This window comes from Protomyctophum bolini, assembly GCF_963924005.1.
Source record: "Protomyctophum bolini genome assembly, chromosome: 22".
Classification (NCBI taxonomy): domain Eukaryota; kingdom Metazoa; phylum Chordata; class Actinopteri; order Myctophiformes; family Myctophidae; genus Protomyctophum; species Protomyctophum bolini.
The window spans coordinates 34,190,570-34,317,796 of record NC_137883.1 but is presented as its reverse complement, the minus strand read 5'-3'; the positions used below and the strand labels follow the sequence as shown (position 1 = coordinate 34,317,796).

At 44.9% G+C, this 127,227-nt stretch overlaps 1 protein-coding gene across 1 annotated transcript; it reads right to left on the bottom strand.

Annotated features, from left to right (window-relative positions):
- Positions 1-9,978: 9,978 nt before the first annotated feature.
- On the bottom strand, positions 9,979-71,905 carry nos1 (nitric oxide synthase 1 (neuronal); the record flags this gene model as incomplete). The annotated part of the gene is made up of 27 exons (XM_080755704.1): positions 9,979-10,119; positions 11,193-11,387; positions 12,246-12,394; positions 13,144-13,262; positions 13,645-13,732; positions 19,818-20,028; positions 20,844-21,013; positions 23,206-23,399; positions 25,008-25,086; positions 26,210-26,351; positions 28,208-28,382; positions 29,161-29,268; positions 29,942-30,000; positions 30,716-30,820; positions 33,580-33,724; positions 36,368-36,453; positions 36,609-36,803; positions 38,894-38,995; positions 41,472-41,646; positions 43,019-43,158; positions 44,441-44,582; positions 45,037-45,128; positions 46,064-46,226; positions 47,219-47,361; positions 53,622-53,726; positions 54,256-55,462; positions 71,136-71,905. 27 exons carry the CDS (start codon positions 71,903-71,905, stop codon positions 9,979-9,981), a joined length of 5,400 nt encoding a protein of 1,799 aa, XP_080611830.1.
- Between the last annotated feature and the right edge of the window lie 55,322 nt (positions 71,906-127,227).

Sequence of the window (127,227 nt, the reverse complement as noted above, 5' to 3'; positions counted from 1 at the left end):
TTGAAACTAGGTACAGTTAAAGTGATTAAAATGATTTTGGTGCAATAATAACTCATTTATCCTGATTCTTGGGACCCCCTGGAGCCCCTTCAAGGCTGCCCGGGGGGCCCCCAGGGGGTCCCTGGGGGTCTCCAGACCACATTTGAGAACCACTGCCTTCAGGACAAGCAAACAAGCTGTTATTGGGTTGCTCTTGAAATTCCATTCAAAGATATTCATAAACAAACTAAAATAACAAAATAAGCACAGTCAGTAATAGGCCTATACTGTGCAACCAGATCTTATTTGACTGATGTTTAGGACACAAGAAAGACTTTCCTGTTTGTTTTTTTATGTGTTTTATATTCTAGTCATGACGCCGTGTTCATGACCAACATTTGTCGTGAAAATATTGTGGTCTCACAGACAGTCTCACTTCCATCCTGGACTACATGTTGTCTCAATAACAGTGTTTCCACACTTGAATGGATGGAAAATAAGCTCCACCCACGCGTTTCCAGGAATCTGACCATCACGGCATTCAGCCGTGCTACCGTTATCTACTACAAATACTATTAACATTGAGTGACTGCAGTTTCTTTCAGTGGTGAAATGTAAAACTAATTGATTTAATTAAAAAATGTTTAATACATTTTTACAGGAAAAAAAGGATAGGATATGTCATTTAAAATATTATTTTTGTATCTATAGAATAATCACTCTAAACAACAACATCAGCAGATAACCCTTTGTTAATGTAAATGCTTATTTTTATTGGTAAGTAAATGCAAAGTCCTTGCAGATTAATTAACATGGAATATGCTCGATCCGTTACAGAGGCTGTTCATTTAGCAGATATAAAGATCCTTGTAGCAGAGGCTGTTCATTTAGCAGATATAAAGATCCTTGTAGCAGAGGCTGTTCATTTAGCAGATATAAAGATCCTTGTAGCAGAGGCTGTTCATTTAGCAGATATAAAGATCCTTGTAGCAGAGGCTGTTCATTTAGCAGATATAAAGATCCTTGTAGCAGAGGCTGTTCATTTAGCAGATATAAAGATCCTTGTAGCAGAGGCTGTTCATTTAGCAGATATAAAGATCCTTAATTGTAGCAGAGGCTGTTCATTTAGCAGCGGAGGCAGCGACACAACAGACAGAGAAACACAAACAAATAAAACACACTCCCAACCTCGTTTTGATATCGAGGCCTCTTAAAAAAACCACTTAATTGCGAAATTGCGGAAATTGCAAATTGCGGAAATTGCGGAAATTGCAAATTGCAGAAATTGCAAATTGCGGAAATTGCAAATTGCGGAAATTCCGGAAATTGCGGAAAGCGAAAATTGCGGAAATTGAAAATTGCGGAAATTGAAAATGACGGAAATTGACAATTGCGGAAATTGCGGAAAGTGTGTCTATAGTGAGTCTTTGTCTCAAAGTGTGTCTATAGTGAGTCTTTGTCTCAAAGTGTGTCTATAGTGAGTCTTTGTCTCAAAGTGTGTCTATAGTGAGTCTTTGTCTCAAAGTGTGTCTATAGTGAGTCTTTGTCTCAAAGTGTGTCTATAGTGAGTCTTTGTCTCAAAGTGTGTCTATAGTGAGTCTTTGTCTCAAAGTGTGTCTATAGTGAGTCTTTGTCTCAAAGTGTGTCTATAGTGAGTCTTTGTCTCAAAGTGTGTCTATAGTGAGTCTTTGTCTCAAAGTGTGTCTATAGTGAGTCTTTGTCTCAAAGTGTGTCTATAGTGAGTCTTTGTCTCAAAGTGTGTCTATAGTGAGTCTTTGTCTCAAAGTGTGTCTATAGTGAGTCTTTGTCTCAAAGTGTGTCTATAGTGAGTCTTTGTCTCAAAGTGTGTCTATAGTGAGTCTTTGTCTCAAAGTGTGTCTATAGTGAGTCTTTGTCTCAAAGTGTGTCTATAGTGAGTCTTTGTCTCAAAGTGTGTCTATAGTGAGTCTTTGTCTCAAAGTGTGTCTATAGTGAGTCTTTGTCTCAAAGTGTGTCTATAGTGAGTCTTTGTCTCAAAGTGTGTCTATAGTGAGTCTTTGTCTCAAAGTGTGTCTATAGTGAGTCTTTGTCTCAAAGTGTGTCTATAGTGAGTCTTTGTCTCAAAGTGTGTCTATAGTGAGTCTTTGTCTCAAAGTGTGTCTATAGTGAGTCTTTGTCTCAAAGTGTGTCTATAGTGAGTCTTTGTCTCAAAGTGTGTCTATAGTGAGTCTTTGTCTCAAAGTGTGTCTATAGTGAGTCTTTGTCTCACGGTGAAAACAGCCGATCTGTACAAGCCCGCACAATAACGACTCGCATCGCTTGTAGATGTGCTTTTTTTCTCCACTATACGTGACACTGGCGTATGTTTGGGGGGTTATCATTTATACGTGACACTGGCGTATGTTTGGGGGGTTATCATTTATACGTGACACTGGCGTATGTTTGGGGGGTTATCATTTATTAAGCAGGCTGTTTTTGTAGAATGTTTGGCCTATATATATTCATGGCTACGTGGTGAAAGCCTGGACACAGTCAGTCACACATACATTACAATACAGTCTAACTGAATGGCAGTGCTGGAAAAATAAACAGGACACACAAAAACACCATGCATCAAGTCATTGCTGCTGTTTATTTGAGATACACCATAGAATAGGCCTTTTTGTTCTATTATATCAAGCAAAAAAAAAAAAAAAAAAAAGACATAATAATACCCATATAATCAAAATACATTCTTAGAAAAAGTTGAAGTGGTACTCTTTTTTTTATATACTTTTGAATATATATCTATATGTATATATACAGTATATATATGTATAAGATATATACTGTATAAGAAGCTGTACTGTATCTTGATTTAATCTTTGTCATGCCGCACAGTTTTACATCACAGAGTTATATCGACAGCTCTTTGATTCAATTCAAAAAACCTGTGCAAACAAAATGATTTTGGCGGAAAACATTCACCCAGAAGGAATTACAACAGGCCGGGGGTCAATGGGAAGCACCCATTTCTCCCCCAGTGACATACTGTATTTCTCTGCACTGAGAATGCATTTACTGTTTCATCGTATATACCGAAAGAAGAAAATAAAACCCAACAAAAAAAACGACACTGAAGCTATTAAAGAAGAAAGCTGTAGGAGAGTTGGATTGATAAACTATAATCCGTGATCTAATAACTAACTTGAACGGAACGGAAACCAACACATATTGTCCTTGCGTGTATCTACTGTACATGGCAGTGCTGCTGACTTGTCGGAGCTACTGCAAAAAAAAACCCAAAGCCCACCAAAACTCATTCGGTGGCTCAAAAGGAAAGGAAAGGTACTATGTTTACCCAGGGTATAACTGGACTAAGCTCAAGAACTTGTTTACAGCCAGGCCCTGCTCATAGAACATTTCATGGTAGAGGTTCAATGCCTTGCTCAAGGGCACTTCAGCGGTGGTAATTCTAACGTGCCGGTCCGGGGATACGAACTATAGCGACCTTCCGATATCAAGCCGTTCGGCCACCGCTGCCTCCCGTTTTACGAGACAATGGAAGTGGTCATAACACCGAAAGCAAACGTGTGCAAAATGTTTCCCGTCATTTAAGTATGCCATCTGAAAGGTCTATAGATATACTGTACTGTATGCAGACTGAGTAGGCTTATTGTAGCTGTGGTTAAGCGTTAAGGTTACTGTGTGCATGATTCATTGTGCAAAAGACTGCATGCTTTATATTCACGTCATGGAACCAGTGAGTAAAAACCAAACTAAAAAAAAACGAAGGAAACGGCGCAGCGTGAACTGATGCGATCATTTTTGCAGAATAAGATATCAACATTGTGCAGCAGAGCACACATCACCCACTCATGTACATACGGTGCGCTGATGTACGCCAATATGCTACTTAACAAAGCCTCAGGTCACAGTGAAAGGGTGGTGTGGGGGGGGAGTGGGGGAGTGGGGGACGGGGGACACAGATGAGCCACAGCATTAAGAGTCATGCACAGAAAGAGATACATTATGATGTAAGCCTCGAAAAAAAAAACCCAAAAAAACGAGAGATAGGAATTGTCAGGAATAGAAGTTATTTTTTTAAATTTAAGGCAATCTACGTAGATGACAGCAAGGACTTGTATAGGCTATACAAACAAAGGCAAAATACATTGGATGGCTGTACTTCATGGGGAGAAAGCTCAAGATTATTATAATTATTTTTTTTAATCTCTTTTACGATCCATGGGTTCTATGTATCTTCTCATGATGCGACAGAGAAACTGCATGGAATCCGAGATATATAAAAAAAAAAAACGTATCTTTAATGTCTATGTAAATGCTGGTAATGATGATGCGTCAAGAATGAACGAACAAACAGTTTAATCCACATTTTTTCCTAGTAATCTCTTTCCCTCATTCCACTTTATGTATAATCAAACATCAGCCACGGTCGTCACTGGTTACAGCAGCCAAGCAAATAGAAAGGCAGTCACATCATAAGCGTATACTCTCGTTTTCTAAATCCATGAGACGCAGCCTCGGAGCCCTCCAGAGAGAGAAAAGCATTTTGCATTTATAAGATCCTGGTTACGAAACACACACCGACACGAATTCCCAAGATTTCCCTGAGTGGCAGTTGCCCTACGCATCATTCCTACGCGCGACTGCCCCCAGTGCGGCCTACCGCGCGCACCGACAGGGGGAAATCAAATCTGGCAACAATGTCACGAGTGGATGGATGGATAGGCTAAGCTAAGCTATAGAAAATACAAACCGACAGCAGCGCAAGATGGATTCTGACGGAAACCATTTGTCATCTTTGTCAATATTATGGAAAAGAATGCCTATCAATATGCCAAATATATATGAACATCTTCTGAAGCCCTATAATATGCACTATAGCCGAGTAGCGAAAATACCAGATCTACAAGACCACATGGTGATGTGGCGTGAGTTGCGCTGATAGATATTAGCTATTTTGATTTTCTGTTTTTGGCTTTTACGACATGCCCAGAGTAGGGATGGCAGGCTGTACGCGGTTGAGTGACAATTTGTCTCGCTTTCTTGTTCAATCAGTTTTTTTCCTCTTGCTTTCTCACGTCTGGGATATTTAGCCCCAGCATTTTTCAAACAGTCGCAAATACTTTTATTTATGGAGTTGAAAACTGCTGCGCGTGACGTTAATTAATTTATTTTGTACTCTGTAGAAGTAGTTTGCCCTTTTTTTGCTATGGCAAATATTGAACTTCAATAAAAGCACATTGATCGGAAACATTAAGGAACACAGCACATTACAATATATGTCTGGACTATAGTTCTGTGTTGGTCATGCATTCACATTGAGGCAGGCCATAATACAGGGTGCACACATCATGAGTTAAAATGAGCAATTCATTTTTTTGTCTTTGTTTTGTTTCAAAAGTATCATTTAACAAGCAAAAAAAACAATCTCAAAGAACAAAAACATATCCAACTTGCTACAGACAAATTGCAGAGCCAAAAAAAAAGGGGGGAAAAAAAGAAAAAAGAAAACCCTTTATAAAAACAAAAAGATAATTTTCTTCTTTACAGTACAAAAATTGGCACAGTATTCTCGAACCAGCACTGCTGTTTCTGTCGGTCCGGATGACGTCAGAAACCCCCAACTCACTGGACCTATGAAACGAATACCCTGAGAGAGAGAGAGAGAAAACAGAAAGTCTTTCATACATGTTCTCAGTATGAAAGCTGTAAGCTTATAGCTCTCAGACTCTATAGAAGACTCATATATTCATTTATATACATGTTTTGGATAGCCTGTAGCCTACATTCATTCATAGTTTCCCCCTCCTCTTTCTTCATCTCCCTTTCTGCAAAACAACAATAATTCTTGATATAGGCCTACTCAGTTTCGAACATGCGGTGATGGAAGAAATATTCAAGTAATACCGTACTCCAAATGAAGAACTAACTCTGTTACAAGTAAAAGTTTGGTAATACATTCATGTACAAAAGTATTGACTATTTAACCCATTCTGAACGGGAACCCCTTTTGGTGTTGGCATCATGTTATGCTTTAGCTATTGAAAAACAGCAGATCTACAAGCTCATAGTGCGCCACCGAGTGGCGCGCTACGAGCTTGTAGGTCTGCTATTTTTGAAAAATCGAAGAACGACTGACATTTTTTAGAATCTGATCTCAGGTCAGAATGGGTTAATCAGACCAGTGTGTGTGTCCAGTGGAAACCTCGTATGAATCTGATCTCAGGTCAGAATGGGTTAAGGAACGAAAATACATGGCATGGATGCACCTGGGCCGTGTCCTCAGTGATGTACGGTCCCCAAGGTCATCACCTGGGCCGTGTCCTCAGTGATGTACGGTCCCCAAGGTCATCACCTGGGCCGTGTCCTCAGTGATGTACGGTCCCCAAGGTCATCACCTGGGCCGTGTCCTCAGTGATGTACGGTCCCCAAGGTCATCACCTGGGCCGTGTCCTCAGTGATGTACGGTCCCCAAGGTCATCACCTGGGCCGTGTCCTCAGTGATGTACGGTCCCCAAGGTCATCGCCAACATCATACCCCTCACTACAGGTGACCCAGCCGGGGTGATCAAAGTCCCGACTTACGTCCCAGTAGAGCTAACCTCGATCAGACCCACTAGGGAAAGACCAGGTCCGCACACTCCGTTGGAGGAACCACTCCGGAAATACTATGCCGGGGCTCGCCGAGATACCCTGCCCGCCGACGGGCCAACCTCTCGGGCCTCGACTTCCCGGCCGCCCCCCTGATGGATCCATACATCCGGGCTGGGAGTGGTGGGACTGAGAGGTACGCTTCTGGCATGTGGAAAGACTATAGGCTCTGTGGGTTGACTCCTGTCCGGGCCCTAAGGGACTAAGGGACTAAGTAAAACTTGTGGTGCCCAAATCGGAAAAAATGCAGAAGTAGATCGTTCTTATGAGGGTAGGTACCCTCACAAAAACATGCAGTAATCCTGGTCTCTAAACTGCCTCCCCCTGGCCAGCCGGGGCGCCTGATGGAGGGGAAAGGAACTGGTTGGAATAACGTGTTCCTTCCACGCGCTATACGTCCAACCAGGGAAACTCCCCCCTGTCAGGTGTAAAAGAGCAACTTGGACACTCAGGCATGAAGGAAGCATGAGTTCAAGTCCGTTGCTCTCCCCAGGTTGGCGGAGGGTGTGTATAGAGCCCAGGATCACAGTTGATAATTGACACAGGGGTGAAAACAAATCGTGGGATAAAAATTATGGAAAAAAAAGAAGTAGATCGTTCTTAATCCGGGTGCTTCAAAAGACCACTGAGAAACTTCCATCAAAATGAATAGCGGCGGGGGGGGGGGGGGGGGGGGGGGGGGGGCAGGGCAGTCCGCCCTTTAGCCCTTAACCCATTCTGACCTGAGATCAGATTCATACCAGGTTTCCACTGGACACACACTGGTCTGATGAACCCATTCTGACCTGAGATCAGATTCATACCAGGTTTCCACTGGACACACACTGGTCTGATGAACCCATTCTGACCTGAGATCAGATTCAAAAAATGTCAGTCGTTCTTCGAATTTTTCAAAAATAGCAGACCTACAAGCTCGTAGCGCGCCACTCGGTGGCGCGATACGAGCTTGTAGATCTGCTATTTTTCAATAGGTAAAGCATAACATGATGCTAACACCAAAATGGGTTCCCGTTCAGAATGGGTTAACTCTGGAGGCCAATGTTGTAAACTAAGAATATGTAAACACGTGCATACGATTCTAAACATCATGTAGTACAGTATACGCTATCTGTATATAGTGTGGCGACCCCACAAAAGACCTGTCCGTAACCAACTTCTCCGCCATTGGAGCTGACAGCTCCATTTGGCACGGCAGGTTGAAATATATATAATATATATATAATATATATATAATATATATAATATATATATAATATATATATAATATATATATAATATATATAATATATATCCGGGGGTTTCATGGTGGTTGTAAAAACTTTGAAAACATAAAAACCCAGCGCAGGGCACTGATCGCTATACAATATGTACCGTATATATATATCTTTGTTATTATTAAACCTGTTTCTATCCTGTGTTATTTTTTTACCTTACTCTTACCTCTGTCTACCTCTCTCATCTCAGGGGAAAACACAAATTGGAGTGCACATTAATTAGAACAATAATTTCACCCACTTCTCGACACCTGTAAAAGCTGTGATGTGACAATAAAGCCCGAATTCTGATTCATGCGTTATGTTGTTGGCACTTAATGAGCCATAATTGCTGCCTGAGGTTCTCACTCACGTAACTCTCATACTGTATAGGAGAGTCATCTAAAAGAAACAGCCGGGGAAGAAGGAAAACAAGCACAGAACAAGAAGGCAGTCGCTCGCGTTGACTCTAATCCTGATAGTTAGAATAAAAAAACTAAACATTTCTATTGGTTACACATTTCAGCATTTTTGGGGCGGGGGCTGAAACCACGGGTAACAAAGAACAATAAGCATAATTATACTACAGCAAACGTATAAAAATGGAGCTGCATGTCCTGGGCTCAGCGGTCCAGGCACCTTGGCTGGTGATCCAGTCTGGCAGTGTGCCGCGGGTTCGACTCCCGATCCCGACGGCCTTGACTGCATGTCTTCCCCCCCATCTCTCTCCCCATTTCCCGTCAGCCTACTGTCTGTCTGTCCCTCCATAAAATATATAAAATGGAGCTGCAGAACACACTAAAGACAAAGCAATGGCAGAAAGCATTCACTGCCACACTTCTGTGTGGAGTTTGCATGTTCTCCCCGTGTCCCCTACGGTAGGTAACCTCACATGTTCTCCCTGTGTCCCCTAGGGTAGGTACCCTCACATGTTCTCCCCGTGTCCCCTAGGGTAGGTATACCCTCACATGTTCTCCCCGTGTCCCCTAGGGTAGGTACCCTCACATGTTCTCCCCGTGTCCCCTTAGGGTAGGTACCCTCACATGTTCTCCCCGTGTCCCCTAGGGTAGGTACCCTCACATGTTCTCCCCCGTGTCCCCTAGGGTAGGTACCCTCACATGTTCTCCCCGTGACCCCTATAGGGTAGGTACCCTCACATGTTCTCCCCCGTGTCCCCTAGGGTAGGTACCCTCACATGTTCTCCCCGTGACCCCTATAGGGTAGGTACCCTCACATGTTCTCCCCCGTGTCCCCTAGGGTAGGTACCCTCACATGTTCTCCCCCGTGTCCCCTAGGGTAGGTTCCCTCACATGTTCTCCCTAGGGTAGGTACCCTCACATGTGCTCCCCCATGTCCCCTAGGGTAGGTTCCCTCACATGTGCTCCCGCGTGTCCCCTAGGGTAGGTTCCCTCACATGTGCTCCCCCATGTCCCCTAGGGTAGGTTCACTCACATGTGCTCTCCCATGTCCCCTAGGGTAGGTTCCCTCACATGTTCTCCCCGTGACCCCTATAGGGTAGGTACCCTCACATGTTCTCCCCCGTGTCCCCTAGGGTAGGTACCCTCACATGTTCTCCCCGTGACCCCTATAGGGTAGGTACCCTCACATGTTCTCCCCCGTGTCCCCTAGGGTAGGTACCCTCACATGTTCTCCCCCGTGTCCCCTAGGGTAGGTTCCCTCACATGTTCTCCCTAGGGTAGGTACCCTCACATGTGCTCCCCCATGTCCCCTAGGGTAGGTTCCCTCACATGTGCTCCCGCGTGTCCCCTAGGGTAGGTTCCCTCACATGTGCTCCCCAATGTCCCCTAGGGTAGGTTCACTCACATGTGCTCCCGCGTGTCCCCTAGGGTAGGTTCCCTCACATGTGCTCCCCCATGTCCCCTAGGGTAGGTTCCCTCACATGTTCTCCCCCGTGTCCCCTAGGGTTCCTTCCACACGCTACGTCCGACCAGGGGAAACTCCCCCCTGTCAGGTGTAAAAGGAGCAAGAAACATGGACACTCAAGCATGAAGGAAGCATGAGTTCAAGTCCGTTGCTCTCCCCAGGTTGGCGGAGGGTGTGTAGAGCAGGGGTGGAAAAATGGTGGGATAAAAAGAAAAAAAGAAAGCACTCACTCGTCCGAAGAGTCTTTAGTAGAGTCCTTTTTGCTGCTCTCCTCGATGTTGGCGATGGATTCAGAACGAAGTCGGTTGGTGACCTCGTATGTGCGCAGCGTGACGCCAAATATGTCCTCATGGTAGCGGTTCTCGTCCTGGTGGTGGAGGGGTCGAGAGGAGAGGGTAAAGTAAGTAAAGTCCTGGTGGTGGAGGGGTCGAGAGGAGAGGGTAAAGTAAGTAAAGTCCTGGTGGTGGAGGGGTCGAGAGGAGAGGGTAAAGTAAGTAAAGTCCTGGTGGTGGAGGGGTCGAGAGGAGAGGGTAAAGTAAGTAAAGTCCTGGTGGTGGAGGGGTCGAGAGGAGAGGGTAAAGTAAGTAAAGTCCTGGTGGTGGAGGGGTCGAGAGGAGAGGGTAAAGTAAGTAAAGTCCTGGTGGTGGAGGGGTAGAGAGGAGAGGGTAAAGTAAGTAAAGTCCTGGTGGTGGAGGGGTCGAGAGGAGAGGGTAAAGTAAGTAAAGTCCTGGTGGTGGAGGGGTCGAGAGGAGAGGGTAAAGTAAGTAAAGTCCTGGTGGTGGAGGGGTCGAGAGGAGAGGGTAAAGTAAGTAAAGTCCTGGTGGTGGAGGGGTCGAGAGGAGAGGGTAAAGTAAGTAAAGTCCTGGTGGTGGAGGGGTCGAGAGGAGAGGGTAAAGTAAGTAAAGTCCTGGTGGTGGAGGGGTCGAGAGGAGAGGGTAAAGTAAGTAAAGTCCTGGTGGTGGAGGGGTCGAGAGGAGAGGGTAAAGTCATTGAAGTCCTGGTGGTGGAGGGGTCGAGAGGAGAGGGTGAAGTCATTGGCACGCAGGTTGCTTTGAACTAGTTAAAAACTTAACCCTCTAAGACCTGCATTAATTTCTACTTGCAAAAAATGGATTTCAACCTTACTACTACTTTGTACTACTAGGACTAAGATTAAGACTAAAAAAAATGTAAAAAAAATGTAAACAAAAATGAAGTTTGATGAAAAATGTATAATAATTATATAATGATATAATAAATTAATAATTTACATTTGGGGGATATCTTTCACAATAATGAATAAAACATGTTCTAGACATTCTAATGATAAAAAAAAACATATATTACAATTATTTTACTTCCTTTTTTTTTTAGGGTTAAAAGGTCAAAAGTTTTATTTGTGTGAATTTCAGTCTCTGTAAAGTGTAAATGATACCGCCATTGATGCAATGGAGCTCTTACTCTGAGTTTGCTGATGAAGAAGCTGGCGTCCTCCAGGCTTATCTTCCCCTGCACCTTGATGATCTGCTGGATTGTCTTCAGGACGTCGTCCGCCATGGTCACGTCCCCGCACACGTAGATGTGTCCCCCCTCGTCCCTCAGGCACTGGTACACCTTCTCTGACATCTGCTCGCGCAGCACGTCCTGGACATATTTCTGACGGAGGTGGCGGGAGGTAACGGCGACCGAGATAGAGCGCGGGGCGTTAAGGCGTGAGCAGGAGAGAGGAGAGGAGATGACAGACAAGGAGAGAGGAGAGAGGAGAGGAGAGGAGATGACAGACAAGGAGAGAGGAGAGGAGATGACAGACAAGGAGAGAGGAGAGAGGAGAGGAGATGACAGACAAGGAGAGAGGAGAGAGGAGAGGAGATGACAGACAAGGAGAGAGGAGAGAGGAGAGGAGATGACAGACAAGGAGAGAGGAGAGGAGATGACAGACAAGGAGAGAGGAGAGAGGAGAGGAGATGACAGACAAGGCAAGGAGAGAGGAGAGGAGATGACAGACAAGGAGAGAGGAGAGAGGAGAGGAGATGACAGACAAGGAGAGAGGAGAGGAGATGACAGACAAGGCAAGGAGAGAGAGAGAGGGGGACAAAGATAGTGAGGTGAAAATCCACCATGGGTGGAACTGTTCACTTTTTTTAGATGAACATTTGCATTTTTTGTCTTGGCACATGTCCCAGAGAGAGACTAGTATATATACATTGGCAGTTTTCTAGCTCTGGGGACTGTACTTTTTCACTGGCCTTGTTAAATAAAGAAATAGGACGAACAGTATAGCATGACAATGAAGGTTAAAACAACTGACAAAAAAAAAGAGCCCATGTGATACACACAGTTAAAAAGAGAAGCGACCATTGCATGATAAAGATATATTGAATAGCCTATCAAGTGATGCCACTTGACTAACTCATATCTATAGCACGTGGACACTCCGTTCCGTATAGCATTCAGAGTCCAGCCCACACGGTTCTTCTAAAGATGTGAGACAAAGCCCATCAGTTTGTGGTATACCTTTGGCATGCCGGGCTCTCTAGAGTAGGCTGTGTAGAGTCCCTTGAACACCTTCTTGCTCAGGGCGTCGAGGGTCTCTTCCTTATAGATGTGGTCGGTGTCAGACTGGCGACAGCCAAACACCAGATACAGAGGACTCGTCTCAAGCCCTGCGTGGGGAGAGGAGGAGACGGACATACATACATTGGCTTTACTTTTGATGAATGGTACAGAAACAATGAGAGTCATAGTGCCTTGTTTAACCCATTCTGACCGGGAACCCGTTTTGGTGTCAGCATCATGTTATGCTTTACCTATTGAAAAATAGCAGATCTACAAGCTCATATCGCGCCACCGAGTGGCGCGATACGAGCTTGTAGGTCTGCTATTTTTGAAAAATTCGAAGAACGACTGACATTTTTTAGAATCTGATCTCAGGTCAGAATGGGTTAATCAGACCAGTGTGTGTCCAGTGGAAACCTCGTATGAATCTGATCTCAGGTCAGAATGGGTTAAACTGAATATTATTGTTACACAACTGACTTCACTACAGTGGCACTTTGCACTTCACCGTGGGTATAATTTGAATCAACCATCATGCATGCTGTATAGTGTTAAAATGGTTAGTCCCAATACTTGATTCTGATTTGCTGGTTTCCGATTAGACCACGCACTAAATCTCACAAACATTTACACCTTAAATCAGTTTTTATCAGTCCCAGGTTGCGTTACTGTGATCCAGCCTATCTGTAGCTGAACCAGGGAAGGGAAGCTTGATTCCCATACAAACCCTGGCCGCCGTGCGGGCTTAATCTAAGCACACTCAATCGTAATTAACGTTCCAATTTTTGGGGTTCAACAACCCTGGTGGAAAAGATAGGATTAGTGTGTGAAAAGGTGCAGCAGAACCAGAACCAACCCTTTTCCTGCTCAAAGACTTTCTGTTGCCAGAAGCTTCTGAAGGGAGCGATGCCGGTCCCGGGTCCGATCAGGATGCAGGGGGACTTGTTCTCCTTGGGAAGTTGGAACGATGCAGCCCTAGAACCAACAGAACTGTCTTTATAACCACATGGACCTTCAAATATTGATGGGGCTAAATAAAAAAAAAAAAAAAAAAAATTACCCATTAAAGATACTACAAATTACTTCTAAATCAGCAATCAGCAATAAAATGTTTTTTTAAGCATTATTTAAAAATCAGCGTGTCACTTTGAGGTTGTACATCTGCTATTTTTGAATAGCCGATGCAAAATTATAAAATGACACAATGACAGCTAGATGCTTTCGCGGTTTTAATGGGTTAAAAGCAGAACCGACTGAAATTAGAAATTAGAAATTAATCGCATTATGACAAAACCACTAAATAAAGCACTTGCTTTGGTCAACATAATATTGTATAAAAACAAAATGTAAGTTTTACCCTCTGACGAAACACGGCACCATCTCGTCCTTCCTTATCCTATTGAGCCAGGATGAACACACCCCATGGTGCTCGGGACCCTCTCCATCTGAAGGAAGAAACAGACACCTTTTACTGCCTCACTCCTCCCCTAAACCCTAAACCCTAAACCCTAACCCTAACACAGGATGAACACACCCCATGGTGCTCGGGACCCTCTCCATCTGAATGAAGAAACGGACACCTTTTACTTCCTCACTGCTCCCCATTTGCACCCCTTTTGGTGTTTTAAGCATTATGTTATAATTTAGCTATTGAAAAATAGCAGACCTACAAGCTCGTAGCACGCCACTAAGTGGCGCGCTACGAGCTTGTAGGTCTGCTATTTTTGAAAAATCGTGAAAATGTGGCGCAAATCTTTGAATATTATATTCTTTCAGAGTGAACGTTTTTAACTCAAATCTTTGCTTCTGGGTTGTCCCTGGAACTACATATTTTGAGATGGGGGTCCGTGGCCCAATAGAGATAATTCTGGGGGTCCTTGACATGAAAAAGGTTGAGCACCACTGACATAGAAACATGGGTTTTTCAGAAAAATGTTAGGATTCAGAAGCCTTTTTCCAAAATGGGTTATAATCAGTGGTTCTCAAACCTTTTCAAACCGAGGACCCCCAAATGATGTATTTGGCCGCAGATCGACCCCCATCGGAAGAAAAGAAAAAAAAACGATTGTTTCTGCAAGATTTGCAGTTGTTAAAAGGGGATGTTTAAGTTACAGAAGTAAAACATTTTTTTTGTTGAAAATAGCAGAACTACACGTTGACAATGACAATGACGCCCTAGAGCACACTGAGGTTGGACAGACAAACACAGCGAGGCTATATACCCACAATACTACCCACAATACTACCCACAATACTACCCACAATACTACCCACAACACTACCCACAATACTACCCACAATACTACCCACAACACTACCCACAATACTACCCACAATACTACCCACAACACTACCCACAACACTACCCACAACACTACCCACAATACTACCCACAATACTACCCACAACACTACCCACAATACTACCCACAATACTACCCACAACACTACCCACAATACTACCCACAATACTACCCACAACACTACCCACAATACTACCCACAATACTACCCACAACACTACCCACAATACTACCCACAATACTACCCACAATACTACCCACAACACTACCCACAACACTACCCACAACACTACCCACAACACTACCCACAACACTACCCACAATACTACCCACAATACTACCCACAACACTACCCACAATACTACCCACAATACTACCCACAACACCAATTTTCAAGGGAAAAAAGGGCATGTTTCTCTGCTGAGAGGAAAGAACTGTAATTCACGTACTTATAGAGTCATCAGTGCACACTCGCGGGCATGCGTACGCATATTGATTAAGAGGAGGAGGAAAAATGAAGAAAAATGATATTTGCACTGCAGTGAGTTTTGCAGCTGGTGATGTTTGCTCACTACTTGGGGGTCTAAAGAGCTTGGAAGCTGTTATAAGTACAACCTATTGGAGATGATGTGATGATGTATGCTGAAGAGGTGAGAACACCTCGTCATGCCATACTCATGCTGTATGAGCTAACGTAAACACTTGAAACAGAGAGAGAGAGAGAGAGAGAGAGAGAGAGAGAGAGCATAGAAAACACCATTTAGATCACTCATGGGCAACTGGCGGCCCCCACATTCACTTAAAGTGGCCCACAGGTTAATATCAGAATACTGATATATTATTGATTTCAGCTAATTACTAGTATTAAAATGTTATTGTCTTTTTTTTTATGTCCAATGTGTAAATAACTACTGTATAACTAAATGTTACGTTTCAGGATTACAATGAAAAAATAGAAAATAATTATTCAGAATTTCAATTGAAATATAGCAAAATTAGCTGATCTACAAGCTCGCAGATCGGCTATTTTTGCTACGACAGTAATATGCAATGTGGCCCCAACTGGAGTGAGTGTGGAAATATAGTGGCCCTCTCCATCGTGGCCCTCTCCATCGTTGCCCACCCCCCCCCCCGATTACGATCAAAGCGGTTTATATGCCTGGCTACAGCACAGACAGTGTTTTGGGAAATAAAGAACATATCTATTGGACCAAATCCTGTTGGCGAAACAGAAACACATGCAGTCAACTGAAATCCCCCAGATAGTGTATAGTACTGTAGCGGCCTACAGCGGTTTCATGTTGCCCCCTATGGAGCAGACTGCTGTTCCAAGATAACTTTCAAGCCTATATATATAAAGTCCTCTGAACCACCAGAATATTTCCTCAGAAAAGGCTGTGACTCATTTCACTTTTTCAGCCATCAGTGGCATCAAAAAGGCAGTGACATCAAAAGAACCACAGTGCAGGTTTAGGTACTATAGTATAGGTACCCCACATCTGCCATCAAAAAAAATAATAATAATTATTAAAGAAAATCACTCATGATTTTAATTTAAATTACATTTTTAAAAAAACTGTGAACTATGCCATCGGGGAGCGCTCGAGCTTAACCCATTCTGACCTGAGATCAGATTCAAAAAATGTCAGTCGATTTTTCAAAAATAGCAGACCTACAAGCTCATAGCGCGCCACTCGGTGGCGCGCTATGAGCTTGTAGATCTGCTATTTTTCAATAGCTAAAGCATAACATGATGCCGACACCAAAACGGGTTCCCGTTCAGAATGGGTTAATTGTCTCGCTAATGGAATGTGGAGAATACTAGCCATTGGAGGCCTCCCTGCTGGAAGCCGACAGGGAGGCCAAGACAAACAGAATTAATTGCACCTCAAGGCCTTGAGGAAATAGACGAATAACTTCCTCCTGTCAATCAGTCACAGTAAAAGGCTTTTCTTTTGTTTTTTTACCTACGCAGCACTTTAAATTAGAAGGGGGAGCGTGCGTGTATTCGAGTATAGCTCTTGAAAGGAGAGCTCTTGTGAGGAGGTGAAGGTGCCCCAGGTATAAGCCTGTCACTATTATTATAATTATTACATAATCGCCTAATCGCATTTTTTCACAAATAATGTCAAAATCGTCATAATCGTTGAATGTATTAATAATCTTTTGAAAAATGTGTAGATCGGCTCTTTCAGCCAAAATGTGTATATAGGGCTGAAGTGGTTAATGTAAAGTTTTCTAATAATAATCAAAATCTACTACAACTAAAGTTATCAAATAATTGTAATGGAGTAAAACTGCAATATCTGCCTCTGAGACGTGGCCTACTGGAGTAGAAGTACTTCTACTGGAGTAGAAGTAAAGGTACAGAAAACTGGACAAACTCCAGCTAAGTACAAACAACTCAAAGTTGTACTTGGGTACAGATACAGAACATGCGTTCTGTATACTTTCCACCAAGACCAGAGGTTCTTCTGACCAAGCAATTGGTTGAAATAGGCTCTAGAGCCGTGCTGTTAATGAGCATGACAGCACACCTAGCCGTTAACCCATTCTGACCTGAGATCAGATTCATACGAGGTTTCCGACTGGACACACACTGGTCTGATGAACCCATTCTGACCTGAGATCAGATTCTAAAAAATGTCAGTCGTTCTTCGATTTTTCAAAAAATAGCAGACCTACAAGCTCGTAGCGCGCCACTCGGTGGCGCGCAATGAGCTTGTAGATCTGCTATTTTTCAATAGCTAAAGCACGACATGATGCTAACACCATAATGGGTTCCCGTTCAGAATGGGTTAATAGAAGATTTGAGAACGGACATTAGAAATATCAGTTGTGCTGATTAGTGATTACTAGACAGAGTAATTGTCAGAGCAGTAGCATTATTGGCTTCGGAATGGAACAAAAAGGGGCAGGTCTACGCTCCTGTGTTTTAACATCAGTTATTATGGTGGTACTTGGAGAGACAAATATTTTCTGAGGTGGTACTTCAGTATGAAAAGGCATGGGAAGCAATGCTGTATACCAGGGGTGGGCAACTGTGACGATGGAGAGGGCCACTATAGTTACACACTCACTCCAGAGGGCCACTATAGTTACACACTCACTCCAGAGGGCCACTATAGTTACACACTCACTCCAGAGGGCCACTATAGTTCCACACTCACTCCAGAGGGCCACTATAGTTACACACTCACTCCAGAGGGCCACTATAGTTCCACACTCACTCCAGAGGGCCACTATAGTTACACACTCACTCCAGAGGGCCACTATAGTTACACACTCACTCCAGAGGGCCACTATAGTTACACACTCACTCCAGAGGGCCACTATAGTTACACACTCACTCCAGAGGGCCACTATAGTTACACACTCACTCCAGAGGGCCACTATAGTTACACACTCACTCCAGAGGGCCACTATAGTTACACACTCACTCCAGAGGGCCACTATAGTTACACACTCACTCCAGAGGGCCACTATAGTTCCACACTCACTCCAGAGGGCCACTATATTTCCACACTCACTCCAGAGGGCCACTATAGTTCCACACTCACTCCAGAGGGCCACTATATTTCCACACTCACTCCAGATGGCCACTATATTTCCACACTCACTCCAGAGGGCCACTATAGTTCCACACTCACTCCAGAGGGCCACTACATAGTTCCACACTCACTCCAGAGGGCCACTATAGTTACACACTCACTCCAGAGGGCCACTATAGTTCCACACTCACTCCAGAGGGCCACTATAGTTACACACTCACTCCAGAGGGCCACTATAGTTACACACTCACTCCAGAGGGCCACTATAGTTACACACTCACTCCAGAGGGCCACTATAGTTACACACTCACTCCAGAGGGCCACTATAGTTCCACACTCACTCCAGAGGGCCACTATAGTTACACACTCACTCCAGAGGGCCACTATAGTTCCACACTCACTCCAGAGGGCCACTATAGTTACACACTCACTCCAGAGGGCCACTATATTTCCACACTCACTCCAGAGGGCCACTATAGTTACACACTCACTCCAGAGGGCCACTATAGTTCCACACTCACTCCAGAGGGCCACTATAGTTCCACACTCACTCCAGAGGGCCACTATAGTTCCACACTCACTCCAGAGGGCCACTATAGTTCCACACTCACTCCAGAGGGCCACTATAGTTCCACACTCACTCCAGAGGGCCACTATAGTTCCACACTCACTCCAGAGGGCCACTATAGTTCCACACTCACTCCAGAGGGCCACTATAGTTACACACTCACTCCAGAGGGCCACTATAGTTCCACACTCACTCCAGAGGGCCACTATAGTTACACACTCACTCCAGAGGGCCACTATAGTTCCACACTCACTCCAGAGGGCCACTATAGTTCCACACTCACTCCAGAGGGCCACTATAGTTCCACACTCACTCCAGAGGGCCACTATAGTTCCACACTCACTCCAGAGGGCCACTATAGTTCCACACTCACTCCAGAAGGCCACATTGCATATTACTGTCGTAGGAAAAATAGCCGATCTACAAGCTCAAAACACGTTGCACTGCGACACGTTTTGAGCTTTGTAGATCAGCTAATTTGGCTATATTTCAATTTAAATTCTGAATAATTATTTTCGATTTTTTAATAGGAATCCTGGAACGTAATTTATCTTTTTTAATTTCAAATGCATTTAGTTACAGTTATGTAAAGCACTTTGGTACAACTTGTTGTTATTTAAATGTGCTATAGAAATAAAGATGGTATGGTATGGTATGGTATGGTATGGTATGTACACATTGGACATGGAAAATGAACGGGGTTTATTTTCCGGGTCTCACCACGTACCTCGGGTTCTGTAGGAGACCACGGTGAGGTGGACCTCCATACAGTACCACAGTACCACAGTACCTCGGGTTCTGTAGGAGACCACGGTGAGGTGGACCTCTATACAGTACCACAGTACCACGTACCTCGGGTTCTGTAGGAGACCACGGTGAGGTGGACCTCTATACAGTACCACAGTACCACCGTACCTCGGGTTCTGTAGGAGACCACGGTGAGGTGGACCTCTATACAGTACCACGTACCTCGGGTTCTGTAGGAGACCACGGTGAGGTGGACCTCTATACAGTACCACAGTACCACGTACCTCGGGTTCTGTGGGAGACCACGGTGAGGTGGACCTCTATACAGTACCACAGTACGTCGGGTCCGGTAGGTGAACGTACCTCGGGTCCGGTAGGTGACCACGGCCACGGTGAGGTGGACCTCAGAGGGGTGTGCGTCCAGCGAGGAGCTGATGGAGTAGTAGCGCGGCTGCAGCAGAGGCAGCTGGGTGAGGAGCAGCGTGGTGGGCATGGCGATGGACGGGAACTCCTCCAGAACCTCCACCAGGGTGTTGTTGTTGTACCACTTCCACTGCTCGTACTCCTGCTGGCCCTGGGGGGGGGAGGAGGGGTCACTCTGGGTCATTGGTAGTCCCAGCCTAAGGCCTTGTCCACACGTATCCGGGTAAACGGATAAACGTAGGTTTTTATATGCGTTTTGGGGGGGTCGCCCACACGCAAACGCGTTTTTGGTCCATATAAGCGCATCTTTTGGAAAACTCCTGCCACAGTGTATTTTTTTTAAACTCCGCCTGTGTGTTTCCCGTGTGGACAATGTAAACGGAGTTTTGCATGGGTCTTGCCATTGGTCGTATGGACAGAGAGATTAAAAAAAAAACGTGTCGTATGGACAGAGAGATTAAAAAAAACTAAAACTAAAACTAAAACTCTACGTTTATGTAGGTGTGTATGAAGCCTTAGAGTATATATGAATAGAGAAGGCACCCAGAGGAAACCCTGAGGCCAAATGGACATAGTGGACGAATGAAGGTATTGCAGCCTGGCCCCAAACACATGAACGCGCTGGTCCGTTGACTATCATTGTGCACGTTCACGACGGACGCACGCTCGTGCGCGTTCAACGGCAGCGCGTTCATGTGTTTGGGGGCCACTCACTATTGCAATCCATCCCAGAATGCACTCTGTTCAAAAATAGCAGACCTACAAGCTCAAAAGCTACAAATTCAGAGTAACAACAGAATAAAGAACTTTTTCCTGAGACAAAAAACAATACAAAAACAATACAAAAAACTTTGCAACAAGTTCTATACAAGAGCATGGGGCCACACGAGAGAGAGAGAGAGAGAGCACGGAGAAGGAAATGTTATAAAAAATTAACTGAATGCTATACCGTAAAGGAATTATTACCTTACTGAGGAGCTCCAGTTTGGTCTTTTGGGCCTCGTTGGTTGCCAGGGCAGCGAACTGCTGCAGCAGCACAGGGCTGGGCGGGGAGGTGATGTCCAGGTAGTTCTTGAAGGCTTGGAAGATGGTGCAGACGGGAAGACGGGCTTCTGGTGACCAGTTACTGATCGTACCTGTTGGCGGTGGAGGAGCATTATACGGTATAGTTTACAACACCCATCTTATAATTGAATGCTTGTTTCTGATTGGTCAATCACTGAATTCATAGGTCTGTTGTAGGGCATTCACTTCTAGTCATTTGTACAAATTATTTTGGGGGGTTCCCAAAAAAAAAAAAGAAAAAAAAAAAGGGGGCACGGTTGGTAGTGCTGTCGCCTCACAGCTAGAAGGTCCTGGGTTCGACTCCCGCTCGGGCGCTGTGGGTGCTGGCGGCGTGTTTCCTCCTCCGCGTCATCAGTGCCCATACCCGAAGGCGGGGTTGGCGAATGAGTTTGCATGTTCTCCCTGTGTCCCCTATAGGGTAGGTACCCTCACAAAAACATGCAGAAATCCTGGTCTCTAAACTGCCTCCCCCTGGCCAGCCGGGGCGCCTGATGGAGGGGGAAGGAACTGGTTGGAATAATGTGTTCCTTCCCCCCCTTCTCCCCTTGTCCCCCATATATGGGGACTAGGTTGGTCTCCCCTTGTCCCCCATATATGGGGACTAGGTTGGTGGAGGGTGTGTAGAGCCCAGGATCACATTAGATGATTGACACAGGGGTGAAAAATGAGTTACAAAATCGTGGGATAAAAAATATATTAAAAAAAAAACATTGATCAATTGGGGGTCTCAGAGATAGAAATGGAATGAAATGGGGGGTCCGTAGAGTAGACTAATGCATGTTAAACTAGGGGGGGGGGGTCCAGACCCACCCAGTGCTAAACAGACCCACCCAAGGCAGTGTCCCAGTGCTAAACAGACCCACCCAAGGCAGTGTCCCAGTGCTAACCAGACCCACCCAAGGCAGTGTCCCAGTGCTAACCAGACCCACCCAAGGCAGTGTCCCAGTGCTAACCAGACCCACCCAAGGCAGTGTCCCAGTGCTAACCAGACCCACCCAAGGCAGTGTCCCAGTGCTAACCAGACCCACCCAAGGCAGTGTCCCAGTGCTAACCAGACCCACCCAAGGCAGTGTCCCAGTGCTAACCAGACCCACCCAAGGCAGTGTCCCAGTGCTAAACAGACCCACCCAAGGCAGTGTTCCAGTGCTAACCAGACCCACCCAAGGCAGTGTCCCAGTGCTAAACAGACCCACCTAAGGCAGTGTTCCAGTGCTAAACAGAACCCACCCAAGGCAGTGTCCCAGTGCTAAACAGACCCACCCAAGGCAGTGTCCCAGTGCTAAACAGAACCCACCCAAGGCAGTGTCCCAGTGCTAAACAGACCCACCCAAGGCAGTGTCCCAGTGCTAAACAGACCCACCCAAGGCAGTGTCCCAGTGCTAAACAGAACCCACCCAAGGCAGTGTCCCAGTGCTAAACAGACGCACCCAAGGCAGTGTCCCAGTGCTAACCAGACCCACCCAAGGCAGTGTCCCAGTGCTAACCAGACCCACCCAAGGCAGTGTCCCAGTGCTAAACAGAACCCACCCAAGGCAGTGTCCCAGTGCTAAACAGACCCACCCAAGGCAGTGTCCCAGTGCTAAACAGACCCACCCAAGGCAGTGTCCCAGTGCTAAACAGAACCACCCAAGGCAGTGCTAACCAGACCCACCCAAGGCAGTGTCCCAGTGCTAACCAGACCCACCCAAGGCAGTGTCCCAGTGCTAACCAGACCCACCCAAGGCAGTGTCCCAGTGCTAAACAGACCCACCCAAGGCAGTGTCCCAGTGCTAAACAGACCCACCCAAGGCAGTGCTAACCAGACCCACCCAAGGCAGTGTCCCAGTGCTAAACAGACCCACCCAAGGCAGTGTTCCAGTGCTAAACAGAGCCACCCAAGGCAGTGTCCCAGTGCTAACCAGACCCACCCAAGGCAGTGTCCCAGTGCTAAACAGAACCCACCTAAGGCAGTGTTCCAGTGCTAAACCGAACCCACCCAAGGCAGTGTTCCAGTGCTAAACAGAACCCACCCAAGGCAGTGTTCCAGTGCTAAATAGAACCCACCCAAGGCAGTGTTCCAGTGCTAAACAGAACCCACCCAAGGCAGTGCTAAACAGACCCACCTAAGGCAGTGTTCCAGTGCTAAACAGAACCCACCTAAGGCAGTGTTCCAGTGCTAAACAGAACCCACCCAAGGCAGTGCTAAACAGACCCACCCAAGGCAGTGTTCCAGTGCTAAACAGAACCCACCCAAGGCAGTGTTCCAGTGCTAAACAGAACCCACCCAAGGCAGTGTTCCTCTCCTCCAGGGCCTCCAGCTGGAAGATCTGCTCGACGGGCGGGCCGTCCTCCAGCTTCTTCACCAGAGCCGTCACCAAGTCCTCGTCGTTGCTGGCGAAGACGCCCAGATGGTCGCCGGGCAGGTACGTCAGGCCCTCGTGGTCGTTTGTGTGGAGTCGAACGAACACAGTGGTACGACTGTGGAAGAGGACAGAGGGCTAAGCAGGATACATCCTATTGAACACAGTGGTACGACTGTGGAAGAGGACAGAGGGGGTGACTGGCTATAAGGACACATCCTATTGAACACAGTGGTACGACTGTGGAAGAGGACAGAGGGGGTGACTGGCTATAAGGACACATCCTAACGAACACAGTGGTACGACTGTGGAAGAGGACAGAGGGGGTGACTGGCTATAAGGACACATCCTAACGAACACAGTGGTACGACTGTGGAAGAGGACAGAGGGGGTGACTGGCTATAAGGACACATCCTATTGAACACAGTGGTACGACTGTGGAAGAGGACAGAGGGGGTGACTGGCTATAAGGACACATCCTAACGAACACAGTGGTACGACTGTGGAAGAGGACAGAGGGGGTGACTGGCTATAAGGACACATCCTAACGAACACAGTGGTACGACTGTGGAAGAGGACAGAGGGGGTGACTGGCTATAAGGACACATCCTAACGAACACAGTGGTACGACTGTGGAAGAGGACAGAGGGGGTGACTGGCTATAAGGACACATCCTAACGAACACAGTGGTACGACTGTGGAAGAGGACAGAGGGGGTGACTGGCTATAAGGACACATCCTAACGAACACAGTGGTACGACTGTGGAAGAGGACAGAGGGGGTGACTGGCTATAAGGACACATCCTAACGAACACAGTGGTACGACTGTGGAAGAGGACAGAGGGGTGACTGGCTATAAGGACACATCCTAACGAACACAGTGGTACGACTGTGGAAGAGGACAGAGGGGGTGACTGGCTATAAGGACACATCCTAACGAACACAGTGGTACGACTGTGGAAGAGGACAGAGGGGGTGACTGGCTATAAGGACACATCCTATTGAACACAGTGGTACGACTGTGGAAGAGAACAGAGGGGGTGACTGGCTATAAGGACACATCCTAACGAACACAGTGGTACGACTGTGGAAGAGGACAGAGGGGGTGACTGGCTATAAGGACACATCCTAACGAACACAGTGGTACGACTGTGGAAGAGGACAGAGGGGGTGACTGGCTAAGCAGGACACATCCTAACCTATCTTCGGTTTCAGGTGCCACAAAGACGTCCTTCTAATTGTAAATATTTATCTTTTGTTTTGTACTCTACTATTACTTGAAATGATTGTGCATTGAATGCCAAATGTATCCTTTTACTATTGCATGATGTGTGTCATGTATACCCATTGTCTCTTGTGTACACAATACATACATACTGTACACACTCACACGAAAAACACAGAATATTACTCATTCCTAAAACACTCACTCATACACACTCTCATTGTTGCGTTTCATTTTTTAACTAAGGGACTGCAATGGAAATAAGCCGTCGGCTTTCTTGCCTTTATCCTTTTGATAGTGACGTATAACTATATATATGTGCATTTTTCTGTACATGTAAACATTGTCCATAAACATAATATATCAATGAGGCCGCACCACTTTCCCTTCCAGATTGCTACAAAAGTGCTTTTTGATGAACAATTAAATGTCACAATGATGAACAAACACACCACCACCGTTGAACGTGTTAAATCCCAGTCCCGTGGGGAATAAACTTACTCAGATTTAGTACTTTGCAAATTTAGAGATTCGACCATCTTGGCGCCGTACACCTTCTTCTTGTGAATGCTGTACAGTGCTGTTGGTGAGTCACATTCACAGTTAACACATTAAACCACATTATAAACATTATATAAAGCTCATAAATAAACCTCAAGATTTCTTTGCCTGAAAAAATCTAGTGATCAATGGTGTGCACTAGTGCAGGGACGTGCACACATAGACATCAAAGGGGGCTTCATTCAGCCCCTGCCCCTTTTTTACCCCGTCTGTAAAACAACTGCCCCTCTCTCCAGAACCACGAATGTATAGCGTTTGTTTACTACATGGTGAGAGAAATTCAAATACCTCTCCTTTCCTTTCCATGCAGCATTCAGGAGAATAGCTTTTATAATAATAATAATAATAATAATGAATTTTATTTATAATGCACTTTTCATTCACAGGGAATCTCAGAGTGCTACAAGGTTTAAAAACATATGATATCATAAAAGGTTAAAAACAGGTTTAACAAAAAACAGTGCAAAAACAGTTCAGCATAAAAAGGCCTTCCGGAAAACAAGAAGGTTTTCAGGCCTTTTTTAAAGCATTCCACAGTCTGTGGCACTCTCAGGTCTATGGGGAGGCCATTCCACAAACGTGGTGCTGCTGAGCAAAAGGCCCGGTCCCCCATGGTGCGCAGCTTGGTATCGGGAACATGGAGTAGGAGTTTTTATTCCCCTCTGAAGTCTCCTGAACTTGAACACTATTACTACCACTACCACTATATACTAGTATTGTGCGTTGAACAAATGTGTTTATAAATCCATGTCGTTACACCTGCATCTCCACTAGCTAAAGAGTGCTGTGTTGCGCCCCCGAAAACAGCTGATCTACAAGCTCTCAACGCGTCCCAGTGTGACGCGGTGTGAGCTTGTAGATCTGCTATTTTCGCTTAGACTAAGACCCCAGGAAGAATAGCTTACTGTGTTTCACAGTAAGCTAATGGGGATCTAATTTATAAAACAAATAAGTATGCACCCCCTCCCTGTCTACGTATAACATGCTATACGTCTGTATAAGATGCTATATCTCAGTACCTTCTGTGAGGACCGGGGCCTCTGTGACGGTCTGTATAAGATGCTATATCTCAGTACCTTCTGTGAGGACGGGGGCCGGGCCCTCTGTGACGTTGGTCTGTATAAGATGCTATATCTCAGTACCTTCTGTGAGGACGGGGGCCGGGCCCTCTGTGACGTTGGTCAGGCGGAACTTGTTCTTGGCCCAGCTGCGGTCGTTGACTATCAGGGCGTTGTTGGCCTGGTCCATGTTCACGTCCGCGATGCAGAACACCTCACAGGCCGCCTTCACGACATGCAACACAATGTACGCCATGGATGAATGAAATGACCAGTACTTAGTTTAGACTGGTCATTGGTTAGACATGGGTTAAGGTTAGGTTTAGGTGTGCTGCCCCGTGGGAGGTTAGGTTTAGGGTAGCCTGGGCACCATTTCATTTAGGCGTATATGATCCTGTCGGGAGCGGATGATATCGTTACGTCATGTTGTAGTATTGTTTTGTAGTCGACAGGCAGGAACAACAGGCGGCAACTTCCTTTTCCCTTTCTCAATAAAAGCTACAGGCTATACGAGAGCTTTTATTGAGAGGGAAAAGGAAGGAACCTTCCTTTTCTCTCAATAAAGTTGCCGCCGCCTGTTGTTCCTGCCTGTCGACTACAAAACAATACTACAACATGACGTAACGATATCATCCTGATGACTACAAAACAATACTACAACATGACGTAACGATATCATCCTGATGACTACAAAACAATACTACAACATGACGTAACGATATCATCCTGATGACTACAAAACAATACTACAACATGACGTAACGATATCATCCTGATGACTACAAAACAATACTACAACATGACGTAACGATATCATCCTGATGACTACAAAACAATACTACAACATGACGTAACGATATCATCCTGATGACTACAAAACAATACTACAACATGACGTAACGATATCATCCTGTCGACTACAAAACAATGACTACAACATGACGTAACGATATCATCCTGTCGACTACAAAACAATACTACAACATGACGTAACGATATCATCCTAATGACTACAAAACAATACTACAACATGACGTAACGATATCATCCTGATGACTACAAAACAATGACTACAACATGACGTAACGATATCATCCTGATGACTACAAAACAATACTACAACATGACGTAACGATATCATCCTGATGCCTACAAAACAATACTACAACATGACGTAACGATATCATCCTGATGACTACAAAACAATACTACAACATGACGTAACGATATCATCCTGATGACTACAAAACAATACTACAACATGACGTAACGATATCATCCTAATGACTACAAAACAATACTACAACATGACGTAACGATATCATCCTGTCGACTACAAAACAATACTACAACATGACGTAGCGATATCATCCTGTCGACTACAAAACAATACTACAACATGACGTAACGATATCATCCTAATGACTACAAAACAATACTACAACATGACGTAACGATATCATCCTGATGACTACAAAACAATGACTACAACATGACGTAACGATATCATCCTGTCGACTACAAAACAATACTACAACATGACGTAACGATATCATCCTGATGACTACAAAACAATGACTACAACATGACGTAACGATATCATCCTGATGACTACAAAACAATACTACAACATGACGTAACGATATCATCCTGATGACTACAAAACAATACTACAACATGACGTAACGATATCATCCTGATGACTACAAAACAATACTACAACATGACGTAACGATATCATCCTGATGACTACAAAACAATACTACAACATGACGTAACGATATCATCCGCTCCCGACAGGATCATACGGACTTTTGAAACAGAGACCAGGCTTTCCTCCGAGGTGGTGGAAAGCCTGGTGAGGCGAAGTTAGGTTTAGGGTGAGGGTTTGAGATAGTTTGTAGTTGTAGGACTAATGACTGCTCTAACCAATGACTAGTCTATAGTCTTGAAATGAAATTGGTTGAGAATCACTGCTAGAACCGTTGGGGTCTGCGGGCTAATATATACGTGTCAATTTGGGGGTCCTTGACATGAAACAGTTTGAGAAGCACCGGTGTGTGAGGCACCGACCGCACCGACCTTAAACACGTTCTTGGCCCAGGTTCTGAAGGACTCCTCCTGGCCACACAGCTCGTCGCCCTCTCCCATGCGGAGGATGCGCTCGCCACCCAGCTCCTCAAACAGGGTGTCGACGGCGTGGGCAAAGGCACAGAAGTGTGGGTAGGCCCTAGAGCCAAGGCCAAACGCTGAGTACCTGCACAGAGGAAGAGAGAGAGATGTGCGTTAAAAAAAAGATAGAGAAAGAAGCGCCCCAGCGACCCCAAAGACTTTCGAGACCAACGCTGCCATGTCCATCTTCTCTTTGTTGAGCAGGGTCCCCCCAGGGGCCCCCAGTGCCCCCCAGGGCCCCCAGGATTCTGTACTAGATCCCTTCTTTTTTTCCCCCCATACCCACACCAGATCTCTTCAGCAAAACCAGTCGATCTACAAAGCAAACACAGAATGTTTGTCCCAGAATAGGGAAGCTAGAGTCCCTGCTGTGGTTAAGCCTCGCCAGACACTGTCCTATAATGGCAGTTGCATAAACCGAGTGCATTACTCATACCCACACAGCCTTTAAAGGAGGATTCAGTGATTTGGGTGATTTGGAAAAAAAACCGGTCCGCCCTGGTAACAAGATGTGCACGTGCATACACACAATCTACAGTGGGGGGGGGGGGGGGGGGGGGGGGGGGGGGAAGTGCAACAGGCCAACAGCACGTGAACCAAGGCCCGCCCCCACTCGATCATGATTGGAGGAAGGCCCCTCTCATCCTGATTGGATGAAGGCTTTCTCACCCGCCACCAAAACCGAAACTAACTCCTTATATGGTCGGCAGACTCTATAGTAGGGAGGTATGGATTATCAACAAAAAAAAAGGGGGGAAAATGTGATATTTTGAATTAAGTGAAATCACTGAATATACCTTTAAAGGTCGTTGAATACAGCAAAATAGCAAACCTATGACCTATGGAGGTTCATGCATGATTACCTGACGTTGGAGAAGGGTCCGGTACTTCCAAACATACCCGCGTCCTCACTGGAGTCCTTCCGAGCGTCCGAGTGGGAGGAGACGCTGTTGAAACGCACCTTGTAGGACCTGTAGGGGGCGACAGAGAGGTGGAGAGAGAGACGCCGTTATATACCAGGACTGGAGTGGAAGCTGGACGCTCCACAAGGTTCAAGGTTCAAGGTTAGCTTTATTGTCCCTTGCGGGAAATTGGTTTGCAGCCAGATCATAGTAAAAATACACACAACATACACACAACAACAACATTCAATACAAGACTAAGAACAGGGCACTAGAGACAGAGGGCTGTATTTTGCGTGTCTTAAGTACCAGGTCTTATTCCCTAACTTGAGTAAACTAAAGACCTGGAGGCGTGATCAATGCCATTTGGCTATTCCGAGTGGCCAAAGAGCATTGATCACGCCTCCAGGTCTTTAGTTTACTCAAGTTAGGGAATAAGACCTGGTACTTCAGACACGCAAAATACAGCCCAGAGAATTCATGACATACAGTAGTAGCAAAGTCAGCAAAAGTGCATTAGTGGGCAGTATGTGCAGCAAAGGGTCAAGAATAAAGTGCTATCTGCTGTTCAGCAGTTGAATAGCAGCCGGGACAAAGGATAGTTTGAACCCATTAGTCTTTGTGGCGGAGCACCCTCAGCCCACGACCTGAGGGCGACAGTTCAAACTCATGCCACTGCCCAGTGCCCACTGCCCCACTGCCCACTCATGCCACTGCCCACTGCCCACGCCGTTACACTCACTTCACTTCTTCTGGGTCAAGGGTTGGGTGGCGCAACTCCATCAAGCCAGCTCCAAATTTCTACAAAGAGGCAAAACGACAGGTTGTTTTTGACTACATAATCAACGTGTTACTTTACTAACATGCTTATTAACAGTACAGGTACAGTCAAAGCTTATGCTGAAAGGATAACACAAAATATTACTGAGCCTTGAATACTCCAGTTAAGCACTGGAGTAGCTTGCTTAAAAAAATATATATATTTCATTGCTGTATTTAAATGTTTTAAACTTTCAAAAACGAATTACAACCATATAAAAACAATAGTGGAAAATAGCTGATCTGAAAGATCGCAACACATTGTGGTGCGGCCTTAACTTGTGATTCATTCATAATGTTCCTTTTCCATTCCGAGAATTGGAATTGAGTCCAAACATTATTCACAATATAGTCGTCTTTGAAATAATAGTGAAGTATCCAAAAAAGTTAAGTACAGATACTAAGTACAGTAGCCTACTCAAGTAAATATACTGTTATTGTCCATCACTGGACACACACACACACACACGCGCGCACGCACGCACGCACACACACACACACACACACACACACACACACACACACACACACACACACACACACACACACACACACACACAGTCACACAGTCACACACATACACACAGTCACACAGTCACACAGTCACACACAGTCACACAGTCACACACACACACACACACACACACACACACACACACACAGTCACACAGTCACACACATACACACACGGCCCTACCTCTCCATTTTCGGGAGGGTCTCCATTGCCAAAGGTACTGGTCACCACCAGCACCAACGTCTCATGCTCCAGGTGCACCACGTCATACTCCTCCATGGACATCACCTGCAGACGACACAAGGAGAGGAACGCTCTTGAGGACACAGTGTTCATTTCGTCGACTAAACATAAAACTATACCTTTTTTCACTGGGGGAAAAAAACTAAATGGAAGATAATGAAAACTATGCTATACGATGACTAAAACTAAGACTAAATTAATACTGACGATTTCGTCAACAGATAGAAACTAGACTAAAATGTTAGGAAGGGACTAGTGGACAAGAGATCCATGTATAAGTCATTTTACACTTCATGCTGAAAATACGGGTCACGCTGCGAGTTGCGACGCGTTGTGGGCTTGTATTTTCAGGCAAGTGTACAAACAGCCATTACGACGGCATCCATGCCCGCCAAAATACATTTTGTTCGACTAAATCAACTGTAGATTTAGTCGACTAAAATCTTATGACACTTAGTCGACTAAAACTATAGGCTAACACTGAGACATTGCAGGTGACTAAAATGTGACTAAAACTAAATGAAAACTATTCAAGAGACTATGACTAAAACAAAAAAAATCTAAACTTGCTGCCAGAAAGGACACTGACGTGCACACAGTGCCAACGTTCCGAGTCCAGACTGTGCTGTGCAGTGTGCATCATGGCCTCGGCCCGTCCTGTAACTACTAGGGGCAATTTAACCCATTCTGACCTGAGATCAGATTCATACGAGGTTTCCACTGAACATACACTCGTCTGATTAACCCATTATGACCTGAGATCAGATTCTAAAAATGTCAGTCGTTCCTTAGATTTTTCAAAAATAGCAGACCTACAAGCTCGTAGCGCGCCACTCGGTGGTGCGCTATGAGCTTGTAGATCTGCTATTTTTCAATAGCTAAAGCATAACATGATGCCGACACCAAAATGGGTTCCCGGTCAGAATGGGTTAAATTAGGGGTTTATAAGAGTCTTGTTCGGGGACACAACTCGACACATTGCTGGCCTGGCTTGGAATCGAACCGGTGGACAACCAGAGCCTCTGGCTTCCCAAGCAAGGCTCACTAACCACGCATTCACCCAACACTGAGTGGGCAAGCACGCAGCTATGGCTACTGTAGTACTGTAGTACTGATAGTACACACAGGGCCCAGAAGTACTGTAGTAATGATAGTACACACAGGGCCCAGAAGTACTGTAGTACTGATAGTACACACAGGGCCCAGAAGTACTGTAGTACTGATAGTACACACAGGGCCCAGAAGTACTGTAGTACTGATAGTACACACTGGGCCCAGAAGTACTGTAGTACTGATAGTACACACAGGGCCCAGAAGTACTGTAGTACTGATAGTACACACTGGGCCCAGAAGTACTGTAGTACTGATAGTACACACAGGGCCCTGACCATGGCCCAGTAGTACTGATAGTACACACAGGGCCCTGCCCATGGCCCAGTAGTACTGTAGTAATGATAGTACACACAGGGCCCTGCCCATGGCCCAGTAGTAATGATAGTATACACTGGGCCCAGTAGTACTGTAGTACTGATAGTACACACAGGGCCCTGCCCATGGCCCAGTAGTACTGTAGTACTGATAGTACACACAGGGCCCTGCCCATGGCCCAGTAGTCGAGCAGAAACACTGTATAATGAATACTCTGCTCCGGCAACAAGTTGATAATGTGCTTGCTGCTTGCTTGCATACAATTAATTAGCGCTCAGCAACATAATGACGACATGCCACACAATCACTGTGAAGAGACACCTAATCCTCAGCCCTGTGACGAGCAGACATCGCCTCTCATCTGCCCCTGAACCAGGCCTTCTCATCTGCCCCTGAACCAGGCCTTCTCATCTGCCCCTGAACCAGGCCTTCTCATCTGCCCCTGAACCAGGCCTTCTCATCTGCCCCTGAACCAGGCCTTCTCATCTGCCCCTGAACCAGGCCTTCTCATCTGCCCCTGAACCAGGCCTTCTCATCTGCCCCTGAACCAGGCCTTCTCATCTGCCCCTGAACCAGGCCTTCTCATCTGCCCCTGAACCAGGCTTCTCATGCATGCAGCGCAGTCGCTTGTTGTATGATTGATCACAAGCCTAAATGTCCTAGAACCAAAACGCTACATGACTCATTGACTCATGTTGTTACTCTTTAAATTGGCAAAATCTTAATCTTGTCTGGATGAATCTCTCACTTTGATGCATGTGAGCAGAAAGAATATGTGACAAAAGACAAAGGGCTCCGTTTTCGTCACCGCTAAACCCCTTTTCCCTGAACTTATTTTCTTCTCTCTTTTTTTTACTATTTTGTCAATGTAGATTGGCTAGTTGAACTATTCAAAAATGTTTTTCAAAATAGTAAAAAAAAAGGCCCATAGTTGCTTCCTCTCTGCCCTTTAATTAATCTTTCTACTTGGCTGGAATGTTCTGGGCCATGTCGGATTCAGGACAGAGAGCCGACTGCTCCCCTTCCCGTCAGACATCCATCCATCTTCAACCGCTTATCCGTAGTCGGGTCGCGGGGGCAACAGCTCCACCAGAGCGCTCCAGACTTCCCTCTCCAGAGCAACATTAGTGACTTCCTCCTGGGGGATTCCGAGACGTCCGAGCCTTGGTCTGCCCCTGGGGGTCTCCTCCCAGTGGGACGTGCGTCGAGGACCTCCCTATAGGGAGGCGCCCGAGAGGCATCCTAACCAGATGCCCGAACCACCTCAGCTGACTCCTTTCCAGGCGAAGGAGCAGCGGTTCAGACATCAATCAGCACAAATAATAATAGGCAAAACGACATGATTCATCTCTCTGGAGTATATTCTAATGGTATACCTTTGCGTCAAAGGCGTGATTGAAGATTTGACAGAGGGTCTTGGCGTATTCTTGGGACTTTCCCGTCTCTGTGGCGTACAATATGGAGGCTTTGACTCTCTTGGCCATCGCTTTACCCATTAGCTTAGCTGAGAACTTCACCGCTCTGCACAGGAGGAGAGAGAGAGAGAGAGAGAGAGAGAGGCAGAGAGAGAGAGAGACAGAGAGAGAGTAAGTCATTTGTATTTATATAGCACAAAATCACAACAAATATTGTCATGATATGGCACTTAAATTGGCCTAAACCAGGGGTATTCATTATAATATGCTTCATTGCTTATTATGTTTAGTTATAGTTTATTTGATCATCCTTATGGGTGTACAAAACATGATACTGGTATTCAAAAAACTTAAAAAAATAATTCAGCCCCGTGGGTTCAGTGGTCATGTGACTCATTTAATTAATTCAGCCCCGTGGGATCAGTGGTCATGTGACTCATTTAATTAATTCAGCCCCGTGGGATCAGTGGTCATGTGACTCATGTCAGACACGCTGCAGATGGATGGGTATCGTGATTACTCTGCTTGTCACGTCCTGGAGGCAATTACATTAAAGAACCAACACGCACGCACACACCCACATGCATGGGCACGTAGACAGACACGCGCACGCACCCACATGCATGGGCACGTAGACAGACACGCGCACGCACCCACATGCATGGGCACGTAGACAGACACGCGCACGCACCCACATGCATGGGCACGTAGACAGACACGCGCATGCACCCACATGCATGGGCACGTAGACAGACGCGCGCACGCACCCACATGCACGGGCACGTAGACAGACACGCGCACGCACCCACATGCATGGGCACGTAGACAGACACGCGCATGCACCCACATGCATGGGCACGTAGACAGACGCGCGCACGCACCCACATGCACGGGCACGTAGACAGACGCGCGCATACAAGGTTCTGACACAGTTGTGATTGGCTGATTGCTCCCTAAGGGGTTGATTGGGTGAATTACACCGTGGAGTACACGACTTCCTTCCCGCCGTGTGTCTCATCTCATCGACGGACCAACGGCAGCGAGGAGACGGAGGTTAAAAGGACAATTGCCTTGTTTATAGCTCAGCATTAGCATTTTTGTATAATTGCATAATTATTTTGTGTAATTTTGTGTGTGATTAACATCGTGTCTCGACCATTTATTGCTCTTCTATTGAGAAATGTTGATCCTGTGGTAGCATAATTAAGGCCCACTATTGGTTGACAAGTGGAACTGGGGTGCATACTTAGTTTAGACTGGTCATTGGTTAGACATGGGTTAAGGTTAGGTTTAGGTGTGCTGCCTCAGTGGGAGGTTAGGGTTAGACTAGTCATTGGTTAGACATGGGTTAAGGTTAGGTTTAGGTGTGCTGCCCCGTGGGAGGTTAGGTTTAGACTAGTCATTGGTTAGACATGGGTTAAGGTTAGGTTTAGGTGTGCTGCCCCGTGGGAGGTTAGGTTTAGACTAGTCATTGGTTAGACATGGGTTAAGGTTAGGTTTAGGTGTGCTGCCCCGTGGGAGGTTAGGTTTAGACTAGTCATTGGTTAGACATGGGTTAAGGTTAGGTTTAGGTGTGCTGCCCCGTGGGAGGTTAGGTTTAGACTGGTCATTGGTTAGACATGGGTTAAGGTTAGGTTTAGGTGTGCTGCCCCGTGGGAGGTTATAGGTTTAGACTAGTCATTGGTTAGACATGGGTTAAGGTTAGGTTTAGGTGTGCTGCCCCGTGGGAGGTTAGGTTTAGACTAGTCATTGGTTAGACATGGGTTAAGGTTAGGTTTAGGTGTGCTGCCCCGTGGGAGGTTATAGGTTTAGACTAGTCATTGGTTAGACATGGGTTAAGGTTAGGTTTAGGTGTGCTGCCCCGTGGGAGGTTAGGTTTAGACTAGTCACTGGTTAGACATGGGTTAAGGTTAGGTTTAGGTGTGCTGCCCGTGGGAGGTTAGGTTTAGACTAGTCATTGGTTAGACATGGGTTAAGGTTAGGTTTAGGTGTGCTGCCCCGTGGGAGGTTATAGGTTTAGACTAGTCATTGGTTAGACATGGGTTAAGGTTAGGTTTAGGTGTGCTGCCCCGTGGGAGGTTAGGTTTAGACTAGTCACTGGTTAGACATGGGTTAAGGTTAGGTTTAGGTGTGCTGCCCCGTGGGAGGTTAGGTTTAGACTAGTCATTGGTTAGACATGGGTTAAGGTTAGGTTTAGGTGTGCTGCCCCGTGGGAGGTTATAGGTTTAGACTAGTCATTGGTTAGACACGGGTTAAGGTTAGGTTTAGGTGTGCTGCCCCGTGGGAGGTTAGGGTTAGACTAGTCATTGGTTAGACATGGGTTAAGGTTAGGTTTAGGTGTGCTGCCCCGTGGGAGGTTATAGGTTTAGGGTGAGCGTTTGAGATAGGTTGTAGTTGTAGGACTAATAATGACTGGTCTAACCAAATGACTAGTCCAAACCAAAAACTGTCTAAACTAAGTACTGCACCCGTGGAACTGTTTGAAGGTCAACATTATATTTATCCACTGAATAAGTAGGCCTAGGCGTGCTCTATTAGTGGCACAGATTTCAGCACTTGTGCATGCAGTTTGACCCCAACGTTTGTTATTTCGGTTATGTTTGATGAAGGAAATGGCTTTCATGGTATTCACATCGTGATGTAACACCTCCTCTCCTCCGTTGGCAAATCAACACAAATCAAACTTTGCATCCATATATTCCCCATATACTCTTTTATAGTTTTTCTCATCAAAAGAGTGCATTCTTACTTGGCCAGCTTCTTAAATCCAATGGTTCTCTTTTTGGTGGGTGTTCCGTTCACTGCCTTGAACACAAAGCCTTTCCAGGCGTCTGGCTGTGTCAGATAAGGAGAAAAAAAGACACAGAGACACGCCGGTGTGAAGCTTATAAGAATATATGACAACTCATCGATCCCTCGTCATGACTACACGTATATAACTGCCCGTTATTGCGTCCCCTGGCCACGTGACCTTGCAGGTATATCCTCACCTGGTACTCAAAGGAGGGCGTGAGGTGGTAGTTTATCATCTCCTGGCTGAACACCGGCGTGATGCTCCCCGACATGGGGGGCACGATCCAGGCCCAGTCTGCGGGCAAGCCTCCCCGGAGCTTGTGCTCGTTGTCCATGTGCTTCATGAAGGACTCTGTGGCCGAGTGGTGGTCCACGATGGTCACTTTGGCATTCTGGAGAACCCAGGGCAGCAAGGGAGGGATGTCACACGTATGAGTGTTAACCCATTCTGACCTGAGATCAGATTCATACGAGGTTTCCACTGGACACACAATGGTCTGATGAACCCATTCTGACCTGAGATCAGATTCTAGAAATGTCAGTCATTCTTCGATTTAAAAAGAAATAGCAGACCTACAAGCTCGTAGCGCGCCACTCGGTGGCGCGCTATGAGCTTGTAGATCTGCTATTTTTCAATAGCTAAAGCACGACATGATGCAAACACCAAAATGGGTTCCCGTTCAGAATGGGTTAATCCATTTTGACCTGAGATCAGTTTCTATAAAAAAAATTCTTCTACATCCTGACAGTTTTCTGAAAAAGCCATGTTTCTATGTCAGTCATTTTTCAAAAATAGAAGATCTACAAGCTCTATGAGCTTGTAGATCTGCTATTTTTCAATAGCTAAAGCACAACATAATGCGAACAACCAAAAGGGGTTTCCGCCCAGAATGGGTATAAACTGCCAGAGAGCTCTCAGCTGCATCATGAGTCATCATGAGAGATGATTAGATGATCTGCCAACGTTAGTTACAGTATGCAATGCATGCCACTACTCGCACTATAGTCCTGTCATTGAGGAGGAAACCTATACAATAAAGCGTGTGTGTGTGTGTGTGTGTGTACTGTATGTGCTGCTGACACTTGTATACTTCCACTTGTGAACTTATAAGCAGTTATTAAGTACACTAGCTGGATTAACCCGACTGAAGTGCATTTGTACTGTGTTGCACCACGCAGCAGAATGAGGCGATGTTATGTTGACCAAAGTCATAAATGATGTGCGTAGCCTGTGAGCAAAGTTCAGGCAGAGAGACTCTGGAGTGGGTTTACAGGACGTGCCTCCTCTGTGTATTATATAACTGTTAACGAGGGGGGGGGGGGGTGGGGGGGGTGGGGGCTTTTTTTTATCACTGTGCTACTGAAATGGCTGTCTTCTAATAATGTTGAGCAGGGAGTAATATGTACAGTAGCAGCCAGACACCTGTACAACATGTACATTATAAATGCTACAAAATAGAGCACTGAAGTCTGGCGTCAGTATCGCGCTAGTGGGGGCACTAAGTCCACGGGTTCGTGTACTTTTTTATTAGAAGGGGGATCGCCTCATTAACCCATTCTGACCTGAGATCAGATTCATACGAGGTTTCCACTGGACACACACTGGTCTGATGAACCCATTCTGACCTGAGATCAGATTCTAAAAATGTCAGTCGTTCTTCGAATCTTTCAAAAATAGCAGACCTACAAGCTCGTAGCGCGCCACTCGGTGGCGCGATATGAGCTTGTAGATCTGCTATTTTTCAATAGGTAAAGCATAACATGATGCTAACACCAAAATGGGTGCCCGGTCAGAATGGGTTAAAATAAACAAATCATCCTGGCTGCTTCACTCATGTGGACATGAAGAACCAACGGACTGTGAGAAAACGCTACCGTTGCTGCTGCCGCATTAGTTACATTTTCGCTAGAAACAGTCCAATTATGTATCAAATATGACTGACTGACTGTCATAAGTGATATACAGTCTCCTCCCCAACGATATCGCCAAGACAGTTTGTATATGTTTTTGGACCACAATGCTTATACGAGATGATTTTAAGATTAACCCAACGTTATTCTAAAAAGAGAAGGATGAGCGAGTGACATCGGGACATTGGGTGTACACCGCGTTGATAAATGAGGGCCATACTCTCTCCCCATGCCTTCGGCCTGGTGGAGACAAAAAAAACCCCCAAAAAATCTACTGCACGTTTTCATTCACTAGAATTCAGGTGACATTTATATGGATCCTTTGTTTCCAGCACATCAGATCAGCATGAATTCATAAAGATAGATGTATAGCTTATTTCATTATAGATATTCCACTGTTACTTTCTTAGCTTACACATGGTTCATGATAAATGTCTTTATGTGATGTATTCCCCATGCTTTTTTGTTCTTGCTTAATGTAAGTCGCTCTGGATTAAGAGCGTCTGCTAAATGCCTAAATTGTAAAGATCTCATCAGTGGAACGTGGTGTGGAGCCCATCATATTGCACACCTGGAAGCTGTAGAGCACGGCGATGTTGATCTCCACCAGAGCCGTGTCCTTCCACAGAGAGGAGATCTTCCTGATGTCCAGGCCCATCTTCATGGCCACTTTCTGCACGGCAAGGAGGGAAGGAGGGAAGGAAGGAAGGCAGGACAGACAGCATGCGTTCGTTACAGACGTAGTATGACGACACAGCATGCATTATTCTGAGGGCCTTTGTATCATTTGTCACTACTTGGGGTGGAAATAACAGGGGGAAAAAATCAGACCAGTCTGAAGTGAGACAAGGCTTTTTCTGTCAATGGCCCAACTTCATGGAATGAACTCCAAAACTCTTTAAAACTGAGCTCCCTGCCATCCTTCGGTCAGTTCAAATGAATGCTCCAGAATATCTTTTGAAAATGAGGGCTTTCCCTCAGCTGTATTCTGTGAGAGAGAGTGGTGTTGTGCTGTGCTGTGCTGTGCTGTGCTGTGCGTGCTGTGCTGTGCTGTGCTGTGCTGTGCTGTGCTGTGCTGTGCTGTGCTGTGCTGTGCTGTGCTGTGCTGTGCTGTGCTGTACTGTACTGTACAAGCCACTCCTCCCTGGCCTGTGTGTGTGTCTCTGTCTGTGTGTCAGGCTGTGCCACAGTGACACTTGGTGTTCTAACAAACGCTATAACGCAATTTTCGTGCTCGGACACAGCCAGGGACACACAGACCCAGGGACACAGTCAGGGACAGACAGACCCAGGGACAGACAGACCCAGGGACAAAGGGACAGACAGACCCAGCCACACACACATAGCTGTCTATAGGAGGACAAAGGGACAGACAGACCCAGCCACACACACACATAGCTGTCTATAGGAGGACAAAGGGACAGACAGACCCAGCCACACACACACATAGCTGTCTATAGGAGGACAAAGGGACAGACAGACCCAGCCACACACACACACACAGCTGTCTATAGGAGGACAAAGGGACAGACATACCCAGCCACACACACATGGCTGTCTATAGGAGGACAAAGGGACAGACAGACCCAGCCACACACACACACACACACACACACACACACACACACACATAGCTGTCTATAGGAGGACAAAGGGACAGACATACCCAGCCACACACACATAGCTGTCTATAGGAGTGGTTGCTGCACCACTCAAAAACCACTCCAACTCCAGGGAAAAGATCGACCCCTTTGGAATTAAGGCTATGCGACATGCCACATCGTCATGCTGCACTGCTCTAAAATCCTTTACGTACAGTGTGTGAGCACACAGTGATGTGTATCCTTGTTAATATGCTGTATGGTCCAGTGTGCTACAGTATGACTAATGTGCTCTGACTAATGTAAATACATCCGTCTTCAACTGCTAATCCGGAGATACGGTGACTAATGTACATACTTTGCTATTTTTGTTACTATTGTTGCCATTCTTTATTAGTGTACTACTTTGTTGTTGTTGTTGTTATCGCTGCAACAGCGTTGAGGAACCAAAGACTTGGACTCTTGTGAACGCGTTAAATAAGATACAATTCTGGAGTTCTTGAATAATAAGAAAGCATATGATTATAGTCTAGAGTCTAGACTAATCATATGCTTTCTTATTATTATCTAGACTCTAGACTCTAAGGTATTCATGTGTGGAGTTGTTAAAATCATGAACGTCTAACGTGGCTTAAACGGCACACATTTGGCTCTAATTACAACTCCATCAATGAAGCTCTTATTTGTAAATGTTATTCTTCAAAAGGAGGGTTTATCATTAATTCATAGCATCATGTGTGCTTTTGGTCTGCTAAGCAAAATGTTATAATAATAATAATTGCATTTTTATAGCGCTTTTCCAAGTGCTCAAAGCACTTTACAATGGTTCATTCATTCATACATTGGGAGGTGAAGGTTCATTCATTCATACATTGGGAGGTGACGGTTCATTCATTCATACATTGGGAGGTGAAGGTTCATTCATTCATACATTGGGAGGTGAAGGTTCATTCATTCATACATTGGGAGGTGAAGGTTCATTCATTCATACATTGGGAGGTGAAGGTTCATTCGTTCATACATTGGGACGTGAAGGTTCATTCATTCATACATTGGGAGGTGAAGGTTCATTCATTCATACATTGGGAGGTGAAGGTTCATTCATTCATACATTGGGAGGTGAAGGTTCATTCATTCATACATTGGGAGGTGAAGGTTCATTCGTTCATACATTGGGACGTGAAGGTTCATTCGTTCATACATTGGGACGTGAAGTGGCGAACAGTCGACGCCAGCGTCCTCACTTCCCACATTCACACACCGACGGTGGCGAGCTCACACCGACCGACTCATTGGAGGCAATGTATAGAGTTCAGTGTCTTGCCCAAGGACACTTCCACATGTAGGACAGGAGGAGGAGCCGGGATTCGAACCGCCGACCCACCAGGGATCATTGGACGACCCGCTCTACCTCCTGAGCCACAGGGTAAACCACCGTTGGGGAAAAGGGGGGAATATGGATTTAGAAATCAGGGAAAGGGGGGGGGGTACAGTAGTAGGCAAGAAAGAAAAGTTTGAGAATCACTGTTTTACTGTACTGAACATTACCTCAATAATATTGTAACGTGAAGCGTCACAGAAGTCCCTGGCGCCGATCTCTGTGCCCATGTACCAGCCGCTGAAGGGGCAGCCAGTGAACTGAATGCCTCCGACGTCTAGCATCATACCGGACACTGCTGGTAGAACGTACCATTTCAGTTCCAGCTCCTTAAACCACTCAAACCTGGGCAAGTAAACAACATTTATTTGACATGAATAAAAGGTTTTTTTTTTTTTGGTTACATGCAACTTGTGTTGTTGTTGGAGTGTTGGAGTTTGGAAGCGCTCGTTGAAAATCACTCAACCGACCTGCCGTACCACCGGTTTCTAAATGTCACATGATGCAGGAGGGCAGCGAAATGTTGTGTTATTGAAAACAAGCACTTCCAAACTCTGACACTGACAGGAAGTAGCTCATAAGGTTTCTATGGTGGATTTTTATGAAACAAAAACTTTGCAGCTAGAAAGAGGATAATTCAAGATGCAATGTCGGTGAGTTTAACATTGTTTAATTAATGCAATCAGACAGGACTTTTCTGTGTGGATGTATGGGCTGTCGAGGCCAGAAAGTTATGCGTTCCCGCATAACTTCCAGGATGATAATTATCACCTGTCATTTCAGATACCAGAGATATACCACAGTCTGTGGTTCAGAATAATTAAGACTCACATACTGAACACATACTGTAGGATACTGTAGGATCACACCTTCTGACTGCCTGCAACTTTGTACTTAATTACTTTCTTCCTGCTCCTGTCGAACAGCCAAACCTGTCGGTATAGGCTGCAGTGGTTCCCAAACTGTGGTGCGCGGGGGTGCCTTCTAGAGCAGGTGCGCGACTGCATGAAAAGTCTAATGGTGGTGCTATGGTTTTATTTTAAATGTATTAACCCATTTTGGGTGGGAACACCTTTTGGTGTTTTAAACATTGTTATAATTTAGCTGTTTTGGAAAAATCGTGAAAATGTGGAATATATATTTTTTAAAATATTTTTAACTAAAATCTTTGCTTCTGGGGGGGTCCCTGGAACAACATATTTTCAGATGGGGGTCGGCGACCAATTACATATTTTTTTTTGGGGGGGGGGGTCCTTGACATGAAATATTTTGAGAACCTATTGAGGACCAATGAAACAATAACACCTATCAACACCTATTGAGGACCTATAGAAACAATAACAAAACCAGATTCACGATTTTTGAAGCCATTCTTTGTGTATAGAATCGTCCTCAGGTCCAAAGCGGGTTAAGGCCCGGGTGAAGCGCATGTTTGAACATCCCTGCTTTAACCCATTTTGGGTCGGGGGAACCCGTTTTGGTGCATTACGTTGTACTTTAGCTATTGAAAAACAGCAGATCTACAAGCTCATAGCGCGCCACCGAGTGGCGCGCTATGAGCTTGTATAGGTCTGCTATTTTTCAAAAATCGAAGAACGACTGACATTCTTTTAGAATCTGATCTCAGGTCAGAATGGGTTAATCAGACCAGTGTGTGTTGTCCAGTGGAAACCTCGTATGGATCTGATCTCAGGTCAGAATGGGCTATTACACTCACCTGGGGTGCACAATGTCCACCTCCAGGACGTCCTCCGGAGGGATCTCGTACATCTCCGGGTCCTGCCCGTTGGCCTGCAGGAGGAGGGGCAGGATGTCCCACTTCCCCATCGGCGCCTTCCATCCCTGCTGCATGCACACCTACAACGGGACCCGTCACATGACATTAATAATAATAATAATAATAATAATAACCAGTAAGACGCGCAAACGCGGGAAGCGAACGCAGCTGAGACCCTGCAGATCATGTCTGTGTGTCTGTCCCGCTGTTACTGTATATGTGGACCTGGCCCCTTTTGTGCCCATATATGGAGCTGAGTGGACCTGGCCCCTTTTGTGCCCATATATGGAGCTGAGTGGACCTGGCCCCTTTTGTGCCCATATATGGAGCTGAGTGGACCTGGCCCCTTTTGTGCCCATATATGGAGCTGAGTGGACCTGGCCCCTTTTGTGCCCATATATGGAGCTGAGTGATTGCTGATGCAACACACTCCATATTTGGACGTATAGCGGGACAGACACACAGACAGACACACACAGACAGATATGATCTGCTAGGTCTCATAGTAAGTGCTCACTGCGTTCGCAATAGTAAGTGCTCACTGCGTTCGCAATAATAAAACGCACCTTTCATGACATGAAATGCAGCTTTAAAAAAGTGCTTTACAGAGCAATGGAGACAGAAAAGAAAAGAAAAGCAAGGCATAAACATTAAAAAATAATACAGTGAGAACATGAATAAAAATGTCTACAGAGGCTGCCTGTCGAAGGTATACACAGTGGGAGTTTGTTCCACGCCGTCGGCCCGTAGAAGCAAATTGACATTGACATTGATGTCAAGTATCCCTAAACTTCTTTGCCTTTTTTGACTATTTTGAAAAAACATTTTTGAATAGTTCAACTATAGCCAATCTACATTGACACGTTGTGAGCTTGTAGACTGGCCATTATAACTATTCAAAAATGTTTAGAAAAATAGTAAAAAAAAAAAAAAAAAAAAGGCAAATAAGTTTAGGGGTAAGGGGTTTAGCAGTGACGGAAATGGAGCCCCTGGTGTCATACCCACTGTATCTCTTTGTATGGATAAATTCCTTATGAATGAATTGAATTGCATTTTTATAGCGCTTTTCCAAGTGCTCAAAGCGCTTTACAACGGTTCATTCATTCATACATTGGGAGGTGAAGCGGCGAACAGTCGACGCCAGCGTCCTCACTTCCCACATTCACACACCGACGGTGGCGAGCTCACACCGACCGACTCATTGGAGGCAATGTAGGGTTCAGTGTCTTGTTGCCCAAGGACACTTCCACATGTAGGACAGGAGGAGGAGCCGGGATTCGAACCGCCGACCCAGGGATCATTGGACGACCTGCTCTACCTCCTGAGCCACAGCAACTGCAACTACCCGTCATTATTTCCTACCTCAGTGAACTCTACGCTGGCAGGATCTCCAATGATTGATCCATCCGCCAACTTGTAGCCTGCGTACTTTAATATCTGACCGTTCCAAACCCGGAAGTCATGCAAACCGTCTGTCCTCTGTGGAAATATGGTAATAGCTGACCTGCGCACGCACACACGCAAGCGCAAGCGCGCACCCACACCCACACACCCACACCCACACACCCACACACACACACACACACACACACACACACACACACACAAACACACACACACACACACACACACACACACACACAAACACACACACACACACACACACACACACACACACACACACACACACACACAAACACACACACACACACACACACACACACACACACACACACACACACACAGTGATTAGCATGTTGTTATCGGAACATGATATTCGATCTTTGCTAGCTAGGGCACATTTGCACATCACATTGCAGAGCCTATATATAATAATATATATAATATATATAATATAGGTTCTGCAATGTCTATATTATAGACGAGCACAGTTTACACGTTGGCCTGCTTTAAAAAAAAAAAAAAAACATGTAAACATAAACTAAATAATTCCTCACCTCATGTTTCCTTTATTGGTGGCATATTTGATGTGATTGCAGATGTAGTTGAACATCCCATGAGCGGTTGTGCAGTCCCTGGCGTCAAACACCTGGAAAACAGAACGCCGTGACGGTTGGTGAAACTGCCAAATTGGCATATTTTGATGTGAGTTGCAGATAATAGTCGAACATGTTAATTGTGAGCGGTTGTATCGTCTTCATGCTTCAAAGTCTTTGGCTTCAAAACAGGGAAAACAGATGATTTGGATAGAAATCTGAGGTTAAAACATTGCAAACCAAAACATGGCATAAATATATCATTGGGTATTGTGTACTTCCTCCGGCTTGTTGTTGGAGCACTGCTATTTGAAATGAACATTCTATACTTTTCTACATCTATAGTTGATCACAGTGTGGTGTCTTTTGATCAGTTATGTCTAGAACATGCACCACACATCATTGATCACAGTGTGGTGTCCTTTGATCAGTTATGTCTAGAACATGCACCACACATCATTGATCACAGTGTGGTGTCTTTTGATCAGTTATGTCTAGAACATGCACCACACATCATTGATCACAGTGTGGTGTCTTTTGATCAGTTATGTCTAGAACATGCACCACACATCATTGATCACAGTGTGGTGTCTTTTGATCAGTTATGTCTAGAACATGCACCACACATCATTGATCACAGTGTGGTGTCTTTTGATCAGTTATGTCTAGAACATGCACCACACATCATTGATCATTGATCAGTTATGTCTATGTCTATGTCAGAACTTCTCACCTGTAGTTTGGACCACTGAATCCGCCCTACGCAGCGGGCAGAACTTCTCACCTGTAGTTTGGACCACTGAATCCGCCCTACGCAGCGGGCAGAACTTCTCACCTGTAGTTTGGACCACTGAATCCGCCCTACGCAGCGGGCAGAACTTCTCACCTGTAGTTTGGACCACTGAATCCGCCCTACGCAGCGGGCAGAACTTCTCACCTGTAGTTTGGACCACTGAATCCGCCCTACGCAGCGGGCAGAACTTCTCACCTGTAGTTTGGACCACTGAATCCGCCCTACGCAGCGGGCAGAATTTCTCCAGGCATGCTTGGCACCATAAATTAGTTCATTGTCCTTCAGTTGGTAGGTTCCCGTGTCCGCAAGCTCCTTGATCACCTCCTCCATTCGATCCACGTGGGGCTTGGTGCCAGCCCTGAATAACCCAGTAGTACAGAAACACAGTTACACCATGGAGGTTATAGGAAATGCGCTGAACCCAGCCCTGAACCCAGTATATATATAGCACACAGTTACACCATGGAGGTTATAGGAAATGTGCTGAACCCAGAACACAGCACACAGTTACACCATGGAGGTTATAGGAAATGCCCTGAACCCAGCCCTGAACCCAGTATAATATAGCACACAGTTACACCATGGAGCTTATAGGAAATGCCCTGAACCCTGCAGCCCTGAACCCAGTATAATATAGCACATAGTTCGTTACACCGTGGAAGTTATGCGGTCACAACAAGTACTTCAAACTCATAGAACAGTTGTGAGTTGCTCTCGAGATTTTCAAGTGGGCCCTGAGTCCTGATCCTCCAGGGAAGGTTGTGAACTGCTGATGTACTGCAATCAGCAGTTTGCACCTTGCCCCTCATCCCCTCGCCATCAGCTTCAGAACCAGAACATTATAAAACCCAGTTCCCCCGTCCATCTGTTCTAGCTCATATAGTGGCCATTACATACACTAACATCTGTGACCAGATTTGACTGAGAGACTGCCATCGAGCAAATTACAGCTATAGAGAAAAACTTTTTTTTCTCCTTTAAAAAAAAAAAAAGAGTTAATAGCACAGACAGACTCTTCACATACTAGAGCATGTCTGAAATAAGTGTCAGAGCTTAAATCGACATGCAAACATGAAATAAATGCTTAAACATGTAGCTATAGGTCAGGAGGTGTAATATTAGAGACCACAGAAGTGAACCTTTCAAGCCTGTTTTTCTCAACTCGCCGTTTCTCTGCAAGACATTACTCTATGAGCCATATCTCCAAAACTGGTGGGTCAAACTGAACAACGAATAATATGTAATATTTGACGAACGAAAATTCCTCAGCTCTAAATGGGTTCAGGGAGAGGTATAATGTGTGCTTCTAATAATAATTATATTATTATTATTATAATGTGTGCTTCTTGCCTTTTAATGGAGGTGAAGTATTGATTGATGAAGTCAATGGCCAGCGGGAGCACCTCTTCTTTTGTCCGCATGCGGAGACAGACGTTTTGCCGAAGGGGCATCAACATGGACCCCCAACACACGCTCTTAGTGCATACAGGCATCTAGTGGAGAGACATCACATTACACACGCTCTTAGTGCATACAGGCATCTAGTGGAGAGACATCACATTACACACGTTCTTAGTGCATACAGGCATCTAGTGGAGAGACATCACATTACACACGCTCTTAGTGCATACAGGCATCTAGTGGAGAGACATCACATTACACACGTTCTTAGTGCATACAGGCATCTAGAGGAGAGACATCACATTACACACGTTCTTAGTGCATACAGGCATCTAGTGGAGAGACATCACATTACACACGTTCTTAGTGCATACAGGCATCTAGAGGAGAGACATCACATTACACACGTTCTTAGTGCATACAGGCATCTAGAGGAGAGACATCACATTACACACGTTCTTAGTGCATACAGGCATCTAGTGGAGAGACATCACATTACACTATTATTCCGTCTTTCATAAACATCATCATGTTACACTACATAGAGAAATACATTATCCATTATACATTATTACACATGATGACTATTCTTTCTTTTAGAGAGAAGGTGCTTGAACGCTTAACTGCAGTGAAAGTATGTTGTAAAAAAATACAACTTAAGAGTCTGTTATTAAAAATTCCCTTGAGTAAAAGTTCAAAGGTTTTGGCATAAAATATAAGTATTAATTATGCAGAATGTCCCATTTTCACAGGTTTTCAGAGATCCAGTATGTCATTTTACACTTTGCACGCTGAAAATAGCCGATCTACAAGCTCACAATGCGTCGCAACATGTAAAAACACTCGCTACGACGGCATCAAGGCCCGCCAAAATACACTGTAGTCGACTAAATCAACGGTAGATTTAGTCGACTAAAATCGTATGATATTTAGTTTTAGTGTTTTTTTACACTCAAACTAGAGTAAAATGTGACTAAATGAAAACTATTCAAGAGACTATGACTAAAACTAAAATGGAAATGTGCTGCCAAAAACAACACTGATACACTGTAGCGGACGGACATGATGTGAGCGGAACATCGCTCAGAACCTGAGACTACAGGAACAGGAACATCGCTCAGAACCTGAGACTACAGGAACAGGAACAGTAGCAGCGCTAGGCATGAAGACCACAACGGAAATGTGACAATAACCCCTCCTGTACGTGCGTCTCGTCTGCTAAAACACTGTCTCGTCACGTTACGCTTATAACCACCCACTCACACTGTCTAAACAGTCAGGACACCGATCCCAGTCTGCAATAAACGTCCCAGTCTGCATTAACCACCCACTCACACTGTCTAAACAGTCAGGACACCGATCCCAGTCTGCAATAAACGTCCCAGTCTGCATTAACCACCCACTCACACTGTCTAAACAGTCAGGACACCGATCCCAGTCTGCAATAAACGTCCCAGTCTGCATTAACCACCCACTCACACTGTCTAAACAGTCAGGACACCGATCCCAGTCCGCAATAGACGTCCCAGTCTGCATTAACCACCCACTCACACTGTCTAAACAGTCAGGACGCCGATCCCAGTCGGCAATAAACGTCCCAGTCTGCATTAACCACCCACTCACACTGTCTAAACAGTCAGGACACCGATCCCAGTCTGCAATAAACGTCCCAGTCTGCATTAACCACCCACTCACACTGTCTAAACAGTCAGGACACCGATCCCAGTCTGCAATAGACGTCCCAGTCTGCATTAACCACCCACTCACACTGTCTAAACAGTCAGGACGCCGATCCCAGTCGGCGATAAACGTCCCAGTCTGCATTAACCACCCACTCACACTGTCTAAACAGTCAGGACACCGATCCCAGTCTGCAATAAACGTCCCAGTCTGCATTAACCACCCACTCACACTGTCTAAACAGTCAGGACACCGATCCCAGTCTGCAATAAACGTCCCAGTCTGCATTAACCACCCACTCACACTGTCTAAACAGTCAGGAGACCGATCCCAGTCTGCAATAAACGTCCCAGTCTGCATTAACCACCCACTCACACTGTCTAAACAGTCAGGACGCCGATCCCAGTCTGCAATAAACGTCCCAGTCTGCATTAACCACCCACTCACACTGTCTAAACAGTCAGGACACCGATCCCAGTCTGCAATAGACGTCCCAGTCTGCATTAACCACCCACTCACACTGTCTAAACAGTCAGGACACCGATCCCAGTCCGCAATAGACGTCCCAGTCTGCATTAACCACCCACTCACACTGTCTAAACAGTCAGGACGCCGATCCCAGTCTGCAATAAACGTCCCAGTCTGCATTAACCACCCACTCACACCGTCTAAACAGTCAGGACACCGATCCCAGTCTGCAATAAACGTCCCAGTCTGCATTAACCACCCACTCACACTGTCTAAACAGTCAGGACACCGATCCCAGTCTGCAATAGACGTCCCAGTCTGCATTAACCACCCACTCACACTGTCTAAACAGTCAGGACACCGATCCCAGTCTGCAATAAACGTCCCAGTCTGCATTAACCACCCACTCACACTGTCTAAACAGTCAGGACACCGATCCCAGTCGGCGATAAACGTCCCAGTCTGCATTAACCACCCACTCACACTGTCTAAACAGTCAGGACACCGATCCCAGTCGGCGATAAACGTCCCAGTCTGCATTAACCACCCACTCACACCGTCTAAACAGTCAGGACGCCGATCCCAGTCTGCAATAAATGTCCCAGTCTGCATTAACCACCCACTCACACTGTCTAAACAGTCAGGACGCCGATCCCAGTCTGCAATAAACGTCCCAGTCTGCATTAACCACCCACTCACACTGTCTAAACAGTCAGGACACCGATCCCAGTCTGCAATAAACGTCCCAGTCTGCATTAACCACCCACTCACACCGTCTAAACAGTCAGGAGACCGATCCCAGTCTGCAATAAACGTCCCAGTCTGCATTAACCACCCACTCACACTGTCTAAACAGTCAGGACACCGATCCCAGTCTGCAATAAACGTCCCAGTCTGCATTAACCACCCACTCACACTGTCTAAACAGTCAGGACGCCGATCCCAGTCTGCAATAAACGTCCCAGTCTGCATTAACCACCCACTCACACTGTCTAAACAGTCAGGACACCGATCCCAGTCTGCAATAAACGTCCCAGTCTGCATTAACCACCCACTCACACTGTCTAAACAGTCAGGACACCGATCCCAGTCTGCAATAAACGTCCCAGTCTGCATTAACCACCCACTCACACTGTCTAAACAGTCAGGACACCGATCCCAGTCTGCAATAAACGTCCCAGTCTGCATTAACCACCCACTCACACTGTCTAAACAGTCAGGACACCGATCCCAGTCTGCAATAAACGTCCCAGTCTGCATTAACCACCCACTCACACTGTCTAAACAGTCAGGACGCCGATCCCAGTCGGCAATAAACGTCCCAGTCTGCATTAACCACCCACTCACACTGTCTAAACAGTCAGGACACCGATCCCAGTCTGCAATAAACGTCCCCCCCCCCCCAAAAAAGCCCCCCCACCCCCCACCTTTTCTATGCAGCCGTTCAACCAAACGGAAGTTTGCTGCCAATTCAGGCGCCAAAAATAGAAAGAGATGGAGGGGGGGGGGGGGGGGGGGGAAACAGAGACAAAGAGAGAGAGAGAGAGAGAGAGAGATAAAGAGAGAGAGAGAGAGAGAGAGAGAGAGATGAAGGGAGATCGATGAAGACAACATGAGGTAATTGACAGAGGTATAGAGACTAAAGGCAATTAAGGCAACAAGGTTGAAAACAACATGCGACGACAACAAGAAGAAAAAGTCACGCGATGGAGAAGAAGTCTATAGTGAGACGAGTGAATTAAAAAACTGGAGGCGGCGCGGCGGGGGATGAGTAGTTAAAAATAAATAAAACAAAAGGAATCATGTACTCGTCGTGCTTCGACACATCCGCTCATCATTCATCACGCGGCCGCGGGGCAGCCATTCAGAGCAGCCCAGCTGTCCTTTTGGAGAACAGAAGAGACGACGCATCATCTGATCCAGAACCCCAATACGGCATGGGTCGGTTCTGTGATATGATGATACATCTAAAGACGTTCACCGTGATGTTCATCTCAACATACTGTACAGCCCTGTGTCCGATAAGTCACCCGGTTTAACCCATTCTGAACGGGAACCCATTTTGGTGTCGGCATCATGTTATGCTTTAGCTATTGAAAAACAGCAGACCTACAAGCTCGTAGCGCGCCACCGAGTGGCGCGCTACGAGCTTGTAGGTCTGCTATTTTTGAAAAATCGAAGAGCGACTGACATTTTTTAGAATCTGATCTCAGGTCAGAATGGGTTCATCAGACCCAGTGTGTTTCCAGTGGAAACCTCGTATGAATCTGATCTCAGGTCAGAATGGGTCAATTAGGCTGCCTGTCCGTGGGCGGTCGTGGCGCCACTCGGGGGGGACTCGGGGAGGAGGAGGAGGAGGGTTGCCTTATAACCTATTTTGTGCAAGGAACGCCTTTTGGTGTTTTAAAGCATTATGTTATACTTTAGCTATTGACAAATGGCAGATCTACAAGCTTGTAGGTCTGCTATTTTTGAAAAATCGTGAAAATGAATACCTACCTATTCTTTCAGAGCGAACAACATATTTTGAGACGGGGGTTGGCGGACAATTACGTGTATTCTTTTAGGGTTCTTGACGTGAAATTGTTATAGAAAAACATTATAGGGTTTTCAGAAAACTGCCACACAAAACATTGTGTGCTACAGTGGGGAACTTTTGGTCAGTTACAAACAGATAATCAAGTCACTTATTTGTTTAATCAATTCCAATTTCACTTGTTTATCCTGTTCTCTCTCTTGATTGGATACAAGTGGGCATCCTGACCTGAAAATATTTGTTCTGTTTAATAAAAGGTAGAGATGAACCCCTTATCCCTAAACGTCTTTGCCTTTATTTCCCTTACCCTTATAGCACTGACATAAATATAGGGCCCATCATGGTGGACTCCTGTTATTGCCCAGACACACTAGCAATGGTTGCTATGGGAAACTAAAGTTTTAAAAAGAATTGCAGTGGAGTAAAAGCAAAACAGATGTAATGAAGTATACTGTAGTTCTGAGGTATTGAAAAATGAAAATACTCCCGTAAAGTAAAGAAATTCCTTGAGCAAATGTACTTAGTTAACCCATTCTCACCGGGAACCCATTTTGGTGTCAGCATCATGTTATGCTTTAGCTATTGAAAAATAGCAGATCTACAAGCTCATAGCGCGCCACCGAGTGGCGCGCTACGAGCTTGTAGGTCTGCTATTTTTGAAAAATCGAAGAACGACTGACATTTTTAGAATCTGATCTCAGGTCAGAATGGGTTCAGCAGACCAGTGTGTGTCCTAGTGGAAACCTCGTATGAATCTGATCTCAGGTCAGAATGGGTTAAGCAAATGTACTTAGTTAGCCTATTACTTTACACCTGCACTGCAAAGGGTGTCGTATACAGTGGTGTTTTTGGCAGCAAATTTTGGTTTTAGTTTTAGTCATATAGTCTTTTGAATAGTTTTCACTTAGTTTCAGTTACATTTTAGTCACCTGGAATGTTTTAGTGTTAGTCTAGTCTAGTACATTTACAGTTGATATAGTCGACTAAAATGTGTTCTGGTTGGCCGTCGTAATGGCTGTTTTTACACTTGCTGAAAATAGCAGATCTACAAGCTCACACAACGCGATCTGCTTGTAGATCTGCTATTTTCAGCACGCAAACCAAGTGTAAAATGACTTATACTGGATCTCTTGTCCACTATAGTCCCTTCCTTAACATTTTAGTCTAGTTTTTATTTGTTGACGAAATTGTCAGTGTATTTAGTCTTAGTTTTAGCCATCATAGCTTAGTTTTCATTTAGTTTCCATTTTAGTTTTCGTCAGTGAAGAAAGGTAGTCGACGAACATTTTTTCGTCTTGGTTTCCAGTCGACGAAAACAACACTGGTCGCATTTAAGCCTTCGTAAAACGCTGCGTACGACGACCCGCTGGGAGGATAGACTATCCTGAACGTCGTCACCACAGATCGAGATGCAAGAGAATATATTCACTTATTTTATATTTTTGTGCAAAAAGGCATATAAACTGACCTTTATATACACGGCCCTGCATGGCCCTGCATTGGGTAGGGCCACCCGACCTGGCGCAGACAGGCATATAAACTGACCTTTATACACGGCCCTGCATGGCCCTGCATTGGGTAGGGCCACCCGACCTGGCGCAGACATGCACTCGGCAACAACAATGTCATTATTATGTCACTTGTGTCAGTTTGTATTAATAAACTCACCTCGGTGCAGCTGTGGTGGAGGACGTCACTGTACGTGTTTCCAGTATCCCAGTTCTTGATCTTCAGGAATTTGGGCTCTTTGTCTTTGGCTTCTTCTTTTGCAGGCTGCAGGGAGGAACAGAGACATAATAATAATAATAATAATAAAACTTTATTTGTATAGCACCTTTCATGACATGAAATGCAGCTCAAAGTGCTTTACAGAGAAATGGAGGATAAAAGAAAAGCAAGGCAACAACATTAAAAACAAGCAGTAATGCAGTGAGGACATGAATAACAAAAAATAAAAAAATAAAAGATCAATTAAAAGCAATGTTGTAGAAGTGGGTCTTGAGCTGAGCTTTAAAAATGTCTACAGAGGCTGCCTGACGAAGGTACAGTGGGAGTTTGTTCCATGCCGTTGGCCCGTAGAAGCAAAAAGCTGCTTCCCCGTGTTTTTTAGTTGCCATTTTTTTTGGCAAAGCGAGCAGGCCAGCAGTGGAAGACCTTAGGGGGCGGTTTGGGACATATTTAGGCAGGCAGTCATGTAGGTAGGAAGGTGCGAGACCATTGAGAGCTTTATAGACAAGTAAAAGAATTTTAAAATCAATCCTAAATCAATGAGACAGTGAGGACTCTGGAGGAACAGAGACACGAGACAGTGAGGACTCTGGAGGAACAGAGACATGAGACAGTGAGGACTCTGGAGGAACAGAGACATGAGACAGTGAGGACTCTGGAGGAACAGAGACATGAGACAGTGAGGACTCTGGAGGAACAGAGACACGAGACAGTGAGGACTCTGGAGGAACAGAGACATGAGACAGTGAGGACTCTGGAGGAACAGAGACATGAGACAGTGAGGACTCTGGAGGAACAGAGACATGAGACAGTGAGGACTCTGGAGGAACAGAGACATGAGACAGTGAGGACTCTGGAGGAACAGAGACATGAGACAGTGAGGACTCTGGAGGAACAGAGACATGAGACAGTGAGGACTCTGGAGGAACAGAGACATGAGACAGTGAGGACTCTGGAGGAACAGAGACATGAGACAGTGAGGACTCTGGAGGAACAGAGACATGAGACAGTGAGGACTCTGGAGGAACAGAGACATGAGACAGTGAGGACTCTGGAGGAACAGAGACATGAGACAGTGAGGACTCTGGAGGAACAGAGACATGAGACAGTGAGGACTCTGGAGGAACAGAGACATGAGACAGTGAGGACTCTGGAGGAACAGAGACATGAGACAGTGAGGACTCTGGAGGAACAGAGACATGAGACAGTGAGGACTCTGGAGGAACAGAGACATGAGACAGTGAGGACTCTGGAGGAACAGAGACACGAGACAGTGAGGACTCTGGAGGAACAGAGACATGAGACAGTGAGGACTCTGGAGGAACAGAGACATGAGACAGTGAGGACTCTGGAGGAACAGAGACATGAGACAGTGAGGACTCTGGAGGAACAGAGACATGAGACAGTGAGGACTCTGGAGGAACAGAGACATGAGACAGTGAGGACTCTGGAGGAACAGAGACATGAGACAGTGAGGACTCTGGAGGAACAGAGACATGAGACAGTGAGGACTCTGGAGGAACAGAGACATGAGACAGTGAGGACTCTGGAGGAACAGAGACATGAGACAGTGAGGACTCTGGAGGAACAGAGACATGAGACAGTGAGGACTCTGGAGGAACAGAGACATGAGACAGTGAGGACTCTGGAGGAACAGAGACATGAGACAGTGAGGACTCTGGAGGAACAGAGACATGAGACAGTGAGGACTCTGGAGGAACAGAGACATGAGACAGTGAGGACTCTGGAGGAACAGAGACATGTTACAGTGAGGATTCTGGCTGCAGGGAGGAACAGAGACACAGAGACATGCCTGTGACAGTGAGGACTCTGCAGGCTACAGGGAGGAACAGAGACATGCCTGTGACAGTGAGGACTCTGCAGGCTACAGGGAGGAACAGAGACATGCCTGTGACAGTGAGGACTCTGCAGGCTACAGGGAGGAACAGAGACATGTGACATGTGAGTCCGTCTCTGCAACAGGTTGGGATTCAGGCCTAAAAATCCACTCATCTCACTCAAACTTTATGTTACAACATCACATTTACTGGTGAAAGTGGGGGAAAGACTTCTCAACAAAACATGCAGTAATAATGGGACAAAAAGGACAAAAGAAACGAAGGAGGAAACAAAGTGCATAAATAGTTAGCAAGATTATAATCTGTCATGTGGATTCAAAGTAATTTAAAGGGAGCGTCCAGTATATAGGTCTCCAGCCACACCTTGTGGAAGGGGAACTTTCACTCAAGTTGCTTCTGGTTTAAGACAATGAGGGAGGCTGAAGCGAAAAAAGCAGCCCTTCCATATAGACCATATTCACACGGCGGCCATGTTGGCATTTTGCACTGAAAAAGCAGGGTGGAAACGGGGTGGAATTTCATGAACCTAAATGGCAAGATGGCCGCCATGCGAATATGAGAGACCTGGAAAAGAATTCCCTGTTCATTTTCCTCATAGACTTCTCAAAAAGTATTTATTTAAAGACGTTTATACGCTGCGGACAAAGCCAACTCGAGTTGTGTCAAATCATGACAATAATAAACATAATGTTGTGGGCCGAACAAATAATTAGAAAGAAGGGGAAAAAAATGCACTTTTTTGTTGTTTTTCTTCTTTGTAATTATTTGTTTGGTCCAGAATATTGTGTTTGTTGTCATGATTTGTCACGACTCGAGTTGGCTTCGTACAACGCTTAAAAGGTCTTTAAATGAATACTTTTTAAAATGTCTATGGGGGAAATGCATTGGGAATTATTTCCTGGGCCTGGCGTCGTCATGAAAGGGGGCGGGACTGGGCCTGGCGTCGTCATGAAAGGGGGCGGGACTGGGCCTGGTGTCGTCATGAAAGGGGGCGGGACTGGGCGTCGTCATGAAAGGGGGCGGGACTGGGCCTGGCGTCGTCATGAAAGGGGGCGGGACTGGGCGTCGTCATGAAAGGGGGCGGGACTGGGCCTGGCGTCGTCATGAAAGGGGGCGGGACTGGGCCTTGCGTCGTCATGAAAGGGGGCGGGACTGGGCCTGGCGTCGTCATGAAAGGGGGCGGGACTGGGCCTGGCGTCGTCATGAAAGGGGGCGGGACTGGGCCTGGCGTCGTCATGAAAGGGGGCGGGACTGGGCCTGGTGTCGTCATGAAAGGGGGCGGGACTGGGCCTGGTGTCGTCATGAAAGGGGGCGGGACTGGGCCTGGCGTCGTCATGAAAGGGGGCGGGACTGCGACGCTCTGTTGAGGCCAACAGTACAAGGAAGCCATATTTGAGTGTTACAGTGGGACTTTTTTTTGTCTCTCACTTTCTTATGCGCGCACGCACGCACACACACACACACACACACACACACACACACACACACACACACACACACGGATGGGAACCGCAAGGTTGCCAGTTCGAACCCGGGCTCCCCCAGAGTTACTGTCGAAGTGTCCTTGAGCAAGACACTGAACCCCTAATTGCTCCCGATGTGCTAGTTGGTGCCTTGCATGGTTTCCGCTGCCATCGGTGTGTGAATGGGTGAATGTAATGCACAATCTATGTAAAGCGCCTTGGATAAAGGCGCTATATAAATGCACCATTTACCATTTTACACACACAACATATTCTCTCCTCTCTCCTCTCACTTCATAGAGAACGGTATCATCAACATCAACTGGCTGATTGCATGCTTTAACTGCTGGGCATTGCAGGCCTTGGGCAATAATATGGTGGCAATTGACTGATGAATGCTTGCAATTAAGCTACACGTACTACAGTCAATTGTTCGGATTGTGCTCTCCATAACCCATTCTGACCGGGCACCCATTTTGGTGTTGGCATCATGTTATGCTTTAGCTATTGAAAAATAGCAGATCTACAAGCTCATATCGCGCCACCGAGTGGCGCGATACGAGCTTGTAGGTCTGCTATTTTTTGAAAAATCGAAGAACGACTGACATTTTTAGAATCTGATCTCAGGTCAGAATGGGTTAATCAGACCAGTTGTGTGTCCAGTGGAAACCTCGTATGAATCTGATCTCAGGTCAGAATGGGATAAAGAAAAAGGCCCATTGTGATGATTGTGATGATCGCCAAACCTCAAAAAGAATCAATCCCACGTCTCACCAACCCGTCTCATCCATACAACCCATTCTGTGGAACGAACGAAACAACAGAGACAAGATTGCTGCACGTGTTGAGGAAATGACCGGCCGCTGCAGCGCAACGACGTCCAATTGATTCTCATCGGCATTCCTTTGTCCTAAAGACGGGAATAGTGCCAGTATGAAGGGATCTTAACCCATTCTGGGCGGGAACCCTTTTTGGTGTTTGTGTAAGCATTATGTTATGCTTTATAGCTATTGAAAAATAGCAGATCTACAAAGCTTTGTAGGTCTGCTATTTTTGAAAAACTCGTGAAAACGTTTTTAACTCATCTTTGCTTCTGCATGGGGGATGTCCCTGGAACAAACATATTTTCAGATCAGTGGCCAATTACATATCATTACATATCAATTATATATCATTTTTGGGGGTCCTTGACATGAAACATTGATCACCACTGATACAGAAACATGTAGGTATTTCAGAAAACTGTCAGGATTTAGAAGACATTTGTGTAGAATATTGAGCTCAAGATCTAAAGGGGATAATGGGACAGAGAAACGTGCTCTTTCAGGTTCCAGCAGCAAAGCCCCCGCGTGGGTCAAACCACATCCACCATGATGCTCGCAGTCATGATCAGAGACCATTGTGAGTCATAAAGAGGGGCACGGGCTCTGTGGCACAGTCGGTATAGTGCCGTCGACCTCACAGCTATAGAAGGTCCTGGGTTTGATTCCCGCTTCATGGGGACGCTGTGGGCACTGCATCAGTGCGTCATCAGTGCCCACACCCGAAGGCGGGGGTTGGCGAAAGGGCCTTTCTGTGTGGAGTTTGCATGTTCTCCCCGTGTCCCCTAGGGTAGGTATACCCTCACATGTTCTCCCTGTGTCCCCTAGGGTAGGTATACCCTCACATGTTCTCCCCGTGTCCCCTAGGGTAGGTATACCCTCACATGTTCTCCCCGTGTCCCCTAGGGTAGGTACCCTCACATGTTCTCCCCGTGTCCCCTAGGGTAGGTATACCCTCACAAAAAACATGCAGTAATCCTTGTGTTTAGCAAGGGGTTGCCTGGTAACGTTGAAATTAAGCATCATTTTGACTTTTAGAAACCTGCACATTATTGTGGCAGAGTCACTTTCATTCGTTGCAGATTACACGTCTACGAGACATGCATTTGCAGTGTGTTTTATTGTATAAAACCCAAATCCCAAAATAAAGTAAAAAAATGTTGTATTTATATTTAGTCACATCAGTGCTCTAAACAAACATTTAAAGTCCATAGACTTGGCTGCCATAATGAATTAATTTCAAAAGTCAAGCAGTGGAGGGGCTGTGTACTGCACTAGCGCCCTTCAATAAACCATACAAGTAAAAGGAGAAAGAGTGACAGAAAGGGAGATGGAAGGTAAACTGAAATATGAGTTAACCCATTCTGACCGGGCACCCATTTTGGTGTTGGCATCATGTTATGCTTTAGCTATTGAAAAATAGCAGATCTACAAGCTCATATCGCGCCACCGAGTGGCGCGATACGAGCTTGTAGGTCTGCTATTTTTGAAAAATCGAAGAACGACTGACATTTTTCTAGAATCTGATCTCAGGTCAGAATGGGTTCATCAGACCAGTGTGTGTGCAGTGGAAACCTCGTATGAATCTGATCTCAGGTCAGAATGGGTTAATAGGGTTTCGTGTAAAAAGTTTAAAAAAAGTTTCAGAACATTAATAAACTCTAACAGATGGTTTGTCTCCTTGAGTGTTATTCAGCCGTATGGAGGAGGAGATGGAACTGTCTGGAACGGTAGCCTGTTCTCTGATCCTGAATGGATCATCAGAACAGTCTGGCACTGGTTCTGTTCTCTGATCCTGAATGGATCTTCAAAGGTGTCTGAGAACATTCTGCACTGTATTGGGAACGGGCCGTGACGCTACACTGTCTTAAGATTTGGGCTTAACCGTCTGTAAAACCCGGATATATTTCTACTTGCAAAAAAGAGATTTCAACCTTACTACTACTTTTTACTAATAGGACTTATCAGAGGAAATTATGTAAAAAACAACATACATTGTCATCAACTGAACTGAATGTGAAGGTAGCCTACTGGGGGAAGCCACACTGTGTGTCATAGGCTCAATAAGTCAGTATAGATCCTGTGATCTTTTGATACAAGATGCAATTTCTTGGGGTCTAGTAGGACTATAGTAAATAATAAATAAAAAAAGATCGCTAAAACATTTTGTAAAAAAGAAAATACATATTTAGCCCCATGTTCTAATGCCTCCCTGGCAAAAACAGTTCGAATCTCTAAAACGAAAGAAAGCAGCAAATGAAAAAAAAAAGAATTAACATCTTTCATTTTCTCTAATAACTATACCTGAAACATGAACCTTGGTTGAAAACTAAATTTGTCCTTTAAGGTAAAAAAAAGAACGTCTGGTCCAGCCTGAATACTTTGATGTGTATAGTAACCTGCTATGGGACTGTAGTAACGCCAGGCTGTAGTCTTTATTTAGACTATTAATTATTAATTCAGCTTTCACATTTCCCCCTCAATCCACCTTCCTGCAATGGAACGGAACCGTGGATGAAATTAAACTTGAGTAAGGTTTGTAAATGTTTACAAAAAAACACTATTATTGTTTTTTACGTTTTTTTCCCCTCACGTCAAAACAGTCCTCGATGTGTACAACAAGAAGACAACATCCTTATGGAACCAGACAGAGGGGAACAAACAGCTGTCATCTGTCGAATAATATCTGAAATACAGTGAGATTGAGCTGAACAGTTACGTTTTGTGTCTCTGTGTTCAGTCTGAGAAAGGTTGACTTGACGGTGCCTTCTGTCATGGTAACTGTCACAATAAGTGCTTCCGTATTTATTTATATATATATTTTTTTATCCCACGATTCTGTAACCCATTTTCAACACCCCCTCCGCCAACCTGGGTATAGAGCAACGGACTTGAACTCATGCTTCCTTCATGCCTGAGTGTCCAAGTCGCTCCTTTACACCTGACAGGGGGGGAGTTTCCCTGGTTGGACGTAGCGCGTGGAGGAAGGAACACGTTATTCCAACCAGTTCCTTTCCCCCCTGTCACTGCGCTCAAATTGTTTCCGAACGTTGTGTAGTGTATAGTCGATAACCCAAAGTGCTGATGTCGTCTAGCAAAAAGAACAGCGGGTAATCTACTTGTGAGTCAGAATGGCGTACTCAAAAAACACCGTGAGTGTGTCACCCTCCCGCCCAATAATCCCCCCCCCCCCCCCACACCCCCACCCCCACCCCGCAGGTCTCATGGACTCTGGATCACTTCAAGAGGTCCGTCATGGCGGATAGGGAGAGAAGGATCAGCCAGCGACCGCAGCAGCTGTGAGCATTCATCAGCCCCCCTTGAGATATAGTTTCGGCCCATATCCGCTGCAGGTTGACGGGGGCTTGAGTTGAGCGGCACAAGTGGGTGGATGACATGGATTGGACCGTGTGACCAGATTACAACACTATATCCCCAGCACAGGCACTCCAGCATGTCAACAGACCACACGCACGCACGCACGCACGTATGAGGGGCATAAGCTGGGATTTAACCCATTCTGACCTGAGATCAGATTCTAAAAATGTCTTCTATACATCCTGACAGTTTTCCATTCTGACCTGAGATCAGGTTCTAAAAATGTCTTCTATACATCCTGACAGTTTTCCATTCTGACCTGAGATCAGGTTCTAAAAATGTCTTCTATACATCCTGACAGTTTTCCATTCTGACCTGAGATCAGATTATAAAAAATGTCTTCTACATCCTGACAGTTTTCCATTCTGACCTGAGATCAGATTATAAAAAATGTCTTCTACATCCTGACAGTTTTCCATTCTGACCTGAGATCAGATTCTAAAAATGTCTTCTATACATCCTGACAGTTTTCCATTCTGACCTGAGATCAGGTTCTAAAAATGTCTTCTATACATCCTGACAGTTTTCCATTCTGACCTGAGATCAGGTTCTAAAAATGTCTTCTATACATCCTGACAGTTTTCCATTCTGACCTGAGATCAGGTTCTAAAAAATGTCTTCTACATCCTGACAGTTTTCCATTCTGACCTGAGATCAGATTCTAAAAAATGTCTTCTACATCCTGACAGTTTTCCATTCTGACCTGAGATCAGATTCTAAAAAATGTCTTCTACATCCTGACAGTTTTCCATTCTGACCCGAGATCAGATTCTAAAAAATGTCTTCTATATGTCAGTCGCTCTTCGATTCTTTTCTAAAATAGCAGACCTACAAGCTCGTAGCGCGCCACTCGGTGGCGCGCTATGAGCTTGTAGGTCTGCTATTTTTCAATAGCTAAAGCATAACGTAATGCTAACACCAAAAGGGAGTTCCCGGCCCAAAATGGGTTAACCGTGCCATCGGCTATAGCTTCTATAGCAGAAGTGATGGGGATCTTATAAAGCGTGGGCTTTATTTCCGTGTTCTCTCAGATGATATATTGATGTGCAATCACAGCTCCTGAGGTTTGAGCTTTGAGCCCAAGGGAGGGACAAGTAGCATTATGCATTATGGACGGTATACGTTTAAAGAGGCGCAAAAGGCAGAGCTAGACATGGCTGGGTACACAACATGCATTATGGAGCTACATGTCTGGATTCAGACTTGTCAGACAGCAAAGCGTTTGAAGTGGCAATCACTGAGAAGCAGAATGAAGAACATTATATCCACCTATAGGAGAGTACAGATGGGAGGACTTGAGCATTAGGGTTAGTATAAACTAAACAAATAGAAGTTTAAAGTTTAATTGTGGCTTTATTTAAAAGAAAAAAAAACTAACTGAAACTGTAGTGTGTTTACGAAACTAACTAAGATTATACAGAAAACAGTCTCTGTCAATGTTAGACAAAGGGCCGATTCATACTCCTATTTTACCGCTGTTTCGGCGCTGTAGTGCCGAAATGATTTCGGCTCGTCAGACATTTTCAGTAGCACCGAAGAGACGACTTTAGGACGGTCTCCGCCCCCCCCCCGAACCTCAAATGACGTCACATTGTAGGCTCTACAGAGCCGAACCGACTTTTATTCGGCTCTAAAATAGGAGTATGAGTCGGCCCTTAAAGGCTAGTATTTTCTTCAAAAATAGTAAAAAAAAACTAAACAAAATTACATAACTAAAACCACGCCTTTTCAGAAACGAAAAAAAAACCTAACGCAAACCTGCTTTAAAAACTAATAAAAACCAAACTGAAATTGAAAACAAAAGTCTATAAATTAAATGTAAACAGAACGTTATGAAAAAGCCACACTGCTGTATGCACTCAGCAGACACAAGAAAAGAAAGCGTATTCCAACAGAACAACGTTTATCATGTTGGTTCCGTACCGTGTCACTCTCTGCAGGCTGGGACGCGCTGTTCTCTGTTGGCATGTTGTCCTTCTTTGGGTCCTCACCGGCCCCGGCATTATCCGACACCTGCTGGGGTGGCGTGTCCATGATAAGTAGGTCCCTGAAAGTCAAAGACAGGCCCACTGTCAGAGGTGTGTGTGTGTGTGTGTGTTTGAATTATTGATTCCTGGATACGACATGTGTTTGTGTGTGTGTGTGTGTGTGTGTGTGTGTGTGTGTGTGTGTGTGTGTGTGTGTGTGTGTGTGTGTGTGTGTGTGTGTGCGTGCGTGCGTGCGTGCGTGCGTGCGTGCGCGTAATGTAACTCTAGCAGTGTATCTTATCGTTGCTGTCAGGCAAAACATCTCTTATCTCTCCCTATTTTAACTTTTGGTATTTTTTCCGTAAAATAATCGTCGTATACTTGATCATACTACGGCATCACACGACTCACGCATCAACATGTAGCAGACACAGACCTGCAAGCAGCGGACTGACCTCATGCTTCCTTCTATGCATGAGGAGTCCAAAAGCTGCTTCTTTTCACCTGACAGGGGGAGAGTTTCCCCGGCCAGACGTATAGCGTGTTGGAAGGAACACGTTATTCCAACCAAGGTCCTTTCCCCTCCAACAGTGATGTGACAATATATACACTTGAAGACGAAGATGCAAAAATACAGGTGGCAGATTCCCAGCGTTCCTACACCCACGGACATCTACAGTAACGTTCCTACACGCACGGACATCTACAGTAACGTTCCTACACGCACGGACATCTACAGTAACGTTCCTACATGCACGGACATCTACAGTAACGTTCCTACACGCACGGACATCTACAGTAACGTTCCTACACGCACGGACATCTACAGTAACGTTCCTACACGCACGGACATCTACAGTAACGTTCCTACACGCACGGACATCTACAGTAACGTTCCTACACGCACGGACATCTACAGTAACGTTCCTACACGCACGGACATCTACAGTAACGTTCCTACATGCACGGACATCTACAGTAACGTTCCTACACGCACGGACATCTACAGTAACGTTCCTACACGCACGGACATCTACAGTAACGTTCCTACACGCACGGACATCTACAGTAACGTTCCTACCCCCACGGACATCTACAGTAACGTTCCTACACGCACGGACATCTACAGTAACGTTCCTACACGCACGGACATCTACAGTAACGTTCCTACACGCACGGACATCTACAGTAACGTTCCTACACGCACGGACATCTACAGTAACGTTCCTACACGCACGGACATCTACAGTAACGTTCCTACACGCACGGACATCTACAGTAACGTTCCTACACGCACGGACATCTACAGTAACGTTCCTACACGCACGGACATCTACAGTAACGTTCCTACACGCACGGACATCTACAGTAACGTTCCTACACCCACGGACATCTACAGTAACGTTCCTACACGCACGGACATCTACAGTAACGTTCCTACCCCCACGGACATCTACAGTAACGTTCCTACACCCACGGACATCTACAGTAACGTTCCTACACGCACGGACATCTACAGTAACGTTCCTACCCCCACGGACACCTACAGTAACGTTCCTACCCCCACGGACAGCTACAGTAACGTTCCTACCCCCACGGACACCTACAGTAACGTTCCTACACGCACGGACATCTACAGTAACGTTCCTACCCCCACGGACAGCTACAGTAACGTTCCTACCCCCACACACATGTCAACGCCCCCTCAAAGCACACGTCTTATTGCCTTTGGGGCAGAAACCTCTTATCTCCATTTTTTTAACTTTTTGTGGGGGGGGGGTTTTGTTTCGATTTTGTCACACAAAAGCATCCAAAGTAGTAGATCTACAAGCGTTTGAAACGCGGCGGGAAGCGACACGTTTTGAGCTTGTATATCAGCTAATTTGAGCCATTTTGAATTGTAATGCTGAAAAGTCACAGTTTTTTTTGGACACAATGAGGTTTCTGTCCTTCCCGACAGAGACGGTATCCTTCCTAGCCGAGGCGTACATCCTCACCCTGTCACTCTGTATCAACGTATCGCCTCCATTCAAAGGCCACGCTCTATTCATGCTCTATTCTGGGGAGAAAGAAGTAAAGAAAAATCACAGAGAGAGAGAAAAAAAAAACCTAAAAAAACAGGAGAAGCGTGCATCATCTATTAACAACTCTGACTCAGATGGTGAGTGTCATCTTCATAATTGAGATGCTTCTGCTTCTGAAAACAAGTGCGGCTCTATTTCGGGCAGATAGCCATTCGAGGCGTACGCGTTTGTCAGATGATACGATACGATAGTAGAGAGTACATAAATAAGGCTGTGCAGCGATAACAGGCAGGCAAATGTGGGGCATTCGTTCTGCTCGCATGCATCCTTTTCCTTTCTCACCAATTGAAATAAAACATTCTGGGTCTCCCGTGTGTGGTCGTCTAATGCAGGGGTTTTCCCAAGCCAAGGATCCCCAGGTAGACATAATATCTTATGGCAGCATACCACCTTTATTGCAAAATGGTTTTAAGAAAGAAATTGAGGGGCGCTAATATATATTAAAGTCTAACTCATGTTGATTAGGTGATGTACTGGTGAAAATGACGTGAAACAAACTGGTGCCAACACAAACATTAAATGCCATTAACAATAAAGAGACAACATGACGTATGATGTAAAGTTTCCCTTCGTTGTCAACGGCGTTTACGAAAAACAAACATGGAACTAAAGACAGACATTAAACCTGTGTATTAGGAGGGTCTGGCGCCCCTCAAAAAGAAGAAAGAAAATCACACTTGTGTGAAGTGATGGGCGCTCTTATCATATAACACATCATCAATACATCCTCATTCCTCACATTCCGTGCTCAGCCAATCAGCTGAGCACATTCGGTGCTATACGAACACACTCTGTACTCAAACGGACACGCATGCACACAAAGCTGTGCATATAGGACGGGGGTATAGCAGCCCCTCAAAAAAGGCTGATCTAAAAGCTGTCGCAACGTGCCATGTTGTGAGATCGTATAGATGTGCTATTTTTGGGTCCGCCAACCACAAGGCAACGAATGCGATATGGGGGCATTCAACAAAATAGCTGATCTACAAGCTCAAACCACGAGATTTCTTTCGAGTCAATGAAGGTGAACGATTTACCTCTGAGGGGGAAATGAGGGACTGAACGGGTCGTTAGCCCTGTTGGGATCAATGTCATGTCAAATGAACACTGTTGGAGACCTCCGTGCAACGCAATCAATAATTGCTTCTTGCTCGGCTAGAAGATCACGTTCTGTGATCCTGAAACAATTAATCCATTCTGGACGGGAACCCCTTTTGGTATTTTAAGCATTATGTTATGCTTTAGCTATTGAAAAATAGCAGATCTACAAGCTCGTAGCGTGGCACCGAGTGCCGCGCTACGAGCTTGTAGGTCTGCTATTTTTGAAAGATCGTGAAATTGTGGGACAAATCTTGGAATATATACTGTATTCTTTGAGACTGTGAGCGTTTTTTAACTCAAATCTTTGTTTCTGGGGGAGTCCCTGGAACAACATGTTCTCAGATGGGGGTCCGTCCGTGCGTGGCCACATTAGAAACATGGGGTTTTTCAGAAAACTGTCGTGATTTAGAAGACATTATTTTGTAGAATCGTCCTCAGGTCTAAATGGATTAAGAACCACCTGCACAGCACAGAGCTTTCACTTTAGTTCCACTGAAACTGGGCCCCCGTGTGCCTCACCCACCAAGTCACAAACACTTTAGTTCCACTGAAACTGGGCCCCCGTGTGCCTCACCCACCAAGTCACAAACACTTTAGTTCCACTGAAACTGGGCCCCCGTGTGCCTCACCCACCAAGTCACAAACACTTTAGTTCCACTGAAACTGGGCCCCCGTGTGCCTCACCCACCAAGTCACAAACACTTTAGTTCCACTGAAACTGGACTCCCGTGTGCCTCACCCACCAAGTCACAAACACTATAGTTCCACTGAAACTGGGCCCCCGTGTGCCTCACCCACCAAGTCACAAACACTTTAGTTCCACTGAAACTGGGCCCCCGTGTGCCTCACCCACCAAGTCACAAACACTTTAGTTCCACTGAAACTGGGCTCCCGTCATGCCTCACCCACCAAGTCACAAACACTTTAGTTCCACTGAAACTGGGCCCCCGTGTGCCTCACCCACCAAGTCACAAACACTTTAGTTCCACTGAAACTGGGCCCCCGTGTGCCTCACCCACCAAGTCACAAACACTTTAGTTCCACTGAAACTGGGCCCCCGTGTGCCTCACCCACCAAGTCACAAACACTTTAGTTCCACTGAAACTGGGCTCCCGTCATGCCTCACCCACCAAGTCACAAACACTTTAGTTCCACTGAAACTGGGCTCCCGTCATGCCTCACCCACCAAGTCACAAACACTTTAGTTCCACTGAAACTGGGCTCCCGTCATGCCTCACCCACCAAGTCACAAACACTTTAGTTCCACTGAAACTGGGCCCCCGTGTGCCTCACCCACCAAGTCACAAACACTTTAGTTCCACTGAAACTGGGCTCCCATCATGCCTCACCCACCAAGTCACAAACACTTTAGTTCCACTGAAACTGGGATCCCATCATGCCTCACCCACCAAAGTCACAGAACAACATATCAGTGGAACGGATATATGGAAATTAATTCAAAATACATCACACCTGTGTGAAGTTAGCGGCGCTCTTACAAATCGTCTTAAAAACAAGGAAGTTTAAAACCTCTATGTAACGACGTGTCCCACGAATGTTTATTTAATTCAGCCAAAACATACATTTTTGTAAGCGGCGATCATAGCGTTTATATTTATTGTTTATAGAAATGAATAAATCAAGGTGGTTTTGATCAAAAACGCAGCCTGGAAAAAGAATCTTAGTTAAATGGATTTTTTTTTTTTTTTTATATATTTTTTATCCCACGATTTTGTAACCCATTTTTCACCCCTGTGCCAATCATCTACTGTGATCCTGGGCTCTACACACCCTCCGCCAACCTGGGGAGAGCAACGGACTTAACTCATGCTTCCTTCATGCCTGAGTGTCCAAGTTGCTCCTTTACACCTGACAGGGGGGAGTTTCCCTGGTTGGACGTCGTAGCACGTGGGAGGAACACGTTATTCCAACCAGTTCCTTTCCCCTCCATCAGGCGCCCCGGCTGGCCAGGGGGAGGCAGTTTAGAGACCAGGATTACTGCATGTTTTTGTGAGGGTACCTACCCTAGGGGACACGGGGAGAACATGCAAACTCCACACAGAAAGGCCCTTTCGCCAACCCCCGCCTTCGGGTATGGGCACTGATGACGCGGAGGAGGAAACACGCCACCAGCACCCACACTCCCACAGTGCCCCGAGTTAAATGGATTCTAAAATAAATCTGTTCCTATAGATTCATAAACCAGCTGACTTTTCACTTCCGGTTTTCCCCCCATGTTGACTTCATCGCACGGCAACCGGAGTGATACAGACGCGTTGCAGAACAGAACAGAGTTGTGCAACTGTAATTGTGTAATCAATAAATATAAAAAATTACGTCAAAAGACGATCTAGACAGTGGGTGAGTCACATGAGCCCCAGAGCAGTGGCTCCCAAAGTGGGGTCCGGGGACCCCCAGGGGTCCTTCAGGGAGTCCCCAGCTAAATGATAGTTTGGAACCAAATGGACCCTTATGGGTCTGTAACTCTGAGAGTGTACAAATGGACCCTAACGGGTCCATTTGGTTCCATTTGTAGTCGTTTGTACCCGCTCAGAGTTAAATGATTTTACAATATAAATTGGGGGTCCCAGAGATAGAAATGCCATCAAATGGGGGTCCGTAGACAAATACATGTCAAACTGGGGGGCCTTTGAAATTAAACGGGTTGAGAATCTTCTCTTATGGGGGGGTCCCTGTCATATCTTTTCAAATGGGGGGGGGTCCACGGGCCAATTAGTGTCAATTTGGGGGTCCATAACATTAAAAAGTTTGGGGACCACTGCCCTAGAGTCCCTATTCTAGGCATGTACTGATAGGTGAACATTCTGTGAAAATAGCCAATCCACGAGCTCACAATGTGTGTGAGCTCATATCGTAGTTCTAGCCAATCCACGAGCTCACAATGTGTGTGAGCTCATATCGTAGTTCTAGCCAATCCACGAGCTCACAATGTGTGTGAGCTCATATCGTAGTTCTAGCCAATCCACGAGCTCACAATGTGTGTGAGCTCATATCGTAGTTCTAGCCAATCCACGAGCTCACAATGTGTGTGAGCTCATATCGTAGTTCTAGCCAATCCACGAGCTCACAATGTGTGTGAGCTCGTATCGTAGTTCAGCTTTTTAATTCTCTTTGAAACACAATGAAGAATATAAGATTTAAGTGGTTAAAGCTGCACTATGTAGCCCTTAACCCCGGATTTGAACCCGGTTTTCTGCTTAAGTGCTGACATTTTCAACCATTGATCTAATAGAGCCTGCCTGCTTGCTCAGGGGATAAATGCAGTACTAAACTAAGTACTGCACAAAACAGGTGCAGTACTTAGTTTAGACAGTTTTTGGTTTAGACCAGTCATTAGTCCTACAACTACAACCTAACTCAAACCCTCACTCTAAACCTAACCTCCCACGGGGGCAGCACACCTAAACCTATAACCTTAACCCATGTCTAACCAATGACTAGTCTAAACTAAGTATGCACCCCCACAAAACAAGCGCCTGTCACATGGTTCACGTAACTCGGAACATAGTCTACGTCTCATGGGTCTATATACGTCAAAGAGCCGCCATTGACTGGACTGGCCCGATGAAGTGTGTTCATGACATGACAGCTGTCAGACACAGAGCTGGGTCAGTCCTTTACCTTCCTAACATCCTAACAGCTGTCAGACACAGAGCTGGGTCAGTCCTTTACATTCCTAACATCCTAACATCCTAACAGCTGTCAGACACAGAGCTGGGTCGGTCCTTTACATTCCTAACATCCTAACAGCTGTCAGACACAGAGCTGGGTCAGTCCTTTACCTTCCTAACATCCTAACAGCTGTCAGACACAGAGCTGGGTCAGTCCTTTACCTTCCTAACATCCTAACAGCTGTACAGACACAGAGCTGGGTCAGTCCTTTACATTCCTAACATCCTAACATCTGTCAGACACAGAGCTGGGTCAGTCCTTTACATTCCTAACATCCTAACAGCTGTCAGACACAGAGCCGGGTCGGTCCTTTACATTCCTAACATCCTAACATCTGTCAGACACAGAGCCGGGTCGGTCCTTTACATTCCTAACATCCTAACATCTGTCAGACACAGAGCTGGGTCGGTCCTTTACATTCCTAACATCCTAACATCCTAACAGCTGTCAGACACAGAGCTGGGTCAGTCCTTTACATTCCTAACATCCTAACATCCTAACATCTGTCAGACACAGAGCTGGGTCGGTCCTTTACATTCCTAACATCCTAACATCCTAACAGCTGTCAGACACAGAGCTGGGTCAGTCCTTTACATTCCTAACATCCTAACATCCTAACAGCTGTCAGACACAGAGCTGGGTCAGTCCTTTACATTCCTAACATCCTAACATCCTAACAGCTGTACAGACACAGAGCTGGGTCAGTCCTTTACATTCCTAACATCCTAACATCCTAACAGCTGTCAGACACAGAGCTGGGTCGGTCCTTTACATTCCTAACATCCTAACAGCTGTCAGACACAGAGCTGGGTCAGTCCTTTACATTCCTAACATCCTAACAGCTGTACAGACACAGAGCTGGGTCAGTCCTTTACATTCCTAACATCCTAACATCCTAACAGCTGTCAGACACAGAGCTGGGTCGGTCCTTTACATTCCTAACATCCTAACAGCTGTACAGACACAGAGCTGGGTCAGTCCTTTACCTTCCTAACATCCTAACAGCTGTCAGACACAGAGCTGGGTCGGTCCTTTACATTCCTAACATCCTAACAGCTGTCAGACACAGAGCTGGGTCAGTCCTTTACCTTTCCACCTGGACCTCGGCGTCCCTCTTCTCCACAACCTTCTGAGCCGGGTAGTTCTCGGGCTCTCCGTTCATCTCCTTGCTGTTCTTGATCAGACGCAGCACCGGTTCGATCTCCTTGAGCAGCTCACTGTTGTCCTCCACGCCGTTGACCAGCGCCCCGCGGCCCACCACCGCGTCCCGCATCAGGAGGCTCTCCTGGGACGCGATGAGGGCCTGGACCCCTCCCCTCGGGAGCCCCCTGGAGGGGTTGCCGGCCTGGGGGGAGGACAGGTTCTCGATGGCCCTGAGCTGGGGCTCCTTGACGGCGGCCTGCTGCCCCCCGGGGGGGCCCACGGCGGGGCTGAGCGGGCAGCAGCGGTCGAAGGTCTTTGAGGCCTGGTGGTGGAGCGCGGCGGGCTGCGTGACCCGCACGGTCCTCTGGCGCCCGTCCCCCGACAGGGTGGTCTCCAGGTGCGTGGTGAAGCCCTCGGGCCCGCGGAGGATGAGCACGGCGTGGCTCTCGGCCGACACGCTTTTCAGGGTCTCCAGCGCCCGCTCGTACGACAGGTCCACCAGGGGCTTGTTGTTGACGGCCAGCACGATGTCGCCCACCTGCACCAGGCCGCACTCCTCGGCCGCACCGCCGCGGATCAGGTCCGACACGATGATGGGCGGCTTGGAGACGCGCTGCTTCACCAGGAAGCCCAGCCCGCCCACCTTCCTCTTGAACAGGCGCACCGAGATGATGTTGGGCTGCAGCTGGCAGACCGTGGCGTCCGAGTCCTGCATGGTTGCACGCCGGGGTGTGTGTGTGTGTGTGTGTGTGTGTGTGTGTGTGTGTGTGTGTGTGTGTGTGTGTGTGTGTGTGTCTGTGTGTGTGTGTGCGCGGCTGCGCGCTGTGCGTGAGTTGCGGAGATTGGGGGTCCCCAGGGATATGGCTCTGGATAGGAAGAGGAGGAGGGAGAAGAGTTATTAGTATTAGTGGAGGAAATTGCCTTCACATAATACAGGATGATTTGTTTACAAAGTGCTGATTTATCATCAGCTATACAAGAAGGGCATGCGAGTCAAAGCCCCGATTTATACTCTGTTGCTGCGCGTCATGTCTCGCAAAAACGGAAATGGCAGATGTACGGATGCTCAGAACATGTCTCCTCAGCGCACGGCATGCTGGGAGATTGGAGGTGGGCTAGTCTCGGGGCAGGACACCGTTGTTCAGACGGCGTTCAAAAGGCGTGATAATGCCAGGTCATGATGATGAATTGGCGACTGATGAAGAATATTGTCTGTGGCAAAGTAGTAGGCCTAGTTAGTATATCATGGATTTGCTGCCCCCTAGTGGGCCTGTATTCTGGATCAATCTTAACCCATTCTGAACGGGAACCCATTTTGGTGTTAGCATCATGTTATGCTTTAGCCATTGAAAAATAGCAGATCTACAAGCTCATAGCGCGCCACCGAGTGGCGCGCTACGAGCTTGTAGGTCTGCTATTTTTGAAAAATCGAAGAACGACTGACATTTTTAGAATCTGATCTCAGGTCAGAATGGGTTCATCAGACCAGTGTGTGTCCAGTGGAAACCTCGTATGAATCTGATCTCAGGTCAGAATGGGTTAACGCATTTATAGCCAGAATGACTTGGAGTCTAATACTACTCTACAGGTAGAATGGCTTGTTTTGTTTGTTTTGTTGGACAAAAGATTATCACCTGCACGGAATGTATTGACAGTCAGAAAGTAACTGTCTGCGGTAGATTTTAATGAAACAAAAATGTGTAACTATAAAAATAGTTCTGTATACAGTAGGCTATAGCTGCAATGTTGGTGAGTTAAATGTTTGTTTAATACAAACTATATATGACTTGTATTAGCAAGTCTATAATTATATTCCAGATCTAAGAGTTGGTTGTGGTTTAAGGATTAACCACATGCAGTGTTACAACTCTATTTCTACAGGCGAACACACAGGGGACAGATAACAGCAGACTGTACAGTACTTACACATTGCTCTGGTCCATATATACAGTAGCATTACAAGGACTTCTAGCATGACTGAAGTCAAATCAGACAGAAGTAGCATGTGCTTAAATTCATATTTATAAAATGTGTCAGATTTCTGAGAATGATGATGGAGGATGATGATGGTCATGGAAGGGCCAAAGATAATCAGCTTCAAAATAATAATAATAATAATTAAAAAAACGATCAAAACGCATGCTTGCTCGTGCATGCTAGTGTTTTAACGCTATGGGATAAAGTACGTTTCAATCGCGCCTCTCTCTGCCTGAACACGGAACGCCGTTTATTTTTCCTCGTTTACTTTACATCCTGTTTACATCGAGAGTAGGCCGGCCTATAATAATACCGTCTTTCGCCGGATGCGCCACTATACCGCCCATTGAGGAAATTGAGGAAGAATACAGGGAACTCCCGTGAGAAAACGCCACAGACCGTCCGTGGCGTGACAGACAGACAGACAGACGTAAAACATATACTGAAAAATCCGACTAATTCAGTGCAAGCAGGTTCCGAATGTCGAGGGTCAGAACATTCTTTTTGGGGTTTTGTAGCCTATAGGGTTTTGCGCGGATCATGCAGTGACTAGCCTACTGACTAGCGATAGGTATGAAAGGTAGAGTTAGACTTGATTAAATAAATAGGCCTACAGATCGTCTCTTGAAGGCTAGCCAGAGGGAAAGGAATGAAGAGACACTGCACAGGAGATAGACTCGGGAGAGAGACAGCGAGACAAGTCGTGACAGACAGACAGGCTGACAGCTAATCGATGCTGGCCTAGAATAAGTCAAGAACACTTCACATTTGAAATTTCACATATAGGCCTACTCTGTTTAGTATAGTATAGTCATACACTGCATTATGCGTGTGGAATTGCATAATATGCTAAACTACAATTCCTGTAGATATTATAGAGATAGCCTATTATGTCATTTGGGCAAAGATAAAGAAAAGGGAAAAGAAGGAGGATAATAATAACAGACATGATGTTTCTTAATCCATTGTTTCAGAGTGTTCAAAAGCAGTGCCTATAAACGTATAAGAATGAAATAACACGAAGAACGACATTTATAAAGAATAAAGAACACTTATATTTCTAATTCCATCATTCTTTGCAGCTGTGTGTGTGCGCCAGCCGTGTGCGCCAGCCTACGGACACAGTCAGTCGCCAATAATGAACAGTATAGCGGAAGGCTGGAACTGTGGAAGAATCCACATTTCAGGACCAAGGTCAGCGCTTCATGCTTCAACAGGCGATAATATTATTCCTCGCTAAAACGATTTGCCTTAGATTCCTTTTTTTTTAGATAGGCCTGTAATATAATAGCACTGCAGCACCTACCTATATATTGTACGTATAGCCTGCAGGCAGCATTGCAAAGAAATAAAAAAAATAACAACTAACTCCAAATCCGTGGACAGGCAAGCTAAATATTCAGTGAGGTGGCTGTAACTTTTAGTTAATGTGCCATTTAAATAATCGTATGCAGAAAGAATGCCAAAGGCTGTTTTGCTCCCTGCATTCAAAGGAAGAATTCAATATGTTTCTCTCCCACGCAGCATATCAGCGTCATGTGGTTCAGGATGCAAATGATCAAGCAGCTAATGAGCCAAGAGCCACGCGTTGCTACTGTATATTAGTGTATTAGTGGCAAACAGACCACGGCGTCCGCGGTCAGTTCAGTTATTTTAAGATGAAGATCGTGTTCTGTAGCTATAGTAGGGTAAGGGTATACACCGATAGACTATAATTATCACTAAAATGTGGGATAAATACGTTCAAATTCACGAATAATCGGCTACCGTTTATCACACCAACACAAGTTATGAAAACAATGTCATAACCTAACCCCCCCCCCTTTTGATTCTCTCTTCCAAAAAAAGGATGCCAAATCTGACCGAGCTTCCAATTCTCGATTGGATAAAAACAGGAGATATTTTTGCAGAAAAGAAAAGCTATGCAATGCAAAGCATTATTTGAACTATTCTGGCAACATGTTTTCTGCAATGTGCGGACAGTTTGTGAAGGTTAAAAAATAAATAAAAATAACATAATAACAAGTACACGGCGGCCACACTTCACTTCTGTGAAGCAACGACTGAGAAAACTTCCACCTAAACACACTTTTATAGGCAGGAATATCATATGCCATCATTTCTAATCCACAGACGTATAGCCTATATAATATAGGCTATACCTCGCAAGACAACAAAACAACGAGCGATCCGTGCGAGCTCGAATTCCTTCCGCAGATTTGAGATCTTTGCCGACACTTTTCTCTGAGAGTGGAGAGAGAGAGAGAGAGAGAGAGAGAGAGAGAGAGAGGGTGAACGAACAGAACAAAAGCATGTATCACTTACCCCTGAGTGAGTCTAAGGTCAGATCACTGCTACGACGGTCTGCTGCTCGTAAAGTTGGAATAGGTCCTATACAACTCCTCTGTGTCGCGCCTCTCTCTCTCTCTCCTTCTCTCTCTCCTTCTCTCTCTCACACGCACGCACGCACGCCCGCACGCGCGCGTGCACACACACGCACTCACTCACTCACGCGCGCACACGCACGCACGCACACACACACTCACACGCGCGCGCGCCCACACACGCACACACACACACACGCACACACACTCTCTCTCTTACAGGTTGCAGAGGTCCTTTTTTAAGCCCCAGGTGCACACCACCGCTATAGCCTAAGCTGCCACACACACTACTAGAGAGAGAGAAGATGTTGTGTGCTTATGGGCGCCGTTTAAATACGGACTACACAGTGACGAGCTCGCGGAGACGGTCGTGCACGGGCATTTAAATGACTTTTGTAGGCGTTCTGCTTTGTACTTTATAGGCTATCGTCATCACGAGCATCACCACCACCACCATCATCATCATCATCATCATCATCGGGGACTTCACGACGTCCCACGACAAACCCCCCGGGCCCGCACGGAAAAAGACCATGAATGAATTATTAGGTTTCAATTGATGTCATATATAGGCTGTGTGTGTGTCAGTATAATACTGTGGGGGCTATATGTATCTCACTGATATGATAAGTGAGATATACAGTATAGGCTATAGGCTATACTATAGCCGCCAACAGAGATTCAGAGGTGATATTATTCCTATAATGTCAGATTTGTTTTGTGATTTTTATTTTTGTTTTGTTTATTAAGGCTATATATATATATATATATATATATATATATATATATATCCATGCATGTTTTCTGCCTGGCTGTCCAGAGATGCACAAAGATGCTCCTATAGGTGTTTTGTTATGAGAACAGGACAGGGACTGAAACTGAGAGAGCCTGAAGTATTATCAGCTTATTATTCACCCAATCATTTACCTATAATACTGCAGAAACCAATAAACACTGTCCAAAACTGTCCATATATAACCCATTCTGACCTGAGATCAGATTCTAAAAAATCTCTTCTACATCCTGACAGTTTTCTTGACATGTTTCGTTCTTCGATTTTTCAAAAATACAGACCTACAAGCTCGTAGCGCTATGAGCTTGTAGATCTGCTATCTTTCAATAGCTAAAGCATAACATAATGCTAACACCAAAAGGGGTTCCCGCCCCAAAATGGCATAATGTAGGTCATATGACACCCAGACGGTGACACCCAGGTCAGAACAAAAGCTGCAGATGCAAGGGCACTCCCATGAGTCTGGACACGCACACGCACGTCGCACACACACACACACACACACACACACACACACACACACACACACACACACACACACACACACACACACACACACACACACACACACACACACACACACACACACACACACACACACACACACACACACACACACACACACACACACACACACACACACACACACACACACACACACACATCACATACGCTTGCACATGCTGGGAATTTTAATTGGCCCACTTCAGGCTGTGGTATGGTAAGGGTAACACTGCTCCCGTCCTCCATGTTAATCCTGGGGGAATGGAGGTCAAAAGCGTCCAGTGCAGATCTTTGTCACCTTGTGGAGGCTTGAATATTCTCCATCGTTGCTGCCGTTAATTATTCCCTCCATGTGTGATTCACCACCATCATCATCATCATCATCACACCACAGGGCGGCAGCTGTGGCTCAGGAGGTATAGAGCCGGTCGTCCAATGACCCCTGGGTTGGTGGTTCGAATCCCGGCTCCTATACCTGCATGTCCACATGTGGAAGTGTCCTTGGGCAAAGACACTGAACCCTACATTGCCTCCAATGAGTCGGTCGGTGTGAGCTGCACCTGCATCGTTGGTGTGAATGTGGGAAGTGAGGACGCTGGCGTCGACTGTTCGCCACTTCTTCACCTCCCAATCTACGTCATCTTGTCCCTAACACACAACATGAAATGCCATTAACAATAAAGAGAATTTAATGTTTGTTTTGACACCGTTTGTTTTTCATCACCATTACATCACCTAATCGCGCTATAAACCATTTTAGAGAATTATCCCAGTGGAAGGCAGAATGCAACAACTGAGACTCATTAAGGTCTATAACATTTAAAAAAGAACAATGCCCAAAATATTTTAAAGGTTACTTCCTGTATGTTAACCAGTTCCATATAGTTTGAACACAATTAAGGGCTAGTGTAGCTGATCTTAAACCACCAAACCTAAGACATAAGGTAGGTAGAAGCTCATTTAAATATATAGAGGTGGAGGATTGGAACAAAATCCCAAGGGAAATTACATTTTACCCAGTCTTTGAATTTTTTTTAGATTATGTTGAAAAAGTGGCTGATGGGAAAGTTAGTATAGTGTATCTATTTATTGTCCTTATTCTTTTCCAATAATGAAAAAAAAAACACGGGCCCTCACATATTAGGAGGGCAGTATCAGTCACCAGAAAACAAGTGTTTTTGATGAATCTAACATGGTTCAAATGGAGTTTGGAGTTACCATGGGTTTGTGCAAGAAGGGGGCGGGGCATCTAAAATGTCATATCAAATATCAAAATACTAAATCAAGCATCTTAAAAACTGTCTGGGGTGTTCACAAAAGCCTGAGTATAGACCATGACACATATCCCCTTAACTCAGTGGTTCCCAAAGTGGGGGTCCTATAAATGATAGTTTGGAACCAAATGGACCCTTAGTTATGGGTGTAACTCTGAGAGTGTACAACTGGAACCAAATGAACCCGTACACTCTCAGAGTTACATTAACATTGATTTTACAATATGAATCGGGGGTCCCAGAGATGCAGGTCAAACTGTGGTCTTTGAAATTAAACGGGTTGAGAATCACTGCTATAGAGCCGTCAAAATCTCCTGTTATGGAGGTCCCTATATACAGGCATATCCTTTTCTAATGGGGGTCCGTGGGCTCATCAGTGTACATTTGGGGGTCCTTGGCATGAAAAAGTTTGGGAACCCTTAACTATAGAGTACAGTATACGGAATTGTCAATCAGTGTCACGGTGTTTGGCGCTTGGTTGGTCGGTGGTGTCTCTCATGGCCCTTATAGTTCAGTAGACACAGCTCCCCTATAAGTCACGGTCTACGTGCTCTGTGGAGCGGATCTCAGTGTAATGTGGTTTCAGTAGACACAGCTCCCCTATAAGTCACGGTCTACATGCTCTGTGGAGAGGATCTCAGTGTAATGTGGTTTCAGTAGACACAGCTCCCCTAAGTCACGGTCTACATGCTCTGTGGAGCGGATCTCAGTGTAATGTGGTTTCAGTAGACACAGCTCCCCTATAAGTCACGGTCTACATGCTCTGTGGAGAGGATCTCAGTGTAATGTGGTTTCAGTAGACACAGCTCCCCTAAGTCACGGTCTACATGCTCTGTGGAGCGGATCTCAGTGTAATGTGGTTTCAGTAGACACAGCTCCCCTATAAGTCACGGTCTACGTGCTCTGTGGAGCGGATCTCAGTGTAATGTGGTTTCAGTAGACACAGCTCCCCTAAGTCACGGTCTACGTGCTCTGTGGAGCGGATCTCAGTGTAATGTGGTTTCAGTAGACACAGCTCCCCTATAAGTCACGGTCTACATGCTCTGTGGAGCGGATCTCAGTGTAATGTGGTTTCAGTAGACACAGCTCCCCTAAGTCACGGTCTACATGCTCTGTGGAGCGGATCTCAGTGTAATGTGGTTTCAGTAGACACAGCTCCCCTATAAGTCACGGTCTACGTGCTCTGTGGAGCGGATCTCAGTGTAATGTGGTTTCAGTAGACACAGCTCCCCTAAGTCACGGTCTACATGCTCTGTGGAGCGGATCTCAGTGTAATGTGGTTTCAGTAGACACAGCTCCCCTAAGTCACGGTCTACGTGCTCTGTGGAGCGGATCTCAGTGTAATGTGGTTTCAGTAGACACAGCTCCCCTATAAGTCACGGTCTACATGCTCTGTGGAGCGGATCTCAGTGTAATGTGGTTTCAGTAGACACAGCTCCCCTAAGTCACGGTCTACGTGCTCTGTGGAGCGGATCTCAGTGTAATGTGGTTTCAGTAGACACAGCTCCCCTAAGTCACGGTCTACATGCTCTGTGGAGCGGATCTCAGTGTAATGTGGTTTCAGTAGACACAGCTCCCCTATAAGTCACGGTCTACATGCTCTGTGGAGCGGATCTCAGTGTAATGTGGTTTCAGTAGACACAGCTCCCCTAAGTCACGGTCTACATGCTCTGTGGAGCGGATCTCAGTGTAATGTGGTTTCGGGTGTTTGGGTTTTCTCATCATCATCCTCCGAGTGCCCTGGAGATCTGAGACACAAGCTGCTCCCACTGGTCTCACGTTGCTCATTGCCCAGTTCACTCACAGTCAGCGGCGGTGAGTAGAAACGGATATAACTTTTAAATTCTACTTTATCTATGTTATAATCAGGCACTGTCATAAACAATGAATATATTATACGAATTGAAATGTGTGTAAATCTGCCCCATCCCCACATTTAATTGCCATACACTCAAGGCCGTAGAGTGGACGAAGATCCACCCTGGTAAGCTCACTCAAGCTCTCTAACGTGGATATATCATCAATATAAACTTATAACCATCCATATTCAACAGAAAAGCTTCCAGAGTATTGCAAATAGAGCTACCAGACACTTCTGATTGATTGATTGATTGAAGTATTTATTAACATTTTGGAGAATTACAACTTAAGTACAACTTAATACAAGACTGTTAACTGTGGACGACACCAGCATAAAGCATTACACGTGTTTACAATAGGGTCCACCATGTTCAATTCATCATAACATTTAGAGACGTACAAATATACACTTCTTTATAGCCAAAAACAGGAAATCATCATATGTTCACATATACAGTATAACATATACAGATCAAAATTGAATACCCCAACTTCCCACTTCAAATATGATTATTTTAGCGGGTCACGTACGGGCTGAAAAGGTTTGAGAACCGTTGGTCTACAGGAGGCCAAACAGGAGCACACCTCCTCCACCTCCATTGATGGCATCGCAGTGGAGATCGAGGGACGATGAGTTCTAGTCGCTCAGCGTCCACATCACTGAGGACTTCTCCTGGGTTGAGCACACTGTGGTGAAGATAAGGCACCGAGCTCTTTCACCTCGGGGGCATGATAATAATAATGTACAGAAACCATCCTATCGGCGGGGCAGTTTGTTTAATGCCGCGATGGCTGAGGGGACAAAACTCTTACTGAAACGAACCTTTTTCCAGGGTAAGGTTCTGTATCTTTGTCCTGATGGCATGAGGTTGAAGAAGCGATACAGAGGATGATCAGTGTCACGTGATATTGAGAGTGCTAGCCGTGCGATGGCATTATTGTTCATATCAGAAAGTGTTGGTGTGGGAAGTCCAGTGTTGGTGTGGGAAGTCCAGTGTTGGTGTGGGAAGTCCAAGAAGATCCAACAGCATTTCTACCGAGACACCACTGAGACTATAGCATCCTGGAAGGTTGTGTATCACCGGAGCGTGCCTGGTTTAGGATGTGAACGTCGCCCTCAACCCAAAAGCAGCCATGTGGTTAGAGCTGCAGGACATGCACTGGACGACTGCAGGCCGTGTGAGCTTTCCTTACGCTTCCATCCATGTCCTTCAGGCAGGACATGCAAGTGTGCGATAGGCAATGTCATTGGGCCTCATTCACTAAGCCGGTCGTAAATGTCAGACATTATTTGAGAGTAAAGGGTCATTGTGTCATTAAAACCTGGGGGATTATCAAAGACCCCTGCCACCCCTGCCACCCCTACCACTCCAACACCCAGGTCTGCTCTATAGGCTCTGATAAAGCGAATCCCCCCCATGCAGGCAATGAGGTTTACTAACAAAAAACAACTGTTGGCTGCCTGCCACACACACACACACACACACACACACACACACACACACACACACACACACACACACACACACACACACACACACACACACACACACACACACACACACACACACACACACACACACACACACACACACACACACACACACACACACACACAGATCCTTTCCATTGTCCTTCCGCCAATTATTGCATGATTATGGAATAAGCCTTGAACAAACGACTTCATTACTGTACTCTAAATATAAACAAATGATTTACACCGTGACACGACAGGCAACACGTACGTGTGCAATGGAGGAATGTCAATTGCAGTATACTGACACATCAGCGCATGTTTTGACGGTACTATAATACTAGCATGCAGATATACGTGCTTTGCCACAACATTCATTATTTCATGTTCTTGGGCCCTGGCCAAAACAAGGTCCTGCCTGCTGTAACCTGCATGGTAATCCCCTCTTTGTCTACATCCACATTGTTTGAATAACCCATTCTGACCTGGCACCCATTTTGGTGTTAGCATCATGTTATGCTTTAGCTATTGAAAAATAGCAGATCTACAAGCTCATATCGCGCCACCGAGTGGCGCGATACGAGCTTGTAGGTCTGCTATTTTTGAAAAATCGAAGAACGACTGACATTTTTAGAATCTGATCTCAGGTCAGAATGGGTTGATCAGACCAGTGTGTGTCCAGTGGAAACCTCGTATGAATCTGATCTCAGGTCAGAATGGGATAATCATGTCTGTGGCGATGCCTATTGTAGGTAAATATGAATTTCCTTGTTGACATTTTCATTTGGTTTCCTCTAATTTCACTTTGTGTGACCACCAAGTCACCAAGTCGCTCAGTCAGTCGGTCGGTTCTTAACCCATTCTGACCTGAGATCAGATTCATACGAGGTTTCCACGGGACACACACTGGTCTGATTAACCCATTCTGACCTGGGATCAGATTCTAAAAATGTCAGTCGTTCTTCGAATTTTTCAAAAATAGCAGACCTACAAGCTCGTATCGCGCCACTCGGTGGCGCGATATGAGCTTGTAGATCTGCTATTTTTCAATAGGTAAAGCATAACATGATGCTAACACCAAAATGGGTGCCCGGTCAGAATGGGTTAAGATATACAGTAGGCGACATGATCTTTATTTTTATATTGGTGTTACGCATTTTCGGCTGCGTCCGAATGCAGTTACTCATTCGCTACTCCCGTCTCCCCATATGGGATGCAGATTTAGTGAACTATAATAGTGAAGATGTCGGACAATACTCCCCGTTATATGCAGTGGACTAGGAGTGACATTGTCGGACTAGCCTATATACTTCCTATACATACTGTACATACTGTACAGCAACAAAGGTCACCCTCCCCACACGGCTTCCTTCCCAATTGTATAGATGCTATACAATTAGTATAGCATCTATACTAGCATAGCATAGTATAGCATCTATATCTATATGTCTCTCAAATGTCAACCTAGCAGCACTCATGGACGTGCTGTGATGATTGCAGAGTTTATCAATCAACCACAAAAATCTTTTACAATTTTTTGTCTCCACCAGGCCGAAGGCATGGGGAGAGAGTATGTTTTATTGTCTCCACCAGGCCGAAGGCATGCAGGGGAGAGAGTATGTTTTATTGTCTCCACCAGGCCGAAGGCATGGGGAGAGAGTATGTTTTATTGTCTCCACCAGGCCGAAGGCATGCAGGGGAGAGAGTATGTTTTATTGTCTCCACCAGGCCGAAGGCATGGGGAGAGAGTATGTTTTATTGTCTCCACCAGGCCGAAGGCATGCAGGGGAGAGAGTATGTTTTATTGTCTCCACCAGGCCGAAGGCATGGGGAGAGAGTATGTTTTATTGTCTCCACCAGGCCGAAGGCACGGGGAGAGAGTATGTTTTATTGTCTCCACCAGGCCGAAGGCATGCAGGGGAGAGAGTATGTTTTACTGTCTCCACCAGGCCGAAGGCATGGGGAGAGAGTATGTTTTACTGTCTCCACCAGGCCGAAGGCATGGGGAGAGAGTATGTTTTATTGTCTCCACCGAAGGCATGGGGAGAGAGTATGTTTTATTGTCTCCACCAGGCCGAAGGCATGCAGGGGAGAGAGTATGTTTCATTGTCTCCACCAGGCCGAAGGCATGGGGAGAGAGTGTGTTTTACTGTCTCCACCAGGCCGAAGGCATGGGGAGAGAGTATGTTTTATTGTCTCCACCAGGCCGAAGGCATGGGGAGAGAGTATGTTTTTTTGTCTCCACCAGGCCGAAGGCATGGGGAGAGAGTGTGTTTTACTGTCTCCACCAGGCCGAAGGCATGGGGAGAGAGTATGTTTTATTGTCTCCACCAGGCTGAAGGCATGCAGGGGAGAGAGTATGTTTTACTGTCTCCACCAGGCCGAAGGCATGCAGGGGAGAGAGTATGTTTTACTGTCTCCACCAGGCCGAAGGCATGGGGAGAGAGTATGTTTTACTGTCTCCACCAGGCCGAAGGCATGGGGAGAGAGTATGTTTTATTGTCTCCACCAGGCCGAAGGCATGCAGGGGAGAGAGTATGTTTTATTGTCTCCACCAGGCCGAAGGCATGGGGAGAGAGTGTGTTTTATTGTCTCCACCAGGCCGAAGGCATGCAGGGGAGAGAGTATGTTTTATTGTCTCCACCAGGCCGAAGGCATGCAGGGGAGAGAGTATGTTTTACTGTCTCCACCAGGCCGAAGGCATGGGGAGAGAGTATGTTTTACTGTCTCCACCAGGCCGAAGGCATGCAGGGGAGAGAGTATGTTTTACTGTCTCCACCAGGCCGAAGGCATGGGGAGAGAGTATGTTTTACTGTCTCCACCAGGCCGAAGGCATGGGGAGAGAGTATGTTTTATTGTCTCCACCAGGCCGAAGGCATGCAGGGGAGAGAGTATGTTTTATTGTCTCCACCAGGCCGAAGGCATGGGGAGAGAGTATGTTTTACTGTCTCCACCAGGCCGAAGGCATGGGGAGAGAGTATGTTTTATTGTCTCCACCAGGCCGAAGGCATGCAGGGGAGAGAGTATGTTTTATTGTCTCCACCAGGCCGAAGGCATGGGGAGAGAGTATGTTTTTTTGTCTCCACCAGGCCGAAGGCATGGGGAGAGAGTGTGTTTTTTTGTCTCCACCAGGCCGAAGGCATGGGGAGAGAGTATGTTTTTTTGTCTCCACCAGGCCGAAGGCATGGGGAGAGAGTGTGTTTTACTGTCTCCACCAGGCCGAAGGCATGCAGGGGAGAGAGTATGTTTTATTGTCTCCACCAGGCCGAAGGCATGGGGAGAGAGTATGTTTTACTGTCTCCACCAGGCCGAAGGCACGGGGAGAGAGTATGTTTTACTGTCTCCACCAGGCCGAAGGCATGCAGGGGAGAGAGTATGTTTTACTGTCTCCACCAGGCCGAAGGCATGCAGGGGAGAGAGTATGTTTTACTGTCTCCACCAGGCCGAAGGCATGGGGAGAGAGTATGTTTTATTGTCTCCACCAGGCCGAAGGCATGGGGAGAGAGTATGTTTTTTTGTCTCCACCAGGCCGAAGGCATGGGGAGAGAGTATGTTTTACTGTCTCCACCAGGCCGAAGGCATGCAGGGGAGAGAGTATGTTTTACTGTCTCCACCAGGCCGAAGGCATGCAGGGGAGAGAGTATGTTTTACTGTCTCCACCAGGCCGAAGGCATGGGGAGAGAGTATGTTTTATTGTCTCCACCAGGCCGAAGGCATGGGGAGAGAGTATGTTTTTTTGTCTCCACCAGGCCGAAGGCATGGGGAGAGAGTATGTTTTACTGTCTCCACCAGGCCGAAGGCATGGGGAGAGAGTATGTTTTACTGTCTCCACCAGGCCGAAGGCATGGGGAGAGAGTATGTTTTACTGTCTCCACCAGGCCGAAGGCATGGGGAGAGAGTATGTTTTACTGTCTCCACCAGGCCGAAGGCATGGGGAGAGAGTATGTTTTATTGTCTCCACCAGGCCGAAGGCATGGGGAGAGAGTATGTTTTACTGTCTCCACCAGGCCGAAGGCATGGGGAGAGAGTATGTTTTATTGTCTCCACCATGCCGAAGGCATGGGGAGAGAGTATGTTTTATTGTCTCCACCAGGCCGAAGGCATGGGGAGAGAGTATGTTTTATTGTCTCCACCAGGCCGAAGGCATGGGGAGAGAGTATGTTTTATTGTCTCCACCAGGCCGAAGGCATGGGGAGAGAGTATGTTTGTTGTCTCCACCAGGCCGAAGGCATGGGGAGAGAGTATGTTTTGCATTCTGTCCATGTGCGTGCGTGTGAGTCCGTCTGTGTGTGAGTGTGTGCGTCCTTCCTCTGTTACCAGCTGTTACCATGAAATCATCCAATTGCCATCCAAGGCGTATACGAAGAAATGGCACACTTTTCACATTGGCCTATTATAGTCAACAGGAGGCCACAACCTGACCTGCCCTGGTGGGGACTTGTGCCCCGAGGGGCACTTTATCTCATTTTTAAATGTGTCAATCACTTAAGCTATGCTGTTCAAATGTTCCTGATAGCACAAGTGGACGTTATTGAAGATTTTAAGAATATAACAGTCTCTCATTGCTGTTGTGGAAGATATTTAAGCTGTTGTTTAGTGCAAAGACGTTGTTGAATGTTACGTTCCCATGAGACTTGGTCCTACCCCCCCCATGAGACTTACAAATCCCAAATGTTTATAAACAAATCCCAAATGTTTATAAACAAATCCCAAATGTTTATAAACAAATCCCAAAATGTTTATAAACAAATCACAAATGTTTATAAACAAATCAAATGTTTATAAACAAATCACAAATGTTTATAAACAAATACCAAAATGTTTATAAACAAATCCCAAATCCCATGAGACTTGGTCCTACCCCCCCGACCATGAGACTTACTACAGGCCAACTGGTAGTGGTCCTACCCCCCCCATGTCAACTGGTAGTGGTCCTACCCCCCCCCATGAGACTTACAAATCCCAAATGTTTATAAACAAATCCCAAATGTTTGTAAACAAATCCCAAATGTTTGTAAACAAATCCCAAATGTTTATAAACAAATCCCAAAATGTTTATAAACAAATCACAAATGTTTATAAACAAATCACAAATCTTTATAAACAAATACCAAAATGTTTATAAACAAATCCCAAATCCCATGAGACTTGGTCCTACCCCCCCGACCATGATATAGTGGTCCTGATATCATGACAGAGGCGGCTGTCTAGTGCCAACTCCACAAGATTCAGGCAGGTAAGAAGCAGGTAATAACTAAAAGGTATAGAGGCCTCATACAGTAGCATCATTATAAGCCATTTTTGAGCCTCTGCATATAATACAGTACTCGTCACCCTGTACGAATGCCAGAGATGAGCCGTGTACAGACTAGAGGTGTGACATACAGTACTCCTCACCCTGTACGAATGCCAGAGATGAGCCGTGTACAGACTAGAGGTGTGACATACAGTACTCCTCACCCTGTACGAATGCCAGAGATGAGCCGTGTACAGACTAGAGGTGTGACATACAGTAGGGCTCCATTTTCCTCACCACTAAACCCATTATCCCTAAACTTCTTTGCCTTTTTTACTATTTGTAAAAACATTTTTGAATAGTTCAACTAGCCCAATCTACATTGACACGTTGTGAGCTTGTAGACTGGCCATTTTAACTATTCAAAAATGTTTAGCAAAATAGTAAAAAAAAAAAAAAAAAGGCAAAGAAGTTTTATAGGGATAAGTCTGATTATGTGATGTGAATATGTGTATGTATCGTATGTATGTTTTTAGTGCACTGAAACAAATTCCAATCAACTCTCTTGACATGGCAATAAAGTCTTGGATCTTGAATCTTATAGGAGGCAGGTTAATGGCAAAGAGTTCACAGGTGGGCTGACGAGGGAGTTGGAGACAGGTGAGTGAATGGGACTGCAGTAGAGACAGGTGAGTGAATGGGACTGCAGTAGAGACAGGTGAGTGAATGGGACTGCAGTAGAGACAGGTGAGTGAATGGGACTGCAGTAGAGACAGGTGAGTGAATGGGACTGCAGTAGAGACAGGTGAGTGAATGGGACTGCAGTAGAGACAGGTGAGTGAATGGGACTGCAGTAGGCCCAGGCACAGAGACAGGTGAGTGAATGGGACTGCAGTAGGCCCAGGCACAGAGACAGGTGAGTGAATGGGACTGCAGTAGGCCCAGGCACAGCCGCGTCAGAAGAACCTGACGCTGCATTTTAGACAGCTGGTGGAACTTAAGAACTTAAGCTCCACCTCCGCGGCTGAAGATGTGCCCACAGTGGAATGGAAAGTGGGAGTGGCTGACAGAGATGTGGTCTGTAGACCATGACAGCTTCCCAGGCTTGTCTTTCAGTACAGGCACCAACATTACAAATCCAGACATAATGGATTCAGGACGTATCCTGTGAAACACATCGCAAGCAGTGCATGGGCAGATATTAGAGAGTATGCACATGCATGATTTTTCCATCAGGACACCCCCCCCCCCCCCCCCCCTCATCTAGACAGAGGCCCAATCCCAATCCACTCCCCTGCTGACTCAATGAGCCCTCACTGACTTAGCTGCGCGTTCATGTGAAGTCTGCGAGGGCTTGAGGGACGTCCCGTTTGAAATGGGTAAGTCAGTGAGGGCTCAGCCCCGCCCCTTTATGTGCCCTCTGCCAAAGTCAGCATCGATGCTGACTTTAACTGACTAGGCAAATAAATGACCCACAGTTCATAGCGTTACCAGGGGAACGAGGGGGATCCTCCAAACGTCAATCATTTAAGTATGAAAATTAGTTATGTATCGCGGTTAGAATGTCAACAAACACAATAGTGCTTTCTCACCGTTCTCAAAGGGAGACGGAATGGAAGGATATAGGCTATATATTTAATAATAATAATAATAATAATAATAATAATAAGGGAAACATGATGAGAAATGACTAATGAGCAAAGTAAAATAATATGGAAATGCAATTTATAATGAATATTATTATATATGAATATTACAACCCATATCACACAGGAAAGTGTATTTATGAAACTAGTAATACAATGATCAGCTTAAATACTAAAATAGATATGATAGACATGTATAAATAGGCCAAGCATGTAGGTGTAGGCACTGGCTGTGAATAATGACAGGTTTTATAAAGTGATGCAAAGTGTCATGAATGGCGGACTCATATCTTCAAAGTGCTGTCCCATTCCTTTCACAACAATGTGGAGCCCTTGCAGCCTCGTCTCACCCTCAAGCACTTACAAGCTGACGTCACTATAAAGTCAATGAGGGTTCAGGGCTCAGGGCTCGAGGGAGGCAATTGGGATTGGGCCTGAGTAGCAAAACATTGAGCAGCTTGGATGGAGTGTTGGAGTTTATTGGACCGCTCGTTGGAAATCACTCAACCGTCCAGCGTACCACCTGGTTCTAAATGTCACATAATGCAGGAGGCAGCAAAATGTTGTGTTACTGAAAACAAGCACTTCCAAACTCTGACACTTAATAATAATAATAATATATAAATAATCAAATGCAGGGCATTCCTTGACAGAAAGTATACTAGCTCATAACGTTTCTATGGTGGATTTTCATGAAACAAAAACTTTGCAGATAGAAAGAGGAGAATTCAAGATTTTCGTTCAGCTGCAATGTTGGTGAGTTTAACATTGTTTATTAATGCAATCAGACAGGACTTTTCTGTGTGGATGAATGGAGCTGTCAAGGACATAAAGTACAGTAGTTTTATGCCACTCAGTGGGCGTTCCCGCATAACTTCCAGGTACGATGATGTCACGCGCATACAGTCCAGGCCACAAGCCTTATTATTGATCTGCTATTTTCAATTTATTTTTTATACATTTGAAAACTTGAAATGGGACATATTCTGCACAGTGAGTAGTACTATCTACTTTTGGAACTTTAAGTACATTTTGATGCCAATACTTTTGTACTTTTACTCAAGTACATTTTGAATTCTGGACTTTTACTTAACAGTAACAGAGTAGTTCTACAATGCAGTATTGATACTTTTACTTAACCCAATGTTGGGGCGGGAACCCCTTTTGGTGTTTTAAGCATTATGTTATACTTTAGCTATTGAAAAATAGCAGATCTACAAGCTCATAGCGCGGCACCGAGTGCCGGGCTAATGCTTCTGTACCTCTTCCATATCGCACCGTCCTCCCAATATGGTGAACATATAAGTGTTATGACTAAAATACATATTACACGCACATTAAAACAATAACTCATGAAAGTGTTTCTCGTGTCCCTTAACCCATTCTGACCTGAGATCAGATTCATACGAGGTTTCCACTGGACACACACTGGTCTGATTAACCCATTCTGACCTGAGATCAGATTCTAAAAAATGTCAGTCGTTCTTTGATTTTTCAAAAATAGCAGACCTACAAGCTCATAGCGCGCCACTCGGTGGCGCGCTATGAGCTTGTAAATCTGCTATTTTCAAATAGCTAAAGCATAACATGATGCTAACACCAGAATGGGTTCCCGTTCAGAATGGGTTAACATCATTATAAAATAAGCTCTGGTTGCAAAAGGGGGTGAAGTGGCCCTTTAATGATGGCACCATGCACGGTTGCGTCATCGGCGACCGTGAGGATGAGGTCATCAATGCCCAATGCCAGTGGTTTAGGAACGTCGGCTCTAGAATTCACTATACACGATTTTCACCCGGATAATAATTATATTTTTGTAATTGTCATAATGTTGCTGATGTCTGAGGTGGGTGGCGGGTGTTTAATTACCTTCAATATACTAAAGTGACATCATAATATAAGGTGTTTGGGTGAATTTCACCCATGTTTAGTGATAGACTGATAGAGGGGGGAAAAAATCATTTTAATCCACACTTTTTTCTCACAGGTCGCAGGAATGGGTGGACCCATGGGTGGACCCAGCTTGACCGAGGGGCTGCCATTGTGCACTCTCCAGCTTTTCACGAGAGGAGAAAAACTGATTTTAAAAAAAAATCCAAAATGAGTTAATAGCACAGGCAGACTCTTCACACATACTTGAGCATGTCTGAAATAAACGTCAGAGCTGAAATCGACATGAAATCAATGCTTAACCCATTCTGACCGGGCACCCATTTTGGTGTTAGCATCATGTTATGCTTTAGCTATTGAAAAATAGCAGATCTACAAGCTCATATCGCGCCACCGAGTGGCGCGATATGAGCTTGTAGGTCTGCTATTTTTGAAAAATCGAAGAACGACTGACATTTTTTAGAATCTGATCTCAGGTCGGAATGGGTTAATCAGACCAGTGTGTGTCCCGTGGAAACCTCGTATGAATCTGATCTCAGGTCAGAATGGGTTAAGCATGTAGCTATATAGGTGTGATGTTGGAGACCACAGAAGTGAACCTTTCAGGCCTGCTTTCTCAACTCGCTGTTTCTCTGCAAGACATTACTCTATAAGCCATATCTACAAAACTGGTGGGTCAAAGTCAAACTGAACAACCAATAAACCAATATTTCAATTTGAAGCTATGATTCCCTGCTGGCCTGCTTTCATACGACATGAAAAAACGAAAATGACAAAACATAAAAATCCAATGGTATAGTCCCTCAGTCAAGCTGGGTCACAGTCACACTGGTTTTAGATTTTTTTGATTGATTGATTGATTGATTGTTTATTTATTTTGTGCCCAACCCTCATGGATTTATAAGACACCATTTCACATTTGCAATTACATCATGTTTTATTTACATTACATAATTTATGCATTTTACAGCATGTTTACAAATTACATTACATAATTCATTATATTACACCTCAGATGTATACAGAGTACTCTGTCTTCTTTCCCAAGCTTGACAGATAAAATCTGCTACAACGAAAGTCCCTTTGGCAAAACATATCTCCATTTTTACATAGTCATTTAAATCTAGGAAATCCCCACATATAGAAGACATCTTATTAACCAAAATATCCCTTAAGTCATCGTATTTAGAGCAGTAAAAGAAAAAAGTGAACTTCGTTTTCAATTTCATCTAGATCGCAGAACAGACAATATCTCTCATCTTCAGGGGTGGCATTAAACCTGCCAGTCTCCAGTGCTGGTAAGAAAAGTTTCCAGCTCCATTTTTTTTAAATATATTTATAAAATAATATGATTTTGCCCCGTATGATAGAGCCCCTCCATGATATCCATTTTTAGACGATGAAATATTAAAGCGCAAATAACATGCATTTTAAAACGGCTTTTAATATTTAATATCATATATTGTCTATGTCCCTCAAAGTTATTTCTAATGGCTCACCACATATGATATAACCAGACTTTGAAAACAAAGTGGAAATGCAAATTTGGAACTGCAGACTGAAGAAGAGGAGGAATTATACAAAGTAGGGTGACATTGATGACATCACGATGAGGACAAAATCAGTTGAGCTGTTCCTGAGAGCAATTTCCATTAAAACGCCTGATATGATATGAAAGCCGCCCTTATTGTTCAAAATTGGTTATTTGTGGGGAGAGAAAACACATATAATATGGGAGCCCCAAAAACACAAAAGAAATTGAAGAAGTTGAATTTTACGTTATAGGTCCTCTAAAGTAGAGTACCTCAAGTTGCCATACATGTATGGCTATACTTCCATATTATACAACTTATTTGTATTTTGTAGAAGATCTGAGGCTTTGTAATATAGTGGCGACTGATGCCACAAATACTCAGGAGACAGAACCACAGCATCCCAAGCCAGGCGCAATATATTACAGAAAGTTGACCCATTTAGGCCTGACGTCGAAAAATTTAAAATGTTTGTTTTTTTTTTATCTGAAAAACCTCATGTTTCTATATCAGTGGTTCTCAATATTTCATGCCGCCGACCCCCATCTGAAAATATGTTGTTCCAAGGGACCTCTCCAGAAGCAAAGATTTGAGTTAAAAACTTAAACTATATTGAAAGATTTGAGGCACATTTTCACGATTTTTCAAAAATAGCAGACCTATACAAGTTCATAGCACGGCACTCGGTGCCGCGCTATGAGCTTGTAGATCTGCTATTTTTCAATAGCTAAATAGGCCTAATGCTTAAAACACCAAAAGGGGTTCCCGTTATATAATATTTAGAAGAAAGCGGAGATCCGGGAACACAAAAAAGGAGGACAACTTTATTGAACCGACATGTTTGGACTTATACGGTCTTCATCAAGGCTATAGATCAGGGTTAGCCCTGATTGAAGATTCAAGGCTATAGATCAGGGTTAGCCCTGATTGAAGATTCAAGGCTATAGATCAGGGTTAGCCCTGATTGAAGATTCAAGGCTATAGATCAGGGTTAGCCCTGATTGAAGATTCAAGGCTATAGATCAGGGTTAGCCCTGATTGAAGATTCAAGGCTATAGATCAGGGTTAGCCCTGATTGAAGATTCAAGGCTATAGATCAGGGTTAGCCCTGATTGAAGATTCAAGGCTATAGATCAGGGTTAGCCCTGATTGAAGATTCAAGGCTATAGATCAGGGTTAGCCCTGATTGGAGATTCAAGGCTATAGATCAGGGTTAGCCCTGATTGAAGATTCAAGGCTATAGATCAGGGTTAGCCCTGATTGAAGATTCAAGGCTATAGATCAGGGTTAGCCCTGATTGAAGATTCAAGGCTATAGATCAGGGTTAGCCCTGATTGAAGATTCAAGGCTATAGATCAGGGTTAGCCCTGATTGGAGATTCAAGGCTATAGATCAGGGTTAGCCCTGATTGGAGATTCAAGGCTATAGATCAGGGTTAGCCCTGATTGAAGATTCAAGGCTATAGATCAGGGTTAGCCCTGATTGAAGATTCAAGGCTATAGATCAGGGTTAGCCCTGATTGAAGATTCAAGGCTATAGATCAGGGTTAGCCCTGATTGGAGATTCCTGATGAACGGTTCAATAATGTTTTCCTCCTTTTGTACTATTAAGTGTTCCCGGATCTCCGCTTTCTTTCTATAGATGTGTTATCCCGATTGATCCCAGGAGCACCTTTTTACTATTTTTATATTTTGTACAAACCTGCACACCTCCTGAGCACCTGGTTGCTTCCTTGCCTTTGGTATAAATATTTATTGAAATATGGCCATAGGACCGTACGTACCACCAGGCATATTCCCGGTGGGCCGCCATGATAAAAAATATATATATATATTTTTTTTTGACAGGCAGGCAGGCCAGAAGGCGGCAGGCCACCAGGAAAGGTCCGGGCGTGCTGCCATTCTGCCATCATGATAATTCCACTGTACCTGTATATCAGTGAGTGACAAATAAACCCTCATCTATCTTGAATCCTTTTGCCAGCATCATTCTTGTGAGAGCAACAAAGGGTTGTGTAGTGTTGCGAACCTACTGCCTTATAAAGGACATATACACTGTAGAACCTTATGTGAAGTATAATTTGAACAAAAGGCAACGATCTCTTTGTGCTCAAATAAGGTCAGGAACATTACCATTAGCACTGGAGACTGGCAGGTTTAATGCCACCCCTGAAGATGAGAGATATTGTCTGTTCTGTGATCTAGATGAAATTGAAAACGAAGTTCACTTTCTGTTTTACTGCTCTAAGTACGATGACTTAAGGGATATTTTGGTTAATAAGATGTCTTCTATATGTGGGGATTTCCTAGATTTAAATGACTATGTAAAAATGGAGATATGTTTGCCAAAGGGACTTTCGTTGTAGCAGATTTTATTTGTCAAGCTTGGGAAAGAAGACAGAGTACTCTGTATACATCTGAGGTGTAATATAATGAATTGTGTAATGTAAACATGCTGTAAAATGCATAAATTATGTATTGTAAAACATGCTGTAATTGCAAATGTGAAATGGTGTCTTATAAACCCATGAGGGTTGGGCACAAGGTGTGCATGACAATAAACAATCAATCAATCAAAATGTAGTTGTCTGTTGGTTTGTATCATGTACTTTATGTTGTTCTGTAAAAGTGGTGGTATTAGGGCTTGTTTGCTTGTGTGTGCCTCGACGGAGCGAGAGGCTATAGCGTCCCTAAAACATAATATGTATTCCTTCTTCTTTTTTAAGCATGTTGTTAGAATGTCAAGGTAGGAGGAGGATTCCAGATGTCGTATAACGTCCAGGTTTTAATCGGATTAAACAGTGCCATCATGGTATTTGAGTGTGTTTTAAGTGGACACAGATATATCACCAGATGGAGGCACCGATATCTTTTTTCAGAATGTTGCCAGTTGAAGAAGGAGGAGATATGAAACGAATCACATGCTCTTGTGTGGATGAAAGGTCAGATATGCTAATGGTTTTGTCAGCCTTATCGAAAGTAAAGCAAACAAGGTATACACAAGATACTGTACATACTGTACATAGAACCTATGATGCAAATGAAGCCTGCAGAGCGTGACCACTGGGCAGACAGCCAGTTGAACGCCACACCTAATTAGGCAGGGTATTGGGGGTGGGTATATTTGGGGGGTATTTACACCTCCACGTGTACCTTCTCATTCTGGCTGCTGATCAGTGCAGTGGAAAAAAGTACTAAATTGTTTTACTTAAGTAAAAGTACCAATACTGCAATTTAGATACTTCGTTACAAGTAAAAGTACGGCACTGAAAATGCACTCGAGTGAAAGTGCAAAAGTATCGGCATCAAAATGTACTTAAAGTACTAAAAGTAAAAGTACTCATTGTGCAGAATGTCCCACAATGTCTCACAAGTTCAAAATGTGTACAAAAAAATCTACTGAAAATAGCCGATCTACAAGCTCACAATGGGTCGCGTTAATGCGACGACATTGTGAGCTTGTAGATCTGCTATTTTCTAATTTATCTATAAGGCCATTGACTGCATGTGGCCCTATATAAGAAAGATGTGGAAGAGATTTCATAGAATTCATATTTCACCGGTGTCTACATATATGTGATGCAACGTTGTTAGACTAGACTAGCCTATTCTGACCGGGAACCCATTATGGTGTTAGCATCATGTTATGCTTTAGCTATTGAAAAATAGCAGATCTACAAGCTCATAGCGCGCCACCGAGTGGCGCGCTACGAGCTTGTAGGTCTGCTATTTTTGAAGAATCTGAATCTTAGAATCTGATCTCAGGTCAGAATGGGTTAATCAGACCAGTGTGTGTCCAGTGGAAACCTCGTATGAATCTGATCTCAGGTCAGAATGGGCTAGACTACCACTGCAACATTTATGTGCACAGAGGAGTCGATAGTACTTTGAGAACCAACGTGGGAGTGAATGTGATCAACGGGAACACATCAGTCACCTCAGCCTCAGCCTCAGCAATATGTTCACGAGGAGGAATGGATGCTTAAATTTGATACATTTTGCACAATTGGTTTGAGTGCTTCCCGTTTCTTATCAGATATTCACCCGTTCTTTTTCTATTATCCCATTCTGACCGGGAACCCGTTTTGGTGTTAGCATCATGTTATGCTTTAGCTATTGAAAAATAGCAGATCTACAAGCTCATAGCGCGCCACCGAGTGGCGCGCTACGAGCTTGTAGGTCTGCTATTTTTGAAAAATCGAAGAACGACTGACATTTTTAGAATCTGATCTCAGGTCAGAATGGGTTAATCAGACCAGTGGGTGTGTCCAGTGGAAACCTCGTATGAATCTGATCTCAGGTCAGAATGGGTTATACTTATTATCGAGGCATGAATTGAGGAAGCTACCAGGGGGATGCCGGGGCGTGTCTCACACACACACACACACACACGCACACACGCGCACACGCACACACACACGCACACGCACACGCACACGCACACGCACACGCACACGCACACACACACACACGCACACACGCACACGCACACGCACACGCACACGCACACTCGCACACGCACACGCACGCCCCGGCATGTTCTGGGAAGTCATGAGTTCCATTTAGCCTCATGGCAGCCTATAGACCCAGCGTAATATTATATCAGTGAGAGGTGATCACGTCTGCACTGTGATAATATGAGAGGTGATCACGTCTGCACTGGGATCATAAAAGCTCATGAATAATTATTGGTGCCGGAGGCTTCAGACGTCCAGGAAGCTAAGAAGGGAATCAGAAGGACGGACATGTATGTATATAACTTGTTCATCAGCTGGCCATACCGTTTCAGTAAGTAAGTACAGTAAGTACATTTTATTTATGTAGAACTTCTCACATAGAAAACTCACGAGTGCAAAACAAGGTATTTGTCACGGTGAGACATGTGATGGACCAAACGCAGAATCAAAAGCAGGCAGGTAAGGTTGAATGATGATTCATTCACTATATAGGCAGGACACACAAGGGCACTAGGGCAGGACAACAAACTATAAACTGGAAGGCATACTTTGGTCCGACGGACCATTGGTCCGACTCGGGGTTAGGTTTAGGTGTGCTGCCCCGTGCTCGCGGTTATGGTTAGGGTGAGGGTTTGGGGTTAGGTTTAGGTGTGCTGCCCCGTGCTGGCGGTTATGGTGAGGGTGAGGGTTTGGGGTTAGGTTTAGGTGTGCTGCCCCGTGCTCGCGGTTATGGTTAGGGTGAGGGTTTGGGGTTAGGTTTAGGTGTGCTGCCCCGTGCTCGCGGTTATGGTTAGGGTGAGGGTTTGGGGTTAGGTTTAGGTGTGCTGCCCCGTGCTGGCGGTTATGGTGAGGGTGAGGGTTTGGGGTTAGGTTTAGGTGTGCTGCCCCGTGCTCGCGGTTATGGTTAGGGTGAGGGTCCGGGGTTAGGTTTAGGTGTGCTGCCCCGTGCTCGCGGTTATGGTTAGGGTGAGGGTTTGGGGTTAGGTTTAGGTGTGCTGCCCCGTGCTCGCGGTTATGGTTAGGGTGAGGGTCCGGGGTTAGGTTTAGGTGTGCTGCCCCGTGCTCGCGGTTATGGTTAGGGTGAGGGTTCGGGGTTAGGTTTAGGTGTGCTGCCCCGTGCTCGCGGTTATGGTTAGGGTGAGGGTTTGGGGTTAGGTTTAGGTGTGCTGCCCCGTGCTCGCGGTTATGGTTAGGGTGAGGGTCCGGGGTTAGGTTTAGGTGTGCTGCCCCGTGCTGGCGGTTATGGTTAGGGTGAGGGTTTGGGGTTAGGTTTAGGTGTGCTGCCCCGTGCTCGCGGTTATGGTTAGGGTGAGGGTTCGGGGTTAGGTTTAGGTGTGCTGCCCCGTGCTCGCGGTTAAGGTTAGGGTGAGGGTCCGGGGTTAGGTTTAGGTGTGCTGCCCCGTGCTCGCGGTTAAGGTTAGGGTGAGGGTCCGGGGTTAGGTTTAGGTGTGCTGCCCCGTGCTCGCGGTTATGGTTAGGGTGAGGGTTTGGGGTAGGTATAGTCGATGGGACCAATGGATCGGCCCTAAAAGGCATGCACTCTATAAACTGGCAAATGAACACTGAACACAGGGAGGTTTAAATAGACAAGACACAGGTGCAACATAACTACAATCAACACGCGATAGGCTGACACTAAACAGGCCACAGGTGAAATACAAAGACTAATCACAAGGTTAGACGAGGCAGGTAGCAAACATTAGAGCAGACCGGAAACACTAGGAACTGTACACCACAATAAAAGTACACATAGTTTGTGACAGTATTAAAGCAATTGATCTCAAACGGGACAGAAAATAACTAACACAAACGACGAAATAAAATCTTTTGTCTGATGATTTCACCTGGTTACATTAGTAGGAGTTTATATAGTGTACAGCGGCGGGTGCGCATGCAGTACTCTCATTATACTGTTATCGGTATTGATGTCAGATATTGCAGTGCAGCTACAGTAACAGTATGACAATTGAATTTCCCTTGCGGGATCAATAAAGGTCTATCTATCTATCTTAAAAGCATGATAAAGGATTTAAATGAAATAAAGAAAGGAAATAAAGAATAAAAGGAATAAAATAGATTATGAATAAATATAAGAGGCGTAGCAAAAGAAAGAACCTGGCCAGTATAGCTTCCTGATGCATGTGAGATATCCCCTGCTGGGCACGTCATGAGAAAACTTATTTGTGACCCAATTGGTCACTCAATATCAAGAAGATCAGCAGTGTGGCAGACTGTAGGAACATTTTATCCATCTGCTGATTACAACGTACATGTGGGACTCGAAACCCACACGCCAGAGTGGCTCGACCCCCGCGGGTTCGACTCCCCCATCTCTCTCTCGCCGTTTCCTGTCAGCCTACTGTCTGTCCCTCTGTAAAATCACACCAGTGTGAACCGAGTGGTTCCTCCTCCTCTCTCTCTCTCTCTCTCTCTCTCTCATTAGCAGGCAACAATGCAGCACTGTCTCTCTCTCTCTCTCTCTCTGTTTCTGGCAAACAGCGCCCCTACTGGTACTCATTATATGATGCTCATACATACATGAACGTCACACATACATATAGGTGAACACGGACAAAGCTGTTCCTTGGAGTGGTTGCACCACTCAAAAATAAACATATATAAAATAATATGCGGAAAATGCCGCAAAAAAAAAACTCCACACAGAAAAAGGCCGTTTGGCCAACCCCACCTTCGGGTATGGGCACTGATGACTAAATAGTTTAATTCATTCACGAATGAATGATCACTCCAGAGAGGAGAGAAGTTCATTTGGATACTGTTAACACAGCTGTAACCCCTCGTCCGCAAATGTACACAGATGTCATGTTATCGTTGGATGTGGTCATGTGACTGTTATTGTGTCACATGATTGGTCCTTAGGGAATAAATGTAATTAGAAACAATATTGTTATTCAGTTTAGTTCAGTTTACTGCATGGGTGCATTGCTGCAGGCCATTGATCCACTGCTGTACAATATCCAGCTTATTATTGGAATAATCATTAAATTATGGCGTATTTACTCCCCCTGCACGCCCGTGCTATAGGACTTGTCCTTTAGCAGCTGTGTAGCCGGAAATTAATAGCATGTGAATAATGTGACCACAAAATTACCCTGGCCCAGCTGAGCCACCAAAATGCCACTGGTATGACTGGTATCTAACCCGGCCTGGTATCGCAATTTTGGGCATATAATTATAGGTGAAGATATTCAGACGATTTCCCAGTGTGTTGCACTGCGGTGGCATTTTGGTGGCTCAATTGGGCTCATTCATAGTCTGGATTTTCGGTGGTGAGGTGACCACCGCTCCGGTGGTGAGGTGACCACCGCTCCGCTCCGGTGGTGAGCTGACCACCGCTCTGGTGGTGAGGTGACCACCGCTCTGGTGGTGAGGTGACCACCGCTCCGGTGGTGAGGTGACCACCGCTCCGGTGGTGAGGTGACCACCGCTCCGGTGGTGAGGTGACCACCGCTCCGGTGGTGAGGTGACCACCGCTCCGGTGGTGAGCTGACCACCGCTCCGGTGGTGAGCTGACCACCGCTCCGGTGGTGGAGGTGACCACCGCTCCGGTGGTGAGCTGACCACCGGAGCGGTGGTGAGCTGACCACCGCTCCGGTGGTGAGGTGACCACCGCTCCGGTGGTGAGGTGACCACCGCTCTGGTGGTGAGGTGACCGCGCCGTTCCGGTGGTGAGCTGACCGCGCCAGAGAGAAGGGCTGGAGCGGTGGCGGTGGTTTGCTCTTCACCGCGGCTCAGTGACGTCATGTTGTAGTTCGGTGGTCACCTCACCACCGAAAATCCAGACTATGTATGAGCCTTTAGGGGTAATTTTTGGTTGGATTGGAAGGCACAACTTCTCACAAAAAAGAGCCAGGGGAAAAGTTGAGATCATTACACAAAAAACAATGTGAGAAATTCCATTCACACTTGTCACGACGAGACGATAGGAGTTCTCTCTGGAAATACTCTCAAGCTACTCCCCAGTGCAGGTACTGAGGGGGATCGGAAAATGACAATTTTATCACCAGATGCAACATTTGAGATGAAGTGGGCATTCAAGACAGACATGATTATAAAAAATGAGATGGTCTGAATATTAAGCAAGTGGAAACCTGCACTCAGTTCTCTTATAAAACAAAAAAACAAGAGTTCTCTCTACACCTTTCAAAATACTCCGTTGAGGTGGTCAGTGTGGATGGTGGTAGGATGGTTATAAACATGAGGACGTCTAAATATTATGCAAGTATATAGAAGCCCGCACTTTGCCCCCTGGCTGTGTTTGGAAAGTACATTTTTCCTTTTTGATGTGGCTCGGAATATAACAGCTTGTGTCACATCCACCGTACGAGTGGCCCGCGGGCGAAACCCAGCGACCGACGACTCCACGAGGAGCCGGAACAAAACCGCGCAGGCTCTTCACGGCGAATCATGTCGTTTCAAAGAGAGAACGATCAACGACGCCCCCACACCCTCCGTTGGCAACGCCACCGCTCTGTGTGAAGCAATGCATTGATCACACACACATGCTGTAGAACAGGGTCAACACCAGTGGAGTATAGGATGCAGAATGAAACAAGCCAAGGGCAAACTGTGTGTGTGTTTGTTTTTGTCAAGGTCATGGGACTAAATTGTTATTGGCAGAGACGCCGGGCTCTATAGCTCTGCCTTGTGTGCTGTACTGTACTGTACTGTACTGTACTGTACTGTACTGTACTGTACTGTACTGTACTGTACTGTACTGTACTGTACTGTACTGTACTGTACTGTACTGTAGCGTTGCAACAGGCTGTTGAAGATGATATTTTACTGTTTTTTGTTGGCTCCGGATACAACCAACCAAACAAACAATATATCTACGGTGTGTGTGTGTGTGTGTGTGTGCGCGTGTGCGTGTCTGTGTTTACATAAAAGTTTTATGTAAACACAGACACATGTTTATGTTTAAAACATAATGTATGTTTTATGATAAAACATACATTATGTTTTAAACAGACCAAATAAAGTTGGACTTGTAGACTCGATGGTTGAATATCTCAGGCTAAGAACTTCACAAAAAAACAAAGACAATTAAGACCGTTTTGGCAATCCAAGAGCACGTTTATGGACAAATATATTATCATCCGAAATGAGGCTACTTTGACCTATTCGAGGCATGGGAATGAACTGCACACAGGGTGCTGAAACTGACCTATTAGAGGCATGGGAATGAACTGCACACAGGGTGCTGAAACTGACCTATTAGAGGCATGGGAATGAACTGCACACAGGGTGCTGAAACTGCTCCCTTGAATTCTGATGCATCTAAATAACAATGGGCCCCAAGGGAGTTGCAAACCATTTTAAAATTCATAATCCATAAGTCTGAAGATGAGTTTTGAACTTTAAATTAGTTTACCAATAACTTCCTCTAATGGCGCTCTAACTGGTCTGGTGTCGTAATAGTCTTTAACGTCTCATAAAGCCACACATCTGACAACCATTACGGTTCCTTGCATACAGCCATAAACATTAATGTCAAAACATCTGTGTAGGAAGAAGCAAATTGTTTGTGTAACTGCAGGCTAATGTTATCAGGTGAATGCTTCGCAACATCATCGTCATTTGAAATGCCACATTTCTATGACTCTCCGAGGACTGTGTATAGTGGATTATTACCCTATCAAAAAAACTATTCCTATATCTCACCAGCCGCATTCTTCTATTCACCTTAATCCATTTTGGGGCGGGAACCCCTTTTGGTGTTTTAAACATTATGTTATAATTTAGCTATTGAAAAATAGCAGGGTCTTCAAGCCTTCGCTTGTTTCCATTGTGGTCCACTTTGTAACATGAAACTATACACATACATACTGTACAGACAAAACGAAAGGAGGCTTGAGGGCCAAAGGCAACGTGAAGCAAAGAACACCCACAACCTGACAGTGTTCTGAAAGGAGGCATGAGGGCCAAAGGCAACGTAAAGCAAAGAACACCCACAACCTGACGGTGTTCTGAAAGGAGGCATGAGGGCCAAAGGCAACGTGAAGCAAAGAACACCCACAACCTGACAGTGTTCTGAAAGGAGGCATGAGGGCCAAAGGCAACGTGAAGCAAAGAACACCCACAACCTGACAGTGTTCTGAAAGGAGGCATGAGGGCCAAAGGCAACGTGAAGCAAAGAACACCCACAACCTGACAGTGTTCTGAAAGGAGGCATGAGGGCCAAAGGCAACGTAAAGCAAAGAACACCCACAACCTGACAGTGTTCTGAAAGGAGGCATGAGGGCCAAAGGCAACGTAAAGCAAAGTACACCCACAACCTGACAGTGTTCTGAAAGGAGGCATGAGGGCCAAAGGCAACGTAAAGCAAAGTACACCCACAACCTGACAGTGTTCTGAAAGGAGGCATGAGGGCCAAAGGCAACGTGAAGCAAAGAACACCCACAACCTGACGGTGTTCTGAAAGGAGGCATGAGGGCCAAAGGCAACGTAAAGCAAAGAACACCCACAACCTGACGGTGTTCTGAAAGGAGGCATGAGGGCCAAAGGCAACGTGAAGCAAAGAACACCCACAACCTGACAGTGTTCTGAAAGGAGGCATGAGGGCCAAAGGCAACGTGAAGCAAAGAACACCCACAACCTGACAGTGTTCTGAAAGGAGGCATGAGGGCCAAAGGCAATGTAAAGCAAAGTACACCCACAACCTGACAGTGTTCTGAAAGGAGGCATGAGGGCCAAAGGCAACGTAAAGCAAAGAACACCCACAACCTGACAGTGTTCTGAAAGGAGGCATGAGGGCCAAAGGCAATGTAAAGCAAAGAACACCCACAACCTGACAGTGTTCTGAAAGGAGGCATGAGGGGGCCAAAGGCAACGTAAAGCAAAGAACACCCACAAGAAAGTCTCCCTCTGTAGTTTAGTCGTCCCTATTAACCCATTTTGGACTGAGGTCGATTAAAAAAATGGCTTCTAACTCCTAACATTTTTCAGAAAAACACATGTTTCTATGTCAGTGGTGCTCAACCTTTTTCATGTCAAGAACCCCCAGAATTATCTCTATTGGGCCACGGACCCCCATCTCAAAATATGTAGTTCCAGGGACCACCCAGAAGCAAATATTTTAGTTAAAAATGTTTGCTCTGAAATATATATTCAATGATTTGCGCCACATTTTAACGATTTTTCAAAAATAGCAGACCTACAAGTTCATAGCATGCCACAAATCTGCTATTTTTCAATAACCGAGTGCTTGAAAAACCAAAAGGGGTTCCCTAACCAAATAGGTTAACACAACACAACGCAGGCGAAGTTCACACCACTACATAAACACAAATATTGTTTTGCTACCACCACCTATATGAGACTCCTCCTGTCCACATGTCAAAGTGTCCTTGGGCAAGACGCTGAACCCTACACTGCCTCCAATGAGTCGGTCGGTGTGAGCTGAGCTCAGCTCGCCACCGTTGGTGTGGGAAGTGAAGTGAGGACGCTGGCGTCGACTGTTCGCCGCTTCACCTCCCAAAGTATGAATGAATGAACCGTTGTAAAGCGCTTTGAGCACTTGGAAAAGCCCTATGAAAATGCAATTCCCACTGGGAGGAGACCCTTTGGCAGACCACGTCCCACTGGGAGGAGACCCTTTGGCAGACCACGTCCCACTGGGAGGAGACCCTTTGGCAGACCAAGGACCAGATGGGCGAATTAATATCTCCACGCTGGCCTTGGAGCGCCTCAGGATCCCCCAGGAGGAAGTTGCTAAATGTTGCTCTGGAAAGAGAAGTCTGGAAATCTCTGTTGGAACGTATACCCCCACGACCCGGTTCCGGCTAAGCGGTTGGATGGATGGATGGATGGATGGTGTAATAAGTCAAATCGAGTTCACATTTCAGTTCCTACTGTACATCAGCTATGGATCAGTAGGCATGCACATGCAGACATATTTTATTTATGATGTGAAAGAGAATACTGTCTGTCTTGTTGCAAAACGTGAATTCATTCAGAGTGAAATGTATGAACCGACCGGACTCCAGTATGCCATTCCTTATTTTCCATAAAGTACGCAAACCATTATTGTGACGTGTGCGATGAAGCATGTATATTGTATAATATAGCATGTGCTATATTCAGGGGAGGTGCTGCATGTCAAACTAATTTAGTCTTTTAAGCATATACTGTACAGTACCTTCATACTGTACTATAGTATTGCATACATGTGCACGCACACGTATAACAAGATCACTCATCAAAGGATTATTAGGTGAATGACTCATTCATTTCCTATGTATATAGTCTCGCTGTGTGCGGACGACACTCATGCTTCTACAAAACGATAGTGTTGTTCTCAACAGGGCACACTTATAAATAATGTATTCAAGTAAAGGGTCGCACTCAGAAAAGGTCCGTTATACTTTCATTTGATAGTCCATGCCATGCCGTTCCATGAAAAACGTTTTTTTCGGCCGCCTGGCTGTCCTCAGCTGATAGGCTACACTAGGACAGTGGTTTTCAACCCGTTTCATATCAAGGGCCATTGTTTATTCGGCATTTAACCCATTCTGACCGGGCACCCATTTTGGTGTTAGCATCATGTTATGCTTTACCTATTGAAAAATAGCAGATCTACAAGCTCATATCGCGCCACCGAGTGGCGCGATACGAGCTTGTAGGTCTGCTATTTTTGAAAAATCGAAGAACGACTGACATTTTTAGAATCTGATCTCAGGTCAGAATGGGGTAATCAGACAAGTGTGTGTCCAGTGGAAAACCTCGTATGAATCTGATCTCAGGTCAGAATGGGTTAATCAGACCAGTGTGTGTCCAGTGGAAAACCTCGTATGAATCTGATCTCAGGTCAGAATGGGTTAAGCCACGGGCCACCATTTGATGAGATTTAGCCTCTCGGGTGCAGTACTTAGTTTAGACAGTTTTTGGTTTAGACTAGTCATTGGTTAGACCAGTCATTAGTCCTACAACTACAACCTATCTCAAACCCTCACTCTAAACCTAACCTCCCACGGGGCAGCACACCTAAACCTAACCTTAACCCATGTCTAACCAATGACTAGTCTAAACCTAACCTCCCACGGGGCAGCACACCTAAACCTAACCTTAACCCATGTCTAACCAATAACTAGTCTAAACCTAACCTCCCACGGGGCAGCACACCTAAACCTAACCTTAACCCATGTCTAACCAGTGACTAGTCTAAACCTATAACCTCCCACGGGGCAGCAGACCTAAACCTAACCTTAACCCATGTCTAACCAATGACTAGTCTAAACCTAACCTCCCACGGGGCAGCAGACCTAAACCTAACCTTAACCCATGTCTAACCAATGACTAGTCTAAACCTAACCTCCCACGGGGCAGCACACCTAAACCTAACCTTAACCCATGTCTAACCAGTGACTAGTCTAAACCTATAACCTCCCACGGGGCAGCAGACCTAAACCTAACCTTAACCCATGTCTAACCAATGACTAGTCTAAACCTAACCTCCCACGGGGCAGCACACCTAAACCTAACCTTAACCCATGTCTAACCAATGACTAGTCTAAACTAAGTATGCACCCCAGCCTCTCAGATCCAAAACTAAAGAATATGTTGTCAATATTTTGAGAACATGCTGTATTGATGGGTACCATTAGGAGAGATAACTTCTTGTAAATTCTTGTAAATTAAGTAACGCAGGTGTTTATGAATATTAATTTTACACTCAAGAGTTAAAGATCCATTCATCATTTAGCTTGGGGGGCCACTTGGACCCGCCTCAAGGACCACTGGCTCATAGCGTGCCACCGAGTGGCGAGCTATGAGCTTGTAGATCTGCTATTTTTCAATAGCTAAAGTATAACAATGCTTATAGTTAAAACACCAAAAGGGGTTCCTGTTAAGTTAAGTTAAATCTGTGCGGTATATTCTCTGATCATGGAGCAGCGTTTCTCCATCTCTTCCGGGCCAGTGGCCCCTATCCGGGCCAGTGGCCCCTATCCAATATCCAGGTCCCTTTCAGTCTTTCACAGACCTATTTCACAGCCCAGGGTCTGTGGCGGAATCCCCCATGGTTTTTGGAGTCTGAAATGACATCCACTCATGTGGGACGGCGATCGGTTCACGAGTCAGAACTCCAAAGAAAGACGGAAAGAAAAGAGAAAACTGTCTCTGCTGTATTCTATTCAGTTGGTCAGAGGTCTACAAGCCAACAAATTGTTCGCGTTATCTGAACTTCGAGGCAATGTTCTCATGGCTGCATTGCGTTCAGGGTGAGGCAGAACAGTCATATTTAATCCCTTTTGGGGCGGGAACCCCTTTTGGTGTTTTAAACATTGTTATAATTTAGCTATTGAAAAATAGCAGATCTACAAGCTCATAGCGCCACTGTAGGTCTGCTATTTTTGAAAAATCGTGAAAATGTGCCTCAAATCTTATATTAATTAAATATATATATATATATTAAATATTGTTACAGAGTGAACATTTTAACTAAATTCTTTGTTTCTGGGTTGGGTCGTCCCTTGAACAACATATTTTCAGATGGGAGGACGGAGGCATATTACATATAATTTTTGTCCTCGACATGAAATATTGAGCACTGTCAGGATTTTTTATTTCGAGGTCAGGCCTAAATGGGTTAATATGAGTGCCACCGTGCCACCAGGTGTAATAGAATGGTGGTGAATTTCAAATGAGTCGAACTGGCCCTCCGCAGCCAATATCAAAAGAATAATACAGTCGTTTTTTAATTTTGATGTCAGAGTATAAGATAAGCAGTATCGATGACAACCTTAATGATGTCTTGGGGGGGCAAAATAATATGATTCATTCCTTCTTTTTAGTTTTAGTTTCATGTGGCTTCATAAATCTCATCCCGCAGTGCAGAGATTAACTCGTAACAGCAAGAGTTGATTAACCCATTTTGACCTGACGTCGGAATTTAAAGAATTCTTAAAAATCCTGAAAGATTTGAGTTAAAATGTTAACTCTGTAATAATATATTATTCAAAGATTTGAGGCATTTTAACGATAAAAAAAAAAATAGCAGACGAGTGCCGCGCTATGAGCTTGCAGATCTGCTATTTTTCAATAGCTAAAGTATAACATAATGCTTTAAAACCCCCAAACGGGTTCCCGCCCAAAATGGATTAAATACATGCCATATGCCATGTGTCGTAGCCTCGTAGGAGGATATGGGCCCAGATGTTTTAGTTGATGGCGGTGGTGGAAAAGGACTCAAAGGTTTAGGCCTATCAATACTGCAATGTACTAAAAACTCTGTCACGAGTAAACATCCGAGTACAAAAGTTTTGGCATCAAAATATACTTAAGGTACTAAAAGTATTCTACTCATAATGCAGAATGTCCCGTTTCACAAGTTATGTCTAAAATTTATTAAAAATAAATAAATATACAGTGTATATATATATATTTTTTTTTAATAGCAGTTCTACAAGCTCACAATGTGTCGCATCGCAACACATTGTTTTCAAATAGGTGAAATATAATTATGGCTGAAGTGGTTAATGTATGTTTTGAAATAATAACCAAAAACAAAGAAAACAAAGAAACTACAGTTATACTAAGGTTTTCATAAAATTCTAGTGGAGTAAAAGTACAATATTTGCCTCTGAGTGTACAGTGGAGAATCAATCATGGCACGTTAAGTACTGTAAAGTTATTGAACATTGTAAATACTCAAGTAAAAATACCTCAAACTTTTAATCAAGTAGAGTAGTTGGGTAAATGTACTTTACTGGTTGATGGTGAGGGGATATGATGATCATATCCATGGTGGGATTCACTGCCCAGTTGGTTGGGGTTTTTAAATCCCTACACATTTAGTTGAAATAAATAAAAAGTCTAATGAAAGAATATATATATTCAAAGATTTGTGCCACATTTTCACGATAAAAAAAAAATAGCAGACCTACAAGCTTGTAGATCTGCTATTTTTCAATAGCTAAAGTATAACATAATGCTTAGTTAAAAGACCAAAACGGGTCCCGCTCCAGATTGGGTTAAAACCCATCTGTTCTTCCTTGCTTTTAATTGCAATTTATTATTGAGCTCTTCTATTTTTCAATGCATGTTATTTCTTTTATTATATTTCTTGCCATTGATGTTTTTGTTGTATTTGCTTTGCCTTGTTCAGATCTTTGGTCGGCCTTTGGCTGTTGGAAATGTGCTATATAAATAAAAGTTTGATTTGATCTGATTTGATTTGATGTGATGCCTTCCTGGCAGGAGGGGGTCCGTCAATACCACATCACAAAAATAACATGCATCCTCATACTATACGAATAATATATGACTGTCTGCTTAACACAGTTGTTCATGTGTCACCTTGGGTTGCACAGGTTAGACGAAGTCATGCATGGTATGTCAGGGAGCTCAGTTTGAAAGAGTTTTGGAGTTCAATCCACAAAGTTGGGTTCATTGACAGAATTAAGCTGTCTTTCCCAACTCCGTCTGGGCCTGAGGAACCTTGAGCCTTAAGAAAATCACTAGAGCAGGTCTGATTAGGTGCTACTGTTCAGTTCTAGAGCAGGTCTGATTAGGTGCTACTGTTCAGTTCTAGAGCAGGTCTGATTAGGTGCTACTGTTCAGTTCTAGAGCAGGTCTGATAGGTGCTACTGTTCAGTTCTAGAGCAGGTCTGATAGGTGCTACTGTTCAGTTCTAGAGCAGGTCTGATAGGTGCTACTGTTCAGTTCTAGAGCAGGTCTGATAGGTGCTACTGTTCAGTTCTAGAGCAGGTCTGATTAGGTGCTACTGTTCAGTTCTAGAGCAGGTCTGATTAGGTGCTACTGTTCAGTTCTAGAGCAGGTCTGATAGGTGCTACTGTTCAGTTCTAGAGCAGGTCTGATTAGGTGCTACTGTTCAGTTCTAGAGCAGGTCTGATTAGGTGCTACTGTTCAGTTCCATCATGGAACAAATATAGTCAGCGAGCATATATCCCAGCAATGGCTTTATATAAAAAAAAAATAGATGAATGATGACAAAATGCATAACTAGGCAAGCCAAATCACTTGATTTGACATCAATAGCTCAACTTACGAACTCTCCTTCAGCTAGAGCAAATACAGTGGAACAGTACCGGAACAGATAAGGGCAGGAAGGATTACAGCTAAGGACATGACAGCCATAATATGACAGACAGCTAAGGATATGACAGACAGACAGCTGTCTGTTCGAGGTATACAGATGCTGAAAGGCTCTTGTTTGGACAGGAACTTAACCCATTCTGAACGGGAACCCATTTTGGTGTTAGCATCATGTTATGCTTTAGCTATTGAAAAATAGCAGATCTACAAGCTCATAGCGCGCCACCGAGTGGCGCGCTACGAGCTTGTAGGTCTGCTATTTTTGAAAAATCGAAGAACGACTGACATTTTTAGAATCTGATCTCAGGTCAGAATGGGTTAATCAGACCAGTGTGTGTCCAGTGGAAACCTCGTATGAATCTGATCTCAGGTCAGAATGGGTTAACTCTACACTAGGGACTACTGTACATACTGTATGGTTAGTGAGAGAGGTTAACCTCAGATTGAACCGGTGACCGCGCCGGTGCACTCAGACAGACTTCTGCAGCTGCATGGATCCGCCTCATACATTAATAAGCAGATATAAACCAATATATTATCTTCGATATTACCTTACAGACCTTTTTAGGGGTCCATAATATACAATACGATACGTCAACAGAAGGAGTGAGGAGAAGTGGTGTTGACTTGATGACGGTTGATTATGGTGGTAGTGATTTTCGCTGTTGCGAGGCTGCATGATAGCTTATATATATAGCTTCTAAATTGGTCTGAGGAGATTATAAGGACGGCATTGCACTTAAAGCAAAATGTGTCGTCAGGTACATGATGACATTATGTGATAATGACATTATACTGTATTATATCTCTCTCACATTCAATTCTGAAAGCAGTACATCCATTGTGACAATCACAGTAGATGGAGTTGTGTAGGCGTACAGTATATAAACCTTTCTTCTGCTGTACATCAAAGGAGAGGAGACTAAGGGCCGATTCATACTCCTATTTTAGAGCCGAATAAAAGTCGTTTCGGCTCTGTTGAGCCTACAATTTGACGTCATTTGAGGTTCGGGGGGGGGGGGGGGGGGTACCGTCCTAAAGTCGGCTCTTCGGTGCTACTGAAAATTTCTGACGAGCCGAAATCATTTCGGCACTACAGCGCCGAAATGGGAGTATGTATCGGCCCTTAGAAGAGCTAATTAACCCCACCAGACAGGTTCTCACATCAAGTTCCCAACAAGTTGTGGGACACGCTTGTCACAAATTTCAGCTGGTCACCAACTTCACTGTAACACCACCATGCTGGAGTGAACGAGTGGCCTAGATTTTGGGCATTGGAATTTGGCTTTGCAGTATAACGTTCCCTCCTTTCTTCTTGTTCATTCTTTCACTCCCTTCCACCCTTCAATCCTCCCACCAAGCAGGGCTCTCTTACCTTGAGATAGTGAACTTGGCATGAATGTCTTGTCAGGGTTGAGGGCATGTTTAACCATGGAGGAGCCAGACTCAGTCACCTGGTCTGTTTTGTCCATGTTGGGTCTACAGAAGGGCAATAGACAGACGGACAGAGACAGTTAGAGAGAACAACGAATGAAGAAAGGTGAGCACAGTAGAGTATAGAGTGTAATCTCTGCCAGGAGGCATACCCTGCCTCCCTGCATCAACTCAGTCTGTCTGGGGCATTTGATGACAATGTGTTGGGGTTGTGTGCGAGTATGAGGCACTTCTGATGTTCCCAATGAAAAATCCATATACATTAACCCATTCTGACCTGAGATCAGATTCATACGAGGTTTCCACTGGGCACACACTGGGTCTGATTAACCCATTCTGACCCGAGATCAGATTCTAAAAATGTCAGTCGCTCTTCGATTTTTCAAAAAATAGCAGACCTACAAGCTCGTATCGCGCCACTCGGTGGCGCGATATGAGCTTGTAGATCTGCTATTTTTCAATAGGTAAAGCATAACATGATGCTAACACCAAAATGGGTGCCCGGTCAGAATGGGTTAAGAGGAGGTTTTGGTGAAATCCCTCCAGCAAGGGCAGAATCCATTTGTACCGGCCGGACACAAAACATTTCAGCGGCTTTCTTTATAAAAATGCTGGGCTTTTAAACATATTTCAGGAGACGTTTTTTTTCTGTGAAAAGGAGTATTCATATTCAAATATAATCAATGCATGTCTCACATGTGTCTCACTCTCCATGAAATTGACTTGTGTGGCAGAGGAAACTATACAAACACATTAGTGTGAGTATAAAGCACGTGGAAAGCTGCCGGAGCCACAGGTGACTGCGAGTGATCCGTGAAATACTTTGTCACACTATAGAGCAGGGGTTTTCAACTGAATATGAACCAGGGACCACCACCCTGACTGAGAATTAATCTGGGGACCACTGTTGTGTTGGGAGGGGGGGGATACCGTCGTGGTGTGAGGGAAAGAAATTAACCTTCGATATTAAACTCTGTTCATTGTAACTTACTCTATGAGTAAGCAGACACTTGCGGTTGATTATGGCCACATTTCTTTATAATGGTGACTCAACCAGGCAATCCGGTATTCCGGTTTCCCTTGAGATTCTAACTCACTTTTCTGTGGAAGTTCTTGACATCAGACTTCCCAGTAACTGACGACATCGACATAATTTGTCACCAGATCATTTTACTGCATTGTTTCTCAACTTGTGGTCAATCAATACAATAAATTAAAATATGAATCTTCACTTTCCTACAATTACTAAATGCATGGTCAGGGACCACATGCAACACCTTCACGGACCACCAGTGGTCCTCGGACCACCTGTTGAAAACCCATGCACTAGAGGCATATTATGTAAGCGAGAGAGAGTGGAGTATTCTTCAGTCGAGTGCTGTCCTCTCCTCTCTTCTTTCTATTTTTTCTCCAATCATAATTTTATTTCTATTTTTTTTTTCATGTCCTGCTGTGTTGGATCTATAGTTAGCCAAGTGCATATTATGGGAAACTTGGGAGGAGAACTATAATGTGACAGGCATTTGTTCTCTGTCTGAAGTTTGAACAGTCTCTAGGTGGATGTTAAGAGATTAACCACTTGAACCCCAGCACGGGGAAACATTCACAGGACAAATAGCAGAGCTACAAGCTCAGACACTTGCAGATAGCAGAGCTACAAGCTCAGACACTTGCAGATAGCAGAGCTACAAGCTCAGACACTTGCAGATAGCAGAGCTACAAGCTCAGACACTTGCAGATTGGTTAATCCCGGCGAGGAGATTTGGTGTAGAGAGAGGGGGAAAAGAGCGGAACATGTACAGAGCCAAAAGGTCAAGTAAATGTTCTGATGAATTGAAAATGGTGGACCCTATTGTAAACAGGTGTAAGTAATGCTTTATGGTGTCGTCCCGCAGTTTACAGTTTTTGTATTGAGTTGTGCTTGAAATGTATACCTATTCTACATACTGTTAATAAATACGTCAGTCAATTACAATTTACAATTTAGGCATTTAGCAGACGCTCTTAATCCAGAGCGACTTACATCACATAAAAACATTTATCATGAAACATGCGTAAGCTAAGAAAGTAACGGTGGAATATCTATATAATGAAACTATACATAAACTATACATATATACTACTATGCTATACAATATACATGTACTATGACGTGCTATGACTACATACAATGCAATTATAGTGCCGTCTACATAACATGCTATAAGTCTGTATCAAATGCTATCTAAGTCTACAGAGATGCTATCTAAGGGGGTGGGGTAAGTGCTATGGGCCATGATTGAGTCTGAAAAGGTGTGTTTTCAGACTACGGCGGAAGATTGGGAGTGATGCTGCAGTTCTGACTGCAATGGGAAGTGCATTCCACAGTTTTGGAGCCAGAAGGGAGAAGACTTTGGGACGTGTGGAGCATTGTCCCGGCGTTTTTAGTGAGGGTACTTCCAGCTTCCCTGTTTTGGCTGATCTGAGTGCGTGGGAGGGTTTGTAGGGTTCGATCATAGTTTGCAAGATATGGGGGAGCCATACCTTTGGTTGCTTTGAATGCCAGCATCAGAGTTTTGTATTCTGTGCGGGCAGCGACCGGGAGCCAGTGGAGGGAGCGGAGCAGGGGGGAGACATGTGAGAATTTTGGCTGGTTGAAAAGACCAAGCGAGCTGCGACATTTTGGATCAGCTGGAGAGGCTTAAGTGCACATGCTGGTAGGCCAGTAAGGAGGGAGTTACAATAGTCGAGTTTTGATTAGGATCGATCAATCAATCAAGTTGAATCAATCAATCATCCATATGCATGTAGGCTACTGTCTGTAGGCTACTGTAGGCTACTGTCTGTAGGCTACTGTAGGCTACTGTCTGTAGGCTACTGTAGGCTACTGTCTGTAGGCTACTGTCTGTAGGCTACTGTAGGCTACTGTCTGTAGGCTACTGTAGGCTACTGTCTGTAGGCTACTGTAGGCTACTGTCTGTAGGCTACTGTAGGCTACTGTCTGTAGGCTACTGTAGGCTACTGTCTGTAGGCTACTGTAGGCTACTGTCTGTAGGCTACTGTAGGCTACTGTCTGTAGGCTACTGTAGGCTACTGTAGGCTACTGTAGGCTACTGTCTGTAGGCTACTGTAGGCTACTGTCTGTAGGCTACTGTAGGCTACTGTCTGTAGGCTACTGTAGGCTACTGTCTGTAGGCTACTGTAGGCTACTGTCTGTAGGCTACTGTAGGCTACTGTCTGTAGGCTACTGTAGGCTACTGTCTGTAGGCTACTGTAGGCTACTGTCTGTAGGCTACTGTAGGCTACTGTCTGTAGGCTACTGTAGGCTACTGTCTGTAGGCTACTGTAGGCTACTGTCTGTAGGCTACTGTAGGCTACTGTCTGTAGGCTACTGTAGGCTACTGTCTGTAGGCTACTGTAGGCTACCGTCTGTCGAGTCATCGATACGACGGAACCGGCCGAGGCTCGTTGCGACGACGTCAATGAAAATAACGACGTCGCCGTTCGCCGAGGAATGACCCCGCCCCTCCTGGAGATATGAATATGACCCCGCCCCTCCTGGAGATATGAATATGACCCCGCCCCTCCTGGAGATATGAATATGACCCCGCCCCTCCTGGAGATATGAATATGACCCCGCCCCTCCTGGAGATATGAATATGACCCCGCCCCTCCTGGAGATATGAATATGACCCCGCCCCTCCTGGAGATATGAATATGCCGAGTGGTAATGTAATAGGATGCCCTCTTATCTCACAATCACTTCTCTTAAAAGCTGCAATCCAATTTGTCAGTATAATAAAACCCCATACAAAGTGAACAAACAAGGTTTTAGGGCTATATGAAAACCAGACGTGGCAGAAACAATAACCGCTTCCTTCAGAAACAAAATAAAATGAATGGGGGAATCATAAATGTTTTAAACCGGAGGTCTGTGAACAACAGGATGAATTAAATCACTCTGCGATGCATCCAGATAACGTTAGACAACTTTAGACAGCAGTAAAGACAGGTTGAGAGAAATATGTCCGCAGTGGCTGGAAATTGAAGTTGAATTGTGACTTAACGGCAAACAAGGCAGTTCCTGTATATGTTAACTTAGAAGTAATGATGTTTGTTCTTTGCTACAAAATATACATTTGCCCAAAAGTTTTGTTTGAGTGAACTACTGTAGTGTAAGTAAGTAAGTAGCCTTGCCGAGGCATGAGGCCCATAGGGGCAGGAGCCTATCTCCTGTTTCTGTAGCGTGAGGCAGCTTGATGTACACGTACACCCCCTGGACATGACGCTAGTATGTCGCAGGGACTTACCCCCAATCCAACCCTTGATGCTGAGTGTGAAGCAGGGAGGCACTGGGTCCCATTTTTAGAGTCTTTGGTATGACCCGGCCGGGGATTGAACCTCGACCTCCCAGTCTCAGGGCGGACACTCTAACCACAAGGCCACTGAGCTGGTTCTACTGTAGTGTACTCACAGTAAAACAAAAAGATTTGAATAACAAATGAGACAGAGTAGACCTGCAGTGCCCGTCGGGCACCGGCCTATACTTGGGAAAGATGCAAAGTTGGGAACAATGAAAATTGGGAATAGATACGGCCTATATATATATACCTATAGCAGGGGTGCCCAAAAGGTAGATGGTACGTTATCTACCAGTAGATCACCAAGCTGTGTGTGAGATGGAGGATGACTGACCTGGCCTGAGTCAAACTACAACTGGACTCAGAGCTGGGTGTGGCTGGCTGCGCACCTGTTGTGCATCATGGACTTGATCAAAGTCACAACAGGATAAATCAAAATCAGTCACCTCCACAAAACACTCGGGAGTGAGCGTCTGTCCGGACAGGGGAGAGCTATCGCCTCTCCTGGGTAAAGTGTCATATGTTTGTGTTATTCCTCGCACATGAACCAGTCTACTTAAGAAAGCTGCCCTGTGTTGTGTCCATCCTTGCCCGTAGTGACTATAATCGGTCACACTGTGCATGTATAACACATGACATGCACCTAAAAATTATGTAATATTATAATATATATTATAATAAATATAAGAAAAGGTATTTTTGGCATCTGCCATGTGAATTAAAGTGACTTGATTGATTGACATCCTGTCAGCTTAAAACCCACAATGCCATTCTTTTCAATAATTTTGCACATGAACGTCAGTAGCATTCTAAAGTTATATACAAAAAAAAACCTACCAATTCCATTTTCCCCACTACATTTTTCCCCATTTCCAATTAACCCATTTTTAGGCCTGACGTTGAAATAAAAACGTTTGCTCTGAAAGAATATATTGTAGGAGTGCCGGACGGTGTAGGCAGAGAGAAGAAGGAGATTTATTCTCGGATTGGAAAAGCCAACGATGGTCGGATGGTGGCACTCCGTTTATTCAGAAAAGAGAGAGAGGACAACAAACTTGTCGCATAAATAGGTAAAATACGTCAACCGGTAACTACGTCAACACCTCGGAGGTGTGTTTCTTTACTCTTAAAGGTAACACACTATGCATTGCATTAAGGTGAGAGGAACAACCATATAAAACATGGGCAAGAACGTTCAGTGTGTGTCTATCCACCACAATATATTAAAAGATTTGTGCCACATTTTTACGATTTTTCAAAAATAATAGTGGCGCGCTATGCTATGCTTGTAGATCACCAGATGGACCAGAACTACAGTATACAGTAGGTCTTAGTGTGAGTGGTTCTGATGCTCCACATTACCCTCCAGATGGACCAGAACTACAGTATACAGTAGGTCTTAGTGTGAGTGGTACCGCCGGTCCACATTACCCTCCAGATGGACCAGAACTACAGTATACAGTACTATACAGTAGGTCTTAGTGTGAGTGGTTCTGATGCTCCACATTACCCTCCAGATGGACCAGAACTACAGTATACAGTACTATACAGTAGGTCTTAGTGTGAGTGGTACCGCCGGTCCACATTACACTCCAGATGGACCAGAACTACACTATACAGTACTATACAGTAGGTCTTAGTGTGAGTGGTACCGCCGGTCCACATTACACTCCAGATGGACCAGAACTACACTATACAGTACTATACAGTAGGTCTTAGTGTGAGTGGTACCGCCGGTCCACATTACCCTCCAGATGGACCAGAACTACACTATACAGTAGGTAATAGTTCTGCCAGATGGACCCGCTGGAGGGGAATAAAGGGTCATATCCTCCATCCATCCTCCAGCGTTATGTAACATTTATTTTAGGACGTACGGTTCAGACCAGTGTGGGTTTTGCCAAGTGGCTGTCAAAGTCCAACCGCCCTCGGGCTGTTATGAAGCACACAGAGGAGGAATCATGATCACAATCTTTATTCTGACCGTACCAGAAAAACGTCATATTGCCAAAATAATCTGATATAAGTCGCTCGATTCCGCACGTGTTTTTTTTATTGCTGAATCATTTATTTATTCAGTGGAGAATTCTTTGCGTCATCATTTGAAGGCAGAATTAAGCCATCAGTTGGCTTTGTGGGGTTTTTTTGTGTGTGTGCGTGCGTGAGTGTGTGAGTGCGTGCGTGCGTGTGTGTGACGACCACTAATGGTTGACAAGTGGTAGGCTAGTGCCTGAAGGCCAGCTTTCATGTTCTCCTCTGAGTTGTGTGTATATATATGTGTGTGTGTGTGTGTGTGTGTGTGTGTGTGTGTGTGTGTGTGTGGCAACTTTGATGATGGGGACGAGCAGTGGCGTATATGCAGGAATACATTATTACCGTGGCCTGGTAAAATCTGCCTGCCAGGGGCACACTGTTGGAATTAATTAATTAATACTCATGTTTGCCTTCAATTTCCTAAAAAGATATTAAGTCACGTGTCTTAGAGATTGACAGGTGAAATGTCAGACTGCTACAAGACACTTCATCCCATCACGTTCCCAAATGTATAGACTAACAATCACACCTTCGTCTTCAATGTTTGTGTTTACACAAATATTCAAAGCTGGACATCCATTGTCAATCATGGCATTCAATGTTTGTGTTAACACAATGCACAATGTTTGTGTTTACACAATGTTTGTGTTAGCACAATGTTTGTGTTGACACAATGTTTGTGTTGACACAATGTTTGTGTTGACACAATGTTTGTGTTAGCACAATGTTTGTCTTTACACAATGTTTGTGTTAGCACAATGTTTGTGTTGACACAATGTTTGTGTTAGCACAATGTTTGTGTTGACACAAACCCTCAAAGCTGGACATAGGAGGCTCCTCAACAACCATATAAACAACATGCACTCAGACAGCCTACTAGTATTGAAGTAGTAGTGTTGAGTATTGAAGACGGCAGAGTGTAACAAACAGCTAGTTTCTTTCAACTCACTTCCAAATGACAAATTAGCCAGACAGCACCCCATAGCACAGCAGCAGACAGCATGGTTAGCACCCCATAGCATAGCAGCAGACAACATGGACAGCACCCCATAGCACAGCAGCAGACAGCATGGTTAGCACCCCATAGCATAGCAGCAGACAACATGGACAGCACCCCATAGCACAGCAGCAGACAACATGGGCACAATAAATGAAAATCCATTCAGCAAAAATGACAATGCAATTCTGACCTTTGATGTCTTCAAACACTGTAGTAATCCATAATCAAGGGCAGATGCTGTTGTGGAGTTGCCCAGTAAAGCTGAAGTCCTCAGGATACAACTGTTAGCTCCTCTAGGGACTGTTGTAGGCCTACAGTAGGCCTACAGTAGGCTAGATCCTCTAGGCACTGCTGAGTGCTGACTTCATTTCTTTACAAAAACTTTGCAATAGACGTTTGGCATTGTGAGGCTAACATTTAGGATACTCTCAGAGAGGCTACTCGTTTATATTTAATCATAAACAAAGTTTCTGGTGTGAAAACAAACAAAATATGCCACATTCTAGAAACAAGCACATGGTGACAGGCCTCAGGCAGGCATGAGCAATCAATCTATGATGCAGGTACAGATGGACAAACCAGGCAGTGCCGGTGGGTACAGATCCAAATAGGAAAAGATGAATAATAATAATACTATTTATAATAGTTCACATTACTGTCATCATACATTAGAGGGTGGAAAATAACAAAATCGTGTTATAAAAATGTAAAATAAAAAAACCTAAAACAGAGTAGTATGTGTTGTACTAGTCTTGCATGGCCATGGTAAATAATTATCATGTAGTTGTGAGAATATGAATACTAATCTGTGTGTGTGTGTGTGTGTGTGTGTGTGTGTGTGTGTGTGTGTGTGTGTGTGTGTGTGTGTGTGTGTGTGTGTGTGATCCCCAAACTGATGCTTCATCATAAAAAATATATATTCATGAACAAGAAACAGTGCTCACTGTTTTCTTATCTGCATTTCCACATTTGGGATTATCGTTGAATATGAATATAATAGTTAGTGAGGTACAATGACAGCTGAGCTGTTTCACACAGCAGTTTATAAAAGATAATCCTGTGCATGAAGAAAACAACAGATCGCTAATTATTGCTTACTGTAGTGTACATATACAGTATAGCATCAGCTCCATGCAACCCTCCGTTATGTGCACGCACGCACGCACACACGGGAAATTGCACATTATCGTTCCATTAAATCAACATTTCAGGTTCTGAAGGAAGCAAGCCTTCTACGAGAGGGTCTGTGTTTATGTCCTTATCCGGAAAACAAGTTTTACAAAGGGCTGGACCGCTCATAAATGGCACATTTCTAGTGCACCCTGTGATTTAGTTCCTCCACGTTATCCCCCACATAAATCATGACATATTTCATTCATAATTCTATCATGGAACTCTCAATGGGGCTATATGAGATCGGGATGAAACCGCTGCCCAAATTTGGAGTCATATAGCCCACATCATAGAGATAGGACAAATTTGGTTCCATTTGTACACTCTCAGTTACAGACCAATAAGGGTCCATTTGGTCCCTAAATATCATTTAGCTGGGGACCCCCTGGAACTCCCTCAAGGACCCCTGTGGGGGTCCCCGGACCCCACTATGGGAACCACTGACGTCGTAGAGGACACCACATTGGATCCCGACATCCACATGATTCTATTTTCTATATTTAAAGTGTTACTCACAGGAGGGCTAATTATTGTGCAATTCTCAGGATGTGAATCATCAATAACAATGAATTGGGTTTATGTGGAGCAGGATGCTGACATTACCGCACTAGGCTACTTCCTTTTCCTATCATTTCGTAGTAAATTCACTGTAAAAAAGGAGACCCTGCCAGCTCTGTTTTGGCACCCCAGGTATAAGAGACTCCCGTCTCTAAAGTGCAACACCTCCCGCTTTAAGAACAGCACGTATCCCGAGGCTGTTCGCCTCCTGAATGCTGACCCTCTTTTCACTCGCTCTTTACAAGCTGCTTTGTAAGAATGATGAATTGCTATTTATTCAACATGAATTGTAACGTTTTGCATTCTTCTTATGTACAGTATGTCTGTTTTTAGTGCACTGAAACAAATTCCAATCAACTCTGTTGACATGGCAATAAAGTCTTGAATGTTGTGATTGTGTACACTACACTACAGCATGTGCGTAAGCACTCTTACAACCACTTAAAAGGGGGCTCAGGAGGTAGAGCCGGTCGTCCAATGATCCCTGGGTCGGCGGTTCGAATCCCGGCTCCTCCTCCTGTCCACATGTCAAAGTGTCCTTGGGCAAAGACACTGAACCCTACATTGCCTCCAATGAGTCGGTCGGTTTGAGCTTGTCGGGTCACGGGGGCAACAGCTCCACCAGAGAGCTCCAGATACTTCCCTCTCCAGAGCAACATTAGTCACTTCCTCCTGGGGGATCCCGAGACGTTCCAAGGCCAGTGAGTCGATGTAATCCTTATCCATCCCTCCTTGGTCTCCTCCCAGTGGGGCTATAAAATTAATTATTATTATTAAAACCTAGTTAGTTGATCGATTCCCAAAAATACTAATAAAAGTATAGTTATACATTTTATAAACAATATATATGTAAACAATGGGAGAAGGGTGGGGCCGAGAAAGGCCCATATTGTTAGGCATTCAATTCAAATGTGCAATGATAGCCAGTTTTTTGTTCTGTTGCTTATTGTAAATCGCTCTGGATTAAGAGCGTCTGCTAAATGCCTAAATTGTAAATTAATATTATCAAGGACGCCTACAGGTCTGGATGTTCCCTCATTCTAGACATATTGGAGTACTTCGTTCTAAGTACGTTTTTAACCACTATAGCGTCTCTAATAGAGCACTGCTCCACCCCTCCCGTTCACAGCTAGAGGCCAAAGGGCTACAGATGTCCAAGACCTCAACCACCAGATTCAGACAACAACGGCTTCTTCCCCTCAGTCATTATTCTATTTAACGCACGCACGCACGCATGCATGCACGCACACGCACGCACGCACACGCACACACACACACACACACACACACACACACACACACACACACACACACACACACACACACACACACACACACACACACACACACACACACACACACACACACACACACACACACACACACACAGTTGCAAATCAGTTTGCTCAAAGTGGCGTTGAGACAAGCTGCGGAGGCGTTATAGCCTGGGAAACACAGACCTTTTTATACGGAGGCGTATAAACGCAGACCTGGTGTCTTCGGGGAATGAGCGATTTGAGGCCATAATTATGCAGCATCACAGCTTGTCAAGATCAGCTTTTCAACCTTATGGTCTGGGACTATCTGGGCTCATTTGTTGCTCACAGGGATGAAGGAATGGAGGAGAAAAAAAGTCTGCTGCATATATGGCCTATTGAAGGAATATATTTATTGACAAATTCAGTAGCCCCATGGTGTCGGTATCCTCCAGGTCAGTCACCTGGTCACTATCCTGGTGTCAGTATCCAGGTCAGTCACCTGGTCACTATCCTGGTGTCAGTATCCAGGTCAGTCACCTGGTCACTATCCTGGTGTCAGCCTCCTGGTCTGCAGTGTTGTTTTCGTCGACTAAAACTATAAGACAACATTTTTTCGTAGACCATAACTTTTTTCACTGACGAAAACTAAATGGAAATTGAATGAAAACTAAGCTATGATGACTAAAACTGTGAGACTAAATATGCTGACAATTTCGTCAACAAATAAAAACTAGACTAAAATGTTAGGAAGGGACTAGTGGACCATGCAGAGATCCAGTATAGCGTCACAACGCGTCACACTCACTCACTCACTCACAACAATTTTATGTTGACTTGAGCAATAAAATGTATGTAAGTGATCCGTTTGCCTCAGCCATGACCCACCATGTGTGTAATTCTGTGGTGCATTTTGTGCTTAAAATTTCTGCAAATAAATCACGAGGCAGTAGAATCAATTAGAATACATATCTTTTAACATTAGAGCTGCCCATTGCAAAGTCAAGTCATTTAGAAAATCTGTTATCTTTTGTTATTCTGGGGTATGACTTCATCGCACGGTCTGTGTAGGAGGAAAATGAAACCAAAGAACGTCAAACATGAAAACAATTTAAACAATTTAATTTTCAGACACATTGTAAAGGATGAGTGCAAAATAAAGAGCCTGTGTTCAAAATCTACTCATCACTAAGCTATGGACCATAATAAATAAATAATAAATAATAATAAATCTACTCATCACTATAAGCTATGGACCATAATAAATAAATAATAATAAATCTACTCATCACTATAAGCTATGGACCATAATAAGGCATCATTAAATACAAGCTTTATAGAGACTCTACGATACAGGAACTGAATATGGAGGAAAAGAACCACATACAGCATCAATGCAGCTAGAATAAGGAAACCGAGGGGAAATGAAAACATAAAAAAAAAGCACAACACATTATTTATACATTCAAAAAAATACAGTCAAAATTCATATGGAATCTTGATAATACAGCAAGTGATGAAAAACAAGGTCTACAATCCAATTATGTACACTTGGCACTGATATTAAATCTTTGATTGTTTTCCAGTCAGGTTGTTGTGGTCAATTCCAGCACAGGTTGTTTTTTTTTTTCATCTTTTTTTTTTTTTTACGCTTGGATATTATATACACTATAAATAGAACAATCATTCTCTTAGCAAAGCTTCTGAAAAAAAATTGCAATGCTTGAAGATTCATTGTTGGTGGTACAGTATGGAAACCATACCGTCGATGGACAGTATGTTCATCAGAGTACAGTTCATCAGATTGCAAATGCTCACGTTATGATCACGTATAATATGCTCTAATAGATTAATATCTATATGGCGTTGAAGGATTTGTTTATTTTTTTATTTATTTTTTTCATAACAATTAAGGAACAAAAATCCTTCACAGCCCATCGATCTTCATGCACTTGAAATTTGTAAACAGTACAAATATAAATGATCCACTTACAATATTTGAATTCCAGAAAAATTCCAAAATAGACACTCCAATTAAGACACTCCAAAAACAGCAGCAATTTGTTTCGTATGCATTTTCCAACACTGGCAGATATTATATTATACTGTATAATATAATATACGTAAAATGGCTATTTACATCATTTCTATGCTCATTAGCCATGGCTAGAAAAATCCAAAAGCAGTATACAAGTCTTTACTGTACAGTATACAAGTCTTTACTGTACAATGCCACACCCTCCCAAACCAGGATGATATGATTCCACGTTGCTATTATTTTCTAAATATATATTTCAAATATTATCCTTTATGAAATATTAAAAAAAGTGGCCCAGGATGGTCCTCAGCATTCTGATATGTTTTCTTCTATAACATGTTAAAGGGAAAGTTTAGCCCAATTGAACGTAATAATTTAGCTTTAAGGTACAGTAGAGTTTGAGTCTGTGCATAAATAAACACAGTCTCTCAACGTGGACAAAATAAATTAATCTTAAGCAGGCGTGTAAATAATGTCGTACTTTGGCTTTTAAACTGCTTAACCCAGTAGGTCCCAAAGTGGGTTCCGGTCCGGGGACCCCCAGGGGTCCTTGAGGGAGTTCCAGGGGGTCCCCAGCTACATGATAGTTTGGAACCAAATGGACCCTTATGGGTCTGTAACTCTGAGAGTGTACAAATGGAATCAAATGGTCCATTTGGTTCCATTTGTACACTCTCAGAGTTAAAATGAACATTGATTTTACAATATTAATTGGGGGTCCCAGAGATAGAAATGCCATTAAATGGGAGGTCCGTGGACTAATGCATGTCAAACTGGGGGGTCCTTGGAATTAAAGTGGTTGAAGAATCACTGCTAGAGCTGTACAAATCTTCTCTTATGGGGTTCCCTGGCATAATCATTTTCAAATGGGGGTCCTTGACATAAAAAGGTTTGGCAACCACTGAACCCCTGCAGGACTAATAGTTAGGGAGAGTTAGCCAAATGTGTGACCAATTTGCTAAATAAATGCTTACCAATAGCTTTCATTCACAACATGTGTTCACAAAGGTGTCTGAATTCCCTTGGGAAACGCTGTGACAGCTCCTGAAAGTCAGGGAATTAACAAACAACAACATTATGCAGGCGAAGATTTGCACATTTTCATTCTGCTTTAACCCATTCTGACCGGGCACCCATTTTGGTGTTAGCATCATGTTATGCTTTAGCTATTGAAAAATAGCAGATCTACAAGCTCATAGCGCGCCACCGAGTGGCGCGATACGAGCTTGTAGGTCTGCTATTTTTGAAAAATTCGAAGAACGACTGACATTTTTAGAATCTGATCTCAGGTCAGAATGGGTTCATCAGACCAGTGTGTGTCCAGTGGAAACCTCGTATGAATCTGATCTCAGGTCAGAATGGGTTAAGTTTCAAAGTTTACTTTCTCCAAGTATCAGTTGACTGCGGGGGGGTCCCCCAGAGCTCAATGCATGGTCTGCTGCTATCTACACAAAATAAATCAGACCCGTCTGAAGTGAGTGGTGCTGTACTGTACTTGTACTGTACATACTGTACTAAGCCTTCCTCCCTGGCCTGTGTGTGTGTGTGTGTGTGTGTGTGTGTGTGTGTGTGTGTGTGTGTGTTAGACTGTGCAACAGTGACACTTGGTGGTGAACGAACGCTATTAACGCTATTTCCGTGCTCAGGCATAGAGACACACATAGCTGGGCATTGGAGTGCATTGGACTCAAAGAAAATCTTCACTGAGTTATAGCAGATCTACAACTACTACAATGCATGGTGTTGTGATGCGTCGTGAGCTTGTAGATCTGCTATTTTACACCGACTGTTTCGACTCAGGAAAGAGACGCTATAGTGGTTAAAAAGTAAAAACGTACTTAGAACGAAGTACTCAATATGTCTAGAATGAGGGAACGTCCAGACCTATAAGGCAGTTGAACAACTTGGGCCCCAAATGATTAAAAATGATGGCATACCCATACCGGAATACATCTCTTTTTAGAATGAATACATACATAGTCAGTACACACATATCAGTGTACGGGAAAGAAATAGCTTTCATTGACTGATCATAGTCTATTAAGCATGTAGATTAAAATGTAAAAGTTAAGAAACAAACAACTACATCACTGCAAGAAAGACATACTTTGAATCCATGACGATGACGACATAAACTCAAAGTGTGGCTTGCCTTTATTCCTGGGATATTAATTTATACAGATAGAATGATATGAATAGGAGATCCCTTTAACCCATTCTGACCTGAGATCAGATTCATACGAGGTTTCCACTGGACACACACACTGGTCTGATTAACCCATTCTGACCCGAGATCAGATTCTAAAAAATGTCAGTCGTTCTTCGATTTTTCAAAAATAGCAGACCTACAAGCTCGTAGCGCGCCACTCGGTGGCGCGCTATGAGCTTGTAGGTCTGCTATTTTTCAATAGCTAAAGCATAACATGATGCTAACACCAAAATGGGTTCCCGTTCAGAATGGGTTAATCACGTACGAGCTCATTTATACTTTGTTGCACAATGCGGTCGTGTAACAAAAGGATAAAGTAGGCTTAACAGTCACTTTACTAAACGCGAGGAGGAACTTTTTAAACCAGGAAACTAAATGAGATCAAAATCAATGTTGCCCTGCAACGTTCACTGAAATATGTATATCATTGTGTGTCAAAAATCACCCCCCCCCCCTCTCTCTCTCTCTCTCTCTCTCTCTCATTAGAGACACAGCACTACCCCTCTCTCTGTTTCTGGCGCCCCCTTCTGGTATAAATAAGTAACATACTCAGGCTCAAAGACACACACAGGTACACAGGTAGGTACATGGACAAAGCTGGATGTAGAAGTGGTTGCACCACTTAAAAAACCCGTCAGAGAGTACTGCAGCCAACTGCTAAAGTAAAGTCGCCACTGAACTGAAGCTAGCCGGGCGTCGCCGTCGACACTTTCAAGTCTGCAGTAAAAGCCGATTAGCTGAAGCAAACACGACCTACTGGTGTACCGTATATACTGTGCAGTGAGTTAACAATCAACAATCGCCTTCCTCTGTTCGGAAGAACATCAACGCTGAGCTAGGCCGTATACAGGAGAGCAAACTAACACAATGGAGAACGCAGATCCGCCCAAGTCCGTCTCTCGTTTCCCCTTTTTGCCAATGAGCTCCACAAAGAGACCGATCCTGGCCGAAGCGGCAGACAACTATAATGAAAGCCAGCCTGCCCAGCAGAAAGGGCAGCGCAAGGAGCCAGAGGCGGTGGTCAGACCAAAGGTAGCAGCCACTCTTGTATATAGGCACCAAGAGACTCCCAGCGACCACTGCCAGACCCCCGGTGTCTAAAGCAGCCAGATCCATGGGCCCTCCTGCTGCCACTGTTGCTGCTGGGCCTTCTGCAGGTGTGGCTGCGAAAAGGCCTGTCGCAGCCACAGTTTCAAAAGCAGGTGTGTCAGCTGGAACAAAGCGACCTAGCTGGGACTTAAAAGGCAAGGTTGCTGATATGGAGGGCAAGATCACCGCATGTCGGAATGAATTAAAGTCTTCTGAGCTGAGTAATGAGTCTCTCAAGACTGCAGTGACCGAGAAGGACGGCATCATCAGAGCACAGCAGAGTCGGCTCAGTGAGTGTGAGGCTGAGCTAAAAGTCCTCTATGGGGTCAAAGCTGATCTCCAAAACATGACCACCAACAATAGAGAGATGGAGAGACGGCTGTTGCACCTGGAGCAGGAGCGCAAGGCTACAGAGACCCTTGCAGAAAATCTGGAAAGAGAGCTGCAGTCTCTAAAGGTGCACCTGTCTGTGGCCGAGTCCAGCCTGGCTCTTACCCAGACAGACCTCTGTTGTACACAGACAACACTCCGAGACACAGAGGAGAAGCTGACAACACTGTTACCGTAACAAACCTTGCTTACAAGAAGGTCACTTCAGAGGACCAGGTGATCAATCTGATGGCCCTGGCAAACCAGAATCGTGCCACTGCTCAGACTTCTGTCAATGAGCGCTCCTCTCGCTCCCACTCGGTGTTCCAGCTTGACATCAGTGGAGAGAACACAGGCAGGGACCTAAAGTGCAACTCCACCCTATGCCTGGTGGACTTGGCCGGTAGTGAGCGTGTCCAGAAGAGCCAGGCACA